The sequence below is a fragment of the Lissotriton vulgaris genome, chromosome 2_1 (genome assembly GCF_964263255.1).
Source record: "Lissotriton vulgaris chromosome 2_1, aLisVul1.2, whole genome shotgun sequence".
Classification (NCBI taxonomy): Eukaryota; Metazoa; Chordata; class Amphibia; order Caudata; family Salamandridae; genus Lissotriton; species Lissotriton vulgaris.
This window is the reverse complement of record NC_141687.1, coordinates 263,669,305-263,813,483: the sequence shown is the minus strand read 5'-3', so window position 1 is coordinate 263,813,483 and position 144,179 is coordinate 263,669,305.

Here is a 144,179-nt window from a genome sequence, read left to right as displayed (position 1 = left end):
GTTTGGACCGAAGGCCGAGAAATTTTGTAAGTATGAGATTTTCCTTTTAGGCTGTTTGGGGGTGTTGTGCTTTTTGGCGGGTTGGTTGGCGGGTCTTGGGGCATTCCTGGGAAGGTCTAATACCGGATAGAAGTGGTTGGGACAAAATCCATAAGGAAAAGCCTTTTGGCACTTTTTGTAACTTAGGGTTTGTTAGGGTTAGCCCTAGCAGCAGGATTGCATGTGTTTCGGGGTGTTCTAGATTTTTGCAACTGAGTTCTGGGGTCTTAGAGCACTCGTGAGAATGTGTAATTTTGGTTGCAAGTCATTTGAAGAAAATCTATGGTGGGAAAGGGGGGATTTGGCATAGTTAAAGAAAGCTCTGCCACTATTCTTAACTTAGGGCTTGTTAGGGTTAGCAGTATTTCTATTGCATGTGTTTGGGTGGGGGGGTTTTCGAGTCTTGGAGCGATGCTGGCTATGGATACTTTTGCTTGCTTGCAAGTGGTTTGAATACAATCCACGGTGGGTAAGGGAGTATTTGGGCCTACTTTTACTTTTGAAGTACGTTTTGTCACCAGTTTTCTGCTAGGCCTCGTTTTTTGAGATCTGATTGGGGGTCTTCTACATTTTTGCAACTGGCTTTAGTAAGGGTCTGGGTGGAAGCACTGCTGGGAAGGTCTAATTTTGTTCTAAAACACAGTTTACAGTACACCTAGCTTGAGGGGAAAGATCCGCTAAATTAATTTGCCCATACTTATTTATCCTTCAAAAGGTGACTCAGACAGAGTACGCACTTTCAAAAATGTTGTACTGTCTATTAGGAAAATCAAAGTGTGACTTTTTTTGCACTACACAGTGTACATACCTTATATTTATTTATCAGTGCTGTTTTTCGTTCAATAATTACAGGCCGGGTTTCAGTCTGTGCAATGGGGAAAAAAGGATGGAGTCAGGCTTCACATTAGAGAGCCGCAATTCAGCATCCGCCAGGCAGGCAGTGCACAGGGTGTCTTCTGGTCACCAACATTGATGGACGAAGCGTCAGCTGGAATGGAGGAGTGCCGCTAATAGGAGGAATTGTTTGCTGCATGCAACTTACTTACCAAATTCAACAGGACAACTACAACAATACAGATACAGTATCCATTCTTTTCTTCTATGACTGTGTGTGACTGCATTTCTTGGATCTCTCTCTGCTTCTAAATTGATCCCTACAGCCATTCTATAGGTTTTACTTCAGCTATTTTTTAAACCTAATTTAATGTAGCCCTGTACTGTCGCATTCTGTCATTCACGGTTGTCGAAAGTACTACTTACTTTTCAGTAACAATGCATTCAGTAGTGCATGCACTTCCTTTATGTCACGTAAAAGATTTATGGTTAGCTTTGTACCCAAAAATTTCTTTATGTTCAATTATTGTTTGTCAATGCTGTGCTTTTTTTTCTCTCAACAAAACCTACCTAAAAAGAAACCCCCATTCCCATCCATTTTACAAACCCTAACCCTCTTCCCCCGGGCTATGTGGTTTTGCTTGATGTGTGACTAAATGACATCAATAATTCCACACACTTGCTGGGGAGGATAAGGTCATAGCAACAGGCTGGTGAAGGAATCCGAGGATATATTCTAGACTTACTCAGCTTCAATACTATTTCTTGTAGTAGTAGCCAATGTCAAAGAAATCCTACACAAGTACAAGTTATACCTTCAATACTTTACCATTTGTTAGGCTACATTGTGGCACTGTTGTAGTCTAGTGTACTGTCACCTGCTATATTCTCTATCGTACCGTTGTAATGCTACAGTAAGGACAAACCAGGTTTCATTTTCTTTTTTTCCATAGCCATGCAACTGCCACTGTGTCACACCACTAGTACCACTGCAATGAGGAGGAAATTTCATCCGCCCTGGATTGCAACCTAATCGCCATTTCCCGTGGAGCCAGCCCTGGGCCTAACCCTACTTTCAAACTGAAATTACAGGTAAGATAAGCGTTTGGTTGGAAGTAGTATAATGGAGTATTAGGAGAGACGAGAGTTTGACGGTAGTACTACTAAAGTCCTAGGACTATTCAGGAAAACAAACTTACTGTTAAACCCCCACCCACCAGACTCAAAAGCAGTAAAAAACAGGTATGGTCAGATAAAGTTTCAAAAAGTATATTTTTATAGCCCTAACAAAATAATCTCCCGCAAGACCCTCCCTAACCCCAACGATTGTCCTTCAAAAGTCCCCAAAAACCCAAGTCCCAATTCCCACCCCCCAAAAGTCTCTAAAAAAGGGGCAAGGGACACTATGGCAGGGTGCTGTTGACTTTAGCAGCCAGGGCATCATGCTCCTTGCGGAGGGTGGCATGTTCGAAGCGGAGGCCCTCCACCAAGTTCTTATAGCTTAGGACCTCCTGCTCCAGGTCGACAGTCTGAGGCATAAGCGGCGCCGGCGTGCCTTGCAAATCCTGTGGGGGGCAGCTGCTGTCTTTGCTGCTCGGCGTTGGCGTTTGGCTTTGGTAGCCCGGCTCCGTACCGCTGGAGCACTGCGCTGGCTGGCAGCCCGCACGGAGGAGTATGCAGCTGTCCCAGTGGATGTTGTTGTAGTACCAGACTGCGTCTCCTCCTCCTCCAGGGCCACCAGCCGCAGATATTCAGCGACAGTGGCATCCAGCCTCCGTTGCCGGGCCATTCGAGCCAGCTCCCTCCTCCTTGATGGTCTCTTGGATTTGGAAGGAGCAACTATATGAAGAAAGAAAGACATAGTCTGTAACCAATGCTCCTTAAGATTAACACAGGATGATTGAGCAGAAAGTTGTGTCACAGTACAAGTAGCAAATTGAAAGCACAGTACATAACTATTGAGGACAGTATCTATGTAACTTTCGACTTCTTCATCCTTGCTCTAACATTAGTGGGAGTTTAAGGAACAAATTCTACGAGCACTATGGACTTCCATTACAGTCGACTATGACAGTACACCAGTCTTATTCTTCTTCTTCTCTCTTGTTTAGGAAAATTGGTACGTTATCTTATGCAAGCCGGCATAATGCCAGCGCAGTGAACTTCAACCTAAGAAAAACAGACGCACACCATGGTGAGTGAGACAGACTTGCGTTACTGTACCGGTCCAGTACATGCAGGTGGTGAAGCTCTTACTTTTCTATTACGGGTGGCACTGAGAATACTCTGTTAAAAGGGCTACTGCTTAATTAATTTAGCTTTCACCCTACAGTGCAAATGAGTATTAGAAAAGGAAAATGAAGAAGCTAAATAATCTGATTATCTATCACTTCACATGGGATGTATTTGATGACATATGGGATGACTTTAGGTGCTTTTCTTATTATTGAGTGAACAGTGATACACCCACACATGAATGACGTACTACTACTAAACTAAAGTTATTAAGAGAGGTAGGGAGTGTCCACCGTAATAACCGGATATATGCTGTTCTTGCAGTTGCAATACAAACTACTGCTACTATTCATGGTGGTATTTGGACAAAATTACAACTTCTTTTCCTTGCCTTTCCTACACTGGAACGGACGTGCGGGTGCGGTGTTACATGCTCTTCAAAGTAACACTTAGTTCATCCAGTGACCGTCTACTCTCTCTAGATACACATATGCTATCTAAGAGTCAGATAGTACCATGAATGATCCAGGCATCCATCCATTCAAAGTATATGCACACATACAGTTTCTGTTTCACCCACCCAGGCTGTTCTCCTTCCACCCATCCTTGCTTCATCATTCACCCAGCCATGCACCATACCATATTCTTTCCTTCCCAGCCACCTCGGGGACCAAGCAAACACATATCATTCTTCATTGATTGCCAGTCATCATTACATTTCTCGTCCTTCCACACTTACTTACACCCTTCTTTCGCTTTTCGTTCATCCCATCCATCAAGTTCATCTCAGATCTGATTGGGATTCTTCTCGCCAAAAACTTCACAGCTAAGTCGAAGTACATTTAGAGGAGGCTACTACCTGGTTTATTTATAATACACCCGTGCAGAAAGCACACTCTGCAGTCTTCAATCTCAATAAGTAAGGAATATATAGCTTACCTCTGCCCGCCACCACCGTGTCATCCCCCACAGAATTGTCCGGCACTTCCACCGCCTCCTCCCCAGAGTTGTCCTCGTCCAATGCCACCACCACCTCCGCGCTGGCCCCGCCTCCAGATGTTCCACCTACAAAGTAAATTTAATAATGTTAGAATACACCACTCACTACTATATAATATTTGGCCTAGGAGGAAGAAAGAAATGTGAAAAAAACAGTATACAATTTAATAATTTGTGACTGTCTACTCTAAAGTAAAAATGTCCCTTTTTCCAGGGAAGGCTGTTGTCTTGCTGCACTTTTTTGGCACAACTGATGAATGCTTGCTTTTTATTTTTAACACGCACCACTTTTTTTCCTAACAGACAGAAGCTTAACTTCTAAGAACACGAGCAGGATCAAGTTCAAACCAGGTTAGAGCTCGGCTCGACCACAAGAAATGTGTCCAATTATTCGTCAGCACTAAGCACTTTTCCATTTTCAGTTAAACGTTTACTTTTATGACAAACTTGATTTTAATAAATGTGTTTACTTTTAATAAAGCTTTTAAACTTAAATAGACTCTGTGGTTTTTGGTCCTCCAGACTAGAGTGGATGAGCTAAAGGTTTTGCAATTTTTGCAAGCATGATCCGTGCCTCTGACATCATTGGGGATCAATCATCGGTGACTTTGGGAGCTAAATGACTCTGCCACACTATCTAGTCAGTAAGGAGATTGGGGGTTCAACTACAAAGTCTGTTATCACTGAGGTATGTGGAAAGTCTAACAGCACCTATTATAATTGATAAGCTAAGCAATGCATTATTTAGTGTCCATAGTTCTGTTTGTGCAGATTTGTCCCTGCAACAGTAGTAGAATGGATTGTCCTCCTATCCAAACCAAAAGTAAAGTAGTATCTTATTCTTTCTTGGTGGTCATTCACCTTTTTATTGTTGGCAATTGTCAAAGCATACACATTTAGAAGACTTGAGAAGACATTATGGACAATCCCAGAGGACTGCACTCAGTGCATAGAGCTATTGCTGACTAGAATGGGAGTCCAATGGAATTGCCAAATGTGCAATCTTAGTTAGCTACACAGACAGACTAATAAGAATAATCTAGTAATACCACACGGAGTCATAGTCGAGGCAGGATAAGAATTTAGATCCAGTCTACAAGAAGATCAAAGACGATTTAGAAAAAATCGAATGAGGAACACTGGGAAAAAATAAGTACTCTATATTAAAATTAAAACTTACTGGGGCCAGCAAAGGAGCCCTCGCCTGCCCGATCCTGGCCTGCATCCTGAACAGCACCCTCCTCCTCCTCCTCCTCCTCCTCCTGTGTCCTCCTCTTGCCCCTGGGGGAAGCTGATGTACAACATGAAAGAAAGAAAAACAGAAAACATGGATGATATTTGTCAACCAAATCAAACATTTCAAAAGAACTAACAAAATATTTTGGCGAAATAGCAAATAGACAACTATTCCACGGGATATATTATTGACCAATCTCATTTGGTCTACTACGTTATTAGTATTGCTTGATTTGCGGACCGTCGAATTGGAAACTTCTTATGTAACTCACTAAACAAAGTACTAAAAAGGTTTGCCTAGGATTGGCAGGCAGCAGTCCGCAGCACGCGAAGTGACAGCCAAAGTCCATTGTGATTGCAGATCAGCGACAACACTAAAGTTTCCTACTACATTAACCAGTCATTAAAATACTCAAACTATCAATCCACCACCACTATTTCTTCTTATCGGCATGTGTACAAAGGAAGGACTGGACTTGAGTCTGTAGGGGCTGATTTAGAAGCCCCTTGCAGCTCTTTTGCTCCATTGTTGCGTGACTTTTGTGACGCAGCGGCAGCACAAAAGAGGCGCAATGGTGCGGCGTATATTAACAACGTGACGCATATGGGAGATGCATCACGTTGTAAAGCCCTACGCCATCAGGGGGCGTTCCGGCGCAAGGGAGGGCGTTCCTGCGCAGGAGCGCATCCTAAAAGTGGCTGAGGGAAATCTACAAGATTTCAATCACTCACTTTAACGACAATGATGCGTGACTCAAACCCTGCGCCTGCTTGAAGCAGACGTACGGCTTGATGCAGCATTGGGGAGATAGGGCACCCCAGAGCATTGATGGAGCTGCGCCATCGTTGCGACGCAACTCCAGCAATGTGCCGCCTTTGCGGCACAGATGCGTAACGCTTTGGTGACGTTTTGGGCCCATGGAGCGCCGCATTGTAAATACGGCGCACCATGGGTGATGGTGGCGTGGCGCACAATTACTGGAGCATCCCTGCTACTTTGCAGGGATGCGCCGGTAATTAAAAATCTGAACCTTAGTGTGTAGCATTACGCAGTTCTTTAAACTACACTCATACATAATTTCACAGGCCAATGAAATGAACACAAAATCGAAAACAAATAAGCATAGTAGCAACACTACTGAGAAGGAGAGCAGTGCACCTGAAATGCACAGAAGATTTTGAAATATAATTTACCTACAATGTAATGAGCAGCATTATTGCTCTTGGTAAAAAACAAAAATTTGCAATATAATAACACAGCAGGAGAAAACAGAGTAGTAAAGAAATAGCTACTACTACTCACCAAGCCCGGGGATCTCAAGGCCAAGCAGGTCGAGCATATCTCGTTCACAAGTCAGGACATCCGTCCAGCGGTGGGTGGCCTGGTTGTAGGTGCGCCGGACCCGAGAGTGGTGGTACATGGCCCGGCACACCTTATCACACCGCTTCAGGCGCTCCCGGATCCCGTACCCGACACCGATCCTGCCGCCTGCCATGATGGTCCTGGGGAGGCGGCGCTGAACATAAAAAATGAGTGCGGCCACCTCTTCCGGGCTAAAGATCTCCCTGGGTACGACCTGCTCCCCCCTCAAACGCCCGCACGGGAGCCGGGCACGGGGTGCGGGACCCTTCCCCTTCTCGGGATGCTTCCCGGCTCCCTTCACCATGGTCTGGGCGGAAAAGAATAAAGAAAATAGAATAGGGAAGAGAAGAAAAGAAAAGAGTTTAAAAAAGTAGTTTAAAATTAACCGAAAGTAGCAGTAAACACAAAAATATAGGGCTAGAAAAATAGAGGGATAGATAATAAGTAAAATAGATCAAAAAAAACTTCGAACAAGCAAAGGATGGCAGAGATTTAGAGAGGATACAAGAAGCATGCCCAGAACCATACAAATGAATGAGAAACAAGATGGCCGCGCCCGTTCACGACCGCGCGGGTAAGTTCATGCGAGATTTTCCTCGCGAACACTCGCGAAATTGTACTGGCGAGCCGCACACTTTGCGAGATTACACTTCGCGCCCGGAAACGGAAATACTTCATGCAAACAAGATGGCCGCGCCCTTGAATGACCGCGAGGGTAACTTCGCGCCTTGCGCTACAAGCGGCTCGCGAAAACGCACAAAACCTTGCGAACTAACATGCCGCAAAAAAACAAATCGCATATTCGCACAAATTCGCGGCTTCCGAATCCGATCTCGCGCGTGTTTGCGCCCCGCGAATCCCGCGAAATTGCAGAAAAACGAGTTTTGCAAAACTGAAAGCACTCGGCAGGTGCAAGAGTTCAAACTCATCATTAGTAACCATTCCCTGTAGTGCTTCCTGACTTGGGCCCCTCCAGAGTTCAGTTGCTAGTTGCAACAATTGTATGACCCTGCTCTGACCCTCATAGCAGGCTCATAGAATAGCTAAAAGTAGGCCACAAAGGTCCTGGAAAAAAAATTGCACTGCAACAGAAAGCAAATTACTGATAAGGAAGCAGGTGCCAGACCTGGAATTTTAAAACAGTGACACATTAATAAACTAACCCCAAATTAATTCATGTCAGTTGAAGCAGGGCAGGTGTGCTTGCTTTTCCCCCCATAATCTACAGTGATGATAAACCAGAGGGTGGCATTGATGTAACAGAGGGTGGCATGGGTATAACAGAGGGTGGCAGTGGTGAAACAGAGGGTGCTGGGAACCTGTGATGATGAACCAGACGTAGAAACAACATAGTCGCGACCGTTGCGAGCAGACAAGTAAGTTCGCGATTGCGAACTGGTACCAAACCCTCGCGAACTGGCAGAAACCCTTGCGAATACAAAATAAAATCCGAGAATGCGCGGATTTTGCGGATTGCGAGTTCGCAAATTTGCAAAATTCGCAAACGCCAGATTCGCAAAATTCGCCCATGCTTAGGGAGGACACTCTGCTGTCTTCGGTCCAATTTCGGGGCTTCGCTGGTGCAGTGGAGATGTAGATGCTCTCCATGCTGCATTCCGCAGTGCTTCTCTGTGGAGATGTCTCTATCTGCCGGGTGCCTTACTCTTCTGCGCACCTCTGACCTGGTGCGCTTTGTCTTCTTCTTGGGTGCCCTCTTCTGGCACTTGTGTGCCCGGTCCTCTGGCTTGCAGTGGTGACTACTCACAACAGGAGGTTTTGTGCGTGCTGTGCACAGGGGTCCTTGTGGCTTACTAGTTGCGTAGCCAGACTCGTTGTCTTTAGCTGTACTGTTTGGGTGTAGCTAAACTCCTGGCAGCTTTTGTGGATGGGGCAGCTGTGATCTTCTGGTGGTCATCTGATGGGTTCCTGGTCCTTCTCCCCTTGAGCAAACAGACAAACAGGGAGTGGGTGGCACTCTGTTGGCCAGTCTCTGGCTACAGGCGGTGGAACTTGCAGGTGTTAACAGCCTCTGGTGAAGTGCTATTACTTCCTGGGAGACGAGGCGACGTTACAGGCTATGTTGGTTCTTTCCTTCTTCGCTGTGTTGGCGTCCGATATCCACTGGAGGCGCGCATGGAGAGCGTGTTCTCCTTACTCTTTCCCTGCGGCTTGCTTGGCTACCTCCTATTCCATTATCTTGGTCCTCGCATCGACTCTTCTCTCTCTGTGGTTGGACTGTGCAGTGTCATCTTCTCCTATTAACATCCTTGTCCCATTTTGTGTGCAGTGGTGACTGTAGCAGCAGCTTCTGGCCTGCTACGGGTGATGTTCTTGCTACATCCCCTTCTACTTCCTTGCTGCTCAGGTACTTGGCAGCATTCACTTGCTTCCCTGGGGGAGGGGCCATCTAGTTTTGCCACACTTGTAGCTGCAGTCTGGCCACAATGACTTTCCTCATTGTGTGAGCATTCCAGCTCATGTGGGCATGGGATGGTCTCTGCTTCCGGCAGATGGGGTTTGCCGTAGACGGCTGTCACAGCAGGTTCGGCGCCGCTTGGCAGGTCACTCTGTCTCTTTGATGCACAGTGCGGTTCTCAGCAGGCGGGGGGGGAGGTAGTAGGGGGGGAAGGGCTTTTGTGTTGGCTTTTGTGTGGATGCGCTGCCCCTCCCAGCCACTAGGTGACTTTGTGTGCACTTCAACCGGGCCTCTGCCGCTTCACGTTTGCTGCAGACCAGCTTTCGGGATCAGAGGTGTAGCAAGATACACCAGGAGAAGTCCTGGTGCGCAGTCTACTTGCACTGCAGGCAGTCTTCACTCGATGCCAGCCATCTCGCTGCATTCCTGGTGCCTGTCTTGAGTGCCCGCACCGTCTCTCATCTTTGGGTAACAAGCAGCACGTTGCTGGGACTGCTAGGTCTTGCCTCTTAGTGCTGGGCCGGGCTTAGTCACACCTCGCTGCGAGCATTGCTCACTCGCGCAGGTAGCTTGTGGACGATCGCTGGTGCCTTGCAGATGGAGGAGGCACGGGGACACTTGCCACTTTCTCTTCAGTGCCGCTCAGCCTCTGACAGTCACACCGCCTGTTGTGGCAGGTGCGGGCACTCCTCCACCGCGGCAGTGACAGTCTTGACACAGAGTAGCGGTGCCGGTAGCATGGAGAGGTTTGCAGAAGCTCCCCGGTGACTTAGTATTCCGTAGCGCCTCACCTCGATGTGATTTTGGCAGTCTTCGGCCTGCGACGCTGCGGCCACTTCCGAGGCAATAGCCGCTCTCCGTCGCAGCGGGTCGTGCTGGTGCTTGCTTTGGGTGTAGCTGCAGGCCATGTACTTATACCTGCAGGCAGGTCTTCATCATGCCCTGCGCTGGTGCAGTTGTGCTGGCTGGAGCTGCTGACAGTGGCTGGGGCTTTCATCTGTCATGTTGCCGCACTTCACCCTCTTTTTATTATGTGTATTTATTTTTATTGATGACAAGTTTGCATTTTGTTCATCTTACAAACCGTAGCAAACAATCAATCAATCAGAGTACTTGTAAAGCACGCTACTTACCCATGGGGGTCTCAGGGCGCTATGGGTAGGGGGGTGGGGGGTGCTGCTACTGCTCGAAGAGCCAGGTCTTGAGGAATCTTCTGAAGGCGAGTAGGTCTTGGGTCTGCCGTATGTGAGTAGGGAGGGTGTTCCAGGTCTTGGCGGCGAGGTAGGAGAAGGATCTGCCGCCGGAGGTTGTTCGTTGGATGCGGGGGACAGCGGCGAGGGCGAGGCTGGCGGAGCGGAGCTGGCGGGTGGGGGTGTAGAAGCTGAGTCTGCTGTTCAGGTAGGCTGGTCCAGCGTTGTGGAGTGCTTTGTGTGCGTGGGTGAGGAGCTTGGAGGTGATCCTCTTGTCGATGGGGAGCCAGTGTAGGCCTCTCAGGTGGGGGGTGATGTGGCTGCGGCGGGGGACGTTGACGATCAGTCGGGCGGAGGCGTTTTGCATGCGTTGTAGTCATCGTAGGTGTTTTGCTGGGATTCCTGCGTAGAGTGCGTTGCCAAAGTCTAGTCTTGTCTACACATTGCTGACTTTCCTCAACAAGCATTGAAAATGCAATAGGTCTCGCCCTCGTTTAAGTTAAAGCATTTCTGTGTCTTTCAAACTTTCATGTACATAACATGCATATGTATGCATATATGTATGCATGCATTTATATTTGTATTTATATAGATATGCGGATGTTTATATATATATATATGTTTATATATGTCTGTATATACATATACATTAGAGAAGTGTGGCTCAATGGTTAGAGCGGCAGACCCTGATGCAGTAGTCTGGCCGGGACCAGAGTTCAATTCCCGCCTCAGCGGGTCTCGAGCTCAATTTCCTCGGACCTGATAATTCTCGCTTCGGTGCCTATTCTAATCATGAGTCCCACTCTGCACCTCTGGGCAATAGCTTGCTTAATCTTTACAACGGCCCCAACAACGCTGAGGATGCCTGACTTCACCTTGGGGGGTGCCCAGGAGTGGGCTCCTCACAGGGAAAGGCCAGGAAGAGTTCCTCAGCGGTATTCGTACAAGCGCCGAGATGCCAAGGGTAGTCATGCGGTATACAAGTGCGTAATCATTTCATTTCATTTCATATATACACATACATATATATAAATGCATATATCTATATATATATATATATATATATATATATATATTTTTTTTTTTTTCCATAATATGTGTTGATAAAACAAGGCATACACACAAATCGCCCACTTAGCCCATTCAGGGCTATATACAATGTGCTAATCCAACAATCAAATGAATACCAGAATAATTTACATCTTCTGGAAATGGCCAGAATGAATTCATGCTAAGCAAGGTGGACACAAAGACAGAGTAAAACATCTCCTGTATGTGTGTGAATGAATGTTCGTTGATAACTTGCCTTAACAATCAACTAAGTGTTTTTAATATTTTTATCATTATATGCACTTTTGCACGGGCACTTTTTCCAAATGTCATTTTACACCCCATGTTAACATGATGATACAATGCTACAAACGAATTGTAATATTGCACGTTCGAATATGGCCGCCAAAACCACCAAGGCGAGCAATAGTCCACTTTCTATGTTTGGGGAAGTGGTAGGGGATTTAATGACTGTGTACACAAAGAATGGCTGACACTGAAGAAGCCAAATCGGTGAAACGCGTATGTCAGGGGGGCAGGGGGGTCTGCCAATAAACCACTGTTGGTGAAAACAACAACTTGGAGTGCCGTCCTTTCTTGACCTTCGCAAAGACCATGGAGGTGTGTGCTAACATTGAAACGCGTCTCACCAACGCGGGATTGAGCACCCGGGTAATGAGGAGGAGCGACGGCGGTGAAGGGAGCTGTGCGAAAAATTAATTTGGCCGTCGACCCGAGATACGGGGATCATCCAAGGATTATTGGAGGCAGGACGAAGGGTGTGCTGCCGTCTCTACAAGAAGCGAGGGAAATCTGCACACGCTGAACCAACACCGAGACAGACGCGGCAACTGCTTGGGATACGAGCGGCGGATGGGAAGGTCTGGCGGAGGGTAAGCGGTGCGCAAGTACCTACGTTTCTTATTTATTTGCAACAGCTATTGGCAAACACATACCTCTGACCCACAAAATAGCAAGTTACCTGTGGCGGACCCCCCCGCTAACTGCCTTACTGCCCCCATAGACTGTACACTTGAAACGCGGGAACAACGCGGGATTAACAGTGCCTCAAAAGTACCAGTCAATTGCAGTAACATGTCATCCACAGCAGAGAGAGAACGGGAGGCAGAAAGCATATTTAAAAGTGCAAATGCAATCACTGTCACCACCGTAGGGGCCACGAACTTCACAACATCTGCAACAAATTTACAGACACTGTTCCTACAATTGGAGAGAATGACCGAAAGGGAAGTCCGGAAATGGTGGGAGGCAACTTCACTCCAAAATTATGTTGACTGTAATCGGGTCCCAAGAGGTTTGAGAATTTTCACCATTCCCTCTTATGAAAACCCAGACCCACAGTTACTGAAAGATTGGGCACTGTACACGGCCGAAAGTAGTAGGGGAATGCTACTAATGTTAATAAAATATGCCTGGAGTGATAGGGATAAAGCCCTCGCCGAAATCCAGAAACTGGAGGATCTAATCAGCAAGGACAAGGATATCAAGTCAGCTGAGGATTTGCGAAATACCATGTAGAAAAGACTCAAAGACTATGAAAATGGCATCAAAAAGAGAAAACAAACCAAATTCTTAAGAGATGAGCAGGATTATCTAACTGGCAGAATCCTAACCTTTGCAAAAAAATTTGATGCGACAAGGAAAAGACTTGCCCAGGGAGGACCAACACGCTCAGGGGCAATAACATCGGAATCTGAGGCTTCCCAGTCAGAGGATGAATCTGCCAAAGGGAACAAACAAAAGAAGAAAACCAATGTGAATGAGAACGCAGTCCCCGAACCTTTTTTAGACGAATATCAAGTGATGCAGGAGACAAGGTATCGAGCACCATCACAAGCATCACAAAAAACAACATCAAAGAAAGGAAAAGGAAAAGGAAAACAAGGCGCGGCAGGAGAGGACGCTCAAGCCGCACCACCAATGGTGACTCGGAGCAGGGGGAGGAGAGGAAGATGGCAATAGAAGAAGAACATACGATCATCAACCTCTCAGAGAGGACCCTAACAGCACATGAAGAGAGTATCCTCAAAAAAGGACTTACATTTTGCCCCACTGCCAAATTCGATCCAGTCGAAACCAGGATCGATATCTTCAAGTTTGTCCGAAAACTTAAACTACAGAAAATCTTTGCAAACAAGAATCTCTCAGAAAACACAGAGAATATGGCGGCAACTCTAACATCAGAACCATGCCTAGCAAGCAATGATCTCCCAGCCCTCAGAGTGGCCCATGAACTCGCGGACTCAGAAGACATCCCAAGTTCGCTGGAGGTTCTAAGAAGGGAGGAAGTCACACAAATTAGAGACCCAAGTCATTGCAAACGCAAATCCAGATTTTTACCCCATGTAACACATGATGCTATAGATGTGTTTAATGACGCCATCCTACAGGATATGGAAAAAATGACAAAGAAAAGTCCGGAGCTAACCAAGAAAACTTCCAACATTTCAAGATCAGAATGGGAAGCAATAAAGTCCCTCAAAGAAGATACGACCATCGAAATAAAGTCTTCAGACAAAGGGGGCAATATTGTCATTTTCACCAAAGAACAGTACAAAAGAGAGGCATCAAGACAACTGAATGACTCTGACTGCTACAGAATCATGGACAAAAGGGACTTTGGGAACTGTGTCACAGAATATCACAATTTACTTGGGGGTTGGAAGGAGGAGGGTATGCTCAATAAACAAGAATATGAGTATTTACTTTGTGAGCACCCAATCATTCCAACATTTTATCATCTTCCCAAGGTGCACAAGGACATTCTTAACCCCCCAGGCAGACCAATTGTCTCTTCCATAGGAAGTTTACTCGAAAACACGTCGAGATTTATAGATGGATATCTATCTCCATTTGTAAAAGATCTCCCTTCTTATGTTAGAGACACCCAGGACTTTATAAGGCAGATTGATGGGATTGGGTGGGAGGATGATATGCTTCTCATCACCCTAGATGTCACAAGCCTATATACCTGTATTGAACACCAGAATGGGATCTCTGCCGTAAAATGGTTCTTGGGCAAGAAGAGTATGCAGTACCATCAGCATAACAAAATGCTAGTAAAAATGATTGAATTCTGCCTCTACAATAACATGTTCTTATTTGCAGGTAACATGTATCACCAACTCAGAGGGACCGCGATGGGCACGTGCTTTGCCCCCAGCTACGCGAACCTTTTCGTGGGCTGGTGGGAGAAGCACGTGGCCTGGGGGGGGTCCAACGAAAAGTGGTTGGATAACATCATGATCTGGTCGAGATATATAGACGACTTGTTTGTCGTTTGGCGGGGTGCCGTCTCCTCGGCTGAGGAGTACGTGGCAAGGCTAAACGACAACGAGTTAAATCTCAAATTTACCAGCACAATGAGCAAGACATCAATATATTATCTCGACCTAGAGGTCTTTGTCAATGAGAAAACCCTGTGCACTAAACTTTACCGCAAGCCTACGGCTGGCAACACTGTGCTACACGCGGCCAGCCACCACCCGAAGAGTATGGTGAGAAACATCCCCTTTGGAGAATTATTGCGCATTAAAAGGAATTGCTCAGATTCCAATGATTTTAGACAGGCGCAGAAAGGGGCGGTAATTAGATTCAGAGAAAGAGGATACTCTAGATCATTACTCGATGAAACAACCAAGCGAGTAGATATTATTGACAGAAAGGACCTCTTACAGGCTACCGCCAGTAAGAAAACAGATGATGGCACCACTAGGATGATCACCAGTTATAACATGAGATCGAACGAACTGGTGCAAATATTCAATAAGAACTGGCACATCCTAGGCACAGATCCAACACTTAAGGGACTGATACCAGATAGACCACCTATTACTTACAGACGCTGCCAATCCCTGAGTGACCATCTAGTGAGAAGCCACTACACTGACCCCCCCAAGAGTATGAGAAACAAGCCAATCAATGGTTTCTTTCCTTGCATGCATTGCAAGGCTTGCAAATTCAGCAAGAAAAGAACCAAATATGAAGGGAGGATGAACGACCCAAGGCCAATGAGAGAAATCAAGAAATTTCTGAACTGCAATTCAGAATTTGTAGTTTATTGCCTGGTATGCCCATGTACGAAAAGATATATTGGCAGCACCATCAACCAAGCCAAAAAACGTATCCTGGAACATATGCGTGCCATCGCCAATAAGAATAAGAACTACCCGGTGGCACGCCATTTCGAGACCCACCATGATAGCAACAGGGATCTACTATCCTTCTATCTTATAGACCAACTTGATAGAAAGGAACGTGGTGGGGACAGGATAAGACTCCTTAGGGCAATGGAGTCCAGGTACATCATTGACCTCCAGAGTATGCAGCCGAAAGGGCTCAACAATGACGAAGAACTTTGGGTACACTTAGAATAAATTAAAATCCACTCCCAGATTGGTTCAGGAAGAGAAAATCTGAATTGCAAGAAGAATAAGTAAGATCTGCAATCTTAAACATGTATTTTTTGAGTCTGCAGCTCAAAATACTGGTACTATGAATTGACAAATATGGATTCTGGCCCATACAGGGCTCCATAATATGTGTTGATAAAACAAGGCATACACACAAATCGCCCACTTCGCCCATTCAGGGCTATATACAATGTGCTAATCCAACAATCAAATGAATACCAGAATAATTTACATCTTCTGGAAATGGCCAGAATGAATTCATGCTAAGCAAGGTGGACACAAAGACAGAGTAAAACATCTCCTGTATGTGTGTGAATGAATGTTCGTTGATAACTTGCCTTAACAATCAACAAAGTGTTTTTAATATTTTTATCATTATATGCACTTTTGCACGGGCACTTTTTCCAAATGTCATTTTACACCCCATGTTAACATGATGATACAATGCTACAAACGAATTGTAATATTGCACGTTCGAATATGGCCGCCAAAACCACCAAGGCGAGCAATAGTCCACTTTCTATGTTTGGGGAAGTGGTAGGGGATTTAATGACTGTGCACACAAAGAATGGCTGACACTGAAGAAGCCAAATCGGTGAAACGCGTATGTCAGGGGGGCAGGGGGGTCTGCCAATAAACCACTGTTGGTGAAAACAACAACTTGGAGTGCCGTCCTTTCTTGACCTTCGCAAAGACCACGGAGGTGTGTGCTAACATATATATATATATATATATATATATATATATATATATATATATATATATATATATATATATATATATATATATATATATATGTGTGCATATGTCTGCGCGTAGAGAGGTAGAGAGTAGTATAGGGAGGCAGAGAGGGAGGTAGCGCAAGAGGTAGAGAGGTAAGAGGTAGAGAGTAGAGAGTGAGTAGTAGAGAGTAGAGAGTGAGTATTAGAGAATGAGTAGTAGAGAGTAGTAGAGTGAATAGTAGAGAGTAGTAGAGACTGAGTATTAGAGAGTGAGTAGAGAGTAGTAGAGTAGTAGAAAGTGAGTAGTAGAGAGTGAGTAGTAGAGAGTGAGCAGTAGAGAGTAGTAGAGAATGAGTAGAGAGTAGAGTAGTGAAGAGTAGTAGAGAGAGAGTAGCAGGGAGTAGTAGAGTGAGTAGTAGAGAGTGAGTAGTAGAGAGTAGTAGAGAATGAGTAGAGAGTAGAGTAGTAGAGTAGTAGAGAGCAATAGAGAGTGAGTAGTAGAAAGTGAGTAGTAGAGAGTGAGCAGTAGAGAGTAGTAGAGAGTGAGTAGTAGAGAGTAGTAGAGAGTGAGTACAGAGTGAGTAGAGGGTAGTAGAGTGAGTAGAAGAGAGTAGTAGAGAGTGAGTAGTAGAGAGTAGTAGAGATTGAGTAGAGAGTGTCACACACACAGTGTCTCACACATAGTGTGTCACACACAGCGTAACACAGTGTCTCACACATAGTGTTTTACACAAACACAGTGTCTCACACACACAGTGTCTCCCACACACAGTCTCTCCCACACACACGGTGTCTCCCACACACACAGTGTCTCCCACACACACAGTGTCTCACGCACACAGTCTCACACACACACAGTGTCTCACACAGTGTCTCACACACAGTATCACACACACAGTCTTACACACACAGTCTCTCTCACACACAATGTCTCACACACAATGTCTCCCATACAGAGTCTCACACACACAGTATCACAGTCTCACACACACACACAGTGTCTCACACACACATTGTCTCTCTCTCACACACACACACACACAGCATCTCACACACACTGGGTCTCACACACACAGTGTCTCACACACATAAACAGTGTCTCAATCACACACAGTGTCTCAATCACACACAGTGTCTCACACACACAGTGTCTCACACACACAGTGTCTCACACACAGTGTCTCACACACAGTGTCTCACGCACATAGTGTCTCTCACACACAGTGTCTCACACACACACACAGTGTCTCACAGACAGTGTCACACAACTAGAGTCTCACACACAGTGTCTCACACACACAGTCTCATAAACACAGTGTCTCAAACACACACAATGCCTCTCACACACACACCGTGTCTCTCACACATAGTGTCTCTCACACACAGTGTCTCTCACACACACAGTGTCTCACAAACAGTGTCTCTCACACACACAGTGTCTCTCACACACACAGTATCTCACACACAGTGTCTCTCACACACAGTGTCTCTCACACACACACAGTGTCTCACACACAGTCTCACACACAGTCTCACACACAGTGTCTCACACACAGTGTTTCGTAGACACATACACAAAGTGTCTTGCAGACACACACACAGTCTCACACACACAGTCTCACACACACAGTTTAACACAAACAGTCTCACACACAGTCTCACACACAGAGTCTCACACACACAGTATCACAGTGACTCACACAGTGTCTCACACACACAGTGTCTCACACACATAGTGTAACACACAGTGTCTCACATACACAGAAAGTGTCTCACATACACACAGTGTCTCACATACACACACAGTGTCTCACACACACACAGTGTCTCCCACACACAGTATCTCACACACACACAGTGTCTCACACACAGTCTCACACACACGCAGTGTCTCACACACACAGTCTCACACACACAGTGTCTCACACACAGAGTCTCAGACAAAGTCTCACATACACACACAGTATCACAGTCTCACACACACAGTGTCTCACACACACAGTGTCTCACACACACATTGTCACAATGGCTGTGTCTCACACACACATTGTCACACAGGCAGTGTCTCACACACAGTGTCTCACACACACAGTGTCTCACACACAGTCTCACACACACAGTGTCTCTCTCACACACATAGTGTCTTACACACACAGTGCCTCACACACACACAGTGTCTATCACACACACAGTGTCTCTCACACACACAGTGTCTCACACACACAGTATCTCACACACACAGTGTCTCAAACATACAGTGTCTCACACAGTCTCACACACACAGTGTCTCTCTCACACACACAGTGTCTCACACACACAGTGTCTCTCACTCACACAGTGCCTCACACGCACAGTGTCTCACACGCACAGTGTTTCACATGCACAGTGTCTCACATGCACAGTGTCTCACACACACACAGTGGTGTCTCACACGCACAGTGTCTCACACACACAGTGTCTCACATGCACAGTGGCTCATACACACAGTGTCTCTCACACACAGTGTCTCACACACACCCACACAGTATCTCTCACACACACACACACACACACACACCGTGTCTCACACACACATTCTCTCTCACACACACCCAGTCTCACACACACAGTCTCACACACAGTCTCACACATACACAGTCACACACTCATTCTCACACACAGTGTCTCACACACAGTCACACACACAGTATCACACACAGTGTCACACACAGTGACACACACACAGTGTCTCACACACACACAGTGCCTCACACACAGTGTTACACACACAGTGTCTCACACACATAGTGTCTCACACACACACACACAGTGTCTCACACACACACAGTGTCTCACACACACACAGTGTCTCACACACAGTGTCTCACATACACAGTGTCTCACACACACACAGTGTCTCACACACACACACAGTGTCTCACACACACACAGTGTCTCGCACACACACAGTGTCTCACACACACAGTGTCTCAAACACACACAGTGTCTCTCACACAGGCACACACACACACAGTGTCGCACACACACACTGCCTCACACACACACCTACAGTCTCACACACTTTGTCTCTCACACACACACAGTCTCACACACATACAGTGTCACACATTAATTGCAGGTTTGTCCCATGACAAGGCTTGAGCGGCAAAAGGCGACAGCGTCCTCCTGCTGTATTATACCTTCATTGCCTCACCCGCTGGAAAGCGCTCTAATACCTTCGGGTCGACTCTGCGCTATATAAAACTGCATATTAAAACAACCATCATCTGGACCTGGATTCTGAGGTGTCAGCAGAGGACTGAATGTACCCGTCCCCTCACATGCGCTACACGCGCTCTGCCTCACATCCTCTCAGGGGACAGTAGGCCTTCGCTGCCTCCCTCACCAGCCTTCTGCTGCATACCTTCAGAGCTCTCCCTAGTCGGGAGTACTAGGGCTGCGAGCAATCTCGTGTTTAATCAGTGTATTCCTGTCGTTTTTATTCAACTGGAAGCAGCGTTTTTAAGCATCTAAAATTGTATGTTCTAAATTATCTTGGGGGCTTTTAATCATAGATATTTAACTGGGAATTAGACCAGGCACACTGACATTTACTCACGCTCTACCATTCTTCTTTTAGACTCGCCTTGCCGCTTTTGTTTGTGTGGAAGGCGGCGGCGGGCGCCATCTTGGGTGAGGGCTGGGGCTGCGCTCTAGTCGCGCTGGCCTCCCGCCCTCCCCTGACTATTTAGCTGTGCTTTTCTTCGCCGCTCGCTGCCTTCAGAGCTCTCCCTAGTCGGGAGTACTAGGGCTGCGAGCAATCTAGTGTTTAATCAGTGTATTCCTGTCGTTTTTATTCAACTGGAAGCAGCGTTTTTAAGCATCTAAAATTGTATGTTCTAAATTATCTTGGGGGCTTTTAATCATAGATATTTAACTGGGAATTAGACCAGGCACACTGACATTTACTCACGCTCTACCATTCTTCTTTTAGACTCGCCTTGCCGCTTTTGTTTGTGTGGAAGGCGGCGGCGGGCGCCATCTTGGGTGAGGGCTGGGGCTGCGCTCTAGTCGCGCTGGCCTCCCGCCCTCCCCTGACTATTTAGCTGTGCTTTTCTTCGCCGCTTGCTGCCTTCAGAGCTCTCCCTAGTCGGGAGTACTAGGGCTGCGAGCAATCTAGTGTTTAATCAGTGTATTCCTGTCGTTTTTATTCAACTGGAAGCAGCGTTTTTAAGCATCTAAAATTGTATGTTCTAAATTATCTTGGGGGCTTTTAATCATAGATATTTAACTGGGAATTAGACCAGGCACACTGACATTTACACACGCTCTACCATTCTTCTTTTAGACTCGCCTTGCCGCTTTTGTTTGTGTGGAAGGCGGCGGCGGGCGCCATCTTGGGTGAGGGCTGGGGCTGCGCTCTAGTCGCGCTGGCCTCCCACCCTCCTCACGTTCTATATAATGAGTACCATGTTCAGACGGCGCAGCGGGCTGGCGCAGCGGGCGCGCGCCGAAGCCGCGCCAAAGCCAAGCCCGTCTGCGCCCGTCCGCGGCCGGACACGGCCCAGGGCCATAACCCCTGTGCCCCGACTGATGTACTCTTCTCAGTACTTAATAGAGCTGAATGCTGGTAAGATCTGTTCGACTTGTACTATTGCCCCACTGAAAGCTGCGACGGTCACTCGACTATTTGTGTGTCCGGCATGTGGATATCAGCTTCCCAAACCTAGTATTCCAGTCCATCGTGGACTACAGGATGGTGGGCCATATGCTGTAGTGAACAGAGCTTCGCATGGATGTCGAGCTGCGCTCATCAATACGCGCTCACTCCCATGTCATAGCTTTTATATTAATGAATTTATCGTCACCCATGATTTGGATCTACTGTTTGTCACGGAGACCTGGGCAGATGCCGGGTCGGGTCCGGATTTCTGTAATGCTACCCCGGAGGGATACAGTGTCGTTAGACATGATAGGCCTGTAGGGAGAGGTGGCGGTCTTGCCATTATCTTTAAGGATAAATATCGTACCACACTTGATCCTATAAACTCGGCTAACTGTGAATCAGCCGCCTTTGCTATTAGCATCTCCCCTAAGCAGGCACTAAAGGGTGTCATACTTTATCGTCCCCCTGGCTCCCGTAATTCTTTTCTTTCCTCCCTTTCTGACCTAAGTGACTATGTTATATGTTCTGATACATACACCATACTGGGAGATTTTAATTTCCATTTAGAAGAGCAGGACAACTCCGACACTGCTCAACTTATAGCTGACTTTACTAATTTAGGGCTGCACCAACTTGTCAAGGGCATTACGCATCAAGCTGGACATTCCCTCGATGGTCTGTTCACAAATGATCCTGGCATATCTGTATTAGACATCATCCCAATCACTTGGTCTGACCACAGGGCTATCATCTTTCAAATAGACATACGATCCGTTGCCCCTTCAGCTTCCAGGCCTCGAATTAGAATGGGCACTCGTGCCTGGAAAACTGCAGATTTACCTCAGATGCTACACTCTCTGGTTTCCTCCCGTCCTCAGGGTGATAATACTTCGGCACTATCGGCCTCAGCTTTTCAGGACTGGATCCGAAGTGCCGCTGACCTTGTGGCCCCAGAGAAAATCAAGAAGCCCAACAGAGTATCCCCTTCGGCCCCCTGGTACAATGAAGATCTTCGACTACACCGCCAACACTGCAGAAATCTAGAAAGGCGCTGGAGGAAGGTCTACTGCCCCATAGCTAGACAAACTTATAAGGATGCCCTTCAGATCTATAAAAAGGCAATCTTGGCCCGGAAAATTGAATTTTTCTCGGCACAAATCAAGACCGCTGCTAATTCGGCCAGAGAACTGTTCTCTGTTGTCAACACCTTGTCTTCCCCCCCCCGTTGGGCCTGAAGTGGAGCCCTCACAGGTTTTTTGTGACGAATTAGCTGCCTTTTTTATCACGAAGGTTGCAGATATATATGCTTCTTTTGAAGATAATTCCAGAACTGAATGTAGAGGTGGTAGCGGGGAAGAACCATTGTCTCTCCACAACCATGACCATTTTTCCTGCTTTCTACCCGCCCCACATGAGGATGTGATCAAAATCATCTCTACTATCAAATCGGGCTCCCCACTGGAGCCTTGTCCCCCATCTGTGATGTCAAAACTCACAGAAGTGATTTCTCGCCCTCTCATGGAGATCTGCAATATTGCATTTTCGACAGGTCAATTTCCAAGTATATGGAAGAACGCTGTCATAAAACCCCTTCTGAAAAAACCTTCCTTAGATCCCACAGCTGTTGCAAGCTACAGACCGATCGCGTGCCTGCCCTTTCCCGCCAAAGTATGCGAATACCTGATGAACAGACAGCTCTCAGAGTTCGCCGAGACTCACCATCTTCTCGACGACACACAGTTTGGCTTTAGGAAAGGGCATGGAACAGAGACTGCCTTGATAAAGGCCTCTGAGGAGATCAGGGTGATCATGGACCAGGGAGGGGCGGCTGTCCTTATCCTTCTGGATCTGTCAGCAGCTTTTGACACGGTCGACCATGCCACCTTAGTCGACCGTGTCACTGCTTTGGGGATTAACGGTCGTGCCAAGGATCTTATTTCATCTTTCCTGGCAAACCGTACCCAGACAGTAAAGCTGGGAGATTTCTATTCCCCTATCTCTGCACTCCCTTGTGGAGTCCCACAAGGCTCCTCGCTAAGCCCTATGCTTTTCAATATCTATGTAGCGGACTTGGCGAGGATAATAAAGGCCTATGGGATACAGCTTACATCGTATGCAGATGATACCCAGCTGGTGCTGGGTATCCACAAGGATGGTCACACTGTAGCAGCCAACTTCCAGAAAGCTATGCTTGAGGTCAGTAGCTGGATGGCCCTGAACTGCCTTCGCCTCAACTCGGATAAGACCGAGATTATGACCTTCGGAAGACTCTCCCCTGAATGGTCTCATGGTTGGTGGCCAGAAAAGCTTGGCCCCCCACCTGTTCCAGTGGAAAAAACCCGAAATTTGGGAGTGATCTTTGACACTAAGTTGGTTTTCGATCTTCATACCAACAAGGTTGTGTCATCTTCTTTTTTCATTCTGAAAAAAATAAAGAAGTTGCTGCCTTACCTCCCGCCGTCAGCTGGGAAGACTCTGGTTTCTACCCTAGTCTTCTCCAGGATAGACTATGGGAATGCACTCTTCCTTCATACCCAGAAGCGTGTCACAACGAAGCTGCAATCTATTCAGAATGCGGCTGCTAGGATTCTTCTCAACATCCCTCGTCGCAAATCCACCACTTTCGGTATTCGTCAGCTTCATTGGCTGAGAGTCGAGAGCCGTGTTAAGTTTAAGGCCCTCTGTATTGCTTATAAGGCTGTACATGGCACGGGACCTAAGTTCTTGGTTGAAGCCTTTCAACTGTATACTCCCAGCAGGCAATTAAGATCGGCCAATATCAGTCTCCTCCCTGTGCCACGCACAAGATCGGTCACCTGGGGAGACAGGCGCTTTCTTGTGGCCACTCCAAAACTTTGGAACCTCTTGCCACTAGCCATCAAAACCGCCCCGAATCTGATGAGCTTTCGCAGGCTCTTGAAAACATGGCTGTTTAATCAGTAAGAGGATGGCTTGATGATAGACTCCAGTTTGCTCCACAGCGCCGAGACACCTTCGGGTATTTGTCGCGCTATAAAAGTTGCGTAAATAAAATAAAATAAATAAATACCTCCCCATCACTTCTGTTGCCCCTTAGTGGTTTATGGCAGGTTTGTCCCATGACAAGGCTTGAGTGGCGACATGCGAGAGTATCCTCCTGTTGTATTATACCTTTATTGCCTCGCCCGCTGGAAAGCGCTCCAATACCTTCGGGTCTACTTTGCGCTATATAAACTGCACATAAAAACAAGTGTGTGCTGATTGACAGCTACATTGTGATCAACAGCACTGTACGCTGAGCACATTATCGACGACATCTGCCTTTGCGCTGCTTAAGTAAGGGGGGCTTGGAAGACACTTTTGATTAGCATTTTAGCCATTTTAACCTCCTACTGAAATAAAAGAGAATCCCAGTTTTTTTCACCGACATGTGGAAACCACAACATAGCAACGCTTTCGTGGCCGGGCACAATAAAACAAATGGCATCCCCTTTTTGATAAATCTCTTTGGTACAAAGCGTACATGAATTGCATTAGTTAAATGTCAGACAACACGGAGCTGCATCAAGGGAATTCTAATATGTGCATCACACGTGCATGATTAATGAGGATTTAACGACCCAAAGCTCTTACTTCAACAACTTCTTAAAAAAGAACCATATCCCAACAAGCACTGGCATAGCCAGGCGGCTGCAAAACGGAGTCTCGGAAGTCTGGTGGCTGGACCTGAGAGTGCAACCTTACAGGCGGAATGCAGCTGGCTCGCGCCACTGCTCACTCCCGGACTGTTTGTTAACAAGCTGGTAATGTAAACAAGAGCGGTCATGGGAGGGACAGAAGATGTGCACGCGGGACTGGCTTGACTGGTGGCGAAAAACAAAAGTCCACAGAGTATCACGCCGCCAGTAAAGGGGCCAATACCCGCGTGCACATCTTCTGTCTCAGTTTGTCTCCCTGCGTGCATGCTGGAATCGTATCGATTCCAAAAGGCCTCTCATGGCAGAGCAGAGCATGCGCTGCTCTCGCCAGGCCGAGACCTAAAAAGCACGGAGTTTGACTACGACTTCAGATAATACATTTTATTAAGTTGACTCGTTGGTCTACAATAGAATATCAGGAAATTAGGAACAAGGTTATCTTATGGACATGAACTGACATCAGACATAAACGACTATATATTGACAGTGTATGTAATTTTTGTAAATTGTGTATATATGTATATAGTGAGAATGCTTTGTCTATTTCCAGTTTCTCGCCTTGTTTTTAATCACGATCTTGTAAATATTGAAGCACTATATGTTCTTGTAATTCTTATGATTAGGACACTATACTGACACTGACATGGATTTTTTATGTACATTTTTTTGTTTGCATAGGTACATTTGGAAAACACATCATGGCTCCCTGATGAAGGCTTACAGCCGAAACATGCGTAGCATTACCAACAATTTCTAGCCATGTTTTCAGATTAAGATTTAGTATATCTTTTTTGCACTTTTTTGATTAACTGTTTATTGTACAATGAATTATAACATACTGTGACCTAAAAGGAGAAAGAAAGGGGAAAAACAACTATAAATTGTATATCAAAATATTCACAGTTGATTCCAAACAATAAATGTGTACAATATTATGTATTTATAGATCGCACATTATATATATGAAAAAATAAGAAAAAAACAATTTTAAGACTGTTACCTAATAAAATAAATATATATTTTTTGTACCATGCAGATTGTCAATATATAGTCGTTTATGTCTGATGTCAGTTCATGTCCATAAGATAACCTTGTTCCTAATTTCCTGTCTTTCCAAATAATATAGATATCCCGAATTAGGAACTTTAGTTGGGGATACCCCCCTTTTTTCACACACACTACAATAGAATATCCCCATATGTCTGCCGCACTTCACCCTTTCTTCTCTCCCAGGTAGGGTGACCAGATTTCTAGAACCACAAACCGGGACAGTACTAGACAGAAATAGAACTAAACATTGCCACCTATCATCAACTGCTGCAGTATCACGACAACACCGAAACATAGGACTACAAGGGCATAATCTACTAAAAAAGGATATATATATATATATATATATATATATATATATATATATATATATTATATATATATATATGCAAAACAAATCCTTCCCTTCATGATCGCTTTCTCGGCTAAAGAAAAAGCACGGACCAGGTAAATGTTTACTGTTGGCTATTTATTCCTGTTGCTCCCAACAGTCGCCATGACGCATTTCGTCCCTCACAGGGGACTTGTTCACATGACTCGCTACTAGCACAGTGGTTCGTTTATATAGTTACCATTTTTTCAGTTTTTTTCACCAATACACACGTGACTTTGTGCTTAAAGTGATGTGAATAAATTTAGTAACACTTAGAGGTCATGGACATAGAAGAATGGCAACATGTGAAAATACAATTCTGTTGTTTTCTCCTCCCCTCATTGGTCATTCAATTTCTGGCTGCCTTGTCCATTACCTTTTAATTTATGGAGGTAATGTGGAAAATGAGGATTGTTCATTGCATAAATACATATAACTCATTATCTAAACATATACATATATATATAAATATGTATACAGATAAATAGATGAATAACATCTTGTTTGTTATAAATACATACATATTGACTTATGTGCAAGTTTGTGCATGCTAATACCGGTATAAATACCCGATTTCATTTGATACTAGTTTTTTTTAAACTTTCCCAATCCACATTAATTTAATCCATAAAAGAGCAATGATATTATTTTACTATTGCAATTACGTAGTCAACAATCCCCTGTGGTATTTTCACAAAATTAGGACCAAAAAAGTCTATCACCTTTCACTGTATTGCTTTTACTTATCCAATAGTGTTACCATGTGCAAAATTAGATTAAATGAAGTGTCCGGGGCCTATAACTTAACAGTGCTGAAGAATCTTTGAAGCTAAAATTATTAAAAGTATGAGGAGAGCGTTGGCCTTAATATACAGCATATTGCTTTTTAATATCCATTTAATATACATAAAAGTTAATGTAACTAATGCAACTTTTATGCTCAAAAAAATGTGTGAACAATTAGCTATTAGCAAATATAATGTATTTATATTGCAAATATAATGTATTTATATTTTGTTGCCCATGCACTTTCATATTACTTTGTATAACAATTTGATCAAGTATATATTCTTTTGTTTATGTCTATGATCATGTGACCGGAGTGTGAAGTGGCGGGAAGGCGGGCTAGCACTGCATTATAAAAATGAAAAAATGACGTTGAATCGATGCATGTGAACAAGGGCTTTGGAAGCCCGAAACGCGTCTTGCCCTCGCTGTTTTCAACCCTTGAATAAAACCATCTGTGTATCCAGTTCGTGGTCCGTCTCCTATTTGCCTGGAGGGTTCTGATTTTCACAAGAACCAGTAGTGGCTGTTGTTGGAGTTTGCGCAGATTAAATTACGGAAGTCAGCTTGCTTCCGTTCATGGACCCCCTCCTCGGAAAGCAGGCATCCAAGTCCAAGCTACCTCGTATCAAGTTTCCGGATGGAATTGTAAGCTGATGACCCCTCTTGCGGCCTAAAAACCAAGGATTCCCGGCGTGTAGAAACGATTCTCGGCGGCCGAGTCGGAAGGCACGGCTGAAGCGTTCTGTGACTACAACGCGGGGAGCACTACCACACGGTGAAAAGCGGCAAAGCAGAGGTGAGGAGGTCAGGTCCCCGGCTGGGGAAAAGGAACACACAGCACGCTGAACCAAGTAAATAGAACGAAGGTGTGTGTTATACAAGCGATTGTTGGGTTGAAAGCGAGGATAATGTCTGAGGAGGAGTTCCGTGTGAGGGAGGAAGAAGCAGAGCAATTGTTTAATCAGGTCATAACGCCTAGCAGCAATATTGATAAAACTGTCAGCAATTTAGAAACGCAAGCTGAAATGGACATTAAAAGTCTCTATAAGGCTTTAGAAAAACAAAAACGGCTTGAAGCAACCAAATGCTGGGAACATTATTCCCTGTCCAAATATGCTGAAGTGAAACGTGTACCAAGAGGTCTAAGAATCATGTTGGCTCCAAGCTTCGAAAATTCAAACCCTTTGATGTTAAAGGAATGGGGCCAAAGTAATCTGGCAGCCTCAATGAATTTGGTCCACATTTTAATTAAATATGCTGCTATTGACAGAGAAGCCATCCTGATTAACATCAGCAAACTTGAAGAGCAAATAAATGCAATAGAAGAAACTGAAACTGTTAAAAAATTGAAAGATGTCATGCAAGAGAGACTGAAAAAGCATACTGATAAAATCAAAGCCAGAAAAGTGAGCAAATTTGCACGTGATGTGGCAGACTATGCCAACGGCCAGATATTCACGTTTGCGCGCTAATTTAATGCCACAAAAAGACAACAATTTAGAGGCAAAGGAGCTGTGGCAACAAAGCAGCCAACAACAACCACAATAACGGAAGAACAACAGCTTGATATGGGGAGTTTAAATTCGGATATCGCTTCTACATCAAGCGAATCAGTAAGTTCAAATGATGATCTCACCACAACTGGCCTCCCATTGCCAATTTTTGAAATAGATGAAGAGATGGGTTTTTAGTGGAAGAGAGTTTGCGCACTTTGCGACCACGCCAAAAGAACACAACAACACCCGTAGAAACAAAAAAAGACGGGAAAGGAGAAGGAAACGCAAAGAAAGGAGGATGGAACAACAACAAGAAAACAAACCAGACATGGAAAAAGAAAAAACAGAATTAAATCAATCCATTGTAAATCTGTCGGATGTAACCTTAACCAAGGCGGAACAACAACTTCTACTACTAGGTCTTAATTTCTGTCCTGAACAGAACTTCAAATATGCTCCCACCAGAGTAGATGTATATCGTTTCATCCGAAAACTCAAATTGAAAAAATTCTTTGTGTTACAGAAACTAAAATCCACCTCTAACAAAGAAACAAATATTGGCATGAATAATATGGAGAACATGGCGCAACTTACTGCCTCTGATGTACCACTATTTCTCGATATGAATGACTTAGACAATGCAACCAGCTCTCAATCTTTGACCAATGATGGCGATACCAGCACACAAAAAAGACTAGAAAAAATTCAAGTGGTTCAAAAAGGTGCCAGTATCACGCCATTTAAAGGAAAATCTGACTTTGTACCGATCATGGCAAAAGATGCAGTAGATGTTTTTCAGGACTGTATAATTGCTGACATCAAAGACTTGTACAAAAGAACCAACAACTATAAGAAAAAGAAGTACAACGTGCAAAGGGCCAAATACTTTGAACTCATGAAAAAGTTAAAAGATAACCCCAATATTGTAATAAAAACTGCAGATAAAGGGGGAAACATCGTGATTTGGCCTAAATCTGAATACTCTGCAGAGGCATTAAGACAATTACAAGATCCTGCTTGCTACATTAAATCAAACAACAAAGAGTATTCTAAAGCTAATGATGTTTTGCACAAATTGCTTCTTAAATACCGCAGAGAAGCTCTCATCTCTCCAGATGAATATAAATTCATGTACAATGAGCATCCCGTACTGCCATCCCTGTACCTAATTCCAAAGGTCCACAAAGGAACAAAACCAATTCCTGGAAGGCCCATTATCTCCGCCATTAACAGCTGTGGAGAAAATGTGGGTCAGTATATAGACTTTTTCTTACAGAGTTGGGTCAACAAACTTCCAACTGTTGTCCGCGATACCACTGACTTTTTGGCCAAAATAGAGGATTTGGAATGGCAGAATGATATGCTTCTCATCACCCTTGATGTCGAACAATTATACACCAGCATCTCCCATGTGGATGGCTTAAATGCAATAACTCACTATCTTGGCCTACGACCTGTTGAAATGTATGAACACAATAAGGTGATATTAAGTTTGATTGATTGGTGTTTAAACAACAACTATTTTTCATTTGGTAAAGAAATCTGGAAACAATTAAGGGGTGTGGCCATGGGGCCTGTTTCTCCCCCAGCTACGCGTGTTTACACGTTGGCTGGTGGGAGGAGCGGGTCCTCAGGGTCTTACACCATACCTGGGTGCGAGAGAAGATTGTAAAATATCTCAGATATATCGATGACATTTTAATTGTTTGGCAAGGGGATGCACAAGAAGCACAATTTTTATTGCTGAAATTAACAACAATCCCCTCAATTTAAGATTCACCTCTAACATCAGCGCCAGGCAAGCAGAATTTTTAGATGTAAAGATATATATAGATGACAATAATCGCATCCAAACTACTTTACATAGGAAAGCCACGGCTGGCAATACCACACTCCATGCCACAAGCCTACATCCCAAACATACTATTCACTGCATACCTTACGGAGAAATCCTAAGGTTAAAAATAATCTGTAGTACTGCTGAGGATTTTAAAAAATGCACTGACGAATTGAGAGTACGGATGAGGGCTCGTGGCTATTCAGACCAGATTTTCAACCAAGCTCTAGCAAAGGCTGAGAAATTGCCTAGAGCAAGCCTACTGGTAAACAAGAATAATATGTCCACAAATGAGATTGAAACAGATGACATAGATTGTCCAAGATTTATTACAGACTACAGTAGCCAGGAAAATAAAATTAGACAGATTATCAACAGACACTGGTCTACTATTCAAACAGATACTGTTTTGGGATGTATGTTACCTGATAAACCCCTGGTCACGTTCAGACGGGCACAAAACATGGGCGCAATTCTAGATCAAAGCAGCCCTGAACTGCAACAAAAGCCCAATTGATTAATATCAGCAGGTTTTCGAAAATGTACTTCTTGCAGGGCTTGCAAGTTCGGAGTTAATAAGACCCATTATAGAACTCCCTTCTCAACTGCTGATATTCCGATCAAGGGGAGCCACACTTGTAAAACTGAATATGCCGTATATGTCCTGACGTGCACTTGTGGCCTCAATTATATTGGCAGTACAAAACAGCAAGTGCACGTCAGGATACTGCAGCATATCAGAGCTATCCTTCATAGCGACCAGGCGTATCCGGTGGCTCGCCATTTTGAGAGTACACATAATAAAGACCTTAATTGTCTCTCTTACTATGTGATAGCTTCTGTCCCAAAACCAAGAAGAGGAGGCAACAGGGAGCTCAAGTTAAGGCGATTAGAGTCGAGCCTGATCCTCGAATTCGACAGCAAATGGCCGAATGGTCTTAACAACACCGAGGATCTACGCCACTTTTTATAATCACTCGCTCTAAATATCTGTTATCTGTAACGAATATAATGAAATTTGGCTTCCTGTTGGCTCCTGAACAGCCCCCTAGATAAGTCAGGTTCCCTGTGATCTAGGGTGGCAATCTGTTTTCATTTATCACCTTAGAAACATCATGTTCATATGTGTAATCATAGTGGCTGGTCAAGTTCCTTGTCAGCCACTTTCATATATATTGCTCTACTTCTTCCACCATGTACATATTTTTCACTGTGTTTTAGGTATTTATTCATGTACCTTCAGATGTGGAAATCTTTTAGCACTTTTTTATATATTTGGTGACTTTTCTACAACTTTCAACATGATGATATATTTATACTGGTATTTATAGGTTTTATGTATGGTTTTAATCAGACCAAAGAAAAGGAGAAAAAGTCTAATTCCTCCTTTATGTCTAGATTGACATACATGCATTACATACACAGAATTTTATCATCATACACTCATAGCACTTTGTCTCCCCCCTTTTGGCTTAATTTCCCTCTATCCTCATTTATGCACTTTATTATCTCCATGAATTGCAGACGGCGATTCAATGACACATTGGTAATTGCACTTTCACCACTTATCCCGTTCCCCCATCGTTTACAGGTCGCAATATTTTGCACATTTTTAACATTTGCTAAGCATGGGCGAATTTTGCGAATCTCGTGTTCGCGAATTTTGCGGATTTGCGAACTCGCAATCCGCAAAATCCGCGAATTTTCGCGAATTTGCAGATTTTTTTTTTTGTGTTTGCGCTGGTTTCTGCCAGTTCGCGAGGGTTTTGTACAATGTCGCAAATTGCGAACTTACCTGTCGGGTCGCAAGTTTTGCGAACTTGTTGTTTCTACGTGTCCAGCCTGTTTGGGACACTCTTCTTCATCACTGCCACTCTCTGTCACCACTGCCACTCTCTGACTACTCATGCCACCCTCTGGCCCACCCATGCCACCCTCTGTTTCATCACAGCACCCTCTGGTTGTCCAGTCAGTGTACATTATTGTGGCAACGCAAGCACACCTTCCCTGCCTCAAGTGACCTGAATTAATTTGGGGCTGATTAATGTGTCACAGAATATTTTTTTAGCTGGCACCTGCTTCCTTAGTGCTTCCTGATTAGTGATCTTTTGCACTTGCTAAGTGCTTTCATTGTTGCAAAATTAGTTACAACACCTGCCCTGCCCCAACTGACAATAATGAATTAGGGGCTGATTAATGGATTTGAACCTCCAGCCTGGCTCCTGCTTGTCTCCCTTAGCTGTAATTCAGGACCTTTGTGGCATATGTGTAACTATTCTGAGGTTCAGAGCAGGGTCACATAATAGTTGCAACTGGCAACTGAACTCTGGAGGGGCCCCTCAGGAAGCACTACAGGAAATGGCTACTAATGATGAGCCTGAACTTTTGAACCTGGTAAGTAGTTTCAGTTTTGCTAAGATCGTATTTCTGCAATTTTGCACTTATTCGCGGGGCGCGAAGTTGTACTGGGAAGCCGCGAACTCACGCGAACAGTGCGAGCAGTGCGAGCAAAATCCGCTGCTCCCGGATTTGCGGATTTTGCGGGAGATTCGCGAATCTCGCGGATTGCGAATTTACCGAAAATCCGCAAAATCCGCTAGCGAAACGGATTTTCCGCCCATGCTTAACATTTGCACAAACAAAGGAAATAGGCATTATTTTAATTGTTCCCTATATATTGCGTAAATTTTGCACATTTGCTTTATTTGCACAGGCATTTGCCATGATTTGCACTGGGACTTATCCCAAATGTTCCATTATTATTGCGTGGTTTTGCACATCTACTATTGCTTGCATAAGCATTTCCTAATATTTGCACAGGGATTTATCCTGAACCATCTTGAATAGGAAATTATATCTGTTTACAATGTTTTGTGTCCATTGCGTAATTTTGCACATTGGCCATTGCCTGTTTAGGGATTCATCCCAGAAAAGTTAATGTAACTAATGCAACTTTTATGCTCAAAAAAATGTGTGAACAATTAGCTATTAGCAAATATAATTTATTTATATTTTGTTGCCCATGCACTTTCATATTACTTTGTATAACAATTTGATCAAGTATATATTCTTTTGTTTATGTCTATGATCATGTGACCGGAGTGTGAAGTGGCGGGAAGGCGGGCTTGCACTGCATTATAAAAATGAAAAAATGACGTTGAATCGATGCATGTGAACAAGGGCTTTGGAAGCCCGAAACGCGTCTTGCCCTCGCTGTTTTCAACCCTTGAATAAAACCATCTGTGTATCCAGTTCGTGGTCCGTCTCCTATTTGCCTGGAGGGTTCTGATTTTCACAAGAACCAATAGTGGCTGTTGTTGGAGTTTGCGCAGATATATATATATATATATATATATATATATATATATATATATATATATATATATATATATATATATATATATATATATATATATGCAAAACAACTCCTTCCCTTCATGCTCGCTTTCTCGGCTAAAGAAAAAGCACGGACCAGGTAAATGTTCACTGTTGGCTATTTATTCCTGTTGCTCCCAACAGTCGCCATGACGCATTTCGTCCCTCACAGGGGACTTGATCACATGACGCACTACTAGCACAGTGGTTCGTTTATATAGTTACCATTCTTTCAGTTTTTTTCACCAATACACACGTGACTTTGTGCTTAAAGTGATGTGAATAAATTTAGTAACACTTAGAGGTCATGGACATAGAAGAATGGCAACATGTGAAAATACAATTCTGTTGTTTTCTCCTCCCCTTATTGGTCATTCAATTTCTGGCTGCCTTGTCCATTACCTTTTAATTTATGGAGGTAATGTGGAAAATGAGGATTGTTCATTGTATAAATACATATAACTCATTATCTAAACATATACATATATATATAAATATGTATACAGATAAATAGATGAATAACATCTTGTTTGTTATAAATACATACATATTGACTTATGTGCAAGTTTGTGTATGCTAATACCGGTATAAATACCCGATTTCATTTGATACTAGTTTTTTTTAAACTTTCACAATCCACATTAATTTAATCCATAAAAAAGCAATGATATTCTTTTACTATTGCAATTACGTAGTCAACAATCCCCTGTGGTATTTCCACAAAATTAGGACCAAAAAAGTCTATCACCTTTCACTGTATTGCTTTTACTTATCCAATAGTGTTACCATGTGCAAAATTAGATTAAATGAAGTGTCCGGGGCCTATAACTTAACAGTGCTGAAGAATCTTTGAAGCTAAAATTATTAAAAGTATGAGGAGAGCGTTGGCCTTAATATACAACATATTGCTTTTTAATATCCATTAATTTTTAATAACGACGTCAAGTCAAGTCAAAACCACTTTATTCGATTAATAAAAATCATAAAAGTATGCTATACAAATTTTGTTTCTTTTAAAAATAGTATCAAAACATATAATTCCATTAAAAACAGTTAAAAAACAATGTCATCGTAAAGCTCAGTTAATCACTATCGAATATCGATAAAATTATATTAACTAGTTTTCCAACTCCTGTTGTGCTACCTGTCTGATCCTCCTAGTTCTAATAGACGCGACAAGAAAGCTTGCAACACTAAAACATGGTTACAGGGGATTCCATTAATTGTAAAAACAATAAAGCAGGTTTAGACTGTATGAATGCATTCTTTCAATACTGGAAAGATAAACCTTTTTCTAGCTTCATGATACAGGGGACAAAAAAACATAAAATGCATGGTATCTTGAGGGGAGAAATCATCACATTACAGCCATATCCCCAGGCCTACTCCAACCCTTTGAATCACCCACTACCAAATGGATCCAGTTAAAACAAAATGTTGTCAGTAGCCATCTTTGAAAAGGGATCGTAACAACGGAAAGATACGATTGCATGGCTAGTGATGAAATGAGCAAGAAATGAGCCCTGACTGTGGGCTTAGTTAACTCTTCAGATTCCCGCTCTAGCTCGCTGAGCTTGATGAAGTTTACTTTAACCCATTTAAGGTCAGCTTTACATAGACCTTCAGGATTGGAGAAAATCTCTGGGCGCCCCAATTTCCTAGTTGTCATTTTAATATAGGACAGCCAACGGATATCCCTCGTTTGATCTAAATTCATACAATCCTTCAGGATCTTGTGGTTCAGGGTGAGGTTCGAATTCAACCAGATTCTAATCCAGAGCAGTATTGGGGCCATGTTTATTATATCTAAAATGTAGCCTATCCCCAACTCAAGGTGGACCGAATGGCTCGCTGTCGATTGTGGAAGGCCGAGGAGGGCACGAAGAAATTTGTTTTCTTCTCTTTGAATAAGATCAGATTTAATATATCCCCATATTGCAGCTCCATACCTAGCAATTGATATTGTTTTTGCTTTATATATTGCTAGGATTGCTTCGCACGGTTTCCCCCCAATCTTTTAGCAAAACCTAGTATTGCCGCTGAGGAGCTTCTCACAGCTTTGACTTTAGTTGAGAGTTGCGGTGCCCAAAGACCTTTATCGTCAAAAACGACACCCAGGTAAGTAAACACTTTCACTCTTGAGATTGCTTCCTTGTTGCAATAAAAGGATTTGATGTTATTTTTTCTCTTGCCTAATGACATAATATGAGATTTACCGTTATTAATCACAAGGTCCAGTGATTTCATAAAATCCCCGAAATAATCTAATAATCTTTGTAAACCAAGGGGGGTCCGAGCCAGTAGAACGGCGTCATCCGCGCATAGGAGTACAGGGATGGGCGTTCCTCCCATACGCAGAATATCTAGTGACGCCGTTAACAGGTTTTCTTCCAGGGTGTTTATATATAAGGTAAATAACATAGGGGCCAAGATACATCCCTGACGCACCCCTCTGCCTGATTTAAAACTTGCAGTGCATTTCCCCTCCTGCGTCATCCTAATTGACGCTCTCAGGTCTCTATGTAGCTCGGCTAAAAAGTACACCAGAGGCTGGTCAAGTCCAAGGTCCAGCAACATGGTGCACAGTCTTGATCTATTGACTAGATCAAAGGCTGTGGACAGATCCATAAAGCCCAGAAAGATTGAACCCTCAGCTGCCTTTGTATATTTAGAAACAATTAAATGTAAATTCAAGCATTGGTCCTCCGCCCCCCTCCCAGATCTACAGCCATACTGGGCGTTACATAAAATGTCTTTGTCCGTAGCCCAGTCTGTGATTTTGGCTAGGATAACCTTCCCTAAGATTTTAATTGAGGAATCTAGTAAAGATATTGGCCTCTGGGATCTCCCCTCTGGCCCTTTTTGAACACGGGGATTATAATTGATTGTGACCATGATTTTGGGAACCCTGTGGCAGTCGATGTGTTGAAAACATTTGTCAATATTTTTGCCCAGTATTTTGGATTAGTCTTATACATGTCCGAAGGCACGGCATCAGGGCCTGGCGCCTTACCCCCTGCCGTTCCCTCTATTGCTTTCTCAACCTCCGTCGTATTAAAGCTGATAGGTAACAGCGGTGGATCAGAAATTGGTGCCTCAAAGGATTCCAGCTCAATGTTACTTCCATAGATTTTTTCAAAGTGGGTTAACCAAGCCTCCTCTGAGATGTTGACTTCTACAGAGTTTTGGGTACCACTAAACAGAGGATTGTTGACAATTGCCCAAAACTTGGAACTATCTTTCATGGTTGCTTTTTCCATTAATGCTGCCCAAGCATCTTGTTTAATTTCATTTTTCCGAGCCTGGACTATTAGTGAGTACTCTTTCCTTAACTGAGCTACCAGACTTTTATTCGTAGGTGTCTTGTTAAGTGCCTCTTTAAGTAGTTTGTGAGCTTTGGTGCATTTGTGATCGAACCAGCCAAAGGCGGATTTTGTTTTAACTCGGGTATTAATTGTAAGTTCTTTAGCCACTTGCTGGCAGATAGCTTCTTATGAAGCTATTACGTCCCCCCCAAAAATGAGAGGGTCTGCACATATTTTTAGTTCCGACCCAACCTTTGTTGTAATGGTGTGAAGAAAATCTTCAGGGGTAACCTTACTCCATTTTAATCTCCTCCCTTGATCTTTTACTTTTAAATCAACTTGCACTAGTACCAAAGGTGTTTTATTCAGGAGGGAAAGACCATTATCCAGTTCGATCACTACCGGGTTGTGGTCGCTAAAAGAAGAGGGTATAGCATTATAAAAAATAATGTGGCTTAAAAGTCCTGGGGATAGAAATATGTAATCTATTATAGATTCACAGTCACTAGCTCTGTACGTTGGAACACGGTTATTCTCATCGATAAACCCCGCCTCAAACAGATCATTATTGGACAAAAGTGCCCCCAATGCTTCCCCCTTGGAGCTATGTTCAAAATGTTGAGGGGTTGTGAAAGCAGGGGCGTCACTGTCGCTATATTGGCAGTTTAGATTACATAAATGTACATTAAAATCACCCATCAGGATATATTGAACAAAAGTGGTTTGATTCTCCTTATAAGTAATTAAAAAATTTGACAACGAATGCAAGTGCTCGTTTGGGGACTCCCCTTGCAATGAATTGTAACAATTAATGAGAATTAGTTTAGTGTTATTTACCAGACTTACTTCTAATATTAGATAGTTATGGGAAGTACAATCAACCTTTTTAACACTTCCTGTTATGTTTACTGAGACCAGAAACATAAGCCCCCCTCTATCTCTCCCTGCTGACGAGCTCAAAGCAGGTACATAGTAAGATGTAAAACCATTAATCCAAAAGACGCAATCCTTAACCCAAGTCTCTTGAAATGCGACAATGTCATATAGTTTCACCAAATTTAACCAGACATTATCATCCCTTTTGGACCGAAGGCCAGCAATATTCCAACTTAACATTTTTACCTTTTCCGCCACGCCCTCAGTGATACTTGCACATTTAGGCTGGGTATTATTATAGGACATTTTTACTTGTGCAGATTCCGTGCGTCCCTGGTCAGCCAGTCTCTCCCCTCCCTGTTCTTCAAAGACCTCATGGACCTCGCGTCAGTCACACGCCTCTAGACCCGAGAGTAAATCGAATCTATTTTGTGTCATGACATTGGGCCCTTCCCTACAGCAATTTTCGACATTATAAAAGTGTGAAACTACAGGGGCTTGAGGCACAGTAGGAGTAAAAGGTCTAGATCTCCCGGGATTAGGGGGAGCTTTAATTAAATGCATGTAAAAGTAACCTAGTGGTCGCACACAAATACTGTTTGAATCATAAACCAAAGAGGCTGCCCTTAACAAAACTGTAGCGGCATGTTGAGGGTATTTAAAATTTACAATGATGCAGTCCCCACTACAAGTCTTTCTGGACGGGCCAATCCAGTTTGCCCTTCTTGTGGACAGTATTTGGTCGGAAAATTTAATTGGGAAGCCGCATCTCCTGTTCAGCCATGCCACTGTTTTGTTTTTTAAAGATTCGTGTGGTTCCTCCTGTGACTGAGCAGAATGGTAATCAGGAGGCCGGACATTGGTTAGGACAACCACATAGGGTGCACAATCAGGAGGAAGATGTGAGAAGCGACTTTTCTTTGGCTGTCTGAATCCCAATGTGCTATCTGGCCCTGGAAGATGTTGTTTAGTAGTACTAGATATTGTAGTAGGGTCAGGGGGCGAAACTACCCTTGCAGTTGTTTACTGGCTTTGTTGCTGCAGGTTAACTTTACTAGTTCCCTGCTCCACACCAACAGGACCCTTAACGACAGCCTTCACTCTCTCGACCGAGGCCAAGTGTGTTCCTAACAGACCTCCCAGCCTCTTAACCTCTGCGGTGACAGAATCTAATTTGAGCACTAGGGGGCTGATGATGTCTTCCATCTTTGCCTAAATCTTAGCTTCTATAGTGCAGACCAGTAAAGCAAATTGCTCTGACCTTATGTTAAAGGTGGCTGCACTATTTCCTTCCTGTAGGTCGGTTCCAACAACACGACCATTTTGGACTGATTGGGTAGTTTCTGCTCTTTTTTTACTGTGCTTACCCCACGTTTGGGTTGTAATTTTCTGCAGGATCTCACTGGTCTAGGAGCTGGCGGGACCTCCTTTATCTCTTCAATGGAAATATCAGGTAATTCCTCCTGCAACTCGGAATGAACCTGAGCTTCAGCCCTTACAACCACCTGATTGCTCAAATCAAACGTATCATCAGTTAGGATTTCAACTGGGGGATTAGGGATATCTTGGGGTAAAACAGGTGGTCTCCCTAAACCTAGCGAGGCTCTCCTGTCTTTATTGATTTTATCTACCACTTTTACCAGGTAATAGTCCATTGTGCCTGCACCAGGTACAGCCTCTAAGTTTTAGCTTTAGACATGGTCAAGACTTAAAAATAATAATGGCTTTGTGATAGATAAAAGAACAAGCGTGCAAAAGAGAGTAATATGCCCTGGTACCAAGGTTACATGTATGTCCAGTATGTTAACTAGAATAGTACCTATAACCCCAGCCAAGTTCAAAGAAGATACAAAGTCTCACTTGGGCCAGAGTATCGTGTGTCGCAGAACCAAGATCCGTGGTCCGGCCCGGCCTCCTTCGGCCCCGGACGGCCACAGACGATCCCGCCCTTGTCCCGGGCTTCTCCCGGTGCGTCCCGTGCGCGTCTCGCGGGGCGAGGATCCCGACAGACCTTTATGCGCCCCTTTATGCGGGCTTGACGTGTGCGGCATCCTCGCCGGTCCCGGGATACTTGGGGGATGTAGTCCGGCCCCTCGGGTCGGTCGGCGGAGCAAAGCCCGGCCCAGCAGCAGCGGCGGAGCAAAGCCCGGCCCAACAGCAGCGGCGGAGCAAAGCCCGGCCCAGCAGCAGCGGCGGAGCAAAGCCTGGCCCAGCAGCACACCAACGGAGCAAAGCCCGGTCAGAGTTCACAGGTTCCCTTAAATGATAAACCTGATGTTGTTAACTATACTCTTCACCATTATGGTTTTTATCCAAGAAGACTGGCATGTAATTCCTCTGTGGCATTCATCCCTTTCGGGTGTTTGGTATCGAGATACAATATGTAAAACATTTCTAGTTTACAAATAATTTTTTCTCGGTCACCTCCCCTTTTAGTTAATTGGACTGATTCTATAAGAAAATATTTAAGATCTTTGGAATTACCCCCATGGACTTCATTAAAATGACGTGCTACTGGGTACGCCTGATCCTTATTCTTGATGGCCCTTAAGTGCTGGAGTACCCTTTTGTGTCCCTGCAGGATGGTGCTTCCTACATATTTTAGCCCACAAGGGCACTCCACCACGATCTGTTTTACAGTTCAAAGACTTTTCAATGTTTCTTGTTTGGCCTCCAAACGGAGTCTCATAAGATGTAGTAGTTACTCCGTGTTGACAGGCTTTGCAAGTCCTGCACTTGTGGAACCCATCTCTGTGATTCAACCATATTGTTCTTTACTGGTGTACCAAAGGGGTAATTTTTGGCTAATACATCTTTCATTGAAGGGGCCTTACTGTAAGTAATGGACGTTTTTTCGAAACCGCTCCCCCAATTACCGAATCAGCACGAATAAGCTGCCAATTCTTGTTAATGATGCTTTTGACTACCTTTTCTTGTTTGCTGAATTTCAAAATAAATCTTAAATTCTCAGTATCATTTGCTGGTTAACTTACACTTAATTTCTGTTTAGTCAATAAATTCTCCCTAGATATTAAATTACTCTTTGGAAGGGCTAGTTCTAAACATATGTTAGTGTAGCCTCTCTCCTTAAATCCGGATATGCAATCATTTTGTGCCAGTTTTAAATCATGGTCATTGCTGCATATTCGTTTTAACCGCCGCAATTCACCGTAGCGAATAATTTGTATGAGGTGACCCGGGTGGGCACTGCTGGCATGCAAAATTACATTGCCAGCAGTGGCCTTTCTGTGAAGTTTATCTCCATTTATGTATAACTCTACATCTAAAAATTGTACTGTAGTTTTACTGATAGATGCAGTGAATTGCAGATTGAGTTGGTTAACATTGAGATCTTTCTCAACTATTTCTGCTTCTTCCTGAGTACCCTGCCACACCAGAAAGAGGTCATCAATAAATCGCCACCAGGCCTTTACATTGTTATTCATATACTTGGTGTATTCCTTCATGAGAACCAGCTCCTCCCACCAGCCCATGTGAAGACATGCGTAACTGGGGGAGAAGCTGGCTCCCATGGCCACACCTCTTGACTGTTGAAATAATGAACCTTGAAAAAGAGAAATGTGTTATATATATATATATATATATATATATATATATATATATATATATATATATATATATATATATATATATATATATATATATATATATATATATATAGTGAATACTAATAGTGTTTCAAAGACTGTATGCTTGGTACATTTAAATAATATTTAAATAATGTTAAACTAGCTCACATTCAGTCTGACGTCTTTGCATTCTGGGACTTGTAGTCTTTTTTTATAATAAAAAAGATTACAAGAACAGAAAGCAAATGCAAAAACAAGACTTGGTAAGGTTGTATTTGTGCTTTTGTATCTTCTGTACCCTAGAACATATCGCCTAAAATTGCCCCCTTCTCACCGTCACCCTGGCCCCCATCCACTGCCTGAATAACTTGGACTACTGCCAACTCTACACTTAGGACCTTACGATCCTACGAGTAGACCAGACTGGGGCTGGTGCCCTAGTGCATTCTGATTCAGGCCTCTTAAATGGCTGCTGTACTGCGAGAATGAGGGGCACAGCAGGTGACTCGAGCAAGTACAGAACTTCTGTCCCTGATGGGAGAAGAGAGCTGGTGAAAATTAAGCGAGCACCAGTGTGTCAGGTTTGCGCTCATCCGACCCTCTTAAAAAAACGGGCCATGTATTTAAATTAGAAACAAGCATTTGCAATGCAATAGGTCTCGCATTAGGAAAGTTTGAGCTATTGGTCTTGTAAATGACACATTTTTTATTTATGTGTTGGTTTTGAAAATAGCGAAATTAATAGCTTTGCCATTTGCAATGCCAATACTTTTATCATTTGCAAATGTGACACCTATAGCATTTGTAATGCAACATGTTTTGTATTTATGTGACTTAGATGTATTGATATTACAAATAACAATGGCTTTTAATTTTTCTAAATAATTAATACTTAAATAAAAGTTATTGTAATTTATAATGGCAATAGCTTAAACTTTTGTAAATAACTTTTGTGAAGATTATGTTCAGTGTATTTTATGGTAACGAAAATCCAAGAACAGAAGTGAAATATTAACATCTGTTTATGACATTTGTAATAAAGCTTGAAACATTGAGAGAAAATATTTGAACCAGTTGTTGTTGAATGGTTGCACAGATTGATGCTGTGTTGGCGCTCAGGGATGTTGTGGTGGCGACGAGTGATGCTGTGGCGTTCAGTGATGCTGTGGTGGCGCATAGTGATGTTGTGGTGCCCCTGAGTGATGCTGTGGTACCCCTGAGTGATGCTGTGATGATGCAATAGATAGTGTGAGTGCGATAGATAGCTAGAGGGAGGGCGAAAGATAGCTAGAGGGAGGGCGATAGATGTAATGTAATGTAAAAATCACTTATATAGCGCAAAAACTGTCACCCTACGGGTACCCTGGCGCTTTTAGAAATGGTGATGGTCAGCACGTTACCAGCCCGTAATAGGCAGTAAAAGAACTAGTTTTCCATCCTAGGAAACAACCAGGTTTTCAGATTCTTTCTGAAACAGGTCCATGAACTGGCCTGTCTGATGGTCTGGGGCAGCTAGAGGGAGGGCGAAAGATAATTAGAGTGAGGGCGAAAGATAGATAGATAGAGTGAGGGCGATAGATAGATAGCTTGAGGGCGATAGGTAGATAGCGTGAGGGCGATAGATAGAGTGAGGGCGATAGATAGATGTGTGTGGTTGTGTGTGGTTGTGTGTGTGGTTGGCTTTGTGTGTGGCTGTGCGTGTGGCTGTGCGTGTGGCTGTGCGTGTGGCTGAGCGTGTGGCTGAGCGTGTGGCTGAGCGTGTGGTTGAGCGTGTGGTTGAGCGTGTGGTGAGCGTGTGATGAGCGTGTGGTGAGCGTGTGGTGAGCGTGTGGTTGAGCGTGTGGTTGAGCGTGTGGTTGAGCGTGTGGTTGAGCGTGTGGTTGTGCGTGTAGTTGTGCGTGTAGTTATGTTTGTGTGTGGGGTGATGTTTGTGTGTGGGGTAATGTTTGTGTGGTTGTGTGTGTTTGTGTGGTTGTGTGTGCAGTTGTATGTGTGTGTGTGCGTGGTTGTATGTATGTGTGTGTGCGGTTACAGAAGGATGTATGTGGAAGAGAGCAGCAGATCAGCACAGCAGAAGAGAACAGGGAGTTAAAGAAGGAGGCGGGTGGAAGAGAATAGCAGATCGGTACAGGAGAAGAGAACAGAACAGGGAGCTAGCGAGGGAGGCGGTGGAAGAGAGCAGCAGATCAGTACGGAAGAATAGAAGAGAACGGGGAATTAGAGAAGGAGGTGGGTGGAAGAGAGCAGCAGATCAGCACAGCAAAAGAGAACAGGGAGTTAAAGAAGGAGGCGGGTGGAAGAGAGCAGCAGATCAGCACAGGAGAAGAGAACAGGGAGTTAAAGAAGGAGGTGGGCTGGAAGAGAGCAGTAGATCAGCACGGTAAAAGAGAACAGTTAGTTAAAGAAGGAGGTGGGGTGGAAGAGAGCAGCAGATCAGCACTGGAAAAGAGAAGAGAACAGGGAGTTAGAGAAGGAGGCACAGTGGAAGAGAGCAGCATATCAGCACGAGCGAAGAGAAGAGAACAAGGAGTTAGAGAAGGAGGTGGGTGGAAGAGAGGAACAGATCAGCACAGCAGAAGAGAACAGGGAGTTAAAGAAGGAGGTGGGGTGGAAGAGAGCAGCAGATCAGCCCAGGAGAAGAGAATAGAACAGGGAGTTAGAGAAGGAGGCGGGTGGAAGAGAGCAGCAGATCAGCACGGGAGAACAGAACAGGGAGTTAAAGTAGGAGGAGGGTGGAAGAGAGTAGGAGATCATCACAGGAGAAGAGAAGAGAACAGGGAGTTAAAGAAGGATGTGGGGTGGAAGAGAGCAGCAGATCAGCACAGGAGAAGAGAACAGGGAGTTAAAGAAGGAGGCGGGTGGAAGAGACAGAAGATTAGCACAGGAGAAAAGAACAGATTTAAATAAGGAGGCGGTGTGGAAGAGAGCAGCAGATCAGCACAGGAGTAGAGAACAGGGAGTTAGAAAAGGAGGCGGGAGGAAGAGAACAGCAGATCAGCATGGGAGAAGAGAACAGGGAGTTAGAGAAGCAGGTGGTGGAAGGAAACAGCAGATCAGCACAGGAGAAAAGAACAGAGTTCAAGAAGGAGGCGGGGTGGAAGAGAGCAGCAGATCAACACAGGTGAAGAGTACATGGATATAAAGAAGGCGGGTGGAAGAGAGCAGCAGATCAGCTTGGGAGATGAGAACAAGGAATTGGAGAGGGAGGTGGGTGGAAGAGAGCAGCATAACAGCGCAGCAGAAGAGAACATAGAGTTAAAGAAGGAGGCGGTTGGAAGAGAGCAGCAGATCAGCAGAAGTTAACAGGGAGTTAAAGAAGGAGGCGGGTTGGAAGAGAGCAGCAGATCAGCACAGGAGAAGAGAAGAGAACAGGGAGTTAGAGAAGGAGGCAGGGTAGGAGAGCGCAGCAGATCAGCACAGGTGAAGAGAACATGGATATAAAGAAGGAGGTGGGGTGGAAGAGAGCAGCAGTTCAGCACAGGAGAAGAGAACAGGGAGTTAGAGAAGGAGGCGGGGTGAAAGAGAACAGCAGATCAGAACAGGAGAAGAGAAGCGAACAGGGAGTTAAAGAAGGAGCTGGGGTGGACGAGAGAAGCAGATCAGCACAGGAGAAGATAACAGGGAGTTACAGAATGAGGCCGGTAGAAGAGAACAGCAGATCAGCACAGGAGAAGAGACCAGGGAGTTAAAGAAGGAGGTGGGGTGGATGAGAGCAGCAGATCAGCACAGGAGAAGAGAACATGGAGTTAAAGAAGGAGGCGGCGTGGAAGAGAGCAGCAGATCAGCACAGGAGAAGAGAAGAGAACAGGGAGTTAGAGAAGGAGGTGGGTGGAAGAGAGGGAGGGCGATAGATAGATAGAGGGAGGGTGGGCGATAGAGTGAGGGCGATAGATAGAGGGAGGGCGATAGATAGAAGGAGGGCGATAGATAGAGGGAGGGCGATAGATAGAGGGAGGGCGATAGATAGAGGAAGGGAGGGCGATAGATAGAGGGAGGGAGGGTGATAGATAGAAGGAGGGCTATCGATATAGAGGGAGGGCGATAGATAGATAGAGTAAGGGAGGACGATAGATAGAGTGAGGGAGGGCAATAGATAGATAGAGTGAGGGAGGGCAATAGATAGATAGAGGTAGGGCGATAGAGTGAGTGAGGGCGGTAGAGTGGTAGAATGAGGGCGGTAAAGTGAGGGCGGTAAAGTGAGGGCGGTAGAGTGAGGGCGGTAGAGTGAGGGCGGGCGGTAGAGGGAGGGCGGTAGAGGGAGGGCGGTAGAGGGAGGGCAGTAGAGTGAGGGCAGTAGAGTGGTGATGGTGTGTGAGAGGGTGAGGGTGTGTGAGAGTGAGGGGGTGTGAGGGTGGGTGAGGGAGTGTGAGGGTGAGGGGTGTGAGGGTGTGAGTGTGTGGGGGTGTGAGTGTGCGGGGATGTGTGTGGTGTGAGGGAGTGGGGGTGTGAGGGAGTTTGAGAGTGAGGGGATGTGAGGGTGAGGGGGTGTGAGGATGAGGGGGTGCAAGGGTGTGTGAGGGTGAGAGGGTGTGTGAGGGTGAGAGGGTGTGTGAGGGTGAGAGGGTGTGTGAGGGTGTGTGAGGGTGAGAGGGGGTGTGAGGGTGAGAGGGGGTGTGAGGGTGAAAGGGGGTGTGAGGGTGAAAGGGTGAAAGGGGGTGTGAGGGTGAGAGGGGGTGTGAGGGGGGTTGAGGGTGAGAGGGGGTGAGAGTGTGTGCGAGGGTGAGAGTGTGAGTGAGGGTGTGTGAGGGTAAGGGTGAGGGGGTGTGAGGATAAGGGTGAGGGGGTGTGAGGGTGAGGGTGAGGGGGTGTAAGGGTGAAGGTATGTGAGGGTGAGGGTGTGTGAGGTTGAGAGGGTGTGTGGGTGAGGGTATGTGAGGGTGAGGATGAGGGGGTGAGTGAGGGTGAGGGGGTGGGAGGGTGGGTGAGGGGGTGAGAGGGTGTGTGAGGGTGAGAGGGTGTGTGAGGGTGAGAGGGTGTGTGAGGGTGAGTGAGGGTGAGAGGGCGGGTGAGGGGCTGTGAGGGCAGGTGAGGGTGAGTGAGGGGCTGTGAGGGTGAGAGGGGGTGTGAGGGTGAGAGGGGGTGAGAGTGAGTGAGAGTGTGAGAGAGTGTGAGTGAGGGTGTGTGAGGGTGAGAGTAACGGTGATGGGGTGTGGGGTTGAGGGGGTGTGGGGTTGAGGGGGTGTGTGGGTGAGGGTATGTGAGGGTGAGGAGGTGTGAGGTTGAGAGGGTGTGAGGTTGAGGGGGTGTGAGGTTGAGGGGTTGTGAGGGTGAGGGGGTGTGAGGTTGAGGGGGTGTGAGGTTGAGGGGGTGTGAGGGTGAGGGGGTGTGAGGGTGGGGTGTGTGAGGGTGAGTGAGGGTGTGTGGGTGTGTGAAGGTGAGGGGGCTGAGGGGATGTGAGGGTGCTGAAGGGACGTGAAATAGCGTGTCCCATCTGTAATGTACTGGTCGGTGAAATAACGTGTTTTGCGAGTGCTGAAGGGGACCTTATAAGTGTTGAGTCACAGATATTGGCAACGTTTGTAAGGTATGTTGTAGAGCAACGTATCTGCTGTGTTCAGTACTGTAAAGTTTGTGTGCAAGTTGTGCTTAGTATAGTGACGTGAGGGCAGTGGCATGGTGTGGAATGTCGTGGTGAGTAGTGATATGATGTGTAATGTTTTTAAAATTAAATACTTTTTTTGTTGTGTGCTATTTTTCTATATTTACTGCTCAATAAAATATTAACCTATGGACGGGCTGGAACATTGTGTATGGTATTTCCACCGAAAACAAAGTGAATGCTCTTTGTTGTACTTACTGTACTGCAAATGCTGGTAAATGAAAGCCAACGTGAATATCTATTTAGCAGTGAAACTTGTATGTGTTTGCGCATTACCTTGCAATCCGCACCTTCCTTTAGCTTGCAAATCCAGTAAGTGAGGAAGGGGGCGGGAGTAAAGACAGCAGGGACAATGGGCGTGAGTGAAGAGATCACGGACAACTTTGTAAAGAGGGCACGGGCAACGGGCGGGAGTAAAGAGATCACAGACAACGGGTGGGGGGCGGGAGTAAATAAGGCACGGACAAAGGGCGGGGGAGGAAGTAAAGAAATGACGGACAACGGGTGGGGGGCGGGAGTAAAGACAGCAGGGACAATGGGAGGGAGGCAGGAGTAAAGAGATCACGGACAACGGGTGGGGGCGGGAGTAAAGACAGCAGGGACAATGGGCGTGAGTGAAGAGATCATGGACAGCTTTGTAAAGAGGGCACCGGCAACGGGCGGGAGTAAAGAGATCACAGACAACGGGTGGGGGGCGGGAGTAAATAGGGCACGGACAACGGGTGGGGGGAGGAAGTAAAGAGATCACGGACAACGGGTGGGGGGCGGGAGTAAAGACAGCAGGGACAATGGGAGGGAGGCAGGAGTAAAGAGATCACGGACAACGGGTGGGGGGCGGGAGTAAAGACAGCAGGGACAATGGGAGGGAGGCAGGAGTAAAGAGATCACGGACAACGGGTGGGTGGCGGGAGTAAAGACAGCAGGGACAATGGGAGGGAGTGAAGAGATCACGGACAACTTTGTAAAGAGGGCACGGGCAACGGGCGGGAGTAAAGAGATCATAGACAACGGGTGGGGGGCGTGAGTAAATAGGGCACAGACAACGGGTGGGGGTCAAGACTGATTTGCATAATGCTGGGTCTGAACTGAGGTGGCATGGGGAGCACAAGAACAATGGATTTAATCCAGATCTGTGACTGGGGGTCAATGTATGAATCATTCAGCATTCCATCCATCATTCAGGTTATAAATGGTCAGCAAAGTTCGTAAAGGTTCGTGCATGAGCAGCATGGAAGCAGAGATACGTATGCTTCATACATGTTCAGAGCAGATGAATGTCAGCAGGTCATACATGGGCTGTTACTCCTGGTTCATACGTGGTCTGGTTTGGAAGCTTGTGGGTTACACATTGTATGGCATGGATGTCCATGGTTTATACATGGTACGACATACATAGCAATCATTTATACTTACTTATAAGCGGTGTCAATTATCCATACGCAGTCACTATGGCTGTTTATGTCTCATGTGGGACCAGCAGAGATGTCCTTTTGTGATACGCAATCAGCAGTGACGTACATTGTCTATACATGATAAGTGGAAGTGATTGTTGGCAGATTATAAGCCGCCACGAAGGTCACGCAGGGTTGATGCACACTGGGCGTTGACGTACATGATGTAGACATTGTAAGTTTGGTTATCCATGGTTTATGAACGCTTACATTGATGTATATGTATTGTTTATACTTAAGGAGCATAGAGGTTTATGGTTTATTAATGGTCATACCCAGGTCCGGTAGCTCAGTGGACTAATGCGTCCCCTCCAGGAGTCTGTGTTTGGGCCAATGGCCAAAGGTCCACTCAACCTTTCATCCTTACAAGATTGATAAAATGAGTACCACTGAGTTGGATAACAAACGCACCTGTTATTTAGTGCCAAGATGTCTCAGGGGATGAATGCGTGATTGATAAATGTATGATATGCTATGGTATGTTATGGCATGTTATGTCATGTAATGTTATGCTATGTTATGTTATGTCATGTTTTGTCATGTAATGTTATGATATGCTCTCATGGAGGGATGTTGTTTATATAGACTTTAAATTAATTTCAACACTTTATATACTTTATACAATGTCAGCCTGGACGCCTGTCACTTACCTTTGTTGGTCCCGCCCATTTCAGCTGGAGGCTCAGCTCACACTCTGTATTTACTGTCTGTGCTAACATGCCATTCACATGACCTTCACATGAGCAAGGGTCCTTCCTGTCCTCTCCCTCCATCAGCACTGGCAGTGACAGTACCAGGTGCCACTGTTGTATTCGCAGCCCCGTCCCAGGGTCATGCTGCAGACCACGTGACATGCACGGGCAACGGGCGGGAGTAAAGACAACGGGTGGGGGGCGGGAGTAAATAGGGCACGGACAACGGGTGGGGGCGGGAGTAAATAGGGCACGGACAACGGGTGGGGGCGGTAGTAAAGACAGCAGGGACAATGGGAGGGAGGCGGGAGTAAAGAGATCACGGACAACGGGTGGGGGCGGAAGTAAAGAGATCACGGACAACGGGGGAGGGCGGGAGTAAAGACAGCAAGGACAATGGGAGGGAGGTGGGAGTAAAGAGATCACGGACAACGGGCAGGGGGAGGAAGTAAAGAGATCACGGACAACGGGTGGGGGGTGGGAGTAAAGACAGCAGGGACAATGGGAGGGAGGCGGGAGTGAAGAGATCACGGACAACGGGCGGGAGGGAGTAAAGAGATCACGGACAAGGGGGAGGGAGTAAAGAGATCACGGACAAGGGGGGGAGGGAGTAAATAGGGCACGGACAACGTTGCATGGAATACAAAAGGAAGAGAAAGCACGCCTGTTCCTCTGGGAAAGGTGTTGTTGCAGCAGGCCTAGGCAAACACACCGCTCATCCACCAAGGCCTGGAAGACATTGGGGCCGAGGTGACAAGGAAAGGGGTCAGAAAAAACACAGAGCTCCTACTGCTCCAGCAACAGGAAGGAAACAACGGACATGCACTGGTAGCCGTGGGCTGTAACGGAGCCCCTAAAAACACAACTAACCACCCTAATACCGATCATCGCTCAGTGCCTGCCTTCCCAGTGCGGCCCTGGTGAAGGGAGGGAGCGAGCGAAGGATAATGTCGTGATCGTGCGAGCATGCGCCTCAGCTGTACGGGCGCACACTCAAAGTCACGCTGTGCGTGGTTCCGTGTACCGTGAGCGTGCACATTGGACGTCTAGGAAACTCGTCATCTGCTAAGCCATCCGGAAGATTTGCAGGTTCGTGATCATGGAGAGCCCCGCCTGCTGCCAAGCCTGAGCCGCTGACACACACCTGAGGAGGAAAGACCGGCCTGGAGAGCAGCGGGGGAGTCCTGAGTCAGCCCGGTGAGTAGGGGGGACGTGTTTTTTGGTGCATCAGGCTAGCAAGACAGAGATGGGCACTTGGAGTGTATGGATGTGCGTGTGTGTGTGTGTGTGCGTGTGAGCAGGTTTGGGGGGTGCGCCTGTGTGTGTGAGCGTGTGTGTGCTTGCGTGTGTGTGGTTATGCGCGCGCACGCGACTGAGAGAGGCATGGCTGGCAATCTGGAGATGTGCACAGCTCCAGGGGGCGGGGCATGCGCGTCAACGCTGTGAAATCGCTGCGCGTGCCCCTGTCTATGTCCCTTGAAAGCCGACTTAATAACAATAGGTCTCGAGCGAGACCTAAAAAGGACCTTGAAACAGTCAGCAAAAAAACAGGTCTGCCCGGGAAAATCCGGGATGTCTGGTCACCCTAGACTGAATGCCAAGAAACTAGAATCATGCAAACACATTTATCCCAAAAGGTTTTAGAATGTTTTGTTGCTCACCTAGCCTTACTTCTCTAATCGTGAGCATGCACACCTCTTTTTAACACCTGCACGCATGCTCAAACCAGACAGTACCCGAAAACCGGGACATTTATGCAATTTAGAGAAAAGTGTCGGGACACCATGACACTTCTCCAAAAACCAGGACCATCCAGGGAAAGCTGGGACGTATGGGCACTCTACTCCCAGGCCACTGAGTGGCGGCTGATAGCTGCAGGGTCACGCTTTGCACGCGACAGGTGCCTGTGTCCAGGCACAGTGCGTCCATTGAAGCGTGGGGGCGTAGCCCCCCCGCCCGCGGCTCACTCGGAGTTTTTGAACTTAACTAAACTGAATCAGTTTACTTAAGTTCAAAGACGCCGAGGGAGAACTGACAATCATGTCAGTTGTGGTATTCTAGTCGGTGGAGTAACCGGCTGAACTCGTCACGCTCACGTGACTCCAGTTAAATAAATAGCATCTACGCACGCACGTACGCCAGTTGGGCGACGGCGTGGAAGACGAGAAGCAACTCATAACGGTGTCCGTGTCTTTATTATACAGGGCCAAAGTGTTAGCCCCACTGCCCCCAGTCCGTCACTTCCTTAACGTTTTGTCTGCCCCACACGACACAACAGCTGGCGATGAGGGTGGGCGTGCCCTTGCTGCTTTGTCGCCACGTCTGCCGTGAGGCGGCCGCGAGCTCTGCCTTTGGCTCCCGGCGCTCGTGCCCGGCAGGCCCCCTAGGTGCGGCTGACTCCGTGCGCCGGAGTGAAGGAAACTACACCGCGGCTGCGTCGGCAGCGCGCGAGGACACCAGGTGAGGCGCGTCGGCCCTCTCACTCGAGGTACTGCATCGGCCTGCATCAGGCCCAGCGCCACGTGGCTCACGGCGAGTGGGGGAGGGGCAATCCCATCTACCGCGCGGATCTTTCCACCACAGTGCTCTCCTCATCTGCGGGTGCGGAAGAACTACATCGAGGTGCCAGGCCCCACAGTGCCTCCCTTCACCAGGGGAACAGTGCTAAGCTCCACCCCAGCACCAGGCCACCCAGACCCACGATGGCAGCAACCAGGGGTGTGCAGAAGGAACAGGTCCCCATATAAACTCAGACACTGGGGATTAATAAGCACAGCAACCACAAGAGTCATGGACAGACACATCGTCTCTTTCACCCACACATCTACAATCAGCCTATTCGCTTCCCAACAAGCATTGGCCACACCAACCTTCCAAAATCTCCACTAGAGGGGCATCTTACTTACGGAGCAGCGCGTTGGGTCAGGACCAGGGAACGGCGCTAATTCCTATCCATACAGTAACGCATCCAGATTCACGTCATGGCCACGATACCCCCCATTGAGCCATTTGTGGTTGAGGGCTCCCCGTCTTCGCTAGCCCCCAAGTGGAAGGACTGGGTGGGCTGATTTGATAATCTTCTTTGAAGCCACCAAAGTTCACAAGGATCAAAAAAGGGCCATGGTCCTTCATCTAGGAGGCAAGGATTTTCACCATATAGCAAAAACCTTAGTGGAAGCTACTCCAAAGAACCACCACACGTTAATCAATGCCTTGAACGCGCATTTCGAGCCCATGGCTAACCAGGACTATGAGAGGTTCATATTCAGGCAGGCGAGACAGTTGCCAGAAGAGTCGCTAGACACCTATCATGCATGCTTAAAGAACCTTGCGTCCACGTGTGGGTTCGCTGACATCACGGAAGAGTATCGCGGCCGGATCATTCAAGGCTGTTCCTCTGCCAAACTGCGGGAACGAATTCTAGAAGAATCCGGCAAGTCGTTGGCGGACATCCTAACTTTGGGGCGTACCAAGGAGCTATCGAAGGTCCGGGCTGCGCACATGGAGGCCGCCCTTCTGGCGCCTGTGAAGGCTGAACCAGTCAACAAAGTGACAGTTAAATCCCCGACGAAATGGGCCAAGAAGGGTTCTGGAGCACCTCCGACGGGATAACCTTAGTCGTGTGGTTACTGTGGGGGAATACCACATCCAGCGGCAGAATGTCCCGCAAAAGGAAAACTGTGTTTGGGCTGCGGATGCTTCAATAACTTCGAAAAAGTCTGTCGAGCGAAGAAGTACCGGAAGCGACACCAGGTTGTAAATGCTGTACCGGAAGGGGACCCGAGCCAAAGCGACATGGATGATGATGAGGAGGAAGAGCGTACGGTGCACAAGGTGCACATGATTGGCTCCGCCACGCGTAAGGCCAGAAGTCTACCTCAGTGTGGCATCCAGGTAGGCACCCAAGACGTCATGGCAGTCGTGGACACAGGAGCGACCATCAACCTGATGGCCTCCGCCCTGCATCAAACTCTAGACCCATCGCCGGTGCTACTTCTGTCAGCCATCACAGTGTTCGCATATGGACAAGATACCCCCTTGAAGATTAGAGGGAAATTCAAGACCTCAATATCACACGGAGACTGGTCCATCACCGCCAATGTGTTTGTATCAGAAGATGGACAGGGCATGCTATTAGGATGCAGGGCGGCTGAAGACCTAGGAGTGGTGTCATTCGCATTCGGAGTCCATCAGGAATCTATTCAACAGCTGTTGATGGAATTCGCCGAGGTATTCAAGGGCATCGGAAGGTTCTGAGGGAAGGAGGTCCACCTTCACATTGACAACACAGTACAACCTGTAGCTCTGAGACACTGCAGGATAGCATTCCACCTGCGACCGTTGGTCGAAGAAGAACTTAAGAAGCTCGACAATGCGGGAATAATAGAGAAGGTAACATGTCCAACCCCATGGGTTTCGCCAATCGTGGTCACGCGGAAACCCAAGCAACCGGGGGCGGTGCGGATCTGCGTGGACATGCGGCTCCCCAACGCCGCTATCAAGCGAGAACGCCATATAACTCCTACCATCGATGACCTCATAGGTGAAATGGTGGGAGCGTGTTGGTTCTCCAAACTGGATCTGCGATCAGGCTACCACCAGCTAGTACCAGATGAGTCCTCCCGCAACATCACCACGTTCTCTACGCATCTAGGGCTCAGGAGATATACCCGCCTGAGTTTTGGGATTTCGAGTGCAGAGGAGGTCTTCCAAAATGTGATACAGGAGCTCATTGCCGACATCCCAGGGGTGATCAATGTCAGTGATGACATCATGATACACGCGAGGACCATACCGGAGCATAACAGACGTCTGACACAAGTACTACGGAGGTTACGAGACGCAGGGCTAACTCTGCATCTGGAAAAATGTGAATTTCTGAAGCGGAAAATACAATTTTTCGGCTACACGTTTTCCATTGATGGGGTGAACCTTGACCCAGAAAAGGTGAAGGACATCAAAGAGGCTGCACCCCACACCACCGTCACAGAAGTCCGAAGTTTCCTTGGGATGGTGATTTATTGTGGAAGGTTCATGCGAGACCTGGCCAACTTGACACTACCTCTGAGGGAGCTAACCAAAGAGGCCACGCCTTGGAGATGGGGCCCGGAACAAGATAAAGCATTTCGGGACATCAAAGAGGCTCTATCAGAAGCCACCACCCTGGCAGTCTTCGACCCAAGGAAATTGACATTGGTGGCTGTAGATGCTGGTCCCGTCGGACTTGGAGCGGTACTTATGCTGCAACAGCGAGCAGACGAGGACTGGGCTCCAGTGGCTTTCGCCAGCCGGTCCCTTACAGAAACAGAGCAGAGATACTCTGATTGAGAAGGAGGTGATTGCAATACACTGGGGGTGCCGGCATTTCCACCTATATGTATATGGAAAACCCTTTGTCGTTGCCACTGACCACAAGCCACTGGTTGCGTTGTTCACAGAAATCTCCACTAAGCCTCCGCCACGCATTGAAAAGTGGATGCTACTGCTCCAAAACTACAACTGCAGGGTGGAGTACCAACCCGGGTCTCGCAACCCTGCAGATTATTTATCACGACACCCGCGAGCAGCCACCCAGGAAGAGATGGAAGATGCAGCCGACACAGAAGAATATGTAAGGTGCATCACTGCCCGATCATGTCCGTTGCCCATATCTATAGAACACATTGCAGATGCCACTAGTAAGGACGACTGCCTTCAAAGAGCCATAGTGGCCGTGCAAAGAGGAAACTGGCACAAGGCAAAAGAGGAGTGGAAGATCCTGACTCCGGGGGCACAACGCATAATGGACAGCTTGTACCACGTGCAAAAGGAGCTGAATGAGGATCACACTGGATGCCTACTACAAGGACACCGGCCGGTGATACCTTCTTCCCTAACGGATCAGGTCGTTCAACTGGCTCATGTAGGCCATCAAGGTATGGTAAAGACGAAATCTCGCCTTCAGACCAAGGTGTGGTTTCCTTTAATGGACGATCTGGTCGAGGCCACCGTTCGGTCCTGCGCAGCATGTCAAGTGACCGGAGAACTTTCCAGACCAGCCCCGATCCTGGCGGAACCACGGCCCAAATCTCCCTGGGCATGTGTCAGTCTTGACTTTTGCAGTCTTCCCGATGGACGCCACACAATGGTGGTAATCGACGATCACTCCAAATATCCGGAGGTGGAGATCATATCCACAACCAGTGCTGCCGAAGTGATTCAGAAGCTAGAGAAAATCATGGCAGCGCATGGGCTAATACAAGAACTAAAGAGTGATAACGGCCCTCCATTTCAAGGCCAGGAACTAGCCAACTACTTGAATGCACTAGGTATCCGACATCGGCGAATCACTCCAAGATGGCCGCAAGCCAATGGCGAAGCCGAAAGATTCATGCGGACTCTTAATAAGGTAATCAGGATTGCACATGACAAGGGCCACTCTATTGAACTGGCTATCTTTACATTCCTAAGGAACTATCAGCAGACACCCCACACCACCACGGGTGTTGCTCCAGGACACCTGCTCATGGGTCGTGTGGTCATGGATTCGATACCTCACCATCCGCGATGGCGGCATGCATCTCCTGATGAATGTCAGGACGAATCCCGACGTCAGAGATCACATGCGCAAGTCAGTCAACGGAGAAGGGCCCAGATGCCCCAGATTGCCCATGGGGACCTAGTATTGCTGAAGAACCGGGTCACCAGTGGTAAATTCCAGCTTCCCTATGAGTCTGACCCCTGGACAGTAGTTAGTGTCAAAGGCACCAGAGTCACTGCTACCAGAGGCAGGGAAATTGTAACCCACAATGTGCCCCACTTTAAAAAATACCAACTTAATGGAGCCAGCGCGACGCACCTCGGTGGCAATGGAAAGTTTGCAGTCCCCGGTCAGTTCACAGTCCCCGGTCAGAGACACTGCCAGCCCTCAGACCCTGATGGATATGTCTCTTCCTAATGAGTATCCAGAAGCCCCTAATGAGACGCCCAGCAGGGGTGGCAGAGTGGAGAGTGAAGGCGTCGACTGCAGTGAAACGGGTCCGGACCAAGCGACTGAAGAAATCGCAGTCGAGGCTGAGTCCGGGGTTGGTGAGACCCAGAGCCGAGGAATGTCCCAGTACCGGCTGCGATGGAATCCGGTGTCCTCCAGTCGCCTGAAAGATTACTTAATGTAAGACTGTTCTTATTTACTTATATTGGATGCAGCCCTGCTATGCAGAAGTAATTTCAGATAACAGACTATGGCAGATATATTGAAAGACTGTGTCACTGTTCGATAATTGTTTTTCATGTTTGTTGGGGAGGAATGTGGTGTTCTAGTTGGTGGACTAACCGGCTGAACACGTCACGCTCACGTGACTCCAGTTAAATAAATAGCATCTACACATGCACGTACGCCAGTTGGGCGACGGCGTGGAAGACGAGAAGCAACTCATAACGGTGTCCGTGCCTTTATTATACAGGGCCAAAGTGTTAGCCCCACTGCCCCCAGTCCGTCACTTCCCTAACGTTGTGTCTGCCCCACACGACACAACATCAGTCAGCATGACGTCGGACCGCCCACCCCTTCAGAGTCTGAAGGGGGTGGGCGGTCTGGCGTCATGTTGACTGACATAATTGTCAGACCAGTGGGGGGCAACAGGCAGCAGCACAGCACAAGTGCGCATGAGTGGGGACGAAGGGCAAATTTTTTGCCCGTGCCCAGTCATACGCACTTGTGTTTTTCACTTGTTTGTGCATGCCCATTAAGAGCCCTTCGGTCCCCTAATAGCCAGGCGGCAGGCGAAAAATAACCGTGCCCTAAGAGGGGCTGCCAGTCCATTCCTGTGCCAACGTGAAGGCGCCAGGGAGAGCAGAGGTGGCACGGACTGGCTGTGAGGTAAGTACTTTTTCCTTTTTATATTTAACTCCCTGCTCCCCCGCGACTGTGACCTCCAGGGCTCAAACGTTCCACTCTAGAGGTCAGCCACAAGTGGCTTAGAAATCAAATGCATGCCATATTTAGTTTATTTCAAGATGTCTACTGCACTTCGACTTTCACTCTCAATGAGTAAAGTTTGTGCTGCACAATGGGGTCACCACCTGCTTAATGGCGATTCCTAATGTTTCTGTACCCTCTGGTTTGCTGCTACTCCTTTATAAATCTATTTGATCAATACAAATAACATCCCCCTCCCTCACAAACCATTATGTGTGTGTGCTTTTTGGGGTCCTCTATACCACACAACACACTAACTATGCCACTGGTCAGATCCTCGACTTGCATATTATGCGTAGATGAGCCCACTGTTAACCCACTGAGCTGGCTAACAGTATCGTCAAGCAAGCCCATCATTTGATGTGGATTGAGTTGTTGTTCTAATTTATTAAACGCTGCATGAAGGAGACCGGCCACAAATTCAATGCAGATCAAAGTGACCAAGTTGTTAACATCAAAAATTCTGTGAATCTGCCTTTTTAAATAATTTTCCTTGTTCACCAGGTCTGTCCCCAAGAGACTACTGAAGCAGGGAGATTCACAAGAGAGCACAAGAGAGATGTTTGCACACAATCTGATCCCGATCACAAAGAAAGGATCAGTGTGTAGCCACAAGTGACACCACTGATTCAGATTTTCAATGACTGACAGTAGTTCTCCACAAAGTACCCCCTACCCCACCCCGTCCCCACCCCCCACCCCAGGATTTATTCTCCAAGCACAAAAACTAACTGAGACCTGAAAACAAGACTCCAACAAGACCGATGTGAGGACGCTGAGCAGCTGAGAAGGGAGTGGGGCAGCTTTGGTGCTCTTTCCTCAACAAGAGTCTTAACGGCACTTTTTGCAGAAACTCCCCTCCAGGGACGAGATGAAAACCAGAGCAGAATATTCTTACCACACAGATTTTTTCCGAAAGAAGGGACACTTTGGTTCCGCGAAGAGATGTTCTCACAAGACTCACCCACCACTACCTTATTTTCCCTCCTCTTTTTCGCCCGTCCTTCCTTCCCCACTCCCTCTCTAAGTTTCATCCCAAAACCTCTGCCTTTCATTTCTGTTTCTCACCCACTTCTTCACCTTTCCTTCCTCGCCTCTCTGCCTCTCACCCACCACATCTGCCTTTAATAATAATAATAATAATAAAAACATTTGTAAAGCGCCTGGCTGCACAAAACTGTGTGTCCCCGCGCTAACTGCTTACACATCAATCTAGAGGAGTAGAGGCAGAAGGATCATCCGTCAAGAATCAATTCGGGAATAAGAGAGTTTTTAGTTTTGCCCTGAATCTCATTTCGGAAGGTTCAATCCGCAGTTGGAGTGGAAGAGCATTCCAATATTTAGTAGCCAAGTAACGGAAGGATTTGCCTCCCATTTTAGCTCTTGTTATTACAGGGGTAGTTTAAATTGCATCATGCCTGATGATCTTAAGTCTCTGGTCGGGCGGTAGATGGTCAGAAGACTTCTAAGATAAATGGGGCCTTTATTGTGAGCTATCCGATGGGCATAGCAGAGACTTTTGAATCTAATTCTCTCCTTAACCGGGAGCCAATGAAGCTTAGCTAAGGCTGCTTTGGTGGATGTTTTTCTCGAAAGACCTAGTACCAGTCGAGCAGCTGCATTTTGTATACATTGAAGCTGGTGAAGGCCTTTCTGGCTGAGACCTATCAGGAGGGCATTTCCATAGTCTAAATGGGGTGTTATTAGAGCATGGACTATTGTTTTTCTAGCCCCGATGGGAATAAGATCAAGAACTTTTCGGAGGACTTTTAGTATGCCAAAGCATTTTCCTGTTATTTTATTAACTTGGGTCTTGCCAGAGAGGTCAGAGTCTAGCATGACTCCTAGATTTCTTACCGTTTCTACAGGACTGGGTAATTTACCCAGTTCACTGGGCCACCATGCGTAAGACCATACGGAGATTTCTTTCCCTAGCACCAATACCTCAGTCTTGTCTCCATTTAAGCGGAGACAATTATTGTCCATCCAGGTGGCTACTGCCGACATACAGTTTGAGAAGTTGGTGGCATATTCTTTGCTGTCCGGTGTTAGTTTGAACATTAATTGTGTGTCGTCAGCATAGCTTTCTCTCCTCGTTCTCTCACCCACCACAAACCTTTTCCTTTCTTTCCCCTCTCCCCTCTCTCTCCTCTCACCCACAACTTGTCTCTCTCCTCACTGCCTCACCCACCACTCCACCTTTCCTTTCTGTCCTCTCGCTGACACTCACACTCCACTTCTCTCCATTCCTCTTTCCCACTGTTTCCTCCTTTCATTCTCTTTCCCTTCTATGCTTGTCACCAACTCCTTCCCCTGCCTTTGAATAGTCTTACACTTCCTTCCTTATTTCTCTCCCTCTCCCTCTCACTCATCTTCTCGACCACCTGCCCCTTCCCCTCTTCTCTCACTTATCACTCCCTCTACCTTTCGATCTCTCTGCCCCAGCATCCCCTTTCCTGCCTCTCCCTTCTCCTCTCATCTAACACTCCCTCTACCTTTCTCTCTGTCCACACAACTCCCCATTCCTTTCTCTGCACACTCTCCTCTAACCCACATCCTTTCTATTCAATTCAATTCAAATTATCTTTATTCTGTACTTAAAAAGATACCATTAAAGAGCATAAAAAATACATACATACAGTTTTTAAAAAACAGTTAAAAGAATTTTTTAAGAAAATTTTCAGATAAAAAGTTCATGTATAAAAAGAGTACATCATTCATTCAGTGGGGGTCTCAAACTGGGTTCGGATCAGAATATACAGTTATTTCCCTGGTGTTCCTCAGTCTTATGGCAACTTTGATAAAACTTATGACACATAACAGAGTGTATGGATCTGATGCTTTTTGCAACTAAAGGAGGGCTGCTTTGGCATGCTTCAGTTTTTGATTTTTCAGAATCCTAACTAAAAACGTCTTTCTTGGCTCTGAGTAAAAAGGGCATAATAAAACAAAGTGAAGGGTATCCTGCGGAGACCTAGTGTCGCAGCCGCAGGAACCCTTCGCCTCTACAGTAAGTGTGAAACCTGCAGGAACTGCCAATAAATGGTGAAGTAGATTCAAACGGAACCTAGTCATATAAAATCTTTCCTGCGCATTATGCATTACCGCTAGGTATGGTTCCATTTTGAAATTTGTAGATACCAATGAGCCATGTGCCACCACCGAGGGTTTTTTGTTTTCAGTGAGGGCCCTCCTTGTTGATGACCATGCACTGAATAAGTTTTTGAACAGTGCTTTATTCTGTGTGGTCATCAGCTCTGGGTCAGAGAACAGGTCTTTGCAGTCAATACAGTCCAAGGTGTCCTTTACATATTTGAGCCATGGGATTTGTTCCCCTTTATCCCGGCTCAGGCAATCCATGATAATCTGTCTGCTGAGGCAAGCCTCTGGGTTTGTCCAAATCCTGATCCAGGCCATGATAGGTCGAATCTTGATTTTGTCCTCATTATAGGGCTCGCCCAGTTCCAAGTGAGTTATATGTACGGGGGTGCTCTGAGGAACTTTAAGTAGTTTTTTGAAGAATTTGTTTTCCTCAGCTTGTATCTGCTGTACATGGTTAGTTTTGCAGCCCCACACTTCTGCTCCATATGACACCTTAGCACGGGATACGGCTCTGTATAGATTTAATATCTGTTCCAGGGACCACCTGCCTAGCCTCCTTCCGAATGCCATTATAGCACCCGTTGAGGCCACCAATTTTGAATGCGTGTTTTTCCGCCAGATTCTTGAATTCCAATTTCTCGTCAAAGAGAACGCCTAGGTAGGAAAATGACTTGACTATTCCCAACTTATGTCTACCTATGCTGTACGAGAAAGTGTTTTTTGGGTTCCGGCCTGTGGTCATAACAAAAGACTTTTCCAGGTTTGCTGAAAGGTCCAATGAGTTCATGAAATTTACAAACCAATCAATTAGCTTTTGTAGTCCGAGTGGGGTACGGGCTAGCAGCACCGCATCGTCCGCATAAAGGAGGACGGGTACCGGACGCTGGCCGATCTTGGGACAATCCACACCCAATTTCATAAGTTTTTTGTCCAGATTGTTTATATACAAAGAGAATAGGAAAGGCGCTAAAATGCAGCCCTGCCACACACCACTTGTGCAGGGAAATGGTTCGGTCTTCATCCCTTCGTTATTGTAACGAACTGTAGCCGTGGTCTCCCAGTGTAATGCCTTCAGGGTATCTACTAGTCCGTAATCCACCCCCAGAGAGATCATCAGGGCCCATAATTTCTGTCTATTAAGGCGATCAAAGGCCGCTGGGAGATCCATAAACCCCATATGGATAGTCCCCTTAGCTGCAATAGTGTATTTGGCTGTAAGGAGATATAGGTTTAAACATTGATCTGTTGTGGATCTCCCTTCTCTGAATCCATACTGTACATCAGTTAAAATATGGTGGTCCTCTGCCCAGGCTTGTAGGCGGTTTAAAATTACACGTCCTAGAACTTTGGCCGTAACGTCTATCAGAGAAATAGGACGATAACATTGGGGGTCGTCCCGGCTGCCCTTCTTGTAGATTGGAACAATGGTTGCGGAGGACCAAGAGCGAGGTAGTCCTGCCACTACTGCCTCATTCAAGACCCTGGTGAGAACGGGTGCCCATAATTCAATGTTACTCAAATAGAGGTCGGGAGGAATGCCGTCGGGGCCGGGCGCTTTATTTTTTGACAGCCCTTGAATAGCTGATTTTGTTTCTCCTAGCGAGAACTTTAAACCTACAGGTGTTGATGGTTTTGTCCCTTTTTCTTGTGGTATGGTCCCCGTGTGATTATAGAGACCACAATAGTGATTGCGCCATTGCTCAGGGAGAATGGTATTTACTATGTCCGGCCCTCTTGGATCTTTAAAACATGGGTCATTTATGATTTTCCAGAAAGCCGACATATCACCCCGCTCTGCTGCTTCCCTTAAGTCCTCCCATGCTCGATTTTGCAGGGATTTCTTGCGTGTTTTCAGGGCTTTTTTATAATTGGATCTCTTTCCTGCAATCTTGGCTTTATCTTTCGGTTGGTCAGTGAGGCTTTTTTTTAGATCTTTCAGTGCCTTGGTGCAGTCGTGGTCAAACCAACGTGGAGTCAGGGACTGTTTGGATCCTGTTCGGGGTGAAGATTTCAGCAGAGTGTCTTCGAGTTTGGCAATTTCCTCAAAGGCCCTAACCACGATTGGGCCGCCCATGTTTTCATCCAGGCATATTTGCAATTGTTTTTGACCCTTCGTCACTAGGTCAAGATAGAATTTGTCTCCATTTATCTTGGCCCATTTCAGCCTTCTCCCTTGTGATGTCGCCTGTTCTATGGCCTCAGGTACACCCACTGCCACTCTGAGATTCATGCATTTAAAATCCAACTTCAGTGGGTTGTGATCACTGAAGGGGCTGAAAATGATGTCAAAGTTTGTGATCCATTTTTTGAGTGTTGGGGACACCATAATAAAGTCTATGCAAGAGTGACAACCTCTTCCTTTGTACGTTGGGTTGGGTTCCTTCTTGTTGTCTATCTTTATGAGATCCATTACGGGCAATAAATTATGCCTCTTAGTGAAACTCCATCCTTTCTAGCTTTCTGTCCCCCCAGCTCCCTTTTCCCGTCTCTACATTCTCTCTCCTCTCACCCACCACTCTCTCTGCTAGACGGATGCCATCTATATTCTATGAGCAAGAAAGAAGCACCCATTCATTGCACACGCGGGAACGTGCGGGCATTATAAAAGTAAAACATGCTTGTTTAAGTGGACAAACATGATGGGCATGTGGCTGGAATTAAAGGAGTATGCTTTTTTAAGCTACCTACACCAGTATCATATAAAATCTCTTTATTTATGTCATAACTACACTTTCACAATTGCTTTATCAATTCTCTTGCTTCCTCAAATGCACATTTGCATGCTATTTTTTCAAACTTTCCTGTGGGGGGGGGTTTGAGGAGAATCTCCCTGAACCCAACCATATGGTGGCTGGACTCGCTCCCTACACTTGCTCGCCACCGGGCACTCATATAAAACTTTTACGCTGTACCACTTTCAAATGTCACCAGCCACCACTGCCCGTGTCTCAGGATCCATTACTCCTCAGATGCAGCTGTCGTGCATGGAGTTTGGACCTGCTCCTCGCCATTGTGGTGACTCGGGCCTTAGGCCCACATGCTGGATAAAAGGACCACACAGACACGGTAGTACCTTACTGGAACTGGCCCAGGGCACGTGCGCCCGGCCCCTTTTATTAGCTGGGTCACTCGACCACGACCAGTGACGCCTATGATGGTGGGTGTATTACACAGGTAGAACACTAGAACGTGTCCAGCAGGACACTACACTCTTGAGTTTCCTCTCCACTGCGGCGACGCGCACAGCTTTGTTGAGTATCCCTCCGCTGCACTCTGTTTCCGCTTCCAGGGCCCTCGAGTGCTAAACCTACCTCTGACAGCTCCGTAAAGAGCGGGTGATGAAAGCCTGCCTCGTTGAATGGCTGCACAGACGGTTCCACCTGAAGCAACGACACCTCTGGGCACCCCGCGCAATCCTCCAGCCGTTCCGTGGTGATAATCTCAGTTTGTAAATGTAATCAACCTTGAGGTCTTGTTGCTTCCACAGGTGCAATTAACATTACCATCTGCTAATCCATGATTAACGATGTTTACAAATATGCTACAACATGTTAAAATACGCCGCTTCGCTTTTCACTTTTTTTTTTATCTCCTTTCCATTAAGAGCGGAATCCAGGAGGTATTTCCCTGCGGAAGTTCGCCGCGCTCCCCCATTAATTCTCCAAACATTTTTTTGTTTTCATTATTTAGGAGTGGCGTTAAACCACACACCAGCTGCCTCGGTGACAGGTTCATATCAGAGGTTGCGGCGACGCGATGCCGTTTAATTACGTAGGGGATGAGGTGTGAGCTGGTAATTAGGGAGGTAAAATGTGTCAGGGAGACACATATGGTGACACGTACGGGGATGTTTGGGTAGTTCACCATTAATGACTCATCGTTTCTCCTCTATTGCTGCACCATTGTGTATATATCATTTTGCCTTCTAAATCGGCGTGCGCCGTTTACATAATGCAGTCTCTATTGTTTACGTCGTTTTTTATATGATCATTTTCTTTCCTTGTTACTATTTGCCGCAAAGTGGCACTCTCTAGGATTTGCACTCATTTTCTTTATTTGCATGTAATTTAGGATTGTTGTACATTTTACAGTAATTTAAAGCGCTAAGCAGGAGTAAAGGAAGTAGTCAGCAAAAGCAGTGACGAAGGAAAGGAAGCCTGTAGTCCATAGATTCACTGTCTGCAGGAAGGGGTCATCTGCCTCGTGAACCCTTTACAACCCTTTCCTAAATCTCATAAAATCTTCCAGTCTGAGGTGAGGAGATTGTCAGAGTACATACACCCTTTATCATTCCAGTCTGCCTGGCCATGTACATTATAAGTCTTCTTTCTAGATTATCAAAATAAAAGCAGCCCCATCGGAACTTTTTTTCAGTTTATGCTAAAGTTAACTATTATCACGATTTGCTTGGTTTGCTCTGTATTGGGCTGCAACTCGGAGAAACCTGTTTTTATACACAATATGTTTTTTCAGGATTTTGTTTGCCATCATGTAACACTGCGAGAGGGAAAAGCGTAGGAAGTTACACAAATGTTGAGGTACTGACTCTGTAGGGTCTGTTGTTTATAAAGGGCATCTTCACAAATTCAACCTTTTTTTACTTCATTTAAAAAGAAACGCCTTAACAGTTTAGGTGGACAGAGCCAAGGACCAACCCAGAGTTCATTATGAAGAGTGGAAACCCTTGTGGAAATTCTAGTTGGCTCGTTTCGAAAGGGTTATAGTGCATTTGGCTGTGGTACCTGGTATATTGGTTTCTGTTGTGGTACCTGTTATTAAAAAAGATGCTCATTTGCACAATGGGCTCCATTCCTCCTGTGCTTAAATCTATATAATGCAATGGATATATCCTGTAGGATACCTGTTTGCAAACTGAAATAAACTCTTAAAAGGAGAGAAGCACATTTTGGAATTAAATTTACCTTTTTGGTGAATTGGCCTCTAGCTGTGTAGTAAATGTAAAAAAAATGAAATTATACTGCTTGAAAACAAATACTAGAGCTGAAATAAGTATACACCAATAAAACGTTCCAATAAATAAATAATATCAGTGTTGAATTAGGAGTTCAAAAGGAACCCAAGTAGGCACTCCACCTGTATACTGTATTCTTGCTATACTTTTTATATTGGACCCCTGAATTTTTTTTGTTGGCGGGTCGAGGGCTTAGCTGTAGGTTTGCCCTATTTATCAGGCCTAAGCTCTGCATGCTTATTTTAAATAGCCTTCTTTTTTGTTCCCGTGTAACCATGTTACAGCAAACCTGGCTTGATTGTGCATCAAGATACTCAGCTGCCAGGCCCAGCATAAGACCAGTGTAGTCGGGTAGATCCTGCTGCCACTGGGGCCTGTCTTGTTGTCCTGGTTTTGTCATGTTATGCCTTCTCAAAGTGTGCAGTACAGAGGCTGTGCATGTCTCATAAAAGTGAAATATAAAATACACCCTAGATCACTGATACGAGCAGATGCCATAGGTAAATTGGCCTAAAAAGGTCAAACCAGTAATATATTTAAAAAATAAAGATTTATACTCCTAAAGGTAATTAAGTAATGTGTGTCTGAACAGCTACCAATGCTTTAGTGAACTTTTGCTGTCATTTTCTCTGAGAAGAGCAGAGTAAGCTGCAGTGATCTAATAGGTCTTTCTTACCTTTGCCTTGGAGGAGCAGAGACCAATTCACGTCTCTGAACAATTCTAGCATGCAGAAAACATCAGCTCAATTCTAGGATGGGTACAGGAGCCAATGGGAGTACTAGAGGTGGAAGCCAAGCAAGACTTAAAAGATTTTAAAGCGAACTGGCCTGGACTGGTTCCTCTTGGATGTAACTTGGGCATGGACGAGACGTCTGCCTTGATTAGTGAGGTGTATACCATGATGCATTTTTGATCTTAGAAGATAGTACTTGTTGAGAAGAGGCCTCTCAATCCAAGAGATTCTGGTGTTGATAGTTGGACACCATAATGTCATGCTACAAGATGCCACATCTGTTCGTGATCACAGATGACTCGGCGGTGAATTTAGCCCAGGAGCGGTCTCGGCAAGAGGAACAACATTTTCTTGGATTGAGGAGCAGGGATATCCTCAGTTGTGTTTCCAGTAGTACCCAAAGACTCACTGACACGTTTTGATCGGGTCTTCCATTTAACTTCAATCTATTGATATCCTGCAAAGGAATTGTATGTGTTGTGTCTCTTACTCCCTCAGAACACTTTGGAAATCACTGGTATTTTTTTAGACTTGCTTTCCCTAAATTAATCACTGGATATCTTATGATGAAAGTATTGTATCAAAAAGTATGGCATGTTTTTTCAACTGTTCTTTAATCCTGTAAAGCAGTGTCCCATCATACCTACTAAACCATACACAGAGACCAAGGGGAAAGCATTTCAGAGTAAAACAAGAGCATGGAATCTCGACAGTGCACCCAAGCGTGCCAGACACATAAAGAAAAAATAAAGCTTTTTCTTTAGCAGATCATCACCCATATCTATCCTCGAAAGAGGCACACGTTTGGTTACTAGGAAGTCGTATTGTCAGCCAATAGATACAAAATCCTCTGCTATACCTGCAGTTTAAAATATTAATTTTAATCTTCATTGTGACTTCTTTGTTGCAAGCGACTCATGACACATCTGCAACATTGTCATGATTTGCTTAGTGTACAGTGTAACAAGGCAGAGAAATTGCACGAAACCTCAATCTTTTGTTTAACAAACTATTACCAAAATTACCTAGAGTTTATTTCTTTCATGTACATTTTAATGTAGCACAGCAAGACAGAATGGTTCCTGCACACTCTACACATAATCAAACAGTTGGGGACGTCTCTCTTACAAATAGAACAACATATTGATGTAGAATCAGTTTTCGAGTCATTACAAATACCTACTTGCTGACATCATCTCTGAAGCAAGAGATTTGAGATAATGCTAGCAAATCGGACCAATCATAATGTGCCAATGAGAGCGCTCACTGACATGAGTACCTCCTTGAAGGTCCTGAGTTTGTGTCTTAGCCTTTAACATTACTCAATTTCTATTGAGTTATGTTCATTTCATGTAAAATACTTCAAGTAAACAGGTTTGGACTGGTCTGTAGGGCAATCTAGCAAAGCCGAAGGGCCTTCTGACAGATCAGGTTTTGGGCCGGCTTTTTTGCTATTTGTGGGCCTGTTTTATGGTCTTGTGGGCTGGGTTTTACTGTTGATGTGACTTCTCATATCTTGCAAGACACCTGTACAGCTTGTCTTTACAAGTTCAAAACTACCCCAGTTTGGAAAAGTTTGGCACTTTTCTGGTTTCTGTTTTGCTAATGGGGGGTCATTTTTATTTTGGTGCCTTAACCTATTTTCTGTCCGCAGCGACCCAGCGTATAAACCATTTTGTACATACAACTCCTCCGATCGCTCCCACCGGTTCCACCCTGGTTCATCATGACCAATGCTCCCCCGGTGCTGCGCCTGTCTTGCCCTCAGCCATCTTTGAGCAATCACACCCCGTGTCCTGCTGAAGTGTGCTATATTGAGAACACCGCACACTCCACTGCAGAGGGGATTACGAATAAATTGGCAGGGAGTGAATGGTTAAAAATGCCTTGGGTGCATGTGGGGTGGTGTGCCAACATGTGTGCCCCACAGAATAAATGAGGCAGTTGTGTCTGTCGTCGTGTTCACAGCTTTGCCCGGCCTCATTAACACCTATCGCCTACTCCCGGAGCCAGACCGGGCTTATTGCAAATATAACACACGAGCTCATCTCCGGATAATATGCGCTTCACCCTAAACAAAAGACCTTTGCATTGCTTTCCAGGTCCGTCTCATCCCTACGTAATCGGCCGCTTTAACACCCAAAGCCCATCGCTTTTTTGCTCCTATTAATTATAGAAAATGCGACTTGTCTTTCGCTCCTCAGATCTGTAAATACGAAGGTGTTGGCACAACAGTGATGTGATGGTCTCTTTGGGGAAGGATCTGAATTGCCGCTTTGGACCCCCTTTGGACGCTCATCTTGCTTTACTGAGCAGCGTCAGGCAGCCAGGCAGGGCAATCTGTTTCAAGTAAACCTTCAAAATATATAAACACAATAAAGAGCGGGTTCATGTATTTGTAATACCTTTCATATCATTGTGCAGTTTCATAGTTCTCTTATATACTTGTCTTACGAAGGGTTCCAATATGTAACTTTGGAAAATGCTTCCTTTCCTGCTAACTTTCTAACGGATTGAGTGTCGTTGCCCTAGTTATGATAGATCTAGACCACTTTAACATCAGTTTTTAGAAACTGACACACAGGTTGCAAAATCCACCAAATAAGGTGGTTAGCATTTGCCTCAATCGTCAAAAGCAGATCCACATAAAACCAGCCCTTGGCTAACTCCACTGGCTCCAGGTGGAAGAAAGTCAGAAAGCCGCTAAACTCTGCACAAAGGCTACTGGGGCTAAAATGCAGCACGTCTACGGAATCTCACAGCTCGTCTCTGACCAGGAACCTGTGATCAACAAATCTCCATTTAAGCCCCCCGGATCTGGAACAGCATCCTTGTATCAACCAGTAACACCCCAACCCTGCTCCACTGCAAGAAAGAGCCAAGGACATGTTTCTTCAAGAAATACTACATCATGACAAAGTAACAGTCCACTTTTATTCTTATAACCCGACGACTTCTCTAATCACTTCTGGACTACATCTTTGCTCTTGGCCTTGTTAGGTCAGTGCTATTCAAACACCACATACATACACACATACATACATACATACACACACACATACATACATACACACATACATACATACACACATACATACATACACACATACATACATACATACATACGTACAACTGCATTCATAAGCAACCAATGTGTGTTCCAATACCATAAAGATGTGTCTGCGATAGTCTAAAGCTCAAACTAGCTCCAAGTAGATGAAACCAGGAGGTGGGTAGGGGAGGTTGTAACAGCATGACTACACAATTGTCAGGAAATGCATATTCACCAAACTATTTATGTTTGCCAACACAGAGTTCTTGAAGAATGTTGGTCATGGGCTCCCGTACACACACAGATGGACTTTAATAGCTCGTCTCTGCCTACACACACATTTTTGTGTTATACTCTGAAGCCAATCCACAACCCTCTAGGAAAGTAGTGAATGAATAATGCCCTGATTACTTACCGGTTATCTTCATTACTCTGAGTCTTAATGTTTCTGGCCACAGTAATTACACAATGAGCTTTAGCCTCCCAGAGAAACTCCCAACTCAAAAGTTAGCATACTAGCTTCCTATCCCTCCAAATGGCTGACTTCCTCTTCCTCCTATAAGGAGAATGTCCACCCACAGCACATCCTGTATCCATAGCCACAACAAATAAACATGAAGCCATACTCAACAGGGCAGGGAGGGATAGGAAACTAGACTGTGACGAGGAAGACTAGGACTCAGATTAATGAAGATTCCCGGCAAGTAACCAGGGAATTACATCCTCATCCGTCTTCCTCCCCACAGTAATTACCCAATGAGCAGATACCAAAGCAAGAATCGGCTTCATCAAGAATGCAGTGAAAACAGAACCCAATGGAAAAAACTGCAGAACACAGTCCAATCCAAAAGAGTACAATATGTTCCCACACATAGATACAACACCAAGGCAGAACGTAGAACAGAAACAGCAAACAACATAGATCACTGCCACCAACCGCCAATGGAAAGAAGACCATAAGGTAGGAGGATACATCCACAGGGCTGCAAAACAGATACCCACCATTGACACCCCCAGAAATGCAGTCCAAGAAGCAACCACAGAACCAGTAGAACCTCCCCAAATCAGATCACAGCGTAGCCCAGGGAAGCAGAAGTCCAACTAAAGAGACTGCATAATCCACCTCCTAAGAGTAGAGTCTGAGAGAATCAACCCAAACAACACTGGGCCAAAAGGCACAAAGAAAACAACCATCAAGCAGAACGGCACCATCTGGGACATAAAAAATAACAACGACAAACCAATTAGATGGAACAAAACCATGACCCCAGAGAGAGGATCAGGACCAATAACACACGGTGCACACCCTTGGAAAGAAAAGGCAACACCTGAAACAAAAGTGGAGGTGAACTGCAAGACCAGTCCAGCAGCCAAAAACAAAAAAAAAGGTCTGACCATTGGAAGAGTGCCCAACACACCAATGTATCAGGCTGACAAGAAGGCCACCAAAACACCACTGCATGGGCCAGGAACTACAGTCCAACTGACAACAGAGGACCACTCTTCTTGCAAAACCCAGAACAATAAAGACAAAACCCAAGGATGCACCGCCACCATAGGTACTGGTTGCCACAGCCCCAAATAGATCAAACAGTGGTACACAAGGGCACCAGAGAACCAACTCATAGACACCCAAATGCCCCCAAGAGGCTCACACAGAGCCCGAAGAGAGAAAGAGGCCAACCTCAACCGAAAACCAGTGGACCAAAGAAGATCCAGCACTCTCATGGGTCTAACACATCAAGCAACCAAACCCATCCAATCACACCAAGCACAAAATCATCCCAAAGTGGGGCAGAAGCACACAAGGCAGAAGTACAGTGGGATGGCTGAAACAAACCAGCCACATCTCAGGCCACCATCCAGCTATCGGGGCCAACCCCTCAACAACCAGGCCAAATGGTGCAATGACAGCAACATGGTGACCGGGAGCCGCAGACCCAGCAGCGGGCACAAGCGACAAGGAAGCACCCAATGGGGCCGGACAGCCAAGACAAACAAGAGGGGAGACAGTGGGAGCCTCCTTCATCCCAGAACCACCAGAAGCACAAAGGCCTAGAAAAAGTACAATCACCTCAACCCACTGGGAAGCATCTGAACTGGGGGAATCTCATACCATAGGCCCATACGGCAAATTACAGACATCATGACCACCATCCAAGGAATCAGGCAAAGAAGAATAGAGCAAAAGTAAGGCAGCCGTGCATATATCACAGAGGTGAATAAGTCAAACCCCAAAAACCAGACCATGCAGAAAACGCAGGAACACAGACACCGGCAAGGGAAAAGAAAACATTGAGGGAAAAATCCGGCATAACCTGGCCGCCACCCAGTCCGCCTTCTAGGGGAAGGAAAATGCGAACAAAGCCCAGAGCAGCAGACCTGCCCAGCAACGTAGATGGAGACAACAGAGGGACTACACCCTGATGGGCACACACCCCAAGACCAAGCTAGAGGCCGACCAGACCCGAACATGACAACACGACGTGGGGGGGCAGATGCTAAGAGCCCCAACTAAACAGCAGGAAGAACAGGCAGGCTCGACCCACAGTCACATTGCGTGAGCAGACAAATCAGACATAGTAGAATTCCCCGTCCAGCAGGTGGGCATCCATTGATGCAATGTCGGATGGTACAAATTACTAAAGATGGCAGAGAAAGGAATCACCTTGTCCAATCACCAACCCAAAATCTCCCCCACCAGCGCCGTCACAGTAAAACCCAGAGGGAAGCCTGAAAACACTGTAACCAGTGGGAAAGGACTGGATTGAGTAACGGACACAGATGGAGACATCTCCAAGGAAGCAGACCAAAGACTCTGGTGATATATTTAATGAGGTACTAGGGGAACATAGCTGTGCAAGCCACCCCTGAACCCCTGTCACCAGGAAAACCCCTCGGACCCCTGAAAGGAAAACCAACCGGACTCGTGAATTAAAAACCACTACAATGAAAGGCAAAGCCTGCATTGGGACCAAACAAGACTACTCCAGGGACATCAAGACACTGTGAAACCATAACACAGTGCAGACCAACCAGACATGGTGTACCACTGTCGTAAACGAAGCACAGACCAGCAAGGCATCCAGATAAGGAAGAACGCAAACCTCTACTTACGGTAAGAAGAAGACAGTGGCTCGAACTACACATGAGGGATGAAGGGGATAATCATTGCAAATCCACCACAGGACAGAACACCAGAATGTCAAACCACCAGAAAGAGATGAGAACATACCTCCCCCTCTCCTTGAGAAGGACGGACAGCAATGAATGCCCCAAGAGCAAAGGAAGTCCATCCATTAATGCTCGTGGCAATTTGCCCGACACCAGACAAGGAGAGCCCTGACAAACAATGGAGGGGAACCACAAACCAGGAATCTTCCCCACCACAAGAATCACCCACTGCGCTGCCACAGTGTCGGCCCAAAACAATGGAAATAAGAGAATACCGACCACCAACCTGGGTGACTACCACTAACACTAATCCAGAGGTTTGGGGTGTAGCAAGAGGCAGCAGCCGCACTCTGAATCCCTAAAAATGTTAATGGCAGGGGCACCCCTGTATCACTCCCTACCACAAAAAAGGTCAAAAGGGCCTACCCGACTGGAGGCACCAAAGGCCCTCATAGAGGTAAGAAACAACTGCCCCTGAACCATCACAGGGGCCAATATCATGCGAACCACACCTGCCCATCAAACCCGACCACCAAAGGGGTGCCCAAACAACCCGACCCCAGAGAACAGAAAGGGCACCAATAATGCCCCTGGGCAGCAGCAGACCACCATAACAAAAACGAACATAGATGCAAGACCTCCATGAACGACCAAGCAGAAGATACAGTTGCACCCATGGAGGCCAAGAAACGCCAGATAACCGCCCAACATGCTGTACAACAAAGCAAGGGCAGAAGAGAAGCTCACACCCCAATCCAACAGTACGGGCTGGGACTGGAGTATTATAGCACCAACAGAAGGCAAAAAGAAAAATAGGCCACTGTCCTAATCAACAAAAGAATGAAAAACTGCCACAGCCACCACAAGAACACCGGGGGGGCTTGGGAGCGGCAGACACAGAAGCAAATGGCACGGCCATCTCCCACTAACACACTTCAACACCGGCAGGGGCAACGGCACATGACACAAGTAACTTGAAGGAACCCACATTCATCTCCTGCAAACCACAGCAGGAAAAGTCGTGCACAGCCCAATGTGTCGAGGACCACTGTAAAAACAGGACCCTGCACACAGCCACAAAATGAAGGTTCTTAACAGGAGCGGCCCCATTAGCTGATAATGCAATTGACAAAAAGCTACAGCAAAATACTCAGACACCATCACTAAGATACAAACCCATGGTCAGGGAGGGCTGTGCCACCAGAGACAAGACATAGCCAATCATATGTCCTGCAACAGAGTCTCTATGTCCCTTGGGGAGGCGGCCAAACAATAGAGCGTGCATACTGAGATGCAAGTAGCCTAAAAGACCCGTTCACAACTGCCTCCTGACAAACAGCATGCTCCCATCCATCAACAGGATACGGTTTCAGACAGTAAGCCCACACTAGCTCAAGCAGAGTGCCCAGAAATAACAAGCATTTGCAATGCAATAGGTCTCACATTTACGCGAGTTTAAGCTACTGGTATTATAAATGACAATGCCTTTAATTTATGTTTTAAAAACAAAAATAAAAGGCATTGTTATTTGCAATGTCAATAGCTCAAACTAGCATAAATGTGAGACCTGGGGCTGGTATTACGTTTTGGCCAAAGAAAGTTATTTGATCCCATCCAGAAAGTCATCAAGACTGGGATTGTGTGAGGGAGTTATTGAAGAGTGACAAGAAATAAAATACAGGATAGACAATGGCGGTCAAAAGATTGTGTAAGGAGTTCACAGAGCAGAGCTAGTGCCACATTAAAGCCAGTGTAAGCGCCTGTCTTCTTGAGCAATCTCAAAAGGCCAAAAGAGAGCACCATAATGGAATAAATGAATGGCCTAAAAGACATTGCTGAAAGGGAGCGTCCGAAAGACCCAATGTCTTTTTGCCTGAGGTTCTGAAATCATTGCATGATATGGAATGCAAGAATGAAAGATGAAATAATCAACAGAGAACCTTGGTCAACATTCCAGTTTACCACTTAAACACATAAATCCATATGGTGGCAGATGTGTCTACTAAAGAACAGCTATATTTCATGTAACGGTTCAATTTGAGCTTTGCCCAGGGAAAGGAGCTGGAAGGTGGAGCAGAGGGTGTGATTAAAGACGTGCGTTTCTGGTCAAGTGAATGCAGGAGACACCGCCCATGAGATTATGGAAAGCGAGGCCATGTGGGGATGCAGCAGATGGGGAATGTACCATAGAGGCGGTAAAGGCGTACAAACTGTCCAAATGCGGAAGCAAAGAAAGCATCCGTGCTGTGCGGATGAACTTTCCCTCACCCCTGTAGGGAGCAGCCCTTCTGCACACGGTACTGCTGGGTAGAGACCAGAAAACAGAGGCGCACAAAAGGGTGGCCTGCGGAGCCGGGCCAGACCTGCTCCCACATCAAAGGCTTCAGCCGGGAGCCTGGGACAAGAACACGCAGGCAAAACAAAGAGCAGGGGAAGGCTTGTTTTTTTGACCAAACGCCATGTGCCACCGAGCCGTGAAGGGGCTGCAGGAAATCTAGTAGGGGCCACTGCTTCTGAAACCGGCGCACTGATCAGAGTAGTGCAGGCGACGCAAAAAAAAACATGGTAGCGTAAGCCAAAAAAACATTTAGAGCAACAGTAAACAAACAATGAGCTGCACGAAGACAAAAGAAGAGAGTGCGTTAAATATCTATAAGTATGTAATAACCCAGCCTAAGCAGGAAGCCTTTTGAGGACAAGCCCAGGAGTTGCGTGTGTGCGCGTGCTAAAAGAAAAAGGATGCAAGTGGTGCGCGCGCTGGGAAAAGTGAAAGCAGGCTGGCGAGTGGTGTGCGATGTGCGCACACCATGACGAGAGAGGAAAGCCAGATGGCGCCTCTGCTCGTCATTGTGCGAGTAGCCGCACGCTCTATGCCACGAGTCGCACTTTTAAAAACCCACTCACTAAATGTCTTGCCAGAGCAGCGCATGCGCTGCCTCGGTGAGACCTAAAAACCCAGTGCTGGATAAAGAGGGGTAGGAACAGACGCAAGTGCCCCAGAACTGCTCAGCAGGACCACAATCATGTAAAGGGCCTGCACGTAGGACAAACCGCCCAAAAATTAAGATAGCACCGTAGTCCGCTAAAACATAACCCCAGAGTCCGCTACAGTAGGACTTCCAGGCAAGACCGCATGGAACGGGCAGTTGGTATCAAACTCTCGGTGCAAGGGCAATGGGTGTCGCTGCTTATAAAAAAGAGAATGCTGCACGCAAGTGCTTTGCTGGGTCTCTCAGTTCCTTGCTGAAGCTGCTAAAGCAAGAGCTCACGGTGGGCAAAGCCAGAGCACACCAGTCATGCTGCAAACTTCCCCGATCCCTTGCTGAGTCTGATAAGAGCAGGACTGCACGGCATGGGAATAAAAGGAAGATGTGCCGCAGCGTTCTAAGCACAAACAATCCTAATAGAAGGAACAAAATATTAAATGAAAAACAGATATGTAGTAATAAATACAAAACCAAATATTAAAATAAAGCAGCATAGTCTGCCATAGCAAGGCTGATAGGCCCTTGGACTGCTGAGGCAAGACGTGCACCCACTCACTGAGCTGCACTTGAAATGGAAAGATTCTCAGAAACTAAAAAACAGGGGGGCAGATTTAAAAGGAAGTGCCGCAGCGCAGCAACGCAAGTCCTTTGGCTGCACCACGCTGCAGCACTTCCAAAGCACAGGAGTGCAACATATTTACAATAATATGTCGCATTCCTGTGCTCTCCCCTGCGCTGGTGCACAAACTGCTCCATGCGCCAGCACCCTTGCACCATTGTGCAAGGATGCCTGCATCATGGGTAGATTGTTTTTGTGCAGGAAGGGACACCTCCCTGCACAAAATTAACCACTACAGGCATTTTCCTCTTTGAATGAGTGCTGTAGAATGGAGCACTCATTGAAAGAGGAAAAAACAAGGAGAAATGAAAACATTTCTCCTCGTTGCGCCTCAACACGCCACCCCTAGGGTGGTGTAGCGTTCAGACGCATTTCCAGATTTGCGATTCCCCGTAAATCTGGAAATGTCTTGTTCCATTGGTGTTGCGGTGGAACACCCATGGAACGCCTCTTTCACGCAAAGTGCTGCATGTAAAGGGGCCACATTTACAAGGACAGGAAAAGCCACGTATGGTGGCTTTTCCTGTCCTTGTAAATATGAAGCAGTAACATGCGCCACCAGTACGTCACAAAAACCGACGTACTGGTGGTGCAGGGGGCTTGTAAATCTGCCCCAGGATGTGCTGTAGGTGGACATCCTCTTTATAGGAGTAAGAGGAAGTTGGCCATATTGAAGGAATGGGAGGCTAGTATACTAACTTTTGACTTGGGAGTTTTTGTGGGAGGCTAAAGTCATTGTGTAATTACTGTGGCGAGGAAGAGGGACGAAGAGGTAATTGGTATTCTGGGTGTTTAAACATTTATAATGATGAATCAACATACTCCTTAGCGCGGTAGACACTTCACCTAGCATTGGAAGAAAGCTTCCTCGAGCAGCCAGTTGTAGGTCACACATATTGACAGCACCCCACAGGTCCTGGAATTGGAGGGCATTTTACTAGTTATTTCGTTGGGAAAGTGGAGTATGGTCACCACTTTCAGCCAGCAATCCCCATTTTCTGGTGACACGTCAAGCATCCCATCACTCATCAGACAGCGTTTCCTCATTTGATAAATGTAGAGCAAAGGCCATTTGTCCATCCTTGTGACATCCTTGTTTGTTTAAGAGATATTCTTCAGTCAGAGGGAAATCTGTGGTGCTGGTGTTTATCACTGTGCTGTGAGATAGAATTGTGCCCAAAAGCTGAATGAGAGTACAACAATCATGAATTAAAAAATGCATTGGCTCAACCTAGAAAGATAACACATTTACATCATTAGCATCCGACACCAGTCAACTGTTTGTAAGTTGCTCCAGAATATTGGCTGGATGAAGATGATGTGAATTTCGAACATTCAAGTTGTGTTCCTTTAAAAGTGTAATACTTATTTTTTGCCTTTAAGCATCCTGGAAAGGTGAATCCTTCCTTCTAAGCAACCTCTACAGATGAGAGAGCTGCATTTGAATCTATTGACCGAATATTATCTTGGGAAAATCGTGGATAAGGATTAGTGTTCTTCATTGTGGAATTGTTTGCTGTTAATCAAGCATGTAATCACATGCAGCAATGATCAAAAACACATGCCCCTTAAATGGCAATAAATACGAGCTGCAGTAGATACATGTATTAGACTCAGTGCTGCATAACTCATACATTTGAATTGAATAGGGGGCTAATTAGCCCTTGGCAAATCGAATGTGTAAAGCCCTCAAGAAAACAAGCATTGGAAATGCAATAGGTCTCGCATTAGGAAAGTTTGAGCTATTTGTCTTGTAAATGACATTTTTTTTATTTGTGTTGGCTTTGAAAATAGCTAAATGAATAGCTTTGTCATTTGCAATGCCAATAGTTATAACTTTCGCAAATGTGACACCGATAGCATTTGTAATGCAATGTGTTGTATTTCCGTGACTTACATGTATTGATATAACAAATAACAATGTCTTTTATTGTTTTTAAATAATTAATACGTAAATAAAAGTTATTGTAATTTCTAATAGCAATAGCTTAAACTTTTGTAGATAACTTTTGTTAAGATTATGTTCAGTGTATTTTATTGTGACGAAAATCCAAGAACAGAAGTGAAATATTAACATGTTTTTGTTACATTTGTAATAAAGCTTGAAACATTGAGAGAACATATTTGAACCAGTTGTTGAATGGTTGCACAGATTGATGCTGTGACCCCAAAAATGAGTTTCGGTGAGCAGTGCAATCAAACGTATTACTAATTGTGCAGCTCTTTAGCAAGAGGGGGCTCCAATTAGCAGCCTTATGGATGGGCGTACACAAAAAGGGGGGGGTTTACTTTTCGGCTCAGGCGTTGGGCTCGGGTTGCCACAGCAATCACACATGTGGGCGAACTTTTCAGGGAATAAAATGCCCCAGGGAGTAGATTTATGGTTCACAGGGAGCCCTGCGTCGAGACCCCTGCCCCAATCGATACTGCGTACACCACCTGCCTCACTGCAAGCAAAGCGCCTGGGAATTTGATACGCCAGCTGGCCTTCTGAACAGCAGAGCTATCTCTCATGCTTATCCCAGCCATCAACATCTCCAAGCTGTTTCTGCTCCTCCGTCATTCCCCCCGCTGATAACGTTGAAAGATATCACACAAACAGGACCCATGCAGGCACTTAACAGCTGTGACAGACGCAAAGGCAAACAACCAGCGACAGAGGGCAAGCCCTGCACTGAACCACATAACAATGACCGTATTTCTGCAAAAGCCAAAAGGCAACCATAACAGAGGGTGGGGGCTGGGAGGCGCAGTTTCAGCGTTTACTTCCCCAGGGCTTAAAAAAGCTTTCTCACAAGACGTTAAACTACATCCTGTAGGTGCTACAAACGGATGGGGCAGCTGTGCAAACCTCCCTCACTGATGCACGGAGGAGGGGCGGGGTGGATTGTCGGTGGCAACGTTTGAGGAGAAGTCTGGAAAAACAGCGCATTCCTTTAATATGATTGTACTTCCCCATATCACTCTGCACGGGACACATCTGCCAGCCTCGGCCTGCGCTGAAGGGAATTAGTGCCGCAGTTCGAGAAGGGTCTCTCCTTTCACGGGCTGCCCGGGAAGCTGGGGAGATGCTAGGCAGCGGAGCCCTGAAGCTTCACATTATAGCTGAATACAGAAACATATATTAAGGAAAATTTCAGAAGGACAAAAAGTACAACTTCCTCGTTAGTAAGAATTTAAGTGGGCGGGTCCAACTGGTCTGGGCCCCACCCACCACGTCTCGACCTACAGCCCTAGATCGGTCTCTCACTGTGAGACAGTCACATAAGTGGATTTACAGCAGAGAAGTGAAAAAAAGAAGGTTTCTGTTATCGCTGTATTTAATGTCATTCTGCCACACCCTATACCAGCTGCATATCGAGCAACTAAGCACATTGTCAGTGCGTGGGAAACACGGTCTCTCACTGTGAGACAGTTACATAAGTGGATTTACAGCAGAGAAGCGTAAAAAAAAAGGTTTCGGTTATCGCTGTATTTAATGTCATTCAGCCGCACCCTATATCAGCTGCATATCGAGCAACTAAGCACATTGTCAGTGCATGGGAAATAGCCACAATGCTTACTTAGAGAGACATGAAGAAGGGATACCTAGTTAAACTCTCTGAAAAGAAAAATACTGTCTAATTAAATGTGAATAAAATGTCTAAAGAACAACAAGTGAGAAGAAATTGCTGAACGATGATAAAAGAAATTGTTGGAAGTTGTGCTGCATGCTAAACATGAATAGGGGAGAGACCGTGCTTTAAGTGGGTCGGACAGTAAATAAAATAAAACGAGAAACGGCCTACCGGCCGCGAAAGTGAATGTACGGCCGGCCGGTCGTGAATAATTAGAGGAGGAGCAGCCGGGAGAGAGCAGGAGCGGAGGCGGCAAGCTGGGGAACAGATGGCTGGCGATTTGATGCTGTGCACGCGCATTTTAGCTCAATGCGCGTGCGCATTGAGCTAAAAGCGCACGAGCACAACATCAAATCGCCAGTGTAGTTAAAGTCTGTTTAAGCCCCTATAGTCTTGCTCCGCTCAATGCGCATGCGCATTGACAGGCGAGACCTAAATTGGACGCTACAAGCACAAAAAAATCTACAAATACAAGAATGAAACGACTGTCCAACCATAATACAGTGAAGCATTCACATCACGCATTCTTATTCCGTAGCAACAAGTATGTTTCGTGCCTAAACTTTTAACCACAGCGTATAAGTGCCCGACAATTCATTAAGCACAATTCAGTTGCACACTGTACATTACAACCTGATAGCTGTAAATAAATGTTTACAATGTTTATGTATTCTTCTTCAATTCTTCACAAAAAATGTATGAAAGATTGTTAGCTCCCGTTGCATATTATACAAGATAACTACAACCGGGTGAACATCTTTACACCCAAATAGGGATTGGCAAATGAGGACCATATCACACAGTATTATATAGTGAAGTTTTTTACAAGAGCACATTTATACAAGTGACACAACAAACAAAGCTGAAACCGAATAACAGCTCCTTGAGAAATCTTAGTCAATGCCGATATTAATAATGCAGCAACCTATCCAGATGGGGTATCTTTTGATCATTTGAGGGCCGATTATGATGCTGCCCTTAAAGGCTTGGACCGGGCCGCATCGTAATGGACCACTCGGTTTACTTTGCGACAGCCTCATTGTGATGGAGGCAGTCGGAAAGAAAACTGGCTGGTCATTCCGCCTGGCTTCCAACGGGCTTGGAGAGCCCATCCTCCAGTCAGAAGCCAGCTAGTAATCTCAAGGGTGGCATTTACCCCCTTGAGATTACAATGCATGATTTCCGACATGGTTTCCATGCTGGTCTGTCCGACATGGAAACCAAGTCGGAAAACGTGTTTGGGGGCCCACAGCAGGGCTCCCTTTGGTGCACCACCTCCGGTTGGTGGCTGAGGGGGCACTTATGACTGAGTCGGTGTTGGGTGGAAGGAATTCCGCCCGACATCGAAATCCCACCCTAAATGTTGTATTATATCAGATCTGTGTAATATCAATATAAGTACACAATTCAACAAGAGCTCAACAATAGATTTTGCGCATATCCTACCAGCTGGACTTGGTAGAAATACATCTTGCCTTGTCCACATAGGTAAATGCTGACTTCTTCATGATGTAAACAGAACCACAATGTGTCAAATAAGTAAATTATTTCAATTTGAATATTTCAGTCTTACCCTCCTCCTTATTAGTGAGGTTCAGTGCTCAAATAGAAGCTATTTGTGAATTTTAGGAAAAACATTCTATTACAAGCTTCTAACCTTGATATCCTGTATTTAGAACCCAATTTTCAAACTGCATTTTGTATTATGTGAATTAGTACTACAGGAGTACTTCGTACTATGTACTTACTTCGGAATGCAACTTGTAAACCTATGATATTAAATCTCCATCTCACCTATCTTTTCTTTGGGGAGATCCTCACACATGCAAGTTCACAACTTAGTTTGCAAATGTGGGAGTGACCGGGGAGTGGCTGAAAAAAGGGGAACATTCACTACTAAGTGGGAGCGGTTTATGAAGTTGTAAGGAGGGTTTAGAGAGGCCCAGAGGCTAAGAAGTGGCTTAAGGAGAGGCATGCACCCACCCACAAAATAGTAAGCCCATTGCTATTGAAACACTGCACTTTTAAATTTACTACAGTGAAAAAGGATACAAAACAGTTGTAAATGTGCTCCAGCCCAGAACTAGAGTTAGTCTAACACCACACATGGCCAATCATTGGTACTGCAACACCCCCTCTTTTAAAATAATGGTGGTAGGGACTGAAAGTAACATCCCATGCAAAATAATGTTTAATGTATTTAAGCTAGTTACAAATATAAATATATTCAATTTAATGTTAAAAAAATCTAAAGGATAAAACGTATTTTATTTAAACTATTTTGATAAAATGTTATTTAATACATGATGTAAGATGAATTTAAATTAAAATATAATTAAATTACTTTGAACTAATCCTCTACATCACTTTTAATAATTATTAATACATATTGAAAAATATAATTTTAGTACTTTGGGTGGGATGTTTTTACTTTAAACTTCAGAAAATAATTTTAGCTTAAATTAGATTTAATAGTTAATTATTTTGAATATATTATGTTTTTAATGCTATGACAATTTTATTTTAACTTTTAATATTAATACATTAACAAGATTTACATTAATATATAGCATAAGAATAATCAACTTTTTTGCTATTATCCATACTTTACAACAGGGAGATCTCCAGCGCTGGGTCGCAGATCTCCCTATGGTAAAGCGTACAAAAAAAGATAAGATTTTAAATCTGGTTTATGGTCAATTTTTGCTGTTCTGCCCTTTACTATATACCATTCTGATTTTACAATTGTGTTTCCTAGAAAGAAATTGAAAACGGTACAGTGTAATGTTTGTTTGGCTTTTGTAACTAGCCCTAGATGGGTTTGGGGGGCAGCTGACCAAGGGGAGGTCTGATCCGGTGAGCAGATTGGGAGGGTGGCTGGTTAAAAGCCCAATTGTCACCCAACACTTATTGAGGGGCATTTTCGGGCTACCAGCCACCATTTTAGGTACATGTGACATGGTGACTGGTAGCCCAACCTCGTTGTGTTGCTTTGTTGTTTGCGGTTTGTAGGTGCAGGTAGTTTAGAATATCCTACCATGTCCAGCGAGTCATTGGTAGCTGAAGCGATGCACCTCTTAAGGGCAACCGGCAGGATGGACCTGGTTGTCCAGGAGGTGCTGTCTTTTCTGGTGCACGTCCTTCGTAGGGCCTCTGCGGGAGTGGCTGCGGCAGTTCTGGCATGCTCACCGCCATGGTCTGGGCGTACTGAAGGGTCTCGATCCCTCGAGGTAAGCGCCCACGACCGCTCTGGTACACAGGGAGCCTACATTGGTGCGGTCTTCTGTGCATACTGGGACGGTGCATGTCAGGAGGGGGATGGCCACAGGCACCCTTGGGAGGCTTTGGGGGCTGACCGGCCATGCGGAGAGTGAGCGGCGGGCACGGCCAAGCTCGAGATGTCGGGCTGGAGGATTAAACAAAGAAAGGAAGCAGGCGGCGTCTGAGGAGCTGCCCGCTTCCCATGGCAATGTAATGTAGAGGGGTTCCAGGAGGCGTGCGGCCTCTGCGGAACCCTGGGGAGATAGCGTGATACTGTAGGGAGGGCATTAATGAATGAATGAATTAATTCATTCTGCAAGGAAGGCAGGAGGAAGGGGCAGGGTGGGGGGGGCAAGCCGGCCACACGGCCACCAGGTTGGGACAGTGATTAGACAGTCAGTGGGGGGAAAGGGGGAGATGCCACTGGGACTGGAGAATATGAATGAGGTACTGGAGCTTGATTTGGAGTAGGGAGGGAATGAGGAGAGGGTGCATTTCAAGGACTGGGCAGGCTTAGATGTTTTTAATGACTGGAGGGGGCGCAGGAGGAGAGGGGGGGATTTAGTGTCCCACATGGATGCTTATGTGAGTAGAGGGGGGTCAATTGGAGTGGGGGAGAAGTAAGGTGTGCAGGGGGAAGGAGCGCCCCAGGTGGGGGGAGGCGTAACCGGGTCAGCTTCTGCCTTAGTGGCAGCAATGCTAGATTGGAGTGAGGAGGAAGTGGACCCTGGGAGGAGGATTCAGGGATGGAGGACCTGGTTGATGAGGACTAGGGTGACAAGGATTTTGGCATATGCAACGGGGGTGGAAGTAAATGAACACTGGGGTTTGGGGAGTTTAAAGGGAAGTTTTCGGGCCACCAACATGCCAGTTCTATCTTCTTCATTGTAAGGAAAGGAATGGGGCGTGGTAGCGGACTCGGCAGAGCTGGGGACGGCTCCCTCTCGCCGAGGTGAAGAGAGGGCATAGCCCTGCACGGTTCACCTGAACCTGGCGAGGGATCCTGATGCGGCCAAAACACAAGAAGACACAGAGCCATCTTGTTGGCCCCAGCAGTCGGTAGGTCACGCATGACCTCTGGTGCGCGAGAGATGGTGAAGGTGTGTAGAGTAGCAGTGAACCAGCAGGCCAGGGTTGCTTCAGCCCCCCCAGACGCTGGGCGTTGTGGTGCCATGTTGAAGTTGAAGAACTTACCGTATATGAAGGAAATTCAGGTGCTGCTGGGTCACCTCAATTTCGCATGCAGAGTCGGGTGGGGAGGTCCTCTTGCAGGTAGGTAAGGAAGGTCATTGTCGGGGAGGGCTCTCCTCCATCCCCAAGTGCGCATTGCGGTTGGAGTTAAAGAGGATCTGCAGATGTGGTGCGTGTTCTTGCGGGACTTCAACAGCACTCCGCTGGCGAGACGGGAAGACCTGGAGTGGGACGGGCAAATTTTCTCAGATGGGGCCAGAGGCCTGTGCCTCGGCGTATTTGGGTTTTAATGAAAGTTTGTTTCAAGTGACTTGGAAAGGGAAAGGGGGCATGTTGTGGAGGGATCTGTTTCCCACATTGAACGGAATGATGGGAGGGCCTAGGTGCCCAGATGTCTTGATTATTCATTTAGGATAGAATGATTTGGTAAGGGAAAAAGGAGTTGTCTTGACGAGAATCATGAAGAGGGATCTCTTGGAAATTAAAGCACAGTGGTCAGGTACGTTTGTTTTATTGACGGAGTTTGTTCCACGATGGTCATGGAGAGGGGCGGCCAAGCCAGCAGCGATTGACAGGGAAAGGAGGAAGCTGAATAGGGAGATGATTTGTTTCTGTATGGAAACCGTTTTGGTAGGAGCTGTCATTTCGACATTAAGTTCGAGGCGGTAGAGTTTTTCATGGGGAGCGGGGTACATCTCTCTCGTATGGGTATGGACTTGTATCTGTTGGAGATCAGGGAGGTGTTAGGGAAGGTTTTGACGGTGACATGCTAGACGTCAGATCACACGAAGAAAGGGGCAGCTAAGGGGGTGGGGCAGAAAAGGGGGATTAAGGCTAACCCATTTGTCTGGGTGGCGGGGGAGCATGGTAAGTTGCACAGGAGTTTGCGGAAGTTGCTTGGCGTTGTCAGAGGGGGATCGGTATGCAAGGGGAGGGTAGGCAGGTAGTTAAAGGTTCAATTTAGGACATTTGACTACTTACAGGTTCATATAGATACTCATAGGATGTAGGGGGAATTCAATTTGGGAAGGTTGAAATGCAATACAGTTAATGAGTTATCTGCAGGGTTGGCATGTTTGGGGGGATTGTAGGAGTGGGGGTGGGATAGGGGATAGTTCTATGGATGTGTAGTGAGGTTTTAGTTTTGTAAGGCGGTTGGCCAGGAAAGTTTGTGCTGTGCACATGTTTCAATAAAGAGACCTTTTCACACACACAAGTGGTCAGTGTTTGTATGCGCCCCTCCCTCACCAAGAAGGGTTTGGAGGGCAGCTGACCAAGGGGAGGTCTGGCCCCAGGCAGATTGAGAGGGTGGCGCAGTCCAACGACTTCCATTTTGCGTGTGGGCTGGATAACAGCCCAAATGCAGCTGAACACTTATTTAGGGGCATTTTTGGGCTACCAGCCACCATTTTAGGTACAGGTGAATTGGTAACTGATTGCCCAACCTTGTGTTGTTGCTGTGTCCCTCCCTCCCATCCCTTCATTAGGGATTTGGGGGGTGAGAATGCCAGGGCTACCCCTTTTGGGCTGTGCATTGAGACAGGTGGGCTGGGGTAGGTTTTGTATTTTCTGTCGCTTGAGCAGGTGCATAGGCGGAGCATGAAAAGTTGGACAGAAGTTTGCAGAAGTTGCTTGCTTTGCCAGTGGGGGATCCATGTGCAAGGTGAGGGTAGGCAGGTAGGGTTCTCTTTAGGACATTTTGTTACTTATAGGTTCATATAGATATTCATAGGATGTAGGGGGAATTCAATTTGGGAAGGTTGAAATGCAATACAGTTAATGAGTTATCTGCAGGGTGGGCATGTTTGGGGGGATTGTAGAGGTGGGCATGAGATAAGGGATAGTGGTATGGATATATAGTGAGGTTTTTGTTTTGTAAGGCGGTTGGACAGGAAATGTTGTGATGTGCGCTTGTTTCAACAAAGCAGCCTTTTCCACACAAACAAGTGGTCAGTGTCTGCGCCCCTCCCTCCCAAAATCAAACCTTCTTGAGAGACTGCACGGCAGAGCTATGTTATTACATGCCCATATTTATTGGAACGGTAGGCAGGGAAGAGAGCAGTGATCCATGTAGTTGGCAATCCCTGTCGTGTTCTTGTTCCTGTTAAACAGGATGTTTTATTAAGCTAATGATGAAGCTCTCCCGTGCTGTCCCTGCCTGCCAGTAGTCCCCTGGTTCACATGGGTAATGGCCGCTCTGGCACTGCGCAGTCACTGTGCTCATTGTGCAGACTGATAGCATCTGAAAATAAGTGACTACTACTTGCTAATTTTCTTAATGATGACTAATTCTGCACTAATATGAAGGAAGGGTATTCTAGAACAAGATGTGCACGGGCAGTTCAGCAATTAATATATAATGCATTAGCGCTAATCGGAACAAGGAGGAGTAAAAGGACAATCGGGATTGCGGATTTATTGTCGACCTCAACATGGAGCGCGTTTGGAACCTACGCTGACGTGCAACTGGGAACAGAGCTGCCAATGGGAAGTGCAGGTGCGCAACGGCAGAAGCCACAGTCTCTGAACGCAGAGCATGCTGGGAAACAATCTGTATTTAGGATCAATGCAGGTGGATGAAACAATATAAAAATGTTTTGGTGATACGAGGAAGGCAAATACTTTTTCCTTCGCATCAGAGATCGAAGAGGGCAGGGAAACGGGGGAAGAAGTTCCCAAGCAAAATTTTGTTCAAAAGAGTTTCCGTGTTTTTTCTTTGAAAAACAACAAAACCCTGAACGGTTGAGCTGCAGTAGGTTGGAAGGGGAGGAGAAGGGCCTCCTATACCAAACAAGCCTTTCCCCCAGAGTGTCTGTAACTTGAAAAAAAGTAAATGTGACAATTAGTATAAAAAGAGGTTTGCACTGGGTACAATCACAATCCGCGTATTACTGAAAACTTTACTTTTCAAAGTACCTTCAACATTTTAACAAAATGTTTTTTCACATTTTGTGAGAGCCTATTTACACTGTGTGCAACCTATGCATACTGGGTGTAATACATATTTACAGTGCTGTCTGTCACAGGCTTAGACCTCTTAGCACTATAAGTACACAACACTATTTTCCCAGTGCTGTGACTAGGTTTCCAACTAGTGACTGTCCACTTACAGCCACAGACATCTGCAGTAATTACACTTACCAACTGAGATGTCCTAGAAGAAAAATGCGCTTCCCACAGATAAATTTAAGTTGCATTTATTTTTCATTCGAGGTGTGAGCATTATGTTATATGCAGTTACATGTATGTGACATCCTAAAAAAAGTTACTAAATATTTTGTTCTTTTTAGCCACATCGCTAACTCTTTCCCTACACTCGCTGACCAGTTTCATTGCACCCAGGAACACAGTTCCCATATTTTTTGTTATGCACTACGACTGTTGCTTTGCCCAAGGCATTGAGAAACTTCATCCTCCTGGCAAATGCAATTGTAGTTTCATAATTTCACTTAATTTCGGTGAGATAATGATTAGCCTGCCTGCGACCTGCTAACTCTTCACAGGTGCAGAATATTTTGTGCACAAAGGTTGGGCAGGGTTTATAGTGGGATGGGGCAGTGCAAGGGGGCTGGAGGTCTGGAGATGGTGTGGGCGTAGGCAGTTGGGATGTAGAGTAAAGTACTTAAGGTGTGGGGACAGTTTTTAACTTCTGAAAAGGGGCAGCTGCCAGTTGATAGACTTCTAGGGCTGTGTAAAATGATAATTTGGGGTCATTTGCTATGCCTACATGGGTGGTGTAAAATGTGCCCTGCCAACATCACTGATGAAGTTTAGCACATCAAATTAATACACAAAACGGGTCATTTCCATCATATGACTCCGTATTCAGAATTACGCAGTGCCCTGGAAGTCCATATGGGGGCTTATTTGCAGTATCATGCCCTCTCAGAGCTCCTGGAGGCTGGATACATTTTCTCAAATGTTTCCTCCTATCACTCAGTGTGCACATAATACAAAATGGGTAGTGCTCTGTGGTAAATTTTAATTACCTATACGGAATTTATGCGGTAAAGTTCAATAAGAATAACTCAGTCAAAAAATGAAGAGGCAGAGTCCGTGGTATCTGAGTTTCAAAAGGGGTTTTATTCCTTAAAAAGGAATTGGTTCGAACCAGGTTCATTCATATTCCATCACCACGAAGGTTCAGGAAGGGAATTACAATGCTTTATTAACAGTACATCATATATATAGTCAATCCATTACAGTGGTGATGGGTTCAGAAGGCGTAACAGCTGAGAGAAAAGAGATAAGGGCATATGTACGTAACAGAAGGCGTGCATGAGGGCGTACACGGAGGTGTGTGCTAGAAACGTCACATAGAGGTGTCACATGTGGGTGGATCCCTGGAAGAATCCTGCAGAGTCAGCAAAAACATGTGGCAGAGATGCGCGCGCAGCAGCATGACGTGTGATTGACGTGGAACTGGAGGGTGAAGGGGACTTGACATTTAGCCCTACATGTGGAGACAGAAGTCTGGAGTGTCAGAACAACCTAATCCCAAATCATATCTGGTATCTTGTGTTTTAGGAACTGTATTATCTAGAAGGAAAAGTCTCTCGGGCAGAGGCTATTCTATACTGACTGCTAGTGCGTGCATATGCGACTACGTGTCTACATGAGATGTGAGGGGCCATGGGCCTACCATGGTAACGGAAGCTATGAATTATTTGCATGGAGACAGTGAGGCCGGGTCCTTTGCTCTGCAGCTGGGAAGGATGTTTACCTATACTACGAGACAGGAATGTATTTTCGAGGAGCGGAGCAGATAACTTGAAGGCTGAATACAGTCTTGGCAGGCGAGCAGGCCGAGCCAGGCACCGCTAGCCGCGCAGGGAGTAAGGTAAAGGTCATGGATACAGATGCAGATCCAGGCTGCAGCAGAAGGCAGGAAAAGGCTTGAATGGCAGGAATCAGGGCCTAACTCGCCAGAGCTAGAAAAACATGAAAGTGCACCATGAAAAGACGTTGGCAAGGCATACGTAGGAACGGAATATCTGACCCATTCATGGTGGATCTGAAAGAGGACATGTTAACGTTGGACGCAAATGTATTTGCGTCTTCATAGCTAGTTGTGGAGGGAACTTACATGTACTAGAAGCACGTACATGGAGCCGTTGGGGTCTACGATAGGGGACACAATTGACCATAAAATTCATATTATCTCATTCCCTCCTTGTCCCCTACGGACCCTTCATGATATATCAATCCTCATTAATCTATCAATCTGTTCGTGTAACATCATTTGCTCTTCTTTCTTCTTACGGCGTTTTGAGTGAGGACTTGAATGAGGAATACATGATGTGGCGCACAAGCCGCAAACTGCTGGCCCACATTGCAGACATAGGCAACAACTGAATACTATAAGAAGGGCTATACCTAGGAAGGATAGGACTTTCCATCCCCAGGCTGACAACGTGGTCCAGAACCAACCGGACCAAGTCCAGGTGCCTGGATTCTGGTGTATCAAACTTGCAATCTTGTGAAGATGGGTAATGGCTCTATATACTGATGGCGCGTTTTCTGGAATGAAAACACAGCAGCTCGATCCGATGACTCTACAGGCTCCGCCCCTATCGGCCAGGATGACGTCAAGGACGAGACGATTTTGAAGAACAACAATCCGTATAGCAGACTGCTCCTCTGTTAAGTTACCTAGGGCGGAAGTAGCTTCATTCACTACTGCTTCGAGGGTTCTGGTTAGTTTTTATATCAATTTACTATTGGAGACAGTACCTAAGTAGGGAAAGAAACCTTTATTGAAGTCTGTGTATTGCTCCCATGCCGTTTCAGTGTAGTCGACAATCGGGAGATCTCTCTGTGGTCTACTGTGTACTAGATGGGTGTCCCTATGATAATCAGGAGGGGCTAGGAAAACAGGTGGCAGAAGGAATGCAATGTAACAGGTGCCATCCCAATCTAGAGGTAAGCGTATATATGCGGTATGACCACAAACGAAGTAGGAATGACGTGAAGCTTTAAATGTAGACTTGCCCTTATCACTGAATTCAATTATAGTAATACATTTACTATGACCCAGGTGTACTGAACCATTCTTTCTGACACATAATTCACCTTTGACTGGTAGTACGGACATAGCGGGCAAGACTGGTTCGGTTTCTGATTCAACGTTCAAAATCATGAGGTTAAGTGTGAAGTTACCTAATCCATATACTTCGTTTTCTAGATCAGTTCCTGTCCTTTTTGGAAGACCCTCCTTGTCAGGGAAGCATACTTTATGCAGAACTGTGTTCAGATTTCCCCATACCCAGTTGCCCTGGTAAACTACGGAATCAGAGTCTAAGGAATTAATCAAACTAAACCATGCACCACAGGAACCATTGTGCGTGAACGGGTACGGGAAGAGGGGCAAAACTCCCTTGTATTTCTGATAGGGAGGGAGTCGGCCACATATCCAACAATTTGTAGCATTGCTGGTCTGATGGGAATGGTGTAACATACTAATGAATGTATTGTTGCGCAGCGCAAGTCTGTAAGACAATTCATGCGGGGGCAGTTCACTGAAAGAATGCTCGGCAGTAACGTTGAAGGGAGACTGTGCACGCTTGAAAATAGGATAGTACATATGTAAAAGCACACTTGCAGCAATAATCAGAAGACTTAGAAAAAACATAATCAATAGTGTCACAATGCAATGGCTGCGAAGAGATTTACAATATTCACGTTTCTTGAGCTGTTTCTGTCTATCTCTCTCTCTGTTGGGGTCTAGGGGATACATGTCAGAAAACACGTCTAACCGATTCACCTAGGGGAGGACTTAAACAATTAAACTGTCTGACTTGCTAGACCTCAATTTTTCTTTATACTCCTGCTGTGGAGTTTTCTCTATCAAGGGAAGTTTAGAGTCACTGGAATCTGGACAGTCCTTAGAGGGGGAGGGTGAGTCAGTCTCTGGCAGCAATGCATGAAATTTCTTCACGTGACCTGAATGAAGCCATCCCTTGCGGCCCTCCACCTTCACCGCGGTCCTGGTTGTAAGAAGTACCAACTTCGGCGCCTGCCAGCGGGGCTCCAGCGGACTTTTCCTGTCGAAGTTCCTCACTAGGACAATATCTCCTGGAACAAAGTCAAGCGATTTCACCTCGGTGTTGTCGGGAAAGGCTGCAGCGACCTGTGAACGACATGATTGTAGTGCAGACATCAAGGAAGCAAGGTAATCTGTCAGCATATTACAATCGACATCGGTTATTTTTCTAGGCAAAGGCGTCCCCCACATATTTGGTGGCCTACCAAAGACCACCTCGTACGGGGATAGCCCTGTTCTGGAATGTGCGACCATCCTCATATAAAAAAGAGCGACTGGCAAAGCTACTATCCAGTCGACACCTTTCTCTCTACAGATTTTAGCAAGACGAATTTTCAGAGTTTGATTGTGTCTCTCTACGAGACCTGCTGCTTCGGGATGTCGGACACAGTGGAACTTCCACTGATAGCCTAGCAGGAGTGATACCTGCTTCATAAGCTCGGACGAGAATGGCTGACCGTTATCGGAGTATACAATGCGGGGCAAACCGTATCTGGGGAAGAACTCACGAACCAGCTGCTTGGCAGTGGTCGGAGCAGTGTAATCTGGGACTGGATATGCTTCTGTCCAACGGGAGAGTGCACATACAACTACGAGGACATATTTGAAACCTCGACAACGTTCCATCTGGATATAATCCATCTGGAGGACTTCAAAAGGGTGATCGGGAGGATGAAATCCACCTTGCTCTACGGGAATGCTTTTACCTGGATTGAACTGACAACAAATCATGCAAGTACGCACTTTCTGTTTGGCTGCTGCTCGTAAATGTTTATTGAACCAGAGGTGTTGAATACTGTCTAACATGGCTTTTTCTCCTAAATGTGCTGGACTGTGTACTGTGTTAATGATAACTTGAACCATAGAGTCGGGGAGAAACCATGTAGATTTTCCCTTCGTCATCCATCCCTGTTCTGTCTGGACCCCTCCTAGTTCAACCCATTTCTTGATTTCGTCTGGTGTAGCATGTGTCTGTATGTCAATTACATCTAGGGCGGGATCCTTAACTGTCATGCAATGTGTCGGTGTCGCGACTATGGTCTTTGTCAGATCAGTGGTGTGAGTCTGATTTTGAGCTGTATGTTTTGCAGTTCGGTCTGCCAGGTCGTTACCCTGGGAAATAGTATCTGTAACCTTTGTATGTGCCTTGCACGTCATGATGGATATAGCTGTAGGCAGATGTATTGCATCTAACAGAGCTTGAATGAGAGGACCGTGCTGAATTTTGGCACCGTGAGAAGTCAAAAAACCTCTCTCTCGCCAGAGGACACCGAAGTCATGTACGACTCCGAATGCATAACGGGAATCTGTGTAGATGTTAACTCTCTTGTTTTTGGCTTGAATACAGGCTTGTGTCAGAGCGATGAGCTCTGCTGCTTGAGCTGACAGGGTGTCAATACAATTTGTTTCTATGACTTTAGTTTCTGTCGTGACTGCGTAAGCGGCCACTAATTCTCCTGTACTTGTTCTCATGCATGAACCATCCACATAAAGTGTCAGGTCTGGATCTGGTAATGGAGTGTCTGTCAAGTCTTGTCTGGGTTTCGTCGTAATAGTAATAACTTCAATACAATCATGTGCCAATGGGTCTGTCTCATGTAATGGCAAAAGTGTAGCAGGGTTTAATGTGTTGCAACGTCTAATGTCTATGTGTGGCTGAAAAAATTTCAATTCATAACCTGTCAATCTTGCTATAGTCAAGTGTTGAGTCTGTGTTCGGTTTAAAAGAACTTCCATGGAGTGTGGAACCTGTACTGTCAATTGATGTCCTAGCACTATGGAATCACTTTGTCTAATTGCTAGAGCTGTTGCTGCTACTGATTTTAAGCACGCAGGCAAAGCCTGGGCTACTGGATCCAATGTACTAGAAAAGTAAGCACACGGTTTGTGTGAACCTGCTTGTTCTTGCGTGAGTACCGACAATGCAGTACCTTCACGTTCTGTGACAAAAAGTGTAAAAGGCTTGCTGTAACATGGTGTCGCTAAAACTGGTGCTTGGCATAAGGCTTTCTTTAAGTCGTCAAAAGCTTGTGTATGTTCCTGAGTCCAAGGGAGGACAGTCGAAGACGCTGCCTCCTGTGTTGTCAACTGTATGAGTGGTTTTGCTAGAAATGCATACTGAGGGATCCATTGTCTGCAGTAAGAAGTGAGGCCTATAAAAGCTCGTACCTCCTTTTGTGTCTTGGGTGGTAACATGTTTGCAATTAACTGAATGCGGTCGGGTGTTAGCTGTCTCCCCCATTTGGACAGCAAGTGCCCAAGGTACACCACTTGCTAAACACAGAATTGCAGCTTCGAAGGGGACACCTTGTGCCCCTTGTCAGCCAGGAAATGCAAAACCGTCAGTGACGCATGCTCACATTCGGGTTCACTTCGGGCGGTGATCAACAGATCATCGACGTACTGTAACAGGGCAGTGTTGTCAGGCATGTGAATACTGTCTTTTCAATGCTTGGCTATAGATGCTGGGGCTTTCTGTGAATCCTTGAGGTGCGCGTGCAAATTTGAAGCTTCGTCCATTTAAACAGAATCCGAAAAGGTATTGGCTTTCCGGATCAATAGGGACACTAAAGAAGGCGTTCTTCAGATCAATTACAGTAAAGAACGCTGCCTCGGAATCAATAGCTGTCAATAGAGATGAGATATCTGGGACCACAGGGTACTGCGGTACAATGCATTTATTCAATTCGCGCAAGTCGATAACTAATCGATAAACTGGTGGTGCATTTGGATCAGTGCGTTTAAGAATTGGAATGATAGGGGAATTACATACATTGGAGTTGGTTTCTACAACCACTCCTTGTGCAATGAGCTCGTCAATGATTTTCAGTAAAGCCACTACAGCATCTGGGGGTAACTTGTATTGTCGAATTCGTGGTAAAAAAACTCCTGGTTTAAGTGTGACTCGATATGGTGTAATGTGCATACAACCTACATCAGTGGGGCCTTGTGCCCATAAGTGTGCAGGAACATTCCGTAATCTGGGATCAATATCTCTCAACACATAGTGACCTTTAAAGTCACGTAAAAACAGTCTTACTCCTTCCGGAGAACAGCAAATGACAGCTCCTAGAGCTTTCAATGTCTTTATACCTAACAAGTTTTCTGGACATGATTTCGTTAGTAATAAATCTGTAGTACGTGTCAATGGACCAACTGCAAGGGGAAGTGGTTGTGATACTTCATTAATAATAGGCTTTCCTGAAAAACCAAGGGAAACATTCTGTGAGCCTGAGAGGGGTGCCCCTGGAACCTCGTCGTGACTTATAGTTGTCCTGCTTGCCCCTGTATCAATCAGAAACTTTCTGTCTTTCCCTAATACTTGACTATGTACATAAGGACCTTCTTGATCTACAGGAACCTCAATAAGAGGCAAGCCAACTTCCCTCTCTAGGCTGTTTCATGTGTATCGCTGATAATCGGGGTAATCCGTCTGTGCATACTGGTACATCTGCTGAGTTGCATGTTGTGTTGCGGCAATTGGTTGTGGCTGTGGTACCGCTACTGTCTGTTGTGAGGCTTGCATAGGCTGGACATTCTGTGGTACTTGTTGTTGGACCTGGTCCTGTCTAGGAGGACGCGGTCTTTCTTTAGTTTTACCTGTAGCTATATTATGTTTCAAAACTGCACAATCGTTTATATAGTGACCTGGCTGTTTACAATAGTTGCATGTCCCTTTAACAGGAGCTGCTGAATTATTAGACGGTGTCGTGCCCTTTTTCTGACCGTCAGCTGGAACTGACTGAGCAACTAACATCTTCATTTTCGTGTCTTTCATACGTCTTTGTTCGTGATCATGTTCTTCCCTAATTCTGTTCTGGTGGTACTGTAACATTTGTAACATTTGTGCAGGGGTATTAGCTTGCCATGTGCTCTCGACTTTCAGAACACGGTTCTTAACCTGGGGCAGGGAATTCTCGACTAATTTCGTTACAAAAAGATGTGGATATGACTCGCTACTTGCTTTCAGGCCACTATTAATACCAAAACATTTCTCAAATCGAGAATAAAAATCACTAGTGTCTTCATCGGGTTTCTGTTTGCAGGCTGAGATTGCACCCCAGTCTTCCTTTTTCGTTGCTAATAATCGTGGCAATACTTGTACTAACAAACCTGGTAATGCTTTAGTTTTCTCCCCAAGTCCTAGGCCTGCGGTTCGAGTATTTTCTTCGTTCTCTAATTCAGCCCAAATAATCTTTTGCTCGCCCACCTCCCATTCTTTTTCTTTGAGTTTCTCGTAAATACCGGCAGGCAATAATACTTTTAGTATTTTCATGATATCAGGATAGGTGTAATCACCCATGAGTAACATGTCTTTTATTTCACGGTGAAAACCTGCTGGATCTTTGTCATGGCTGGGCACTAATTTCTTCATTTCTAATAGTTCTATTTTAGTTATGGGAGTGTACACAAACACACGTCTAAGGCTATTATCATCATTCCTGACTGGGTGCACTTCTCGCAAGGGATTCTGTCTGTCTATGTAATACATTTTTCTGTCTTTGGGTGTTGCTGGATCAAACTGTGGACACAGGAAGGCACCATATCTGTGCCGATGTTCTAGAATTATTTTAATTAAGTCGGTACCTAGACCTCTCCATCTATTCATAAGTAGTTCTATTAATATATCAGGTAGGGGACCAGGATCAGAGTGTTGGCTCTTATACAATATAAGGAGGTGTTGTATCATGTAGATACCAGCTAAACGCTGTTCATCTGGGGAAAGATTCAAAAACGTTTGTGCTAATGCGTCATCATTATATTTATCAGAACTGTCAGCCCATTGGACTGCTGACCTGGCTAATTCTTGTTCATCCATAGAATTGAGTACGTGATACCCCATTCGTTCTTGAAGTATTTTATCGGTAGCCTGAAATAGGTGTTCAGGCGTTTTCGGGTTTGACATGGCAGCTTGAAAAAGTCTCTTACTTTCTGGGCGTACCGGACGCATTGAATTATTAAAAGGCCTTCCCTTACCAACATATGCTATCATTTCTCTAGCGGGTAATTGTAATGGTCCTGTTGTCGTTTCTTGTTGTTCCTCCTCCTCCGAGGATTCAGTTTTATCTGCATCTATTTCTCTCTCAGGCTGTCCTCTTTCATGTATCTGTTCTACTGCTTTTCGGATCCTTCGGTACATATTTTCTATACTATTCTGTTTATCATGTTTTCCGTCTGCTATATTCTGACCCCATTTGTTGAGTGCTTTCATTTCTTCCGGGTCCACGCCAGGCCTATCTTGGTTTCTTATCAAGCAGTTTATGAAGAAACGTAATATCATTTTCTGAGTGTCAACTTTCTGGTATGCCATGGCCTCGCCAATACTTTCAGGACCTTGCCCTGTTTGGACAAAGTGATATATTTTGTCTAGATGATCAATCATTCCTGGTAATAACATTAAATAGTTTGCAACTCGACGTAGACGTACTGATGATAGCATCATTCTGTCGTCTTTACCGGGTACCGGATCATATCTACAATCTGTAAGAGGCTCTTTAAGTATGTCGTAATTCGCTGATTGAGGTGTACGTTGCTGTGCTAAATCCCTATAGGTCAATCGATGTGCTTGTGGCGGGGTCTGAAAACCTCCTGTGGCACCTCCTGAGGTGCCAGGTCCAAAAGGATTTGTTGGGTGAATGGCAGGGAGAATAGGCGCGGGAAGGAGTGGAGGAACAGGCGGAAAATGTGGAACGGGAGGAGGAGTATGTTGTTGCGGAAGTGGGTGATTATCTCGGGGCGGAGTGCCGTCAGCAGGTGGGGTGCGTGGCGGCGGAATATTAACATATTCGGGGGCTACATCGTCTAAATAGGAGAAGAGAAAAACTTCCTTTGTGGTCTTGTGACGTACTTTAATCGGGACCAATGGAGGGGGCAGATCTTTTGGCATTTCCGGAGTGGCCTTAGGTAAACCCTCGGCCAGAAGAGGATACATACCATTCATAAGAGTGTTTCGTTGTCGATCTACTTGTTCTGCTTTCACTCGTATCCCCTCCTCAACTAATACATTTTCACGGGTTTTGTCTGAATCCTCTCTACTTTTCTCTGCTTTTCTGAGTGCTTTCTCTGTCCGTCTGGGTGATTCTTTCCGCCATAATTCAATGGCATCTTTCTGTGACTGTCTGGCTTTCTTTTTCCATAATGCTTCTTCTACTCTCATGATGCAATCGGCATCCCATGTCCCTGCAGCGGGCCATCTCTGATTTTCTGCTAAATCTTTGGTATAGTCTACCCATAAATCGAGATATAATACAGCATCTAGGCCGTGCTTGTGGTACATAAAGTGCCCTGGAGTGTCCCTAGGTGGAACGGGCACTGCTTCTTCTAGAATCCCTTTTCTAGTTCCTATCTGTCTTAGTTTGGAGAACAGCGGCATGTTTTGTTTCAGCTATACTACTTGGTACTTGATACTAACACAATAAACACAATAATGTAGATCGAACAATCACTCATACCACGACATTAAAACACATTTTAAACATTTTTAAAACGAACAATAATAACTAGGATAAAACTAACTACCTGCATACTCGATATACTGCCAAACAGTACAGATACACCGCTAAACAGTGCAGGCCGGGTCTGTGTACCCAAACCCGTCTTGACCGGCACAAATTAATGCGCACGTCTAGATGCGTCCCCAGCAACGGTACTCACCGGGAAGCACGGAAACAGAAGGCCTCGGAAACTCGACACTGGACTGGACCGGACTGGACTCGACTGGAACTTCGGAACTGGTGGGCCTCTGAATACCTCGGACTTTGCTCTCTCAGCTAGGCTCTGGTCGGGATCCTCCGCACTCCTCACCGCCTCGTCTGGGTGTCGATCGCAGCCTCAGTCACCTCCGTTGGCCTGAGGGAGATACAGGAAATCCTGCGGGTACGCGTAATTGTCCGTCAGCGCTGTGGCAGGGGACCGGGCCTGCAACGCACCTCCGGCGCGTGGGGTGGGGGAGGGGTCCCTGTTCGGGCGCCAATTATGTGGTAAATTTTAATTACCTATACGGAATTTATGCGGTAAAGTTCAATAAGAATAACTCAGTCAAAAAATGAAGAGGCAGAGTCCCTGGTATCTGAGTTTCAAAAGGGGTTTTATTCCTTAAAAAGGAATTGATTCGAACCAGGTTCATTCATATTCCATCACCACGAAGGTTCAGGAAGGGAATTACAATGCTTTATTAACAGTACATCATATATATAGTCAATCCATTACAGTGGTGATGGGTTCAGAAGGCGTAACAGCTGAGAGAAAAGAGATAAGGGCATATGTACGTAACAGAAGTCGTGCATGAGGGCGTACACGGAGGTGTGTGCTAGAAACGTCACATAGAGGTGTCACATGTGGGTGGATCCCTGGAAGAATCCTGCAGAGTCAGCAAAAACATGTGGCAGAGATGCGCGCGCAGCAGCATGACGTGTGATTGAAGTGGAACTGGAGGTTGAAGGGGACTTGACATTTAGCCCTACATGTGGAGACAGAAGTCTGGAGTGTCAGAACAACCTAATCCCAAATCATATCTGGTATCTTGTGTTTTAGGAACTGTATTATCTAGAAGGAAAATGCGACTACGTGTCTACATGAGATGTGAGGGGCCATGGGCCTACCATGGTAACGGAAGCTATGAATTATTTGCATGGAGACAGTAAGGCCGGGTCCTTTGCTCTGCAGCTGGGAAGGATGTTTACCTATACTACGAGACAGGAATGTATTTTCGAGGAGCGGAGCAGATAACTTGAAGGCTGAATACAGTCTTGGCAGGTGAGCAGGCCGAGCCAGGCACCGCTAGCCGCGCAGGGAGTAAGGTAAAGGTCATGGATACAGATGCAGATCCAGGCTGCAGCAGAAGGCAGGAAAAGGCTTGAATGGCAGGAATCAGGGCCTAACTCGCCAGAGCTAGAAAAACATGAAAGTGCACCATGAAAAGACGTTGGCAAGGCATACGTAGGAACGGAATATCTGACCCATTCATGGTGGATCTGAAAGAGGACATGTTAACGTTGGACGCAAATGTATTTGCGTCTTCATAGCTAGTTGTGGAGGGAACTTACATGTACTAGAAGCACGTACATGGAGCCGTTGGGGTCTACGATAGGGGACACAATTGACCATAAAATTCATATTACCTCAGCTCTTGCAGACGAAAGGCCAGGATCCCAGTACCTGTGGTCCATGCACTGGCCCACTGTGTCACAAAGGACCTGTGAAAGGGTTTGGCAGGCAGGGGAAGGGCTACCCTGCTTGGTTGGGTGAAGACTCTGTGACCTGGCCCCAGGTCAGAGCTCCCGTTGACTCCGTGGTGGAAGCCTCTGCTCTGGGCTCCATACTCCAGGCCGCTATGTCGTAAAGTGCCTGAGACAGGGTTTTGTAGGTTCCCTTAGGGCTCCCCTGCTTTGCAGTGTGAAGACTGGCCCCTGATCCAGAGCTCTGGCTGGCCTGGGAGTGGAAGCCCCATGCCCTGAGTTCCATTCTGGGACAGTAGTGTTGTAAAGTGCTTAGAATGGGTTTCAGCAGGCCTGCGAAGGGCTCCATTGCCTGACAGGCCTAAGAAGCTCTGAACTCATCCCTGGGCTCCCTTTTCCAGTCCACTGGTCATTTGGAGTCTCGCCGGGGTCCCTCAGGCTCCCCTGCTTGTCTTGGAGAAAGAGCTCTGACTGGGCCCCAGATCAGAGTTCCATAAGGCCTCTTCACAGCCTTATGCCCTCCCTGGTTCTAAGAACCAGGCCTAGGGAGCCCTTGACCCTCCAAGGGCAAGTGGAAACTGATTCATGAGACATGGTGTGACTAGATGGCCATCCTTGAAGCCCCGCCATCTGGTTGCTATTTACCTGGCTATTGTCCACCTGGTTGCAAATGTCATAGGAATGAGTGGCATGCCCAGAGGGCCAAGCTGCCCAGGAAGTCCTAGTGAGGGCTCATTTGACTCTTTGAGCCCTGCCATGTTTCCAGGATGTCAGATATGTTTTTTTGAATGTCCCTATCTGTCACTCAGTGTGCACGGATTAGAAGAGAGGCAAGTATTCTTCCTCTGATTTAGTAAGAACAAGGTGCTAGGGACCTTTTTGTTGTCTTTTTTGTAGGATGTCCCAGGTGCCCATGCCAGCACCCCTGTGTCTTGCTAAGGTTGTGCCTCTTTTTTCCATTATCACGAAGCAGATGGGCCCTCTGGCACCAGTGTGACTGTCTTGTCCCCTGCACTCTTCAGGCAAGCAGGGGCTGCTGAAGGGAGTGATGGTCAGTCCAGGGTTGACATGATCCTCTGCTTCTATCTAACAGGTGCAGCTACCGAGTTGATGCTGTCAGTAGCATACGCTTGTCACAAAAATGAAGCCCAGCACGTGTATGTACACACAGCCGGTACACAGAAAACTGCAAATGGCTCATTAAGTAAGTTATGGTTTCTTTGCCTACTCCTTCTGTTACTTGGATAAGTGTGGTAATTCTAAAGCAAGTACAAGCTGACAAGTCCTGACCTATCGGGATGCATGCATTTATCAGAACAAGGCCAATCCTGGCTACCCGGCTGATTTGGTGACTCTAGATAAACTTGAACTGATTGCAGTCAGTTCTGCTGTGTTGTGACTGATTGGTTGCCCCCCTGGAAGCTCTATTGGGATGTTCTAGCCTGGACGCTGCATCTCCCTGTAGGTTTGGGCAATGTTGCTGTTCCCCTTCGCATTCCCCTAAGAAACTGCAAGGCTCCCATAGATTGAGCTGTTTCGTTGTTTTTCTTTAGTTGGGTTGAGTGTTTTGTCCTCCTTGCTTGGATGGGGTATTAAGAATGTTGGCCTTCACCTCTAGCTTGAAACCTGAAAATCTTAGTCAAGAATGGCGTGTGAGGGTAATGCCCTTCATCATTTGACAGCTTGATGTGTCTGTCATGTCCAGTGCCAATTTTATGAATGTGTTGACTCTGTTCTTGCCATGTTCAGCCAATTGTGAAGCCCTTTTTCTTTATTTTTCAGGGAGCTGCTTTATTAGTTCTCCTATTTCCTCCCACTGTTAATGGGAATGTCGTTTAAGTAGGGCATTTAAATTTGCCATCCACCACTGGCCACCTGCACTAAGTTTAAACTTTTGACCCATTAGATCCATCCCTTTGCTCACCTTGTCTTGAGGCGGGCCTGATGTAGATGCAATGTTGGCGCTATTCCATGCTGTTGCTGTTCCAACAGAGTCAGCAGGTACCATGTGTGGGGTACCACAGGGCTCCTCCATTAGCCCCACACTGTTTAATGTATACATGGCACCTTGGCAGAGGTAGTGGCCCCCTTCGGAATCCAGCTGGTAAGCTACGCTGATGACACCCAGCTAGTAGTTTCCCTTAACCAGGCAGACTCCCCCCCGAACAATCTTTTCAGCTGCCTGGGTGCGGTCGCAGAGTGGATGGATGCATCCCACCTGAAATTGAAGGGAGGAAAAACCGAGCTGATGCTACTCGGAAGGAAGGCCACCTTTAACATCTTCTCTATGTGGCCTTCTTGCATGGGACCCAGGCCTACCCCAAAAACTGAGATAAAAAGCCTTGGGTTCTGGCTCGACACGGAGTTGTCCTTCAAAATCCAGGCAAGAAAGACAGTGGCTACTTGCTTCGGTCTAATGAAAACCATCCGCAAAATCCTCCCCCAGCTACCCGAAACTGCTAAGAAAACCATAGTCCAGTCTCTCATTTTATCAAGGCTGGACTATGGGAATGCACTCTACCTAGGAGCCCCCACTTCAGTTACCCGTCAACTTCAGATGGCCCAAAACTCCGCAGCAAGGCTACTCACTGGTACCAGCCATCGTACCTCAGCAGCACCTTCACTAAGGACCCTGCATTGGCTCCCAATAAAGGATCGGGTCCATTTCAAAACCCTCTGTCTGGTCCATAAAACTCTCTATGGGAATGTCCCCCCCATCCTGAACGATATGATCAGACCATACATTCCATCTAGGGATCTTCGCTCTAAACAGCAAAACCTCCTCACAATACCCAGGACCAACAGAGCCCGATCTGGGGACCGCCTCTTCTCGCGAAATGCAGCAAGGCTGTGGAATGCCCTCCCGCTCTCACTTCGCCTAGAACCCAGCTTGCTGGCATTTCGAAAACAACTTAAAACAGCACTGTTTCCCAAGACATAGATGAGTTAGCTCCCATATCTCAGATCCTTGTCTATCCCTTCTGTTCAACATCAAGCGCTGGGATGCTTCCGAGTAGCCATGCGCTATACAAGAACCTCTTCAATTCAATTCAATTCATGCCCTTTATATATGCTGGTTCCTTCAAAGAATACTTCTACCTTTCCTCAATCCTTTGAGTCACAGCTTTACAAGTGGCTGGTTCCTTAAATGATTCTCTTCTCTGATCTAGGACGCTAGGGAGCATGGATAGGAATTGATTCCTGGCCTGTGTCGGTACTAGTGTTTCCAGACGGAAACAAGACTGGGGTATTTCTTACTCCAATGTACCCCATACCTGTCAACAGTCTGTTTTATGACTTGGTTGTACATGCCAATGTCATCTGGAGTTGATGGCAGTGATGGATAACTGTCCACTCCTTACTCAGGGGAGTCTGTCTCTAGATCTTGCCACTGGACCTCTGTATAGTCTGATTCCTCAGTACCTTGATACATTCCTCCCAACTGTTCCTCCTTCCTCTTCGTAGAAGAGTTCCTTTTCCTCTTCTTGAGGCACAGGTGTTAAGGGAGGCTCAATTTCCACGACCTGTTTGTTACTCTGGTCTTTTGGTGTCGAATGTTTTAGGCGGTATCCGAAAACCCTTTATACTTTCATCAAAGTCCTTCTTTTTCTGTAGCAGGGTAATGATTTTGGCTACGAGACGCATCTTCTTCTCGATTTCCGATGCCCTTTCTTCAGCATCGAGACTTGCTGTCTTTATCTACAGTGTCGAAGAGCCTTTTGAACATGTTTCATTCATCCAACTTCGATGTACTACTCGCGGCCTGTCTGATTTCGACGTTGAAACATGCTTTGACGACTTGGATTTTTCAGGTGTTTCTCTACCTCCAGTGTCCCCTTCGGATCGTAGGTGCTCCTTATCTCGGGGTGTGCCTGAGTACCAGTTAGTGCATCGATGCTGAGGAGCCCTTTCACACCCTTGAGTCTGCTTTTGTGAATCAAGCATTTTCTTTCAGGACGATGATTCTCTTACCTCAGATTCTCTTACCTCAGATCTCTTTATCTTTTTGGCCAGCTGGCCTTCGATGTCAGTGATCCACCGATCTGCTTTAGATGTTTCACTCTCGGCTTATTTGGCAATGTTCTCCTGCTCTTTTCTTCAGAGACCAAGGTCTCTTGGGGTTGGAGACGTCTGCTGTCCCTGCATGTTGTGATTGGCCCATCTCTGTTTCTCTCTCACTCTGTGCGTCTTTCACGTGAATACAGAGCAGGCTTTGCAATGTTCGCTTTAGTGCTTCGCGGACAGATAGGGTTTGTAGACCGGGTGTTTGTCCTTCTGTGAGAACTTGTGGTGGCAATTCTTGCAGAACTGGAATGGTGCGTTCTCCATTAGGCCGCACCGAGAACACCTTGAACAAGCATTCTCAAAATCCATCAAGGAAATTCTTCCCCTTCTCCTAAATTCTTCTCCAGTACCTCTTCGTCGGTTTTATTATCCGATTTTGGTGAACTTTTTGGCTAACCTTTTCCACACTTCTTCCTTGTATTGGAGACCCTCCAGCAGGCATCCAGACCCAACGACGGAAAAATTATCTGAAGATGGCGAACACAGGTGGGAGCTTCTGAAGGAAGCAGTACGAAGTCAAAAGAAGCACCAAATCGGGGTCCAAACAAAAAATTCAAATTGAAGAAGGACTACTAATGAGTAGAAAATTCAGGACCTAACCACTAAATTGTGGAATAATGCACAGCATTTGAATCCAGAAAATTCTTCAAACTGCAAAACGACACCTACAGGTAAGGAACTATATGTTCTTTTCCACAGGCGAACAGGGCAAGCGCAAAGTCCAGCCTTTGACCACCTGGACCAGCTTCAGAACGGTCGCTCCACCACGCTCCTCCTGTGCATCAGCTGAAACGCTCCCTGGTATCGTTATAGCGCGCTTTACACAGAACTGCTGCTACCTTTGCATTATAGCGCCTCACACGCATAGCGCCACTGTTAATATCTGCCTCATTCAGCGCGACCTCGCTCAGGCTGTTGGGATCATTATTGGCTTGTCTGTGCATTTGATTTTTAGAATACTGCTCACTCGATCGTTTGTAATAGTGTTTAATTTAAACAGCGCATTTGTTCAGATTGGGCTGCTCACTCGTCGTATTTCTGTTTTTGCTGCCCCTGTCTGCCTTTCCCTCTGACCCTCCATTTTGTTGTTGTTGATATCCCCTGGCCCGCCCCTCAGCCACACTACCACCTCCCTGCTGCCCCTCCCACCCACGTTCATCGAGCCTTCCTCTCTCCCAGCCTAACTGTGACCACCTGGACCAGCTTCAGAACGGTCGCTCCACCACGTTCCTCCTGTGCATCAGCTGAAACGCTCCCTGGTATCGTTATAGCGCGCTTTACACAGAACTGCTGCTACCTTTGCATTATAGCGCCTCACACGCATAGCGCCACAGCTAATATCTGCCTCATTCAGCGCGACCTCGCTCAGGCTGTTGGGATCATTATTGGCTTGTCTGTGCATTTGATTTTTAGAATACTGCTCACTCGATCGTTTGTAATAGTGTTTAATTTAAACAGCGCATTTGTTCAGATTGGGCTGCTGACTCGTCGTATTTCTGTTTTTGCTGCCCCTGTCTGCCTTTCCCTCTGACCCTCCATTTTGTTGTTGTTGATATCCCCTGGCCCGCCCCTCAGCCACACTGCCGCCTCCCTGCTGCCCCTCCCACGCTCCGCCCCCTCCTCTCTCCATATATGCCACAACGCGCAGCGTCCACGCGCTGCGGCAGCGCCGAAGGTGCGCCAAAGGTAAGCCCGTCTACGCCCGTCCGCGCCTGGACCGCGCCCAGCGCCAGACCCCCTGGTCTTCGCAATGCCCAGCCCTCCCGCATTACCTACGACGCCTCCACACTCCTAGCCCTTAACCCCGGACGACTCTCCAACTGCGCCCAATCCGCACCTGGACACACCCATGGACCCTTCTCCTGCAATTCCTGCAAGTTCGACGGCACCAAGACCAACTCCTCATCCTCGAACACCAAACAGAGCTCCGACACTAACCACCTTAAATGCATCCTGCTCAACACCCGATCGGTCCACAGACACGCCATCGACCTTGGAATCTACTAGACACCATCTCCCCGGACGTCGCCTTCCTTACAGAAACCTGGATGAACGCCTCCTCAGCCCCAGACATCACCATTGCCATCCCGGAAGGATACAAGATCATCCGTAAGGACCGCACCGACCAAACTGGAGGAGGCATCGCCATCGTTCATAAGAACTCCATCTGCATCTCTACCAGCTCAGACGTCAACCTTAACAGCGCCGAACACCTTCACTTCCAGATCCACACCGACCCCAAGACCACACTCAGAGGCACCCTCCTCTACCGACCTCCAGGATCCCGCGCACAATTCAGTGACGACATCACCGACTTTATCACCCCTCACGCTCTCCCCTCCGAGGATTACATTCTACTTGGAGACCTCAACTTCCACCTGGAAAAGAGCTTCGACTGCAACACCACCACCCTCCTGGACAATCTCGCCAACCTCGGACTCAAACAAATTGTTAATACCCCCACCCACATTGCAGGTCACACACTCGACCCCATCTTCACCTCCAGCAAACATATCTCCTTCAGTCACACCACAACTCTACATTGGACGGACCACAGCTGCGTTCACTTTACCTACAATAAGACCACATCTCACAACCTCCCTCAACCCACTCTACGAAGAAACTGGAACAAAATCACCATCGACCAGATCTCCTCATCGCTCCTCCAAAACCCCCCTGCCCACTCCTCAAACCCCGACCAAGCAGCCACTAACCTCTCCCAATGGCTATCCAACAGCGCCGACATCCTAGCACCGTTGAAAAAACGTCAAACCAAACTAGGCAGCAAAAACGCCTCCTGGTTCAACGATGATCTTAAGAAATCTAAGAAACTCTGTCGCTCCCTCGAGAAAGCCTGTAAAAAAGACCCAAACACCAGCACCAGGAACGCCTTCAAAAACGCCACCCGCATACACCACCAACTGATCCGGACTGCCAAGAAAGCCGCATTCAAAGACCGACTTGACAACAACGCCCACAACAGCAAGGAATTATTCAACATCGTCAAAGAATTTACCAACCCCTCCGCCAACTCCAACGACATCACTCCCTCGCAAAACCTTTGCGATTCCCTAGCTTCGTTCTTCCACGACAAATGTTTTTTTTTTTGCGGACGTCTCAGGGACATCAAAGACCTCCAGTAAGGGACCTTCACCATCTACGTGTTTCACCTGAAGATCAGTGCCATCTCAAGCACTTACTTAGACTGCTGCATCCTGACTGCAGCACAGTGTGAGCGTGTAATTAAGTATTGTACCTGGAGACCTGATTACCTTATGCGGAGGCACCAAACCGTGCCCGGATCTAAGGAGTGTGGGCCCTGCATCATGGGTCCTCTGCGCGCACAAGCATCTCGTTGGTTGTGAGCTGATTCACTGGTTGCAGGAATCATCATGACCCGCTTCGTGCCGCATTTCTCTCGCGCAAAACACCAACTGTATGCTTATTGCTTGCAGTGTCCGATTCACAGGTTGGGATCCTCAGAGGGAGGCACTACTACTCCGTGGTAGTGCCTCAGTCTACCTGGTTCTGTACTACTGAATTTGCAACTGGGTGATGCACTGAATTGTTTATGTGACTTGTATCATTGTGCACTAGACATTGTGCCTCATTCCAGGGAGGTACAGCAAACCTGTATGTGGGTTAATTGTAACCAGATTGTCAGATACAACTTGTATCATTATGCACCAGATGCTGTGCCTCATTTCAGGGAGGTAAGGTGAACCAGACTGTGAATTGATTGTAACCGGATTGTGTGGTGCAACTTGGATTATGGCGCACCAGACATACCTCATTCCAGGAAGGTGCAGTGAACTCGACTGTGGGTTGGTTGGGGTTGGATTGTCTGGTGCGACACGTATCATTGTGCACCAGATGTTGTGCCTTATTTCCAGGGTGGTACGGCAAACATAAGTTTTGTTTATTGTGACTGGATTGTCTGGTGTGACTCGGATCAGTGCAAACCTGATGTTGTGTATCACTTACTGTGGGGTGTGAGGAGGGACAGCTGCATCCCCCATTCACAGAGTATTCTGTCTTGTCCTCCGTGCAGCGAATCAACAGCCCTTTCCTCACCCATCCAGATGACTTTGTGTTGCTAAGTAGTATCATCTGATCACACATGGGTGGTAGAATAAGTGACTGGTCTGAAGAACACTTCTGGAAGCGATCAGAAGTGGTAGAGAGACTGCATGACCCCCTTGTGCTTCACAAAACTGGGCTGGTGCCAGGAGGTGAAATGAGGGACCTCTTGATTGAACTGGTACAGCCTCTAGCCAATTCTGCTCCGCATAAAGTGGGTAAACTTCCATAGTAGTGGCCAAACACCCCCCTTTGTTGACTGTTGCCTGGTTACCCTGATACTTCCTCTAGCCTTCTTCCCTGGGGCAGGCCCCTGACTAAGTGTGATTCTATTTTTCTACCGGTATAGTAAGAAATTGGAGCTTTGCCTCTAAAGTGTGGGCAGAGTAGTGGGGAGGTAACTGAGAGGTGTGGGAGGGATTGAGCCACAGGTTTCGCATTCATATTATCAACGGACTTGCTGGATATCATTTGCACCGCTTTACTGTGCCTAGTATGTGTGTGTGTGCGAGTGTGCTTCATACAGACTTGCCAATATCTTTTGCACTGCAATACAGTGCTGTGTGAATAGCCTACTACTAGTTGCACCGCGCAACGGTGTTGTTTTACTTGCTTGTTTCATCACCTAACAAATACTCTGTTTTTACATGTGTGGATTGGAATTATGTTATTTGCCATGGTGGTCCCAAATCTGACAACGTATCATACTACATAAGGGTGCCGGGGTAAAATAGGATTTTCCCATGTGTGCATATTACTGATGTTATTTAACACAGTTGGGCCTAGTACTGCTGGTAATATTTTCAAGTGTGCTTTATGCCCAGAAATACATGATGTTGATGTTGTGTTAATTAATGTGTGTGTTGAATACAATCTTTATTTACATACACCTTGAGTCAAGTCTCCTTTGTGATGCTCAGTGGATTTATTGTGTGAGAGTGCTGTGCCAATGCTTTACACGTTGACTCTGTGATACGCCTGACTGCTCAGTGCCAAGCTACTCAAGGGTTAGATCAGGTTATACAGTGAATGTAATCACCCACCCCTGATAGGAGTGGTAGGTTCTGCCTGTCTTGTGCACTGCCTCAGCCAACCATACAGTACCAGTTCCAACTTGGGGTCTCAAAACCACAAAACACAACAAACCACTTTCAAATCATAAAACATGAAACACATTCTTCCACCTAAAACAAGCATTAAAAATGCAACAGGTCTCGCCTTTCATTAAGTAAAAACCATTTGCTTTGCTAGACAATACCATTAGCAAAGCAAATGGCTTTAACATAATCAAAGGTGAGACCTATTGCACTTTCAATGCTTGTTCTATTATTGTAACTCTCCCATGTCCTCTCCCCCTACAATCCTTGCGAAACAACCCTTCTACCTGCACCGGCGACTATCCTTAGTGAGGGCCGAGCAGCCTTAATCTGTCACCCGGTAGCACCCCTTGTCGTCCATCTGCTCTATGGAGCTAGTTGTTTCTTTACATCAGAGCTATTGCCTCCTTCTACTCCACTTTTTTTAAGTTGCACCCACCTTCTTATCCCCCGCCCGCGTGACTCCGCTTTGGGATCAAATGGCTTTCGTCCATGTCTTTCATGCACTTGTCTAATGTTCCTCCTATCGTAGCAGCTTCTTGCACTCTGTTCCTTGCCCTGACTCCTTCAGATGATGTGGGTCTGTGCTGTGCATGCCCTCCAAATTTGGCTGCATTCAATTCTGCCTTCATCACTAGGGTGCACAGCCGTGGTGTGTCAGCAGTGGTGTGTCAGCAGTGGTGTGTCAGCAGCGGTGTGTCAGCAGCGGTGTGCCAGCAGTGGTGTCAGCAGCGGCGTGTCAGCAGCGGCGTGTCAGCAGCGGCATGTCAGCAGTGGTGTCTGCCGTGGTGTGTCAGCAGTGGCATGTCAGCAGTAGCATGTCAGCAGCTGCATTTCAGCAGCGGCATGTCAGCAGTGGCGTGTCTGCAGTGATGTGTCAGCAGCGGTGTGTCAGCAGTGGTGTAAGTCGCTGTGTGTCAGCAGTGGTGTGTCAGCAGTGGTGTGTCAGCAGCGGTGTGTCAGCAGCAGTGTGTCAGCAGCGGTGCATCAGCAGCTGTGTGTCAGCAGTGGTGGTGTCTGCAGGGGTGGTGTCTGCAGTGGTATGTCAGCAGCAGTGTGTCAGCAGCAGTGTGTCAGCAGTGGCGTGTCAGCAGTGGTGCGTCAGCAGCGGCGTCAGCAGTGGTATTACAGCAGCGGTGTGTCAGCTGCAGTGTGTCAGCAGATGTGTGTCAGCAGTTGTGTGTCAGAAGCGGCATGTCAGCAGTGGTGTGTCAGCAGTGGTGTCAGCAGTGGCGTGTCAGCTGAGGTGTGTCAGCAGTGGTGTGTCAGCAGTGGTGTGTCAGCAGTGGTGTGTCAGCAAGTGTGTGTCAGCAGCAGAGTGTCAGCAGTGATGTGTCCGCAGCAGTGTGTCAGCAGTGGTGTGTCAGCAACAGAGTGTCAGCAGCAGTGTGTCAGCAGCAGTGTGTCAGCAGCAGTGTGTCAGCAGTGGCGTGTCGGCAGCGGTGTGCCGGCAGCAGTGTGCCAGCAGCGGTGTGTCAGCAGCATCATGTCAGCAGTGGTGTGTCAGCAGTGGTGTGTCAGCAATGGTGTGTCAGCAGCGGTCTGTCAGCAGTGGTGTGTCAGCAGTGGTATCTCAGCAGTGGTGTTTCAGCAGCGGTGTAGTAGCAGCGGCGTGTCAGCAGTGGCGTGTCAGCAGTGGTGAGTCAGCAGTGGTGTCAGCAGTGGCGTGTCAGTAGTGGGTTGTCAGCTGCAGTGTGTCAGCAGTGGTGTCAGCAGCAGCGTGTCAGCAGCGGCATTAGCAGTGATGTATCAGCAGTGGCGTCAGCAGTGACGTGTCAGCAGTGACGTGTCAGCAGTGGTGTGTCAGCAGCAGTGTGTCAGCAGCGGTGTGTCAGCAGTGATGTGTCATCAGCGGCGTGTCAGCAGCGGTGTGTCAGCAGCAGTGTGTTAGCAGTGATGTGTCAGCATCGGTGTGTCAGCAGTAGTGTCAGTAGCGGCGTGTCAGCAGCGGTGTGTCAGCAGCGATGTGTCAGCACTGGTTTGTCAGCACTGGTATGTCAGCAGAGGTGAGCAGTGGTGTGTCAGCAGTGGTGTCTGCAGCGGCATGTCAGTAATGGTGTGTCAGCAGTGGTGCCTGCAGCGGCATGTCAGCAGCGGTGTGTCAGCAGTGGTGTGTCAGCAGCGGTGTGTCAGCAGTAGTGTCAGTAGCGGCGTGTCAGCAGTGGCATGTCAGCAGTGGTGTGTCAGCAATGGTGTGTCAGCAGTGGCATGTCAGCAGTGGCGTGTCAGCAGCGGCGTGTCAGCAGCGGTGTGCCAGCAGTGGTGTGCCAGCAGTGGTGTGTCAGCAGTGTCTCTGCAGCAGCGTGTCTACAGCAGCGTCATGTCAGCAGCAGTGGGTCAGCAGCGGTGTGTCAGCAGTGATGTGTCAGCAGTGGAGTGTCAGCAGCGGCCTGTCAGCAGTGGTGTGTCCTATGGGTTTTGATAATCAAGCTTGCACAGAACGGTAGACCTGCTGGTTATCGGGTCATCCTATCACTAGATTATCAAAGGGTGAGGCCACACTGCTAGAAGACGTCCTAAGGCGCTAGGATGTTTCAGGTGTGCGTCCACATTAAAATATACCAGAAGCTGTGACAGCATTCAGTGCCTGCCAGGATGATTGATTCTGACCAGGGCGCCATCTAAACTGTTGCAGAAACTCAAGAAGTACCTTGGGGGTGTTCTGCCCCATGAAGGTTTCAGAGAACAATAATGTAAAACTGCTTCTGGGACATATGGACTCACCCTGGTTTTAGACAAAGAAGCGGTTCCCTGAGTGGCACTTCATGCTCAAGCAGCTTTTGTCTCATTTTACCTCTGTGGTCTGCAGAAGGGATTGAGACAGACAGTTTTCGGTATAATAAAACACAAGGGGGCTTAGGCAAAAAAAACTATCTTCATGGGGCCATGAGTTTTCCAATTAGCGTGGAGGCGCGCACCGCCCGACCTCTCAAAAGATTTTTTTCCTTTGATAGGCCGGGGCAGTGCGCTCCTCCACGCTAATTAGAAACACATGAAAGTGCAAAGCAGGTGACCCAGTCCAGATCGGAGGCGAAAGGGCATCAACAAAACCCTCATTTCCAATCACAGGCCACCGTTTAGCATAAACGGTGACGCCAGCCAATGAAAATGAGGGGAAGGGCTTCTAGTCCCCTTCTTAAATCTACTCTCTTGCAAAATATCTCACCCAGCGTGCAGCGCTTTGTGCTGCAACCCCAGGCGAGACCTAAAACGCTATTGTAATGGTGTTATGCTCCTCTACAGAGACACATCATATGGCCCCACCACTGAAAAACCAAGGTACAGTAATACTGGTTGTGGATATTCAGTTTGTATTGCATTAAAAAATCTGATGAGAGAGTTTTTCACTTATCGCTTTAAAATGTGTTCCCACTGCTACTTTTAACCCACTCTAGGTTGCTTGCAGTTACAACGGCATTGCAATAGAGGCAGCCAGTCCACTGGGAAGCACCACAGGCCCTCAATGGCCCCAATAGAAGTCTGTGTATTTTCGAGTTTCCTGCTTGTAAAGTAACCACAGGCCTTAGCCCCCACCTCAGAGAGTTCTGAACTGATGACTGGCAGTGGCCATCCCGGGACCCTGAGCTCCCAGTTGCGGGGTAGTTTTTAGGAGGCTGGGGTGTATTTAGGGCTCGGTGGAGAGGGAAGGTGGTGGTGACCGTAGCCACGGATAAAGTTTACCATGCATGCCTCTACCACGAAAAATCATGGTAAAGGAATGCCTGGTAAAGCAATTTGTGGTTAAGACACAGTTGTTGTATAGACCACGTTGTAAAAGTAGGTGGGGTAGAGAAAGTCATTGTTGTGACAAACAACCATCAATAATCCACCAACCCGAGAGCCTTAAAACTATGAACTGATTTTAGCACCAGCCACCTCCTGAGCTGAGCTGATTGCTGGCAGCAGCCCTGTCAACATTTGCCATCCTACGCCTGAGAAAGTTAGTTGGGCCAAGTATATGACTTTGTGGGGTATGTAGTATGCGAACATCGCTTGCAGTAAAGTTAGGGGGAATGCCTAGAGGAAAGATAATAGCAGGGGTATGGGAGAGGGATGAGAGTGAGGAATTCCTCTGTAGGTTTAGGTCAAACAGCAGAAAATGGACTTCGAGAAGAACGAAGGTAGAGTGGGAAAGCCTAAGTGGTACACAACAAGAGGATGATGCATTTTGTTTTTTAGATGTAAGGTAGAAAAAATGAGGGAGTGAGAAAGAGAAATACAATAAGATACGGGTGGAACAAAGAAATGTGGTGCAGAATGTGTTCCTTCTCAATTACAAACCCATTGTTGTTAATTCTGCTGCTGTGCCCAGACCACCATGGGGGGGATAAGAAAGCAAGAGGTAAGCCCGGAGAAGAGGGTCCCAGAGAGTTACACCCATGAGAGTGCAGTCCAGTAACAAAGAGACAGAAATAAACCTAGAAAGAGAGACCCATCGTGAAAGAGATCCTGGGAGATATATCATGACTAAGTGTGAAAGAGAACCATAATTGTTTTAAAATAAATAAAATATCGGAGAATTTAAGCTGTGCTATATTGCTTGTTTGTATAATTCTTCAGCCAACCACAATGCCACCTCAAAACACTTTTAACATGGTTAAAGGGCAGAAGAGAGGGCGTGGCTTGCGCGCCGGGGAGTAATGGAGGCTCCTCTCTGAGCTCCGTTGCGCCGCGGGTCTCCACGGCGAGTTTGGAACCCTTACGAAGCGCCTCAAGAGCCCTACTTCAGTCCTCCTTACATCGGACGATGGGCTGCACGTAAGGATTGCCTCACCTGTTGCCTGCCTGCAGTTTTGGGACCATTTTTGGCGGACAGTAATTTTCTTCGTCTGGGACGCGGGCGGCCGCCATTTTGTGCCGCCGACCCTGCGTCCTTCAAATATCAATGAAGTGAGCCTAATTGCCGATTCTTGACTCCCTTGCTTGTTTATTTTATCGCGTATCCACTCTACTCCACACATTTAGCGCTACGAGGCCTCCGGGTAGTCAGCGCTTTATAAATGGAATTTTTCATTTCATTTCATTTCATTAACACTAATGTGGTGTAAAACCCGATGTTTTCAGCTTTTTATGGCATTTAAGTTTCTCAACTGCTTTTGCCCCTCAGCTTATAATGAATAAACGGACGCCATTTTGTATCAGTGCAAAAGCCCGTTTTTCGGAAGCTTCATCATCTTTGCCATGACTTTTCAACCACATTTTCCTTATTTATGGCTTCCATTTCCCTACAAATAGCCATATTTATTTCTATCTATGTGGGAGACAGCTTATCATTGAAGTCCCTTTTGTTTTTTTGTTTTTTTCCTTTCCTCGTGATATGGTCTTTTGATTCCATGATCGCTCAGGCTCTTGTTTTATCACCCTCATAATATGGAATTAACACACTTTACACATTTTTGAGTATTCTTGCTTTGTGGCTATATTTGAGTGTCAACCTTTTGAGGAGTGTTTTTACTGCTGCAACCAGTTTTTATGGGAAGAATCTCTTCGAGTCCCTTTTCCAGCCTTGTGCCCTTTTTTGTGCTATTTTTTTTCTCTTATACTTACAAAATTGCACACGATTCAACCAATTCAAAGTCTTCTGCAACAAAATCTAAGAGACTGAAAAATGACCCTCCTTCTCCTATTCCTTTACCTACGAATCCTGTTCTGGATTCCATATTGGAAGAAGTGCGAGGTCTCCAACCTTTCATGTCTGCCACCAGCGAGAAACTTAGACAAATTGAGGAAAAATCTGTTGCCATGGAAAGTAAAGTCTCGACCTTAGAACAACGTGTCAGTGATATTCAAGACGTTTCCTCAAAGATTCCTCTATTGGAACAAGAGATCCACAAGCTAAAACTTCATACTGAGGATCTTGAAAATCGTAACCGTAGGAAGAATTTACGCCTTTATGGCCTTATAGAAAATATTGAGGGGACCGACATGGTGTCTTTTTTACAGAAGTTTCTTCCCGAGCTCTTAGATCTCCAACATGTGACGCACCCTCTTTACATTCAAAGAGCTCACCGTTTAGGTCGTCTAAATTCCACTGCCACTAAGCCTCGTGCATTATTATGCTATTTCTTGAATTTACTGACTTAATGACTGTGTTAAAGGCTGCTAAGTTGAAAAGACGTCTCGTATGGTCTGGCCATAATATTTTCATCTCTCAAGACCTATCTAATGCAACGAATGCTCGCCGTAAAGAATTTTTGAACCTTCGTCCTCAGATGCCACAATTAAATATACAATATGGCATCCTGCATCCATGTTTTTGTAAAATTACACACAATTGTCTCACTCGTTCTTTTGATGACCCACAGAAGCTTTCTTCATATTTACAAAATGTGTCTCCCTCAGGAATGGACACTAATGGCTGATATTTTCATTTTTTATTCCTAAATTTGCTCCTCTGTTTGTAATTTACATGCTTCTCTTGTTAATTCCTACGCCTCTGTTATAATTTTATATTATGTGTCTTTTTGTTTCTCTCTGGGTTCTGCTTCTTTTTCTTACCTTAATTATTTTTTTTTAATTGCTTGTTGAAGTCCGTCCACTTCCTGGTGTCCCTACGCTCCTGATGCTTTGGTTTCCTTTCTTATTTCAGATCTGGCTTCTAAGCCATGTTCTGTTCGCTTATTTCTTCTTCCCTTTTTTTCTATCTCTTTCATCTTTTTCTTCTTCTTCATGTTCTATCTTTCTTTGGATTCATCTTCTTTCGCCTATATTCTTCTTGTGCCCTTATTCTGGTCAATCTCTTTCTTTATTCCAATCTTTCTTATTACCCTCTAATATAGCTTTGGGTCTACTATGTTATAACTTTGTGAGCGTTTTAGTTTACTTGTCCACATATAATGTTTGTGTCTATTTTGTTCTTTTTTGTAGTTGTCTTCTTGAAGTGTATCACATCCATTTGTTACCCATCTTCCCTACCTTCCGTCATGTGTAATTTTGTTACGTGGAATGTTCGCGGTCTTGGACATCCTGTCAAGCGTCAAAAGGTATTGTCACACTTATCTAAGCTTAGTTCCCAAATTGTTTGTCTTCAAGAAACTCATTGTACAGATGTCGAATCACTTAAATTGAAAAGGCAATGGGTGGGCCAAATTGTCTACTCTCCTACTGCAAACACAAATATATTGTTTCACAAAGCTTTATCTGTTCAAATACTTTCTACTCAAAATGATGATGATGGGCGATGGGTAATGGCTAAGGTTGTAATTCAAAACAAGACATTGGTTTTATTAAACATCTATGGCCCTGTTCGACCTGATCCAAAGTTTTGGCCTGATATCAAAATCCTTCTATCCTCCATTGATTGTCCCAATATTGTAATTGCGGGTGATTTTAACCAATGGCTGGACCCTTTTTCCGATAGACTTTCTTCTTGTAAATTCCAGCCTGACAAATCCCATAAATCATTCCAATCTGCCATTGCCTCTCGCCTGGTTTATGATGCCTGGAAAATATGTAATCCTGACATTCTCGAATATACTTTTTTCTCTAATGTACATCACGCCCGTTCCAGAATTGATTATATTTTGGTGAGTAAATCGCTCCTTTCCTCTCTTCAAAAATCCGTAATTGGTTCAATTTTTATTTCTGATCATGCACCTGTTTCTGCTGTTTTAGACCTATCTCTCTCCTCCTCTAAATGTAATCATTGGAAATTTAATAGCCACCTTTTGTCTGATAATGTTTTCATAAAAGAGGTTACTAATTTTATTAACAAGTTTTTTGACTTCGACAATCCACTGGACACCTCTGTCTCTAACAATTGGGATGCATTTAAAGCTGCACTTAGAGCTTTTACTATTGCTTATGTCTCCAAAAAAAAACTCAATAGATCTAAATATGAACAACAATTACAACATATTAAAAACCTTGAACATACATACTTCTCTTCTAAATCCTCTACTGCTTTGCTAGATCTGATTGTAGCGAAAACTGAGCTTAATAAAATTGCCACTTTTGAAGCATGTAAAACCCTACTCAAGATAAAATAAAGCTGGGAAAATGTTAGCAAACTATTTAAAAATCAAATCTGAAGTTAAAACTATTGGCCCGATTCTCAATGCTTCTAACAATAAATTGGTCTCGTCAGATGAAGAAATTGCTGAGGTTTTTCATGACTACTATCAATTTCTTTATACTGACGATACACACCCCTCTGATCGGAACTTACATTCTTTTTTCTCTGGTCTCCCACCACCGCCATCACTTCCCGAAGAGTTTGAGCAACTAGAAAAAGATATTACTCTTCAGGAAGTGCTTCAGGCTATCAACTCTTTGAAAAAATCAAAGGCACCAGGTCCTGATGGTGTGCCTATTGAATTTTATTCTACTTTTCACTCAATTTTTGCCCCCAAACTATTGCAACTTTTTAATTCATTTATTACTGAGGCTAGAGCCTCTGGGTCTTTTATGGACGCACTGATTGTAATCATTCCTAAACCTGACTAAGACCATTCCCTTTGCAAAAATTATCGCCCTATTTTACTGATTAATTATGATTGTAAAATTTTCGCAAAAATTCTAGCACTTCGCTTTGACTCTATCATCCCCCTTTTGATTAAAACCGACCAAGTTGGATTTGTAAAAGGTAGATTGGCTTCTGACAATGCCCGTATGTTCTCTAATATTATTTGTCATGGCAAAAATTTTAAAGACCCTCTCGTAGCCCTTTCTTTGGATGCTGAGAAGGCCATTGACCGTATCAATTGGCAATTTATGTTTCAAACTCTCCAATGGTTTGGTTTTGGTCCCTCTTTTATTTCATTTGTCAAACTTTTATATTCTTCCCCCAGAGCTAGTATTTTTGTTAATAATCAATTTTCAAAGTTTTTTTCATTGTCTAGGGGTACATGACAAGGCTGTCCTTTGTCCCCGTTATTGTTTATCCTTTGCCTTGAACCTTTTTTAGAACGTATCAGAACTAACTCTCGGATTACTGGCTTTAAGCTCTCCTCTGTTGAAACTAAGATTTCTGCATATGCAGATGACATTTTGATTTATATGACTAACCCGGTTGACTCTCTCCCACATTTTTTGGACGAGGTTCGCCTGTATTCTTCTATATCGGGTTATAAGCTTAACTTATCTAAAACAGAAGTCCTACCCCTAATTTCCATATCCTATCAATATATGTTTAACACTACAGATTTTACTTGGTGTCCCTCCAAGATCAAATACTTGGGAATCTGGTTCTCTTCGTCCTTAACCGATACACTCAAATTTACTTTTAATACACTTTTACTGAAACTTCAATCTCTCCTCCAAATTTGGTCCCCCTTATACCTTTCCTGGTGGGATAGATTAGACACTATCAAAATGATGATAACCCCTCATGTATTATATGCTGTCTCTATGCTACCTTTTAAAATTCCTACTGCATACTTTTCTCGCATAAATTCTATTTGTACCAAATTCCTCTGGAATAATAAACGCCCTTGCATTGCTCTAAGTAAGCTTATTCGTCCTAAAACTGACGGTGGTGTCCGTTTCCCAAATTTCAAAACATACCATTCCGCTTTTTTGATTAAACAATCCTTTTCCTTAGCTTTTGATTTTTTAGATACTCCCTTTCCCAGTTGGGTTCTTCTTGAACGCTCACTGTTCAAGGATTTCTCGTTTCAACATATTGTTTTCATGTCTAATTGTTCTTTTTTGGCCAAAGTTCCCATTCTAAAGTATTCACAAACACAGCTTTATGACACATTCACTAGGAATCTCTCACCCCTGCAATGCTTTCTGTCTTCTATTGTGTGGTACAACAAATTTCTTAAATATAAAGGCAAATCTTTCTACTACAAATACTGGAAGGACATCTCCTTTTCCATCAATTTCTTTCTGACCTTTCTGTCATTCCTTTTCATGACTTGCAAAACACTTACCAACTACCTGATTCCTGTTTAATGAATATAACATCATCACGAATGCCATACAATCTCACTTATCTACACTGGTATTGCCCCCTACTTCTCCACTTATTACCCCCTCCACACTGTTATACCCTTTATTTTCGACTCAACGACCTAAAGCTGCACTTGTTTATAAGTTATTGTTATCAACTGTTATAGTTCGTTCTAAATCTGTTATTGAGACTGCTTGGGAAAATGACCTATCTGTTTCCCTCCCTTTTGTGACATGGGATAAATTATGGTCCAAACTGTTTAAAGTTTCTGCTTCCGCCCGTATTACTCAATCTTTGTTTTTTATTTACCATAGAGTTATTATCACCCCTGTTAGTATTTGTAAGTTCTCCCCATCATCTTACCCACTTTGTTGGTCATGTACTAAGGAAATGGGCACGCTTACACACCAACTGTATGGATGTACTTCTGTTTTATCCTTTTGGAATTCGGTTTGGAATATTTGCATGCCAATGTTTAATTTTACAACTTCTTCATCACTTTTGCAGTTTTTTTTGGTTCTTTATCACCTGATATTGATATTGCATCTTCCACAGCATGTTTGTTTAATCTTTTCATTGCTTTAGCTTTTAAGGTTATTTTATCCTCCTGGAAGGATAATTCTAAATTATCTGTAATTACCTGGTGGAACTTTGTTTGTGATGAACATAGGATTGCTGCTGTTTCCTCTTCTACTGTCTCTGCAAAAATTAAATCTGATCTCCTTTAGCTTCCTTTTACCACCTATCTTTCTTCTAACTCTCCCTTCTGTTGAATCTTATCTCTCTCTTCACTGCAAATATTCCTCACGTATATGGTTTCCATTTCTTTTCCTTTGTCTTTCCTTTCCCCTCTTCTTTCCTCTCTTTTCTTTGCGTTCTTCCTTTCTCTCTTTTTCATTATCTTCATATATATTCTCCTTCCATGTGTCATATATCTTATGTTTTTTATTTAATTAAGTTTAACAATTGTCTTCATATGACTTATGTATTGTAAAACTTTAATAAAAATCTCTTAAACAAAAAAAAGGGCAGAAGAAATAGAAAATAGACCAGGAGAGAAAAGGAAGAGACACAACAGAGAGAATGACAAAGAAGGAAGCTTGAGGATGACGTGATCTTCCCCATAACAGAAGAAACAGCACTTCATGGGTAGCCGGACTTGGGCATCTAACCAATAAATAGAGTGGGAAGAAAAGGAGGGGGTACAGGAGACGATAGAATGAAACAAGAAATTGAAAGAGGTAGATGTGTGTGGTGGCTGTGAGAGAATGTGATAAAAGAGAATTAGAAATTGTAGATATGGCAGGCAGGAGAAATCCCACCTTCTCCATGGTGTCAGAATTGAGATCTTATTTGATCCTCTTGCTATTACTTAAAATTTTCTATATGCCCACAGCCAAATAGGTGCTGTATGTAGGGAATGGGAGCAGCGTTGTTTAAAGGACAAAGGCCCTCCGGCTGGAGATTCCAGGTATTTAATAATGATTTAATAGGCTTAGATGAAGTAGGTAATGTTAGCAGGAGGGCAGGGCATGAAAGAAGTTGGGATTAGAATAGCTGGGCCTACCTATTGTAGCTGCGTCCCTGCTAAATGCAACACTTTGCATTTATTTTTCTTATTTAGTTCTTCCGCATCTCTTAGGTGCCAGTTATGCGTATTTACCACTCTTTTTGCAAGAGCCATTACTGAGCATTCTGCCAAGTAATCTTATTGCATGAACACTTTATTTGCAGAAGAATCGGACTGAAATGCACTCTCTCTCAAAACAGTAAAACATATGCAAGAATTCAAAGACCTGTACGAGTGACGGAGAGTGTTAATATTTTATTATCTGAATACTGATAGTGTTCATTAGGTATTTTGCAAATTTGTATATATTTTCTTTGCTTGGTTCTTTTATGGAGCTTGGACTCTGTGCTTTATGGTATCTTACAGCCCACATCTTTTATAACAAAGATTGTAATCCAAGGATATCAAAACAGGGAATATTCGAGGGAAGCAGGAACTTGTGCTTACCATGAGGTACCAGGAATGACATATTCAGCCCTCTGTGGTACAAAGTCTGAGCCGGAGGCATCCTGCGTTAGACTGTTAGCGCGATCTTATGTACCAACATGCTAACCTGCATATACTATAAAAGTGTTGTTTGCGGGTAAAAGGAGCGTGAACAGAAAATGACTAAAGAAATGTGCTTAAGCTCCACCACTGGACCCCAATTTTCTAAAATATTTGGAGGTGAAGGGAATTTTCCCCAATTATCTTGTACAGTATGTTTCAACCCCGAATCATCTTGGCCCTCTGTGTTGTATGGGTATTCTACCACAACACTGAGTATTTAACATTGTGCTGTAACAATATTGAGTGGAGGGTATTGACTATCACTATATCGTAAAGGTAGCTAAGACAAGAATATATCGGTAAGAAAGATTTACTATTCATAACTCCACACTTATGCACCTTAATAATATATATTCAGGGTACATAAATGTAGAAACAGAGTAGTTAATCTTTACTTACATATAAATACTTATATTCACAATGTAGTAGCAGTAGTCGATATCCGGCACTTGAGATTGGTGCAGTACTTTATTTTGTCACTCAGTACTGTGACTTACAACTATTTTAAAAGATGCCATACACCATTGATTGTCCTAGAAATGCAAGCATGCCATTCTGTATTCTACCAGCATGACTGGCCCAATGAGTATTAAAGTGAAGCATTTAACAGTACTACGAGCCCCCTGAAATTATTATTAGAGTTGGGCATTGAAGATGGCTCCGCCCCCACAATTCAAAATCTTAGCTCCCCACCCCAAATTAAGTTCTAGCTGTTGCCTTGGTGAGTTTCTACCTCCCAAGGAAATACGTTTCACAAAAATGTTCCTTGCACTGCTTGTGACACTGGTGAAGTCTTTGGCTGGAGCTCAACGTTCTTGTTGAAGTTTGTCTTTCAAATGCACAGTTGTGTTTGGGAAGGACATCTTGGGAACTGGTCTGTCAAGGTGCACACGCTGGGTCCGATTCACAAAGGAATGGAATGTTTAAACAATCCCTGGAGAACTTCAGGGAAAGTATGCCAATCCTTATTTTCCTGGACTTCTTGCATTTTTTACACTATACATGCCAGAATCTTCAACAGTTTCATATTCTGCATGTGGTAATGTCATACAAATATCAATTTGAACCTTTCGTTTTTTTGGTAATCCTTCCCAGGGAGAAACCACGGCCCATTTACCAAGCATTGGCAAAGCCAATAGGTCTTGCCTATGCAAGAGCTATTGTCTTTGGCAATGTGTTTTAGCCATGTTGTACACCAGCATGGCAGCTGTTCTGCATGGTTAACAGTTAGTTGCGTAGAGGAGTGTATCGTGGAGTGTCGTAGAGTGGAACGGCGAAGAATGGAGTAGAGTGTTGTAGAGTGGAGTGGCAGAGAGTGTTGTCTATTGGAGTGGCTAAGTGTGGAGTCGCGTCGAGTGGCATACACTTGAGTGACATAGAGTGTAGACTGCATTTGCGTTGAGAATTACAGAGTATAGTAGTGTATGGTGCAGTGGCATTGAATTCAGTGACGTACAATTCAGCATTGTAGAAAGCAGTGGTGTAGATTAGAGTGGTGCATAGTAGAGTGCAGTGGAGTAGAGAATAGTGGCATAGAGTGCTGTGGTGTAGAGTGCAGTGGCATAAAGAAGAGTGGCATGGAGAGGTGCAGAGTGGAGAGGCGGAGCTTTGAGTGAAGACGAGGGCAGTGATGAGTGGCACAGAGTGCAGAGTAGAATCAAGTGGCATAGAGTACAGTGGCATAGAGTTATGCATATTAGAGTGCAGTTGCGCAGAGTGGAGTGACAGAGCAGAGTGGCATAAGTTGCAGTGGTGTAGAGTGCAGTGGCATAGAGTTGTGCAGAGTGGAGAGGCGTAGAGTTGAATGATGCAGAGGGCTGTGGCGTAGAGTACAGTTGAGTGGCATAGAGTGCAGAGTAGAATCAAGTGGCATAGGGTGGTGCAAAGTAGAGTATAGTGCCATAGAGTGCAGTGGAATAGAGCGGAGTAGTGCAGAGTAGAGTTGTGTAGAGTTCAGGGGCCGAGAGTACAGTGTTGCAGAGTACAGCATCATAGTGGAGTGGTGTAGAGTGGCGCAGAGAGCAGTGGCATAGAGTACATATGGAGAATAGAGGGCAGTGGCATAGGGTGCAGTGGTGTAGAGTGCATTGTCGTAGATTGTAGTGCTTAAGAGTAGAGTGCAGTGCTTTCCAGAACTTCAGCCAGTCAGATCTGAGTCAAAGGGGTGGTGGTAGAGATATAACCCCAACATGTATGTACTTTATGTGGTGAACTGCTATAAGATTTTGGGAGGAGGGGGCAAAGGTGGCTAATACAGTCAGAGCAATTGTATGAGGTAGTTGGGAGCATCACCAACATTTTTTTGGGTCAGGCGAAAGGTCCTAAAGTTGATTTACTGTTTCATTAGTAGCCACTGCAAGAGTTGTTGTGATTCTCCTTAGGTTGAAAGAAATGAAGCTGTTCAGTTATGTTCCTGCAACAGCTTGCTCAGAATTGTTGCAAGGAGCACACCGCACAGCAACACGCAGTAGGCCAGGCATGGCATGTAAGGGTCAGCGCAGGCCTGTACAGTCATCAAGAGTGGTACCTTTCCATACAACAATGCTGGATCATATCAGGATGACATCATGGCATTGTTTACATGAGTCACGATTGGCCGTCTGGAAAGGACAGCGACTCCCAGGTTGCCGACTTGATTCCTCTCTGTAGGTGGCTTTGGTTTGAGGCACAGAGATTCGAATTTCAGCTTCACTTTCCTAAAGATAAAATCAACCTTGAGGTATTGCTGGTCCGGAGTTCCCAGTCAGTGCTTAATTTGTATAAAAATAAGTGCCAGGGCTCTCGTGAGAACACCACTGCAACTTGCATCGCACATGGCCCCTGCCATGCTGCCAATGATTGTAACAACACAACTACTAACCATCACAATCCAGCAAGTGTGACATTTCTGACTATTCCGGGCCCCCAAAGCTATAAGAATAGCATGGGTAGCGGGTAAAAGCAACTGTTAATGTAAATTGAATTAATAATTGACGGTTGTTGTGGTTTTCTCAGTCAGCGCCACCATGTGGCAGACTTTCACAAGCGCTGGTGTTGACAATGAAGTGCTGCTACTGGGCACCGGAAACCACTGGCTAAAATTAAGCACTGTTAGAATGTAATAGACAACCAGAGTGAGCTTTCCCTGCTTCTACTTGTATCAAACACAACCTTTCTTTAGTTAGATTTCAGAATTGTACCCATTTTAAACCCCTGGAGTTGCAGCATCGACTACTATCCTTTACTACCCATTCACCAGTGACTGGTCAGGATTTGCGTGTTTTCATCATCTGCATCTTGACCAGAGGAAGAAATATGCCCTTCTACGCAGCATTATGACGAGTATAAAAAAAGATAAAGTACAATCGCTTTGTGGCATGTCAAACCAGAGGCTTCTCAGCAGCATGTTTTTCAAAATATGTTTCATGAAATGAAAATAAGTTAAATTCCGACCTGTTTCATCTATTCCCCCTCCCTCTCCCCCCCACCCCCACAATAAATGAAAAATTAGATAAACCCCGATGTTTCTTCTATCCCCACCCCCGTGCTAAGTGGGCTTATATACAAAGTGAGCCTTGTACTTCTTGAATCAGGCGCGTCTATTTTTAAGCGCCATCTTTGCAGTGAATAAAGCACGAAGCGCAGCTTTGAACTTTTGCCAGGCGCGCGCAGGCTGTCAGTTGTTCAGTCCCCGGCGAGGAGACGGATCACAGAATAGTTGGTGCACAATATGCGAGCTTGCAGCTCCGCGCTCCAAACCTCTTAGTTTAAAAGAAGACGAGTTCTTCCCATCAGAACCTGAAAGAGAATTTGTGCGATGTCGTTATGCCCATCACGAGTTCATTACAATATGCAATTTCTGAAAATGTACTTGACCATCTGCTGCCTTGGTAAGAAATATGTCTTGAAAATTGTTTTTTGCCGGATAGGTTGCAGATATTTAGGACTCATCGCATTGAAATGCGGTGTAACGCGTCTGCTGGGTTTCACTGTGATGGGACCCTGTGATTGCCAAGCCACTTGTAACTTATACATAAGCCTAATCCTGGATCTACGATCACCAGTACTTTTAAAGAGGCCTCTTTAGAAAAGCAGAGGCACTCGTGAGCATTAATAAACATTTGTGGATCAACATTGCAGGGCTACTTTCTGATAAAAACGTCATGCCAGTGTGGTAGCATGCGACTCTACTTAGGCTCCAGAAAAAAATGATTCTGTTTACGTGCTTTTACAAAATGTTTTCTTTCTTGCACAGTGGCCTACATTTTGAAGCCAAAAATACAGAGAAATCCAGTTGGTAATGCCAAAGGTTCTACTATTCTGTGTCTCCGATAAAAACAGTACCCAATTTATGTAGCTGGGCCTAGCATCCCTGACACAAAACATACCAAAACATGGCCTGGAGACATCACATTTCGCCCAGCACAATCAAAGCTTTTTTACAATGTTGTTCGCTGCGGAATTTGGGCCCTAGCTCAGCAACCACCCAGGTAAATCTACCAAACCCTGACATTTCTGAAAACTATATACCCAGGGGAACTGAAGATGGTGTGGCTTGCTTGGATCGCACCGCATTATTTCACCAGAAGGCCTTGCAAACCTCAAACATTGGGTAAAAACACACATTTCCCTCAGGAAAAGTTCTGGAAACTGTGGGGACTCACAAAATCTAGAAAACCCAGCCTTACCACATGTCTCCTGGTAAGAACAGTACTACCATGCTTGTGTGATTAGGCCTGGGGCTTGCAAAGCAATACACCCCAAACGCGACTTGGAAACATCGGATTTCACCAGTCGGAACCAACCCTTTTTGCGTTGTGGAGTAGCACGCCAAGAACGTACATGTGTTTTTGTGCTTTCTGTGCTGCTTCCCACCTCAAACAGACACCACCCACACATGCTCCTTTTTGCTCCCTTTACCTTCTGCATATCTCGTTCATTGCTTTTCCCAACATCCCCTGCCATGGTCTTATTTTGCTTTTGAATTTTATTCTTTACTTTTCTCGCCCTGACTCACGCTTCTCTGTTTTTCCCTTGTCCCCCTTACCTTCGACTTTTCCCTTGCTACTCTGCCCCCGCTCCTCACTGTCTTTAAAAAAAAAAAAATTGCTGCCCTAATGCCTTACCTTGATTTCTACCCCCACCGCTTCTCACCTGCTCCCCTGCTCTTACTTTTGCTGCATTCAAAAATAAAAAAGGCTTTTTTTGACATTTTTGGAGGACTGGCTGCTGCTGGGCCACTCCTTTTGAACCAGTGCTTATGTGCACATTTAATTTACTTATGTTTGCTTATTTTTCTTAGTATCCACCATCATGGAACAAAAAAACAATATGATGACCGCACCATGCCGTATAAACGTGCATGCATGGTGACACATGCATGGATATACATCATCCCGCTGGACCTCCATAGTGTGGTGACAGATGCAAATATAAATGCCTTAGCATTTTGTTCTTTGCTGATGTTGCCCAGCATTCAGCAAAATCAGTTTTTATATTTTTGCCACTGCTGAGCAGCATTGGCAAAAAGCATTACAAACCCAGTGGATCTGCATTTCCTGCCTAAAGGCGACATTTATTGGTTTTGCCATTGCTTGTTATTATTACTACCCGATTCAGGTTTCCTGCTCATAACAAATGACACCCTCACGCTCTCCCTGAACCTCATCTCCACCATACTTATTGAAAGGGCAATAAAAGGTTCTGCCCTTCACCTTACAGAACTCTATTGACTGTTGGTAGTAACTCTTCCGTGGCTGAGCCTGGCTGTTACATCCTAGGTAGAGACAAGTAAATTCTGAGTGGGTTATGGTCACTTTCTATCATGGACACATCGATTATGAGATGCCACGCTTCCATATTAATCAGGATATATTCAATTAAGAGGGTTATTTTAACTGACCTTTCAGTGGTTCTAGCTTAGATATCAGGCTTAGCCCACATTTTCCTGTGTACAGCCCATGCTCTGCCACCAGAGCAGCTAGGTGGCTCCCTTTTCCGCTCATCCTAGCCCATAACATATTTACTCGAGGCAATCCCCATACACGTTTTCATAAATTAGCGAATTATCAAACATTCCCAAGCTGGGTCTAATGTTAAAATCACCACAAACTAAAATTAAGTCATTTTCACAATCTTTGGAATCAGACAAAACATCACTAGATTGAAAAAGTGCTGTTTAAAGGACGGTCAATACCAATTCTTCTCCATTGAATTCTGTAGGCACAGTATAAAGATCACAAGTGCCCATTAGGGCACATTCACTTTCCAGCCTTATTAGCTGGATGTTGAAGTCAAATCAAATGATTGTTTTTACATTGATGGACAAAGGAACTAAAACCTAAGTCATTAGGCTGCCCTAAGGGCTTTCTTTTTGCACTTAAGTACATTTTTCAGCATAGGATTTAAAATCACCCACCGGAATATCCTCTGTGGCCCACATTTCCTGGTAGCAGCAAAAGCTAGTTGCAATAAATAACCTCATTTTTGTTGTGGTCTGCCCATTTCCCCAGTCTGATTTTGCTTGCTCTAGAACTCTGTGCTCTTTACTGCTGCAAGCAAGTGGTGAAGTACCTGTGTTTTCCTTTATAATAAATGCTATGTATTGCAATACCTGGTTTGTCCTATTTAACGTCATTGCTCATGGTGCCTAAAATACAAATATGGAAGGATAAATGTTATATGTTGGATGAAGACGGTGGCCCCACCCAAATATGTGACAAATATATATGTCTACCAGAAGCACCACTGTGCTCTAGCTGGGCTGTCATTAACAGAACTCCAGTAACACAGGGCAAGGACAAGAAACTTTGCCATATAGGAAAAATGATTTGTATATAGTAACATGCCACCCCTAAAAGGTGACATGAACAACCACAAGGAAGGATGCCTAATATATAAAAAAAATTGACACATTGCATATGTAAAAGGTGTGACCTAACAGTGACCGAATGCCTAAAAGCTATTTCAATGTTTGTGTTCAGTTACATTTTCCATACTGCATACCTAAGTGGGATTAAAATATTAGATTTTATATATCCACCTGTGAAAGTGCTAGCAAAGTCATACAAAGTTATTTCCCACTTAATTTTTAAAATCTGATTTAAAGTTGAAATCAGATTTGTGATCATTTGAGTGGAAGAGTAACTTCAGAAAAATTTAATTTTGGCTGTCTAATCTAAAACAGTCTTAAAACCCAGTTGTGCCACTCATCACACCCCTAGTGCTGGAATACGCATCCTTAACTGGGACAGTTAGAAACCTTGGCTTAGAAGACAGTGGCTTGCGTCTGACCATAGCATAGACATGGTGATGTTAACAGCTGACCAGTTAGCAGGGATTATCTATCTGTGAGTAGACATGAACAGCTGCTAGACAAAAGGACAGCCTTAGCACTACTTCTTTTGACTCTGAGATTCTAAGGATGGCTTCTTCTGTTCATTCTCAGGACCCTTGGGGGTGGGGAGGTGGGGGGCGTGGCTAGCAGCAAACATGGCGGCTGTCTTCTAGACAAGCTCCCGACCTGGGCTGCAACATCCTGACGCTAACTTGATGTAAACTGCAGACAGCGGGCCACAACTGTGTAGGAGGCTCGCTGGAAGGGACACCGAGACTCGGAGCCGATTAGCTGGTGCGAACGACAGGCGCATGCAGAGATAACGACCCCAGAGCCTGGGTGCTGGTGTGACGCGTGAGCCCGGGCAGGAGAGCCCGGCTACATCGGACACACTGGACCCGACCGACTCCTCTAAGCAACTGGGCGGTGCACGGTTGGGGTTGAAGCTTGTCTGTGCTGGTGTGGAAGGTGACGTTGTGGATGCTGTCTGTGACATCCTGCAGCAGTGATACGACTGCGGCCGGGAGCGGAAGATCACGCAAGCCCGGGGATGTGCTGTGGCCTACTCCCCCGGTCGTGAACGGGGGAAAGGACAGAGCCCGATGGCAGGGGGCCCGCCCACAGTAGGGATTGCAGTGTAAGGCAATAGTGATATGCGGAGACCCTGGTGGCACGGCTGCAGTGGATTGAAGAGGCCACGCAGCAATTGTAGCGCGCTCTGATGAAAACGGTGGGCAGGTGGAGCCCCGAATGCTGCCTGTGATCTCCCTTGCTCCTCTGATTGCTGCGGAGTTCTCCCATGGGCAGCGTAGAGTGAGGATGGGTGTTTTTCACACTGATGATATCACTAGCAGAGACTCTGTTGCTACAAAAGATAGCCGGCTCTTCCCCACCCACTTGCTGTGCTGACCTGCTGTGTTGAGGGCTTACCCGGAGGTGGAGTAGCAGAGCTGGGATACGCAGAGGCCTGAGATGGACTGGGTTGCATCTAATGGTAATTGGGCCACTGGCAGGTATTAGTGGAAGACGGTGGTGGATGATGGGCTGCTGTATTGAGTGACCACTGCCCAAGTGTTGTGAACCTCTTCACGCCGCCAGTTATTTTGACTATACATAGACTGACCTGCATGATGGGGCACCACAGAGCGAAGCAGCAGGACCAAGGGGATCCCGACCCTGACCCTGTCCCGGACACTGCAGAGAACGCAGATGCCACGCTCACGTCTGGATACGTCCCACTGACAGCTCTGTCCGAACCCGTGGACAAACTGGATCTAATCCTGCAGGAAGTAAGGGACTCTAGGAAGGCGATAGAGCAACAGATTGGGACCTGAACGACTGGCCTCACTTTGCTTAGAGCGGACCACACGAAGCTCGCCGATAAGGTCAAGGACAGCGCAGCGACGCTGAAGGAGATGGTTCCACGCCAGGCACAGAGTGAGACCCACATCAAACAGCTACAGGATCAGGTGGCTACCCTGTTGGACCGAGTGGAGGATGCGGAAGGCAGAGCTCGGCGGAACAACATCCGCATCATTGGCCTGCCGGAAAGAAGCGAAGGAAATGATGCAATGCGCTATATAGAGCAGTGGTTCAAGGAACACGTCACAGCTGAGGGTTTTTCCGTGCAATACTGTATTGAGCGGGTGCACAGAATACCTATCGGACGACCTAAACCGAGGCCCCCCATGCCCTCTCATAGTACGGTTAATGAACTTTTGTTATAGAGGCATGCTTCTGGAAAAGGCTCGTGAATTGCCACAGATAAATGTTGAAAATGCCAAAATATCGCTGTATCCCGACTACACGGCCATGGTCCAGAGACAGCGCTCCTCCTCGATTAAGAGGAAGTTTAGAGATTTAAACTTGAAATATGAGCTTTTCTTCCCCGCCAGGTTAAAAATCTTGCACCAGCAGAATGCATACTTTTGTGAAAGTCCTGGGAATCTCGATGACTGGCTGGAGGTGATGGAGTTGACCGACGCTGCAGCGCCTGTTTCTCAACCTACCGCTAAGAGTCGAAGTGGCGCTGGAATACCGGTGGGGCATGGCAACAGAAGGTCGCGCAGGACTCCTGCCCAGAAGTTCCCTACTTCACAGCAGATGTAGCAGACCAGGTCACAGGCAATTATTGCGACGGCCACCTTCACACACGCTGCAAGACGGGAAGCCAAGACCCCCTCTGAGGAAGAAGATACGCATGACACGGACTCAGAAGGCAGTGTGGCCCATTTTCCTTCTCGAACTCTGCAATTAATTAATGACCTATATGGTTAACTTAGCTCATACACATATTGTGCTTAAGACTGCAGTGTGATTCTGTACCTGATGTGTAAAGTATCTGTATGATTGTTTCAAGTAGTAAAATGCTCTCATGGCCCAGGGTCCTATAGGAGCTTACATGCACTATTGTAACATAGGTCACACCAAATGCGAAGTGTTGGCAATGTCCCCCACATGGCGAAAGCGCTTGACATATTTAACATGCTTTTAGCTGTTCAGTTGTATTACATGGTCCGATATCGTTTTTTGACCAGACCGAGTATTGGAGTTTTTGAGGGGATGGGGGGAGGGGGTACGCGGTAGTATTGTCGGCATGGATCCAGGTAGGCTCTGTAACCTGGGAACTTTACTTTCACTTCAGCAACTACGGACTACACCACAATGCATACACTTGGTAAATACACTATACTGACATGAAATATTCAGGGAATGGGGTTGGTGCAGAAGCGCCACAGAATACATGCACAACTAGAACACTGTAAGGCGCAGATAGTATACTTGCAAGAGTCTCCTATGAAGTGAGGAAGCTTCGTAAAAAATGGAGATTGCAGATTTTTTCCACTACGTGCTCCAGCTTTGCGAGGGGGACCACAATTTGGGTGAGACATGTAGTGCCGTTCTTAGTTCTGGAGCAAAGGATAGACAAACTAGGGTGGTACATCTTTGTGAGAGGAACGCTAGATGGGCAACCTGGGTTGTTGGGCAAGATCTATGCTCCAAATTGTGACCAAGGTGAGCACTGGGGTATGCTAAATATTGCATTGACGGGGTGGGAATCGCATCCATGGATTATGGGAGGTGATTGTAATGCAATAATGGATGTTACTTTAGACAGATCGCACCCGCCCCTTCATGGAGCCAGAGTGTTTAAACAGACAGAAGCACTTGCCAGGTGGGCTGAGGGATGGGAACTATGTGATGTCTGGAGAATGCGACACCCGACACATAGGGAATACTCTTTTTACTCCCCTGTTCACGTACTCCACACAAGAATAGATAGAATACATTGCTCCAACAGGATCGCAATGCAAGTGCTCCAAGCCACACACCTACCGAAGACCTTCTTGGATCATAACCAATTGGAGATTGTCCTCACTTGGGTCAGGGTGCCTACCCCGTTACCCACTTGGCGTATGTGGCCGCATTTATTGGAAGACTCAGTATTCTGCACTGATATGCTCACTACTATTGAGCATTATTATGCAGAAAATAGTGACACAGCATCTAATAGGCTGATTGAATGGAATGCATTCAAAGTGGTTGTCAGGGGAAGGGCAATCAGTACGAATGTGGGAGCCAGACAAGAATTCTATAAGTCCCTAGTGAAGATGGAACACTATATGGGTAGGCTAGTACAAGATGCAATAACTGATAAGGACATAAGGGCCCCACTACAGGAAGCTAGAATCAAACATGCGGAACTAGTCGAATCTCTGTGAGTCATAGATTATCAGGCATACTCGCGGCGGAACCACACTGAGGCAGATAAGTCGGGGACTCTGCTTGCCAGGCTAATCCAAGATGCTCCTCCAGCGGGTGTTATAAATGACGTTCATACCTTGGAAGGTGTTAGGGCCATCACTCAAGGAGATATAAATGCTGCCTTCTGATAATATTATACCTCTCTATACTATGCATCTGATACCAGTACGGAGGTCCACAGAGAGGCTTGTCTTTCCACCCTCACTTATCCGCAAATCACGACAGCAGCCCAGAAAGAACTGACAGGGCCCATCACCCAGTCTGAGATTAGAGCAGCCCTGAAGGGACTCCCACATAACAAAACCCCGAGCCTGGACGGTCTGCCAATCGAATTCTACGCTGCTTATGCAGATTCCCCGGTGCCCCACTTAGAGGTATTATATAACACAGCATTAGAGAAGGGCTCACTAACACTCACCACAGCGCAAGCATTGGTGATACCACTCAAGAAAGCGGGTAGAGATTCTACAGATATGTCTAGCTGTCGCCCTCTGTCCCTATTACCTTCAGAATTTAAAATACTGAGTTAGGTGCTGGCCAATAGACTACTGCCCTCTCTGGTCGAACTCATCCATATAGACCAAACGGGGTTCTTACCTGCCCTTAGCACATCGCTGAACACTAAAAAACTTCACTACCTGCTGATGGAAGCCCCAAATCGATATACTCATACAGGGTGCATATCTCTGGATCTACGGCAGGCATTTGATTCTATTAAATGGAAGTTTATGTTCCGGGCGCTGGAGAAATGTGGGATTCCAGAGGGCTACATTGCATGGTTGCGGCTCCTGTATAATGCCCCCACAGCACGTGCCAGTATTGGTAGTAATATCTCAGCCGAATATTCCATACACAGGGGAACTAGGCAGGGTTGCCCTCTATCGCCCCTTGTCTTCAAATTGGCCCTTGAACCCTTGGCAATAAGAGTGCATTAGGATCTCCTAGATAGGTGTATACCATTGGGAAATACGACACATCTTTTTTCTGTATAAGCCGATGATATTATTCTTTACCTTCAAGATTTCCGTTTACCCCTAGTTCCGATATATGAGGTTTTTCACCATTTTGAAGCAGTGTCAGGCCTAGCCATTAATGTTACAATGTCGCATGCTTTGTTCTTCACAGACCATGCGGAGATCACGGACATTGAATTTGGAGATACCAGGCTCCAGGTAGCACAGCATACATTCAAATATCTAGGTATACAAGTATATCGGACCCATGCGGACATGCTGGACTGAAATTTGAACAAAGCGCTTAGAGCCTTGCGTTCCAGTATCGCTTTCTGGACTGCGCTGCCACTATCCGTAATGGGCACGGTGGCCCTGGCAACAATTGTAGTGCTACTGGGCCTGCTGTATTATTTCACTAACCTACTACTTATGATACCACACACTACGTTTAAATTGATGGACACCTTACTCGCTGATCTTATCTGGGGTTCAGGCAGGAAACGCATTAGTCTTAAGAAATTGCAACTGGATACGTGTAGAGGGGGTTCCAGACCTGTGCGCATACTACTACGCATGCCAATTACAATGGCTTTCATATTGGACGGCGGGGCGTAATTTGCACGAGATAGGGTATACAGAGGCAGACATAGATCGTGATATCTTACATACCCTGTTACTGCCTGGTGGTAAAATCCGGAAGGGTTTCCCCCATCTGCTGGGCATGGCGCTCCAGTGTTGGAAAGCAGCACTGCAATATACACATGGGCCCCCGGTTTACCCAGGTAAAATTCCATTACTGGGCATCCCACTGACGGATGGCCGGCTCACTTAGCATAGATTAACACCATGGCTGGATGCAGGGATTTGTACAGTGACTGACTTGTTTGGGGATGGGATGCTACTGGATCATGACACTTTTGTCAATGAAACAGGAGCCCCGGCACACTTATATCTATTGCACGCTGCATTGTTCCCATATATAAAAAGGCACTGTGCCCCAGAGAGACAAGAACCCCCGCACATGAACTGGTCAAGATGCTGTATTAAATGGGCAGGGGCATACACCTTATTAAATGGCTCTACACATCCTTGCGCTCCCATACATTGGTTGCTTTGGATTCATTACGGGCCGCATGGGCTGGGGATATAGATAGGGAATTAGAAGATAAAGAATGGGTGAGGGCTCTTGAACACCCTAAGAAAACTTCCAGGAATGCGAAGTTCAAATTTATTCAGACCATGGTCCTCCATCAGGCCTACCTTACTCCCCATAAATTTGATGATTTGTTCCCACAGATGCAGCATTGTTGTCCGATTTGTTTATTGGAGAGCGTGGACCTGCTTCATATGCAATGGTCATGCCCAAAAGTGCAGGGATTCTGGGACAATGATAGGCACATAGTCGGAGAGGTCACACACCGTGGAGGAATGTAAATTAGGCCTACATAAACAGGTGTCCAAACATAGAGTACAATACCGATTTATGGATCTGGCACTTATTTTAGCGATACGTCCCATCATTAAGCAATGGCAGATGCGGAAACTCCCCACTATATTTACTTGGCACGGCGAACTACATCGGTGGGGCAGTGCAGAGAGGGCTGCCTTGCGCAGAGAGGAACTTCTGGGATTACATAAGACTCCAATAGCATTGGACTTAGATGTTATGCTGGAAGCCCTCAAATCAGTAGAGATTAATCAAACAGCCCTTGGGCCCACACAGTCGACCGCACAGTAGGACGAACATTCCCCGAATGATACATACCATGTAACGACTCGGTATACCACTATATAATTATTACTAGACCCTGCAATGTTAGTAATAATGTATTTATATTTTTTCTGAATGTACATGGCACCAGAGGGAGGGAGGTAGCACTAGTTGGGGATGTATTCTTACAATCATTATTTATGTTTGCAGTCATACTATACTGTATACTGTTACTATTGCTTCTATAGGATATATACACTAACAATAACTTCTCAGTAGTGCTGAAGTTGAAGTTGATAACAAAGTTTATTTAGACAATAGTCTATAAACCATACATAGACAATGGATTACACATAGTGATAAAAGATCTTTAAAACTACAATTCATTTTACACATTTACAACACTTGTAAAACCATAGCATAAAATTGGGAAACACTGTACTTTTTAATCTCTCTCGCCCTCCTTTGCTACCTCCATTACATATTCTCTAGTTGCTTTCAGAAATTTCCCCAATGCAATTGTAATATCCAAGAAAGACATTTCTGTAAGGAGGTCAATCGCATCTGCACGGGAGGTCACCTGATATTTTAAAAAAATTGGACGTAAAATGGTTTTCCGAATTGCTAAAATCCATGTACAATCAAACAATATATGTAAAATATCATTTCTTACTCCTAGACCACATTTACAGGTTCCGTCCGGGTGGATCAGGGCCATTCTTATTTTTCTTTCAATCTTCCATGGGTTTAGGCCCACCCGAGCCTTTAAGATTTCGTGTCTTAGCCATCTATTGGGCAGTAAATCCAAATATGGGAACCGGACCTCCTTTTCCCATTCATTCCTTACCCAATTCACTGATTTTTTTAACCTCAGATAATCCATGTCTTGTGATCTTGAAAATTCAAGCCCTTTGTCTCTAAGCATTTTTTTAGTGCAGACTATATTCCACAATGGTGGAGAGAGGCTCAATTTCAAGCGCGCAGCTACCGTCTGGAGAGTTTTCTTCACATCTCGCGCCCAGCGTAAGCTGCTCGCTTGAATTTCCTCTCTACACCAAATCGATACCTTCTCTTCACCACCAGACTCCTGTTGGTTCCAAAATCTTATTAAGGACGTTTGAGTCTTTACATCCCATGATGTCAATCCCACCTCCATTCTGATAGATTGGATCATGGAGCTATTTGGTAAGGCCAACAACATTTTTAAAATTTTACCTTCTTCCCGATCCCACCCTCTTTTACCACTCAGGTAAAGCACCTCTGCACCATAAAGCACTTGTGGGGGGATCATCACTTCAAATGCCTTTAAAAGCGGTCTGTGTGACATGTCACCGTAATCTTTATTGAATTTTTTCAGACCACAGACCGAGGAATAAGCCTTAGCCGTCTGTGCCTCCACTTGGGTATTCCACTTTAGTAAGCTATTAAACCAGAGGCCTAAATATTTGTATTCACCTACAACGTCTAGTTTTTCCTGTCCTAAAAACCAATTAAAATTATTTACCCTCTTTCCAAAGCATAGGATCTTAGTTTTTTCCATATTTACAGTTAAAAACTTTTTATCACAATATTCTTTAAAAACATTTAATTTCCTTTGGAGGCCCATTTCGGTTTGATCCAAGATCACAAGGTCATCGGCATATAAAAGGCATGACACTTTATTGCAATTCATACGTGGACTCGCACTTCTTTCAACTTCCAGGGCAGCGGGGAGATCTGCCAAGAAAATTGAAAAAAGCAAGGGTGCCAAAACGCACCCTTGTCTCAAACCATTCCTTACTGGGATTTTATGTGTTAATGAGCCCTTTGTGTCTTTAATGACCTGGGCCCAATTGCCACTATGTAAATCTTTTAAGATGTTTAATATACCCTGTGGCATTCCATAGTTTTCTAATACTTCCCAGAGGCTATTTCGGTCCACCGTGTCGAACGCAGCCCAGAAATCGACGAAACAGCAAAATAATTTGCCATTTTGTTCCATCGATTTCCTAGCCAATGCCCACAGTGCAAAGCAATGATCTATCGTCGAGTGGCCTTCTTTGAAGCCACCTTGTTCAACGGGGACGATAGACCTATGTTCCACCCAAACTTTTAGCTTTCCAAGGATTATTTTAGAGAAAAATTTTTCACCTATATCCAATAGGTTTATTAGTCTATAATTCTTCGCAGCATATACATCCCCCTTCTTATGTAGTGGTCTTATTATTGCTCCCTTCCAGTTTAGAGGCATAATCCCTTGATCTAAAATTAAGGTAAACATTTTCGCAAAGAATTCCGTCCACCAGGTCTGGTTTAGGTTTAGTATCAGGGCTGGTAAATTGTCTGGGCCGGCAGCTCTAGTTAAATTTAGTGTCCTTATTATCTTATGGACATTAATTATTGAGCATTCTTGTTTTAGGTCCTCTACTAGGCCTTTCCAATCCCCTGGTACCTCATTTCCAGTCCCCCTCCCAGGGGTGTATAATTGCTCTATGTACTCTACCCACGCCTCTTCTTCCACAACGCAAGACATAGGAGCAACCGAAGGTCCCGATGCTGACTGAATTAGCTTCCAGAACTGCCCTGTGTTCTTGGTTTCGATTGCTTCTAATAGCCTGCTCCAACACATTTCTTTATGGGATCTTTTAGCATTGCGTATTAGGGCGATATAATCTCTTTTTATTTTTACTAGGTTATCCGCCCTTGATTTCTCAAATTTTTTCCGTAGTCTACGTTCTTCTCTTCTAACTTCTCTTTTCTTTAGTAAGCAGTCCTGGTTAAACCAAGATCCTTGCTTTGCTTGTGCCCTTCCATTGTTCTTATTGGTGCTTTCGTCATGCCTTAATTCTACGCTTATGCTTTTCACTACTTGAGTTATTTTCTCAATGTACCAACATAAATTTTGGCCACACAAGAGACCTAGTTGCACCTTATGTTGTAGACTAGTTAGCCTCTCGATATATTTTTCTGTTAACCTAGTGGTTATCCGCTTAGGATAATCCATCTCTTGGGGCATAACTCTATCGCATACTGTATGTTGGGCACATACAAGCTCTAGTTTTAATATTTTGTGATCGCTGCAATCCGCAGGGTCAATCCTGAAAAGTTTTACCAACTCAAAATTCCAAGCCAACATAAAAATATAATCTATCGGGCAATTTTGAGATCCATATTTAAAAGTTTTCTTCGCCGGGCAATCCTGAGTTGTCCTTCCATTTAGACAAAATAAACTTTTTGTTGCCAAAAAATTGCCCAAGTTGGCCGCGTTAGGTGGTATTTTATTTTCCAGAAATACGGCTTTTTTTTACTTCACATGCCTCTAGGATTTCTGTATACAACAGATCTGACAATTTTGGGTTTAGTTTGTGATTAAAATCTCCCAATAACAATGACAAGTCATTTCCATACTTATCAGATAGTGTATCCATATCATTCTTAAAATATAACAATTCAATTCCATATTCCTTTCGTGAACTCCACTGTATATATACATTTAGAATCAACATATTTTCATATTTTTTATCTATAATTGATGTTTGAATTCTACAAGCCAAGAGCCACTTAGATGTCACGGGTATCTGATGGGCCGTACGTAGTAAACAAGTTGAGATCAAAGTCAACAAGCCACCGGCTGGGCGGCCCGAAGTAGATTTTTCTGCTGGGCGATAAATTTGTTTAAACCCTTCCACAACCGGGGGTTCACCACAGAGCCAGGTCTCTTGTATACAAATAATTTCACATTTTTTTGCGAGATCATTCAAAGCTTCCCGTTTTACTTGGGTACCCATCCCATTTATGTTCCAAGAGACCATGCATATGCTCCGTGGCTGCCCCTTAACCTATTCTACATCACTTAGGTGGTCATAGATTACAGATTCCTCCCTATAACTTTGTGAGGGGCCTGCCGGACTTTCAATATTGCTCCAATTTTTCCAAGACTCCACTAGGTCTGAATTATTTATCACTATATTAAGATTTTCCCGCCCTTGTTCCCTATCCCTTCCTGGTAGCTTCACTTGTCTCTTAAGTAACCCCGCATGGTGCTTTAGGAAAGAACTCTGCTGAGGCACCATCCAATCTTGTACTAACTCTTCTTTGGGCACTAGCCTGATCCCCTCTTTTCGGATCTCCTGCTCTGCATTTATTATTGCCGTTAAGGCCAGAGCAGAATAAAACTGTACCTTAGTACCTTCCCTACCATCACCATTTGCCTGAAATCCCACCTGTCTCAGATCCTCTGTGCCTATGCTTTTTAGATTTGGGCAGTGCGCAAAAATGTTAAGGAGGTGAGACCTATTTAGATGGGCGCTCTTTTTTACTTTTTTTCCACCCCTTCCCCATTTTACTTGTTCAAAGTAGAGTAACTTGTTTCCTTGATCCATCTCTTCTCCCAACTTAGCTTTCCCCTGTTTTTGTTCATTGTTAATTTTTCGAACCTCCACCGGGCTACTTTCCCAATATACCTTCTTTTTTGCTGGGACCTTTCGGGCGGGTGTACTCATTTGCTCAGTGGCCGTCTGTCTTATATTATTTTCCACCTTTTCCTGGTGCGATTGCTTCTTACCACTGCTTCCCTCATTTGCTAACTTCCTGCCACAAATTTCTGAGCTTGTTCCAATTAATCTGGATTCCTTAATCTTTTTATGAGTCTGGGACTTGGGGTCTTTTCCTACTGCTTCTGTTATCTCATACCTTTCTTGGTAATTTTTTGTCACACTTTTACTCATCTTTTCTTTCCCTCCCCTTCTTACCACTTTTCCTCTCTTTAATACGCAATAGTTCCTATGCTCACCTCTTCTTTTTACCAGCATTGGCCATCTTGACACATAGACTTGTTGTTCCCTCAAGTGGGCTATTTCAACTTGACTTGCTGATTGGGGATTTAGGATTCCAACTTCCTCACCCCCTTCCCTCCCTTGACCCGTAACCCCCGGTTCTACGACGGGTCTTAGCATTGCGGGCATTTGTTCCCTAATGCCATGTAATTCCCCCTCAATTTTAGACAGGTGCATTTTTTGGCTTTTCAGAACATCATGGTTTAACATTGTTACTTCTAATAGTCCTTGTAGTGATTTTTGCACCATTATCATCAGTTCCAAGATTGAAGATGCTGGAGTTTCTGATGTCTCCAAATTTATCTCCGAGTGCTGGTTTTCACCATTTGTGTCAACATTTTTATCCATTCCTACAAGGTCATTGCCTCTTGAAAAAAACAGCTTTTCTGAACCCGCAAAACTTCCGACTAGGCTTGGGGATCTTTCATCAGTATGCCTTGTGCCCAAGCTAACTACCTCCTCCAATGTCTGTTTTAATAATTGCGGGGAAGAAGAAAGTGGTGGTGACATTTTATTTATTTATTTATTTGCGTGTTTGTACCGCGCTAGGATCACTTCCCGAAGGAGTATCTCCGCGCCTTTGGCAGCCAAAAAAGCAACTAGCGGACCCTAACCATAAACATAAGTCAATTTTGAAAAAGGAATGTCTTTAATTGCTTCCTAAAAGGAAGGTGGTCCTTGCACTGTCTCAAATACAGTGGGAGGCTGTTCCACAAAGTTGGACCAGCAACCGTAAGAGATCTTCCCCCTTGTCTCACTTTGCTAAATTTTGGAATCTGTAACAATGCCTGCTCACTGGATCTCAAAGAGCGTGTCGGTGTATACCAGGAGAATTTATTAATCAGATATGCTGGACCATTTCCCTGTAGACACTTATGCATTGTACAGCAGATCTTAAACTTCACCCTCTGTTTGATGGGTAACCAATGCAACTTCTCCAAAAGGGGTTTAGAAGGGGTGCGAGAGGGCTTGTTCAGGACCAGACGGGCAGCAGTATTCTGGACTACCTGGAGTCTAGAGATTACCGCTTCATTTGTTGACAACAACAGCCCATTGCAGTAGTAATTAATGTCCCATTTTGAATTAATAGGGACTGCACTGAGCGGTCAACCAGACCTATGGAGTTTACCAAACCGTCGTCAAATATCAAGGACGTGCCCTCTTTCCATAGATCCTCGTCTTCTTCGGTAGACAAGACTTTAGCCGGTGAGAAAACCTTTTTAAAATGCTTTCCCACAAATTCTTTGATTGTATGGGACGCTACGCTCCCCTTACTTCCTCCCTGTGGGGTTTCATTGGGGGTTTTCTCTTTGATCCTTTGCGAACGCTTAGATTTTTCCTTGACTCCTGGTGATGTCAAGCTCTCTTGGTCCTCTTGTCTATCATCGCTGTTAGATTTAGCTTTCCTTATTGCTCCTACTGTGCTTTTATTTTTCCGTGGGGCCATTTTAGTCTTTAAGCACTTCCCCTTAGGCGCTTCTGGTCAAAACAATTTAGTTTAGATAGATCTCTAGTTTTAATATAAAATTTACTTCCACTTACCTCTGTTGTGCCTTGAACCTTTTCTCGTGACCCGTGCCCTTCTCAACTCCTCCTTGAAATGTTATTTGTCCATGGATGATTAGAATATGCACCAAATTGTTCAAAATTCCTACCTCCACACCCTCAGCTTATATGAGGGTTCATAGGATTTAGTGAAGAAGTAACGAAAGGCTTTCTCCTGTTGCTATTTACAAGCAAGCTGCTCTCTTAGCCACCTCTTATATCAGGCGTGGGGGGGGGGTGTCAGTCAATTCTCCAACTCTCCCAGCCGCAGCTGCTTTGCTACAAGAGGCCTCACCAAGTCTCACGCGAAGGGGGGTGGGGCCGCTGCCTGGACTCACGGGTCACACAGGCGCTCTCCTGTCACCACGCTCCACGCTCCTTTTCACTTTCCTCTTGCCCCCCTCGCAGAGAGGGATTTACACTCAGCTCGCGGCTCCACCGCGACCCTGCCGCAATTTCACAGTTCAGCGGGTCGCCTCAGCCCGCAGCCGCCGCTTCTCCTCGCTCCTCGTAGCGCAGTGTAACGTCGGGCTGTCCGCCGCGATTCTACTGCGATTTCGCGATTTCAGTGTGTCGCTTCAGCCCGCAGCTGCTGCTTCTCCTCGCTCCTCGTGCAGCGTAACGTCGGGGTCACGGGGTCACTGGCGTACGGCAACAACAGAGGCGAAAAACTGCAATAGTGCTGAATTATACCAAGATGCCAGGCTCCAATATGTTAGCAGCATAGATATTGCCATACGATATCCGAAACATGTATATGGCTGTATATGATATGTAACATTGTATTGAAATGTATACGTACTCTCCAGAAAAATCAATAAAACTATACTTCATTCTCAGGACCCTTGTCACAATGGAGGAGAGTGCCACTTTGGAACCTGTCAGTTAGGACAGCTCGTCTAAACAGGGGATTGGCTAAGGACTGAAGCCAGGCCTGTCTGGTTAATTTGACAAAACAACAGGAGGAAGTACTGAAAAATGTGGTGGGAAGACTGTAAGACAGTAGTCATTCTTTGTCCTACGGGTTGTGGGTCAGCCCAGCTACATTTCAATTTAAAATGTGACAAGGAGAGTGTATTGTGGTAATACGTTGGCTTCCCTTCCCCCAAATGATCTCATTGGCAGACAGCTTGCTTAACAAATTTCCGAAGGTGAAGCATACGATGCACCCTTTAGTGGCCCAGATACACATTTTGTTTGGACTGCCCAGCTTGAAACCTCCTTACCAGTTCTAGATAATTAATTGATTGGGGAAAATCATTCATATCTGCATGCTCCGAATGTGATGCTGTTGGACAACAATTTAGAATTGTGTGGCACACAATCACACCTGGTGGGCGAGGGATTGTATTACCTTGAACACCGTGTGAAAGCAGTCTTTGGTGTGTTCCCAACATGCTCCTTATATAAGCAACGTGACAAACAATTGCCTCTCACTGAAGAAGTCACAATTAGTTCCAGTTTACCTTTTTAACAGGTATCTCTTCTAAAATGACTGCAATGGTACTTGGGTGGTCTTTCAAAATAGATATACAGTGTAGGAAAGGGCCCCTTTTTGCATGTTTTCCCCCCACTTTTAGCCTGACCTTTGATGTAACCAGACTTGATGTGCCCCGGGGTCTCTGCCAATCAGGTTCCCGGGGTCAGTGTACTGTACCTTTGCACCCCCAATTGGCACATCTCTGGCCACAGGTAAGCCCCTTGTTAAAGGTACCATGAGTAGCAAGGGCACTGTGACCAGAGAAGGCCTCTTAGGATTGTAGCACCTATTGTGCCACCCTTAGAGGTCCTGTACCTTAACAGCCACACATTGCCATTGCAGGCTGCTTGTTTTGATGAAGAGAAACGTAAAGAGTCGACATGGCACCATTCCCTGTGTGCCATGCCTACAGCCCACTTCCTGAGGCCTAGGTAAGTCATCCCTCTAGCAGAGTGCACTAGCCCTCAAGTGAGACTACAGTGGCATGAACCCTGCACCCTGCCTATTTCGCTGCATGGTAATTCTAATCTGCTGGCTTTTAGAAAAAGTCTGAAATCTTGGCTTTTTGTGCAGAAGGTCTTTTTTTCTTCTCTTTCTCGCCTGCCCTGTTGTTTCTACTGTCGGTCATAAAGCGCCGGGACACTTCTCGGAGTAGCCGCGCGCTATATAAAACATACCTAACATAACATAACACCCCTACAGTGTCTAAGTCCATTCTTAGACATTGTAAATGTAGTAAAACCATATAGAGTATATGGCATGGGAGTTGGTCATTACAAACTTAACAGCTCCATAGTGGCTTTACTAAAACCTGAAGAAGGTTGGTAGCAAACATCTCAGCATATTAAGCCCGCACTGATGCCAGTGTGGGATTTAATGTAAAATGCACTCAGAGGGCATCTTAGAGATGCCGCCTGAAAACCGACCAGCCTTTGTGTGGTTCCTGAATGGCTCCCCACCATTTGCCACCACCAGACAGGTTTATGGACCCCTGGGTAGAGAGCCTCTATTCTCTGGGTCCAGAAACACAGTTCATCCTGGGCAGAGGTGTCATACCTCCTCCACTAAAATGGGCTGGATCAATGATGGAGAAAGCTTTAAATGGCTGCTGCCTTTGGAAACTGTCCCTGCTTTTCGATTCCCCAGCAACTGGCTCTCACTAGTTCTGCCCCCACTTTGAGTGAGAGAATTGGCTGGCAAACCAAGCTAGGAAGAGAGGTGTGCCCACCTTTGCCAACCCCAAACCTCAGGTGGGGGAGGCGAGGTGAAACACACATCTCAGTCCCCTCTATCTTGAATGGGAAAGGCTCATCCCCCCCTCCCACTGGAGGGTGGCATATTAGGAGTGTACCTACCCAAGGAAGGGACCCATAACGCCCCTAAATCTAGTATTTAGGGGCCACCCTGAACCTTGCCTCCTCAGTTTCGAGGAAAAAAGAAGAAGAGCCAAAAAGCTGTTCTGACCCAGGAAGAAGAAGAGGACACCAACGGCTTTGGCCCCAGCCCTACCGCTCTGTCTTGTCTACGACCTGCCTACAGCAAGAACCCCAGTGAGCCCAGCAGCCAGTAACCCCTAGAGCCCAGAGGACCTGCCCTGAAACCATCTTACAGACTCTGTCTCCAGAGAGCACCGAATTTGCTCTAGCAAAGACTCACCCACAGAACACCATGAGGTGGTCTCCCAGCGATCCTGATCTAGGATCTGGTGATCCCCGAAGCTTCAAGATGACGCCTGCAGCCTCAACCTGAAGAGTCCGCCGACCGCGACCGGAGTTGGTAAGACATCAGAAGACACTCCTGTATCAACGTCCCACGGCTTTCGGTGGCCCAACCAGTGGTGTCCAGGTATCCCCCAAGAACCCAAATTACCTCTCCAGCTGGTGGTCCCCTTCAGGAAGTCTCCTGTAGCAACTCTGCCAAACCAAAGGTCTCCATTGAGAATCACAGAGTCCCTGACATCCCCTTGGCGCCCTGCACCCGGCTGCCCCTGTGCCACTGGTGGTGCAGCTGCTGTGCTGATTTTGGGCCCCTGCAGTGCTGACCTTAACCTAAGGAGCTTTTCTCCCCACACCCAAGTGGCCTGCTCGTAAGCAGTCCTAACCGTAGGCCCCCTTGGCCCCACTGGCTAATATTCAGCTCCTGTACTCTGCACCCGGCAACCCCTGTGCCGCTGGTGGTGCAAC